The sequence below is a fragment of the Sander vitreus genome, chromosome 11, assembly GCF_031162955.1.
Source record: "Sander vitreus isolate 19-12246 chromosome 11, sanVit1, whole genome shotgun sequence".
NCBI lineage: Eukaryota > Metazoa > Chordata > Actinopteri > Perciformes > Percidae > Sander > Sander vitreus.
The window spans coordinates 5,155,289-5,270,239 of record NC_135865.1 but is presented as its reverse complement, the minus strand read 5'-3'; the positions used below and the strand labels follow the sequence as shown (position 1 = coordinate 5,270,239).

Sequence of the window (114,951 nt, the reverse complement as noted above, 5' to 3'; positions counted from 1 at the left end):
TAGGTGGTCATGATAAGGAATCCAGAGTGTAAATTTAGAGAAAGGTCTGAGGTCAACACCTCTTGACATGTTTTAAATAACTAAGAGCAATATATATATATAATATTGTTGTGATGCATATTGTGTCAGTGTGAAATACCAATAAGGCTATGTCTAAAATTCTCAATCTGTACCCTAACTAAAGTACATATACCATTTTTCTGTCATTGTTGTCATGTAATCCAATATCCAATATGGTGCAGGATTAAGACACAGACATATAAAGTTTATAGATTCAACTCTTAATTTGACCCCACCTCTGTCAAGTGAGACAGCTTGAAATGAAGAGACATTCCTTTTTCTCCCAAAAGACATGAAGGAATCTCTTGTAGTTTAGTTCTCTAAGTCACTGAAATGGCTCGTAAAGAAGCCATAGAGTCGCATTTGGGAAAATTAGACATAAGAGGGGGAAAAAAAGACCAGAAGAAGGACTCTCTTTTTTCACTGTTTTATTTCATTCAGTTGTGGCAAATCATTTTTGGGAACAATATGTTCTCCTTACATACCTGATATTACCATCAGTTTACACTTATTGTATTTTGAACAATTGGAAAATCTCCATTTATACATGTAATAGTATATATTAACTGTGTACACGTTTTTCTAAGCTGCAAGTTAATAGTTCAACAAACATAAATACACATTTAAATCCATTTGCAAATTCATTTCAAATGAATGTTATTTATATTCAACTCATTAAAATGATACCAAGGTTTTTTGCCCGAGCTTTACCGCACGCAACTAATGCTCAAGCGTATGACAGGAAACAGCTGTGTGCCATGTTCACAAGGTGCTAAAGGCATCGAGTGATTGGCTTTTTTCCCTGGTCTTTGATTGCCCTTGTGCAGAAAAAAAGGAATGCTGTGTGTGTGTGTGTGTGTGTGTGTGTGTGTGTGTGTGTGTGTGTGTGTGTGTGTGTGTGTGTGTGTGTGTAAAAGTGTGGGGGGTGGGGGGAGTCAAGAGACTAGAGCAGAGCTAATGTGAAAGACAGCTGTTTTGTCGTTGGCCCTGCCCACAACACAAACAAGTCAGCCAACAAGAACAAGACTCACAGGAAGCATCCCTTGTAATTTCTGAGGAAACATTGGTCAGAAAAAAAGGAAACATCACAAACAAACTGCAAATTCTGCCAGTTGCCGCCTGCTGCCAAATATTTTGTCATTATAGAGAATGTTGCCAAGGAGAGGGAAGCTGCTCTGGGGATCAATTTGTGTTTTGTCCCCTGCTGGTCTGATCACAAACTGATTGGTTGGAAAGTAAACAACATAACTGCATTCAGAGCCAGTGTGCCTGGCTATTTGTTAAGCACTGTTAATGCTAACATAACAGGCAAAATGAAAATCAATAAAATTATGTTCCTAATACAAAGGTTTTGCATGCACAATGTGCATCTACGTCTTGGTTGATCCCCATCTGATAGGCAGCAGATCAATCTACAACTCCTGGTTTCCTTTTACATAAAGGCACAATCCCAAACATTATGCTGTCATCACTAACAGTAATTCAAAAGAGATTTCCGGGAGGTTGGAGATCATTATCCAGTTCTGCTTCCTGCCGTAAAATATTACAAATGCTTGTTACAGTACAGCAAAGTAGCAGTTACAGTAACATTAGCTAGGCACAGTAAAAGAAATGCTTAACTGTTTGAGGAATAATAACGCTAGATACCAAGATTCAAGAGGCTGTTATGGGCTATGTTAGAGTTAGCTACAGGATTAACAACTAGAAGGTCTTTTAACTTTAGCTAGCTAGATAGATAGATAGATAGATAGATAGATAGATAGATAGATAGATAGATAGATAGATAGATAAATAGATAGATAGGGTTGGGTACCGAAACCTGGTTCCACTATGGACCGGATTAGAGCGCAAATTTCGGTTCCTGATTTCGGTTCCACTTAATGTGTCGACGATATTTTCCCTCTGTCGCTCCGAAACAGACGTCAAAAATCACACTTTCTCTGTAGTCTACCGTTAGCTAGCTACCTTAAATGTAGACTACTTTTAAAATGCCATATTTTCCCTCTGGGCTCACCAAAATGGACGGAAAAGCATATTAACCATTCACTTGCTCTGCTAATCTATCGTTAGCTAGCTAGCTTTTAGTGCATTTAAAATGCCTAAAGCAAAGCGGTCGAAAGTGTGGCTGTATTTCATTGTACTCATGTCATTTTCAGTTTTTCAAGAATCGGTTTAGGAATCAGAATCGTTTTAAAAGTACCGGTTCGCCATCGGAATCGTAAAAATCCGAACGATACCCAACCCGATGGATGGATGGATGGATGGATGGATGGATAGATAGATGGATAGATAGATAGATCTAGAGGACTTTGCAAATGTTATGTTTTCAGGGACACTGGCAACAGCCCACACAAGCTATTGCATAGAAATTGTTGGTGATCCATTTTTTTTTATAAAGCTGCTGTAGAAGGAAGTAGCAAGCAAAAACTGCAATGGTACAACTGGTATCATTCTCCATTTCACTCCTCCATCTCCTCCCAGAGAATTAAACTCCTCCCTATTTTTTTAGTTCTATAACTGTGCGTACAGCATACTTCCCACATTCTCCTCCTCTAATGTGATGGTAAAATGTCTCTGTAGCTGAAATCAGTGACTGCAACAGTTACAGAAAATGTCTGTTACAGTGATGTTGGATACAGGCAGTTTTTAATAAAAGATATCCTAGGTTCACATGGATCTGATGGTATTGACAGACAGGGGTGCTTCTTTGATATGATCCCAAATAACCTTAGCTTTGGACTGAAACAGAGAATGGAAATAATTATCAAAGTCTCCAAGGTTACGCCTGCCAAAATATTGCAATAAACAGACTGTGCAGCCAGAGCTCACACACCATCAGCAAGCTCACTATTCCTAGGACAAAGTAGCCTTCCATAACCAAAAACGATCATAATCTTCACATAGGGTTTTCAAAGATCACAATTGAATCCACCAGACAGAATTCCTTTTACTTCTGTTGCTTTCTTGTAAACTAAACTATTGGACAGGGAGAATGCTGGAGCAGATGGAATGCACATGGAGTCCATTGTAAAATGCAGACCCCCATGTTCCATTCAGAGTATATGGTGCTGTCAAACGATCACACAGAGATAAAAAATAAATAAACCTCTGTACTTTTTGTACTGTACATTTTTGTAAATATTTGACAGCTGTACTATAATGGTCATAGTAATGATGTCCTCCTTTCGTAACTCCTTCTGAGACCATCATAAAAAGATGAAACGGAGAATAAAAGAGCATCAATAAGAAGAATTAGTACAATATTGGACAATTTTGCAAGACACCTGAATACTTTCAATGCCAAGGTGTTTCTATATTCAATGCTATTGTACATTACGGACGAATTCCATGGAATTCTGCGCTGTGACAATAACCCTTAAGGCATTGTTGCATGTCATTCCCCATCTCTGCAGCCGTGTCTAGATGGTTACCCAAGATTTGTGAAAGTCTCGGGAGATGGTTGAGGTTAGCATTGACCTTCAATGGTTAAGGTTAGGAAAGGTTGTCGGGCAGCGGGTCTTACAAGAGTTTCCGTGAGTTTTTGTAAATCTAGGGTTACCATCTAGACACGACCCATCTCTGCCCCTCTTATTTCCTGTCATCTCTCTAATGTTGGTTGTCTAATGAAGACATAAAATGTCCTCACAGTAATCATATTGGGTATTCTTACAGATTGAGGCTGTTCCAGTTTGTACGCTCGGACGACAAATGCATGATTACCCTTTAAATGTTGGGGATTTCAAGGAGAAACGTATTGGCAAACCGAAGGGTACATTCCAGAGTGCAAGGAGTCCAAAATGTAGGTTGGCGCTATGCCATTAACCACTATGTATGTGATTAGTAAAATTGTATAAAATCTATTCTGAATTTAGTTGGTAATATGTCTATCTTTGGCAAGGACTGGCTGTTGTGTTTTGGTCCAGTTGTAAACTGCTAATGCCAGATTAAACAGAGCTGGAGTAGTTTTGGCGAGACGAGATGAAAGCATGATCTCAGTTTGTCGAAGATAGTAAGATCTCACTGAGAATATTATATAGTGTTGTGGATATATGTTTGTATATTTGCCTTGAGTTTTGTATTGTTAAATGTGATCTAGATAATGCAGGTCTCAGATAAAATCACACAATCAAACCTTTGCTTTGTTGCACTGAAAGTAAAACTCCTGAAAGAGCTGGCTGGACATGCAGAGACAGGCAGAAAGCCTTGACAGAATTCTCCCAGGCAATGTAAGTTGTGAGCGGACTTCCTACAGTGGAAAAACCTCCCCTGTACTATCTCTTACTTGTACTTCAACAGTCCTCCCTCCACTCCAAACCAAGCCTGAGTCTCTGACTGCCAAGGCTGTGATGACTTTCCCCTCTTTCCTAACATGTAGTTTCATGGTCTTGGCTCATCTGCTAAAGTAATTTTGCATCAACCCCTCTCCCAAACCTAGAAGACTATTGAGTCTAGTGAAACAGTAACTGGAGACAACTTGAAACAAGAAAATCTGATATTCTTAACAGAACGAAACTCATGTCGAAGGTACACAATGTCCAACACAAACAATATTCACAATATCGAGACTTTTTTCCACCTCCATACTACATGATGTGTTGTAAAGCTGTTCTGGTGAAACAACAGCCATGTGCCTGTCATCAGAAATGATACAACATCTTTTTGGTAAAGATTAGGACAGATCTGTCCTTCTGATTCATGGTACTTAACCTCAATTGTCAAATGGGATCCATGAGCCACTAGAGCTCAATGAATATTGACTTACAAAAGCTGTATTACTGCTTTCATTTAGAAACACTTCTGAAAATGAACATTGCCTTGTTATTGGTCTTACATTCTTGTTTTCTCACTGTAAGTGAAGATGAAACCGTGTTCTCACCAAATTAGCTTCTTTGATCATGTAATTCAAAACTCATCTGGACTGCAGGGGGACTGTTGTTTTTAGCATGAAACACATTTCCGGCAAGCATGAGTGAAGGAAACCTTGTAACCTACGGCAAGGACCCTCCTCAGTGCCCACATCTGAACGCCGCATGCTGCAGTGAACCCTGGGTTGACTTTCTTTACCCCAAAGAGAAATGAATAGTTTCCTCAGTGTTCCTGCTGTATTCTTGACACATGGGCAAAGTATCCTGAAGGAAACAGGCCAAGGAAAGGCTTGGCAATGAAATCGGCATCATTTTATCAAAATGAAATTGACAATATAATCAGAACAATTACTGTGTCTAAACTTTACTCTGTCAGGTAATACAGTACTGAACCCTGCAAACGTGTTAGCAAACAATTGCCCATTTACACATCCAGCAGACCCAAAGCAACATTGGCATTAAATTGGCGTCATTGGGGGGGGGATGTTCTTGTTCTTGTAGCCGGCTCACAGACACCTATTGGCGGCTAAACAACTGTCCCGAAACTCTGTAGCGGCTAAATACAACCGGGATATATAGACCAGAAAGGGTGAAATGAAGCCAACGTGGAAGTGGCAAAACCTGCATTTCCTTGAATGGCTGCTTGAGGCTGGCTCCAGAAGCGAGTCAATCCCCTTTGACCCCTATGTTAAATTATCCTTCTGCCCAGGCTTAAAGTTATACATGAATGAAGGGGGTGGTTGCTTTTGTGACAGGTAGGCTGCCGTCACAGGAGACGAGCATAGACTGTAGGCTTTATTCAGCCTGTCTCAGCTCCATCCACGCTCCACGTCTTTGCCCATTTTTGGATTAGGAGGCGTCAGGCACTGCCAAGATGGCGATGGCCGGAGCCACCGGTAGCCGCCCACTTTGAGCTTCATTTTGGCTCTTCAGAAACCTATGGGTGACATCAAGGAGACTACATCCATATTTTATACAGTCTATGGTCTCCACTAACTCCTAAGAAATTATGTTAGCTTGCTAGATACTCCTGTTACCCAGCTAGAGGCTCTCTTTGACTACCATTTCGGTATTTGGCATGTAGCGTACAGTGGGTTTATCAGTGCTTTTGTACTAGAAACATCTGTCTTTTGCAGCTGGAAACAAGGTTCTCGAGAGCTGAATTAAAAAAAAGGAAACCATTGCGTAAAAGAAGGCTAAAAGTTGGGAGTGACAGCAGAATTGGATAATAAATGTTTGTGGTCATCTTCAACAAGGGACCCCTTCCACATTACACAACACAACAGTCTCTTGATCCAATGATAATATAATTATAATTGTTTTAATTTAGTGCAGCTTTAAAGTTACCCTGTGTAGTTTTTGACCACTGGTAGCGCTATGAAGCACTTTTCATATCAGTGGGTGCCAATTTTATTTGTCTTGTGCATTTGGGGTAAACAATACAGTTTTCAAAATGTTTAAAAAATTTAAAACACTTAAAAAGAGTTTTGGTGAGTAACACTGAACATAAACATAACTTTTGACAGCTCACAAAAAAACCTTCACCTGGGCCCCTTTAAGGGAGTGGACGTTTCAGTTGGCTGAAGCCAATTATCTGTGTCCATTTAACCTCTATTGTCACTGCCTTTCTCCTGACAACAGTGGTTTTGACTTTGTAATGGTGATGAATGCTCTTAAATAGATTGTCTAGAAGCTAACAAGTCCCAACAAAATGAGTAACCAATAGGAATGCCGAGTGACAAATGAGGACGCCATAACACAACAGTCATCAGTCACAGTCTCAGAAAAGCTCCTCCAGGCGGATGGCGTGCAGATCTGGGGAAGGGATTTCCTCAGTAATGTGGGAGGACTAACATGGGAAGTGAGCAGAGCAACTTATTTATGGCAAAAAATAAATTCACTTCAGTGGAGAGTATTTTTAAAAGCCATCCATTTCCCAGTGGGTGTCAGGATCTGCTTGTATAACACATAAGTCATGTGCTGTAGCTCATTATTGCAAATACATACTTATGATGTAATATTGAGAGATGAAGAAACCTGCCTTCTATCTGCAACATGGGTGGGGAATACTTTTTTTGAGGTTGACAAAATCAACGCTACATCCTTCGCTACAAAAAATCATTCCTGCCACCGCTCACATTACAACATTGCACTATTGTGCTACATGCACACTGTTTACTTCATATTTAATTAATTTATTTTGTTATATATACTATGTATGTAGGTTGTACATTTTATTCTACACTTGTATATAGATGTACATTTTTTTTCATTCCTCTAAGTATATTTTATATAGTAGTTCTTCTGGCATCTTTTGTTATCTTTTTTTTTGTTTTATCTTATTTTTTATCTTATTTATTATTTCTAGTGTATTTCTTGTGTTTTCCGTATGTGTGTGAGAGTATGTGTGTATGTCCTAGTAAATTGCTACTGTAATTTTCCAGTTTGAGATTAATAAATGCTATCTATCTATCTATCTATCTATCTATCTATCTATCTATCTATCTATCTATCTATCTATCTATCTATCTATCTATCTATCTATCTCAGAACTTAAGTGGTGGCAGTATGTTAGAGACATTAAGGCCTGAAATGGTTAGACACAATAATTACACATACATCTATCATGATCTAAGAATTCTTGAAAATATTACAACCCCAATCATTTGTGTGCCTACATATTTAATGAAATACTTTCCTATCCTTCAGAAGCTAGTTTCAGGATGGGAGGTTGCACTTTTGCCGGATAGCTTCAGCTCTTCAGTGCTTTGCTTCTTTAAATGAGCAGGAACAGTCAGAGAACTGGAACAACCAGAGCAAATAAGTGGCATAAAGGTTTTCAGAGTGGCCTAATGTCTGACCACACGTGCATTTGGGTTTACATGGTTGTGGGGAAATGATTTGCACCTTGTGGAAAATGTGAGGAGGGCTGAGGCCACTGAGCATGAGTCATTGGCCAGCTATCTTTGAGGGGGATGGAAGTCCTGCCTTTGAGTGCCGGACTCAGACATTTGTTTACTTTCCAGACAGAGGAGCTGAGAGGCACAAGAAGGGGGAAAATGGCGGACAGGAACGTCACGTAACACATTTCAGTGTAACAGGCAATGGTTTTGATACAAAATAATTAAAGCGTGTATTGTGAAAGTTTCTTTTAAATTTGCACAGTGAATGAAGACAAAAATACAAAAAATGTTGGCTGTCTACACGCGATCACTGGCAGAGATGCTTGAGAGTGTGAGGACACTAAATGTTTTAGCAATGCTACTTTGGGCTCTGTGGCACTACTCCACAACGTTTACATTAGTTTGAACTCTCAAAGTGTTTTAAATCAGATTACCGCAATAGTTCCTGTTAATCAGTTATATAAATGAAATAATGACTAGTCCTCTGCCTCAACAGATGGGGCGGCTCAGACTTTTTGTCATGTGTAGACAGCCTTAATAGAAATACAGATGCTTTCCTAATAAATTACATTGAATGATAGAAATGAATGTCAATTAAAAACCATCACAACTCTATAAAAAATGGCTTCTCATGTCTCATTCTCAATAGTCATTGGGTTTTTTTTTTTCAAGCAGTGGTTGGCCTCTGGATGGCGTTCCCATTAGATCATGGCTAGTCAGAGGGTCTTAGTGGCTGAAAGAGAAACGAGATGCACCAGACTGGGGAAAGTATGACTACCTCTCAGGAGCTCGTCCAACTCTTCAGTGAGATGTGAGACACCCACTGTGAGCAGCCATCAGACAACTTTACAAGGACCATGCATGTTAGCATAGGATGACACTTTTCATGTCATTAATTAGGTCTTATATGGAAATTGTGTTTTAAAGTGTTAATGTCAAAGAGAATGAGCAGTTGGTCTGTCTTTTGAGGAAGGCGATTGTGACATATTTGTTTGATTGACATGAGTCTCAGCCTAGTGACACCAATCTGTGTTGCTGCTGCATGACCCTCCTCGGCTTCACCCAAGTCTTCCCTTTTCTTGTTTTACTATGCATTTTATTTAAAATCTGAGACAGAAACGATGCTTCACTTTCTAAAGATGTTCTCTTCTGAGAGAAGTGCAAAGAAAAAAGTGGGATTGATTTTTCTTTACATAATAAGAAAAATATAATAAATGATCAAAGTGTACAGAGTGTAGGCTACAGATCATCTATTTGTTCCCCTTTTTATCCACTTTAAATAAACAAAATATTTATGTTAAATAAAAGCCACAAATAATGCCATTGATAATTTAGCTAGTGCCATGGATGACTATACTGATCGGTCGGTAGGTCGGTCGGTCTACCATTTTGGTCCAGACTGAAATATCTCAACAACGATCTGAATGATAGCCCTAAGGTTTTTTACAAACAGTCGTGTTGCCCAGAGGATGGAGCCTAACGCCAGAAACACACCACACGCAGAAGCGCTGTGAACAGCCATGAACAGCCGTGAACAGCCGCGAAGCGCCGTGAGACAGAGCTATTTATATTTCGGCTTTGTGACCGGTGCGGAGAAATTAGCGGCTGGTATGAACAGCGGGGTGCGCAATCGGGCATGAATCTACGCTTCCTGGTGCTTTGCCGGCAGTGTGTTCCCAGCGTTATGGCTTTGGTGATTCCCTGACTTTACCTCCAGCACCACTATGCGGTTGACATTTTTGGTTTCTGGTTGGATTGCTGTGAAATTTGTTACAGATATTCGCAGTCCCTGCTGAACATCTGACACTCCCATCAGCCTCAGCTGCACTTTGTTTTCAATGCTAATTAGCAAATGTTAGCATGCTAAACTAAGATGGTGAACTGTGTCAATATTACTATCAGCATGTTAGCTTGGTCACTGTAAGCATTTTAGGCAACGTGATGCTTTGAGCATAATGCTTAGTGCAGCCTCACAGTGCTGTTTTGCTATGTGATAATCATAACAATGAACATTTTAACAATTATAATGCAATGCATATTATTGTCCTGCTAGTGATGGATGACACATTACCATCATTCAGCAGGCCCAACACTTAGTTCAGAGCTTTGCATTTTAACAGCTGCTATATTCATGATCATGAGAGTAGGATTCCCATTGATTTAGATAACCCTCTGACCCTCGTTCATCCATGATAAGGTATCTTGGAAACTACTGGCTGCATTTCCATGAAATTCAATGTGGATTTTCCCTGCCCGCAGAGAAATACAAGTACTGTTTTTTCATGACATCCCAACCGTTCCTCTTGCAAAGTTTCCACTTGAGCTTAACAAATATCAAAAGCTAAATCAGAAATTACAAAGCCTTAACTTTCCTAACCAAAGTATCAAACTAAAGGAACAGGACTGAACTTGCATGTTTGTGAGGGCAGCGGAGGTTTTATATAGGTTTAAAGCACTTTGCATGTCCTCAGGGCTTGCCACATGGCTGTCAAACTGTTTGGGAACTGGCAGGCAACATGGCTGTTAGCGCTATGTGTGCTGATGTATAATGGGAGCTCAGACCTGACTTGAAGTGATGAAGAAATACTTGAGTTCATTACTTTTGAGCTTAACCTGACACACTGTGTCCCACGGACATCAGTCATGCAGGGAGAGTTGAAACAATGGCACCAACAGATGTGGCATCATGGCACAACAAAGCACTTCTTTAAATTACTGTTTTTTAAGAGGCATTCATATAATCACATAAAAAAGACAGTTCCCTTGTTATTGCAGCTGCACTAGTCACATTATTTTAAGTGTCCTCGTGCCCCTAAAGTAAGTTTTTCACAGGCTTTTCAACTGCAGTAAAATACATTAGTATTTACATCAGAATTTAAAAGAAATTAATGTTTTAAAGTGCTCATATTGTGCTTTTTGGCTTTTCCCCTTTCCTTTATTGTGTTGTCTGAAAATTAAACTTTAATTTAACTTTAAAATGACAGTTGACTTTTGGTTTCACCGGTCCCTGAATAAGGTCAAACCTTCCTCCTTGAACAGAATTTGGCGCTCTTATACTTTGGCACTCACTTCTCGTTTGTTCTTGTGATAATTACTAGAGCCACGAGTGGTTGCCGCTGAACAAGAAACGTAATTGTGGGTCGTTATGAGCTGCTTGCATAATCCACCCAAGCGGTCGTTTTCTGGGTGAGGGCGGGCTGCTCCTGGGGGATCCCAAGGCACTCCCAAGGCACGATCGACTACACAGCATAATCCATCCACTGTGTTCTGGGCCTGCCCCTGCTTCTTCTCCCACTTGGATGTAGGGCTGGGTATCGTTAAAAAATGTTGGTACCTGTACCGATTACCAATACCGTGACTTCAATGCGGGTTCCTAAATGATACTTGTTTATAAAACAAAAAGAAATGACAGTGTTTCCTCTAGGTTGATTTTTGCTGTGGCGAGCCGCCACAGTATCAGAAATAGGGCAGACGCACAACAGGGTTTCCGCTATGTATATGTAGCAGCGGCGCACCACCGCTCCTTCAGCTGTTTATGAAAAGTCATGAAGTCGTAATTACATGACTCTGCAGAGCCGTCTGCTCTACTGAACTCAAGCAAACTGTCATCCGCTCTCTCCCCCCTTTAGGGTGAGCAACTGGAACTGTGACAGGACGTCATCACTCGCGAAGTCATGGCAACCAAATAAACAACTGGGTGAGTACGACTTGTCACTCAATCTTAGGCAAAGTGACAAATAGCGACGAAACCCGCGACATGAAATCCGCACTCATGCGGGTCCCGTGAAATATGACAGCTACAGTTTATTGCAAAATAGCATTGTGGACACTGAATTTGATGAATTTACTGGTTATCAGACCCCAGATGAGACAAGAAGGTAACGTTAGCGAACACAGCGGTCCGTCTGCCTCTGACTCCCCGCTGCAGGAGACGCTGTATTCCTCCGAGACACTGTATTAACCTTACTGCGTTTTCCAGGTTAGTGGGGGTGCATACCGCTCAAAACCAACATGAAAAACGTAGCTAGTAATGTTCACTCAGCGTTTAGTTTTGCTGTTAAACTGTGTGGTAACGGCACCCTACGGTACCGTCTATTTCCTGGATGGTTTCAAGGTAACGATCGGTAGCTAACATTAGCAGATAAACCCGTTAACAGCAACATTATTGTTCATATTTTGGCACAGTGTTTCTGACCGTAGTAGTGGTCATAGTGACTGAAAGTGTGGCGTGAGATGCTAAAAAGAAACTACACGCTGTTTTCAGGTAACGTTACTTTTTGACGTCCAACCCCGACATCCTGATCAGATGCTATAACCCCCTAATCTGGCTCTTTTTTAAATGCGAAGAAGCAGCAGTTCTGAAACATTGTCCACACACCAACCTGACCTCAAAGAACTTGTGGCAACAAAGGCCGACTATCGGTCACCTGTTTCTTGTCAAAATATTCACCATCGTCCTGGTGTGTCAGGACCTTAGGGGTGAGGCCAAAGGCAAAAATGTGTCAAAATATTTCAAAACAGACACAAAACATTCTCAAATCAAGCTTATAACTTTTCTTCTTTAAGCTGTATGTTCCAACAATAGTTAACAAAGTTTCTGTTACACCATTGCCTCCTTATAACTCTGAAGTGCTGCTATAGCATTAGTTTTTTTTACTGATTATTGGAAAAGAGGCTGTTTTTGCTGAGTATACATTTTTAGAGTTTCTTTAGACTTCTTGGTACTTTATTTTTCATGACTTTGCATGAGGTCTTCAGCAAGTAAACTGCTGTGAATCCAAGTGAACTGCGGCTATTTTCCTCCACAAAGGAACTAACTACATTCCTAAATGCAATGAGTAGTTGATACTCAAATATTTTTGGGGTATTTTAGTATTGATGCAGAAATGTACAAACTCTAATTCAGCTAAATTAAATAATAACTTACTCCACCCATATATGAGCCCAAGTATCAGCGTCTCACATTAAACAGTGGGAGCAACCCTCTTAACCACCAGAACTGGTTTTACATAATGAAAGATTCTGTTTCATCTCAGCAATATGAGCGATTTGAACCTTTCACTTCCATTTCAAACCATACTATGCACAGAACCCTGGTCCAATTAGGAGTATTTGGTGTAATAGCAGAAGTAGTTTTCATCCAAGCCTCTGTGACCACAAGCTGGGGAGCAATTCTGCATACGGAGGCAAAAAACCTCCAGGCTTCTTGGAGCTTGGGGTAATAAAGCCATCTCTCCTTGCACTGCAAATGAGGTCAAATGAACTTCATAGTCCCCGGGAATGTGAATATGGGATGTTCTCCGTGATAAAAATAACACCTCAGGCTACAGCTTTGCATCGTACTACAAGCCTCACTGTTAGTGGTTGTTTGGAACAAAGACATATGGTGCCACACTTTTTTATTTTTGCAGTAAACTTTTCAATTTAATTGTATTCATAGTGTCAAACCATAACATCCCAGGACACCTCACATATAGAGTAGGTATATACACTACACTCTATAGTTTACAGAGTCCAAACTATTTCCCCCAAGAGCATTTAGTGCGACAGTGGTGAGGAAAAACTTCCTCTTAACAGACAGAAACCTCAGGCAGACACTGGCTCTTGGTGGGCGGCCAGTGAGAGAGAGAGAGAGAGAGAGAGAGAGAGAGAGAGAGAGAGAGAGAGAGAGAGAGAGAGAGAGAGAGAGAGAGAGAGCTAGAGAGAGAGAGCGATACCTAATTACAACACAATACAATTACAATAAATACAGAAATATGTCTACAATCTACTGACACATATGCTATTCTGATAACATTAAAAATAGAGAGTCTCCGAACCATCGTTGTGATTTGTTATTTTTTTTAAACTGAAACCAAGACAGAGAAGTTGAAGTCAAAGGAAAGAGGCTGAGCCTTATTTTCTTATGAGAAAGTTATAGTCAGTAACACAGGGATAATCACTAGGTATAAAACAAATGCAGGCATTCTGGTGATGTCACACTTTTATTAGGATGTGGGCCTTTTTCTTTCCACAGCCGAGGGGGAGAAAAAACTACCCGGCCGGCCCTCATATTCCAGTCTTCTACATTTCTACAGATGGGTAAACCACCCCTGTGTGTCTGGTGAGTGGGGGTCTCCTCTAACCCAAACTGGAATGCACCATAGTCATTTATCACTCTGAGGTCTGTGAGTCAAGAGGAAAGAAGAAGTATAATTCCCTAAGGGAAAAAAGAACTATAGTTTAGGAAATCTATGTGAAGCGTTTCACAATGAAGACTTACAAAGCCATCTTTGTACTACAAAAATACCATAGATGGTAAATTATCTGATATATTTGTTATCAACGGAAAAGACTAAAATGGAAACTTGAAACTACCTCTTTGCCTCAGCTCAGAGATGGGGACTCGAGTTTGAGACTCAGACTCACGTCGCACACACAGTGACTTCAGACTTGACTTGAGACTCGATATGCGGGATTCATGAACAATCTTTATTGCTAGGAAACATCTGGTGAGCTGACCCTAACCTTTAACCTACCTACGTTACACGTGATACGTAACGTATCTGCTGCGCACAGCCACACATGAGAGAAGACAACAAACATGTCCACGGCACCGGCAGCTGCTGTGTCATTCATTAGAAGCTTTGGCTTCAAACACTTCATACAAGAGCCAAACAATAGAAGCACTAAATGCTAAATATGTGGACTGCAGCTCAGAGACTTGAGACTTGACTTGGACTCTAGCTCTGAGACTTGAGACTTGACTTGGACTCTAGCTCAGATACTTCAGACTTGACTTGGACTCTAGCTCAGAGTGAGCATGTCTGCCCCAGCCTGGTGGTACAGTAAATCATGGTTGTTACAAAAGATAGCAGGCTATTCCGAATAGCAGCGCTACTAAAGTTATCACCTCAACCTCCCTGGACTCCTATGACAACAGTATCTGTTTGCTTAGAAGTGTTCTTTACAACATGCCTGCTGCATGCCTGTGCAGACTCCCCTTAATGTATACAGACGCCTTAAAGCAGAATGACTCGCCTTTGCGATTAGAGCTGAGTGATGGAGAGGAAAGGCTAACCTCGGGCAGTTACTGTTACAAATAGCTGATAGCTGAGTAATGACAACTCCTCAAAACAGTATTTATTCAACCATGCTTGGCTGCAGTTGGTACAGGTAAGCAGTGTTGGCCTGCCTCGACCCTGCCTACAGAGATCTGTGTGTGTGTCTCTTGTCAACTATGAGGCATTACTGATGTGTTGAGTTTCCTTGCCAATAACTCACAGAGTACACCTTCCTCACCTTGTCCTAACTTGTGAAGCTTCAAAGAAGGAGAGAGAATCGCAGCAAGTTCTTTAATCTTGTACGCAGATAAATCAGATTTACAAGTTGAAATGTACATGTTTGCTCTCCGTTTGAATGATATCACCACAAAACTTTTTTCCGGTTTAATTTCAGACAATAACTCAGTTCAGGCTGTTCTCATGAACCAATCACACATATAGCTACGAAAAGTAAAGCACTGTAATTCGTATGTATTCAACGTATTTTTTGCTGCATATGCACCGCATTGACTGCTGTTGTTTAAGAGCGGTCTGGAGTGTGGGAGGAGGTTAGGGTGGATGGCTGGGCTTCATAAAACACACTGCTTCCAACCTGGGGAACTGGGCTAAACACAAGATTTTCACCCAAAGGTGTTTTAATCTAAACCACAATCTTTTTTCTTATTTTAACTAGTCGTTTTGGTGCCTAAACTTAACTGTCAGCTCCGCATGACTGTCACTTTTTGTCGGCTAAACTTCACTGTAACGGCCGCTGATACGACCGGCAGCTCACAGTGCCCTGTACCCAGCTCACGGTAACCTTTTCTCAACTAAATATGACTGTAAAGACCGCTAAACTTGTCATGTGACCAGTCGTCACGTGACCAGCCGGCAGTCGCTAATTTCGTAGGATATTATACAAACACGTTAATGAATAATGCATTGCTCAGTTGATGAAGGTTTATGTTTCAAGGCACATATTATTAAAAGTCACAATGGGTTCTTAACACAGTTTAACATCAATTTTTAGCAAAATGATCTTCATTGTCATGTAAGCCGACATTTGTATTGTTGGTGTGTTCCTGATTGATATGAGTCCTGCTGGAATGAGTTTGGAGTGAAGCCATGTTCTTCAGCTTGCAAGCCTGACATGTTGTTATTTGGCCACCATACCTGCCTTATCCTCGAACTTTACCATCTACTGGTTTATCCAAACACAAACATGCAGACATGCATGCACCAATGCACCCACAGTAATCTACACATGCATATGTATATATACATACATATATATCTATATCCATAATGTTCCACTTCCGGGATTGTTCTGGTGCCGCCAGAAATTCCACTGGATGTCCCTCATTTCAGCCGGATGTCCGTTACCTTCCACTTTCTTTGTGTTGGCGTTCTAAACTCCGGTGGATTTCTGAGGACTATGGTTAACTGCTCCTCAGATCTCTGCAGGGTAAATCCAGACAGCTAGCTAGACTATCTGTCCAATCTGAGTTTTCTGTTGCACGACTAAAACAACTTGTGAACGTACATGTTCCACCAAAACAAGTTCCTTCCCGAAGCTATTTTGCAGCGGCACCGTGGCTCCGTCCTGTGCTTAGCACCGGCCAATACGATTGTGATTGGTTTAAAGAAATGTCAATAAACCAGAGCACGTTTTTCTCCCATCCTGTAATGCTGGACCCTCCGCCGCATCTCTGTGGAGGAAGGTCTGGCAATGCGAGATTGCATATATGATGTACAGTGTTTGCAGAAAAAAGTCCTCCTTTTTGAATGCACAGATGAATACCTACAATTGCATGCGTGTGCGCATGCACAAAAGAAAAAGCCATTGTGCAAATATAAGTCTGGTTTAAATTGCAAACTTATGTGTGTGTGCACAATTTTTAAAACCCCACATCATTTTATTATTCTGAAAGTTGTCAGACTGGGAAAATGTGCCTTAAATGATGGACAAGGCATATGATGGAATGGAGCGGAAAGCAGAAAATGCAAAAAATCCATGTTATGTACTTCTTTACAAATGAAATAAATGTCAGACTGACATGTGATGTGCATTCTTCTTAGAAAACAATTAGTTTTTAGAAATGTTTCATGAAATATTGTGTGTATTTTGCTCTTTGTTCCAGGATTTCTCTCCTGCACACCAGACTTTACTTTAATTCAAACAGAATGAGGTCAAATTTTGTCGAATATCCGTCTTTGTTGTAGCTGCTATTTATGGCTATACGGTCACATAAAAAACGAATAGTAGTATATCTTGAACATTCAGTATTTCGCATTTATTTCTGCTTCAGATTCTGGTGCCATAAGATTGGTTCAATGTGGCTCAAATGCTGTACATAAAATCACACCTCAGGAATTCATCATTTGTGGTTTACAAGACCGACAACTGGCCAGTTGGCTGCCACACTGGAATCATTCCTTCTTGCCTCTTCAGACTTGTTTGATATGTTCACATCGTTATGTCTGAAGGCAGTCTTTGCTTTTAGATGTCCACTGTTCTCTTAATCTGCCTTTTTTGGGGTCTGGACATGCGAGTTATAATTATTTCCATGTCTTTAAAATGTCTGCGTGGAGCTCAAGAAGTGTTAAATTTGAATGTTTTCTCTAATCCCTTTACACGCACAGTGGACATGTCTTCCACACTTTAACACGTTTTTCTTTGTTTCTCCCTTTACAATACAGGAGCTGGGTTGTGTTCTTCTGCTACAGCCTCCTTCTGTCCTTTTTTTTTCCACGTTTTTATTTCTCAGTAACTCGCTAGGCTTGGCACAGTTTGTCTTTTCACTCTTTCATCAGAAACCATTTTCTGCATAAATCATCCTGCTGCTGTTTGAAAACTCAATGACTGCCTTCAGAAGTGTTTTGTGTTAAGAAAAAAGTATGAATGCAGATCAAATTTCAGCTCATGCGCTCACAACTTTTTTTATGTACTTTGAATTTGCGCGATAAAAACTTTTGAAAAAATATCGAGAATCCACACGTGCAGGGAAAGAGGGACTGAGAGTAGAAGGAAGCCCCCCCCATCTCCCCCCCCTTTCCCAGACGAATGCTCGACGATGACCTCAGAGCTCAGATCTGTTCACCACATTAGACTGTATAAGTTGAGCTAATTATTCTCGTTTCCTGGAGATGTGGGGACTCAGGCTGGACTCCCCCAGTGTGATGAAGGTTGAAGGAGTGTAACTGCTGAGTCACATTCCCTAGAGTGGTTGATAGTGCAAAGGGGTAGCGGGCAAAAATGTAGCAGTACTACACTTTTACAGTCAGGGGTACTACAACATGTGCTGCTGCAGTGTTTGGGGTTAGTGTGGGGTGTGTGCTGCATGTGTGGGATGTAGAATAATGTCCATTTTGATGGGCTTTAAATGGGACCTATGACCAGCACATATCCCACAATTTTTTTCAGAGGCCCACCCCCCAGACTGATTCAATAAAGTACAATGCCAAGGAAACAACAAGTCCTCCAAACCATACGACGATATGGGTCATTTATTCCTACCCTCTAATACGACCTATAGGAGTTTTTTCCATCCTCACGTCGGTCGCAGTTTTGAATGTAATGGTCAGGTTTTTAAACACACCGTTAACGTTGTGATATGGTTGCAGTTTGGTTAGGTTTAGGCACAAAAAATACTTAAGTTTAGAAAAAGATCATGGTTTTGGTTAAAATCAGACTTCACTTCCGGTTACGCTAAACGTGATGTGACTCAGTTTGTTCCGTTTTTTTCCTTAAAGTAAAAAAAAAAAAAACTTGCCCTTTACTTTAACGTGGGACAGGACACAAACCCCGGTCTCCTCTGTGAAGGTCCTGTGTTTATTTGACTGTTTGACCCATCCTCCACCCCAACTTGCCTCCTTATGAGAAACTTGGCGCTCTAATACTTGTTACATTACTTCCTGCTTTGCTACCGTGATAATTACTACAGCCACTAGAAGGCGCCACCACTAGAAACGCAAAGATGAGTCGGTCGTAATTGCTGCTTGAACAAACGACCTATGGGAGCGTTTTTCGGAGAAGGACAGTCTCCAAGGAAATGTCCATAAACCTGCCCCCATGTTGCTGGTTCTTTATAACAATATAATGTAAGTTGTTCTGTCTGAGACTCGACAATTTCCAGTGTTTTTGTTGGATGCTAGACAGGCTAGAAATTCAACTACTTGTTAAGCCTTCTTTAGCCAGAGCAGATATATTTGAGGCTGTGCCACAACATGCACAGCTTCATTTGGATGGAGGGGGTAGTTTGACACTGTTTACACAGCTCCTCTCTGGCAGCAGGCCATGTTTTCCTCCATGTAGATGTGTCTGGGTTTGTGTTTATGCAGGAGTTAGACCTTGATACTACCATCCCTATAAAAACTGTCAGAAATGAACAGACGCCTTGATGTATGGCTCACATGTGGGGGGAAAAGATGCACTTTAAAGTAGCATTCAGCATTTAGCATCATTGTCCCCTACAATTTGGGTTCACTCATGAAATACACTGAGGTCAGCAAGTATGTGTAATTAAGCTTGGACTGACATAAGCAGATACTTTAAGGATGCAATGAGCGTTTTAAGGGGACATAGAAAAACTAAACTGACACAAATTAGACCACGGACCCACATTTGATAAGATTTTGTCCCAGGGTCCCCCATCTGATAGGAGTTTTGATTTCAGACATTGTATGGCAAAATGTATATGCAAATCAATGTTAAAGGTCCCATGGCGTAACCATTTCACTTTATGAGGTTTTTTAACATTAATATGAGTTCCACTAGCCTGCCTATGGTCCCCCAGTGGCTAGAAATGGCAATAGATGTAAACCGAGCCCTGGATATCCTGCTCTGCCTTTGAGAAAATGAAAGCTCAGATGGGCCGATCTGGAATCTCCTCCTTATGATGTCATAAGGAGCAAGGTTACCTCCCCTTTCTCTGCTTTGCCCATCCAGAGAATTTGGCCCCCCATGGGAAAGAGAGAGACATCATGGCTTGAAAACCAGCGAAGCATGGCAGTTGGTCAAGGCCACACCCCCACCCTCCACCTTGCCCCCCCCTCTCTCCTCCTCAATAGCATTTAAAGCTGCAGATACAGAAATGGCACATCTAAGGAAAGCTCATTGTGAGACTGGCTCTAGTGGCTGTAATTCTGCACCAAGGCTGAATTTCGGGAAAGAGACTTCAGATACAGTATTAGGGGACCACTAAGGCCTATATAAAAGAGACTTCAGATACAGTATTAGGGGACCACTAAGGTCTATATAAAAGAGACTTCAGATACAGTATTAGGGGACCACTAAGGCCTATATAAAAGAGACTTCAGATACAGTATTAGGGGACCACTAAGGCCTATTCTAAAGCATCCAAAAAGCAGCATGTCATAGGACCTTTAAAAATAGTAAATTATTCAATTTTTTGCTGGACCCTACTTTGGGAACCACTGGTTCAGGAATCATGGCAGAGAATTTCAGGTATTTGTGTTGATAATCTGAGTCATATTTGGCGCTGACAACACATCTTCCTGAGACGGTTTGTTTTTTGATTTTTTCAGTTTATCATTAAGTTGTTTTTTTGGTGACACACAAAAGAATACAACTGAGGAAATAATAGTTATGATAGCCTACATGCATTGTTTTATGACTTCTGGGAAACTCTCCAGTTTCGCGTGTTCTTAGACTAGTTTCACTAGCAACTCAGATGTCCGATTCAACAGAGCACTCAGTTGTTGTGTCGTTGGACCTTTGGGTCTTTGTGGGAGCTGAGGCAACACAGATGTTGTTTGCTGAGGCGTAAGTTGTGTTACGGCTCTTCTACTGCTCTACTCCGTGCATTGTGTGGCTCACCACAGCATTCCCCTTTACTTCTCCAGTGGAGTCTGTTGGGAGTTGTCTTCATTGTCACAGAGCTTCTGCTTCACTTAGATATTTTCAGTAGTTTGGTGTGATTGAATGGCATTATTTTTACCCACAAAGATTTTTCAGCTTTTATTTTCTAATGTAACATCAGAGTCTAATACACCTTAGCTACTTTTCTTTCATGATACTTTGGACTCACAAGCTAGATCACAATTCATCTCAACTGTTGGACTGTCCCTTTAAGATGTTCAGCTCTGTTGAACCAGGCTCCCACGGGGCACGCTTTTCATCATCTGCACATTTGCAGTCCCGATCTGCCAACTTCCTTTCAAAAATGTCTGCTTTGATTTTATCATTTTCCAGCACAGGCGTGTACTGGCATTACTCTGACAAATCCTCATTTATAATTCATTTAAATGGCAGAGCACTGTGCTCATAAAGGAAATATGTAACGCTTTATATTGAGTTAATGAAGACTTAATTCACCAAATAAAAACAATGGTACTAAACTGTAGGGGGGAGCAATATGTTCTAACCCAGTGGTTCCCAAAGTGGGGTCCACTGGGTTTAACTTTATTTCAACTTTATTGTCGTCATGTTGACTTTATTCTCCAAATGCTACATTTTCCTTATTTTTTTCCTTTAATGTGGCCCTAATGCTCCGTCGTAGTTTAGGGGTCTTTGATGTAAAAAAAGTTTGGGAACCACTGTTCTAATCAATGTTACCTATAATACTTAAGGCTTCAAACCGATTACCTACATCAGCCTCAAACCCCTGCCAATAGTGAATAATAAGTGTTTAAACTCAAAAAATTCACTAATGTTTTCATACCTTCTGATTTAATAACAGCTAGCATGCCAAGGCCACTTGCACACTGGCTGCGTGGCGTGAGCGTGTCAGCTGCGTGGCGTGTCCGTTTATATTTCGGCTCCCATGTTAACAGGTTAGAGCTTACACACCTGCGTGACACCCACGTCTCAGCCTCTACACGCATCGGCGTTACCGGCGGTTGCTGCTCCTTGCGACCGTGCATTTGCGCGGATCTCGGACACCGCGAATCATCACCAATGAAAAAGGAAGTCTCTGCTGAGTTCATTGATACCTCACATAAGACTCTACCTTAAACGGGTCACCAGTTATGAAAGGGGGCGTGGCTTAAGCATAGGGGGCGGGCCAAACCATCACCAATCAAAAACAAACTCTCTGCTGAGTTCAATAATACCTCACAAGACTCTACTTTAAACGGGTCACCAGTTATGAAAGGGGGCGTGGCTTACGCATAGGGGGCGGGCCAAACCATCACCAATGAATAAGGAACTATCTGCTGAGTTCAATGACACCTCACACAAGAGTCTACCTTAAATGGTTCAAATGGTATGAAAGGGGGCGTGGCTTAAGCATAGGGGGCGGGCCAAACCATCACTAATCAAAAACAAACTCTCTGCTGAGTTCAATAATACCTCACAAGACTCTACTTTAAACGGGTTACCAGTTATAAAAGGGGGCGTGGCTTAAGTATAGGGGGCGGGCCAAACCATCACCAATGAATAAGGAACTATCTGCTGAGTTCAATGACACCTCACACAAGGGTCTACTTTAAACGGGTCACCAGTTATGAAAGGGGGCGTGGCTTAAGCATAGGGGGCGGGCCAAACCATCACCAATCAAAAACAAACTCTCTGCTGAGTTCAATAATACCTCACAAGACTCTACTTTAAACGGGTCACCAGTTATGAAAGGGGGCGTGGCTTACGCATAGGGGGCGGGCCAAACCATCACCAATGAATAAGGAACTATCTGCTGAGTTCAATGACACCTCACACAAGAGTCTACCTTAAACGGGTCACCAGTTATGAAAGGGGGCGTGGCTTACGCATAGGGGGGCGGGCCAAACCATCACCAATGAATAAGGAACTATCTGCTGAGTTCAATAATACCTCACAAGACTCTACTTTAAACGGGTTACCAGTTATAAAAGGGGGCGTGGCTTAAGCATAGGGGGCGGGCCAAACATTACCAATGAAGAAGGCACTCTGCTGAGTTCAATGACACCTCACACAAGACTCTACCTTAAACGGTTCAAATGTTATGAAAGGGGGCGTGGCCTGAGTAAGTGGGCGTGGTTATAGTATAGGGGTCGGCTCAGTATCACATGTAGACCACACATTCTAAGTTTCATTTAAATCGGATGATGTTTGTCATATAAGGCAGATTTCCTGTTGCCAGCGGGGGGCGCTATGACCAAAAGTCAATGTTGGCCTGTAAATGTTCTCAGGCCTGGACCCTTGTTGATTCTATGAAATTTCAAGCAGATATGACAATGTACACTGTAGTTACAGCCACTTTCTCGTTACTCACACTCAAAATGGCCGCCATGCCACGCCCACACTGTTTGACGAAAAGCTTTTCTTTTAATAACTTTTCATCTTTAAGGTGTTGAGATGGTACAGACCAAATTTCAAGTCCATCGGATGAAATCTCTAGGAGGAGTTCATTAAAGTATAGCACCTTGACTTTTAGGCCTACTTCCTGTTGCCACTAGGGGCCGCTTTGACTTCGAGTCAATTTTATCAGGTAAATGTTCTCAGAGTTAGAGTCTCATGAATCATGAAAAGCTTCGAGCCAGTTGGACGATGTACAGTGATGTTATACCCACTTCCTGTTTCAGTGGCGAAACGCACAAAATGGCCGCCCCGCCACGGCCACGCCCTATGACGAAAAGTTTTTCTTTTAATAACTTTTTCATCTTTAACATCTTAAGATGACACAGACCGAATTTGAAGTTGATCGGATGAAATCTCTAGGAGGAGTTTGTTGAAGTACGACGTGGAAATCGCCAAAATCGCACTAATTTCGAACTTTCAATTCAAAATGGCGGACTTCCTGTTGGGTTTAGGGTATGGCTCTAGTGAGCTTTTTTTGTACGTCTTGACATGCTACATATGTGTATCAACTTTCGTGAGTCCACGATAAACGCACTGCAGGGGCTCAATTTTTTTTAAGTTTTGTAGGGGGCACTAGCGAGCCATTTTTGTGCGCCTATTCCCGAAACCCTTAAAATATGTAAATTGTCACCAGACTTGATGCGCCTGCCAATGTTGGTGAGTTTTTGAATATGTTAAGCCCTCAAAAAGCCAATTCATTTGCCGGGAAAAGAATAATAATAATTCCTTCAGTTCCAATAGGGCCTTCGCCGCTCTCAGCGCTCGGGCCCTAATAATTATCGATTTTCAAATATTGCACCTGTCAATACAGAACGAAATGTTCTGTAGCCTATTTTGCCGCCAATACTGCCGACGTTGTCTTTGCTGTAATCAAATCAGTCTATATTTATGTTTAACATGGTATTTCATTTTATCAATGGGAAACATCCATGTGTACAGACAAGGCTTAGCAGCAGCAGCAGCGCCGCGTCAGACACGTTTCTGGTGTGTAAAGACAGAAAAATCCACGCAGCCGCCACGCAGCTGACACGCAACAGAAACGCCACGCTCACGCCACGCAGCCAGTGTGCAGGAGGCCTAAGAGTGCTAATGAACTGTCCTTCAGATGATTGAGCACTGTGGACACATTTGCCTCGGTAACAGTGGTGCTCTATCGTTGCTGGTTGCTCTCCCCAGATGTGCTGCAACAACAGCAGAGAGAAGCAGAGGGGCGAGCTCTGACTCGCTTATCTGAAAAGGAAATCTGTATACAAAATAAATGAACAGACTCCACCAAATTCCAAAGGAAGCGGGGATGAGAGGGCGGGACGTACTGAATTTTAATGAGATTATAACCACTGGAGAAGCTGTTTCATGACGTCGCTATTTGAAGAGCTATTTCTCGTCTGTGTTTTTATTTTAAGATTCCCCTCTTATGATACACTGACATGCTGTTTTTATTTGCCACAGATTTAGTTTTTTAGCACATGTTGCATTCCCAGTGGTGGAATGTAACTAATAACATTGATTTAATTACTGGGTTTAAGTACAAGTATGAGGTACTTGTACTTTACTTGTGTATGTCCTTTTAGTGCGTCTTTATACTTTTATACTATATTTTAGGGTGAAATATTGCACTCTTTAGGATTGTTTGCCAAGTAAGTAACACTTGGTTGGTGCATACATAGACATATACATTAATATGAAATAAACAATAAATACAAAAACAAATACTGTATGTACAATATAACTAACATACTAACTATAGGCTGTATGTTTTAGTGCTGGATGTGCAAAATATGCAATACAAAAAAATTATAGATTAAGCCACTACGGAAAAGGATTAGGGCCATATGTGAAAAATGTATTTGAGTTCTGACTTTGAAGTCAGAATTGTGAGAATAATGTCAGAATTCATTAATGACTTTAAACTCAGAACTCGAATACATTTTTCACATTGGCCCTAATCCTCTTCCATAAACCACCCATCGGGATATAAAGTTGATAAAATGAGTTCCACTACGATCAGCTAAACCTGATTAATTTACTGATGCTAACACATGAATGCATCAGTAACAATAATCCAATATTTCAACTACTTTTACTTTTAATACTGAGGGGAAATTGGTGGTAATTCGCTGTGGGTTTGTTACTATGAGTGACCCCTTTAATGTTGATTCATTAATAATATAAAAATGTTGCGCAGCTTTAAACAAAAGACAAAACTTGAGTCAAATGTAAAATAGTCTGGCATTGCCAGACCTATCTCCACAGTGCTGCGGAGGAAGCTCTGGCAACAGGAGCATACACTCCTGGATAGGAGAAAAAACACTCTGGGTTGTTTGCATTTCTTTAAACCAATCACAATCGTCTTGGACGGCGCTAAGCTCTGGACGTAGCGACGGTGGCTCTGCTAAATGGTGTTGGGAAGGAACTTGTTTTGGTGGAACATTTGCACCCGGTGAAAGAAAACGCCACATACAATATTAAATGAAGTTAACTGTTCACACAATACAGTAACTTGAGCAATATAAATGATCTGGATACATGGTTAAACGTAGTTTGCTTTTACCAGTGTATCGCAGTGTGTATTTTGTCCACAGCAAATCCTCGCCAGTCGGTCCCAAAACGTCCCAGTTAGAGAGGGAATGCTGTAAACATATTCTTTGTAAATCTTTACAATCATTCCCCAAACGAACCAAGCAGGCCTGCCTTGTTGCATGATCCACATTTTCTTCAAAACTTGACATTTTCTTGCAGCGCCCGGATAGCTCACCTGGTTAAGCTTGTGCCCCATGTGCATAGGCTCATTCCTTGCTGCAGTGGCTGGGGGTTCAATTCCAGCCTGTGGCCTTTTGCTGCGCTCAATGGTGTTTTAAGCCTCCAACGTCGCCTTCCAGGCAGCTTACCCTAACCTTAACCCTAAACATAACCATTGCCGCGCTGCCTGGAAGGCGACGTTGTGGGCTTAAAACACCAAACACCCTTTGCTGCATGTCATTTTCCCTCTCTTTCCCTATTTCCTATCTAAAACTTACTCTCCTGTCTAATACAGGCCTAAAATGCCCCCAAAAATATATATTTTTAAATATATATGTATATACTTGCCATTTTCAGCGTGTGATGTTGCTCAGAGGTTCCGTTTAATATTCCTAGATATGAACGGAGTTTAGAGTAAACCCAAAGAAAGCGGAAAGTGAGGGACATCGGCGGAACTTCCACCGGTGCGGGAACTATCCCGTACCCAAAATGTCATCGATCCAGACTGAATGTAAAGCAGCCACTGGTTTGTAGCAGTACTACAGTTAGAGTACAAAACCAGGACTGAGTTGTGACTAAATTTATCAGAAGAAGAAAGGTGTTTGGACAGAGTGAAAGAAATGACTGGTGGTCTGGATGGAAGTATTATTTACCTCTTGAGAGCCTCAGGTACTGACGGAGCCAAATGAAACATCCTGTAAAATCACCTGAGGAAGTCTGTGTGAGTTCACATATAGGAAACACGCTCAAAGCTAGTGATAACATACCCTGTGAGTTCATCAACTCTGCTGAGAGAAGGCTCTGGTTCTACTGTACTTGACGTGTGTGTGTGTGTGTGTTCACCATTTTTGCACTGCTGACTCAGTTCCACAACTGATCCCCACGTTAAACTCCTTCTTCGGCTCCAAACCCGGCCCTGTGCTTTCACATTCGCCACGGTAAGATTATTCGGATGGCGTTCATCTTGTTAAACTGTCTTCATCATCATATTGAAAAACAGTCACAGCGGGGGATGCCTGAACACGGAGATACACGTCATCCCTGCTTCCATGGGAACAGAACATCATATTTTCTCTCTCTCTTTCTGTCTAAGAAGTAACGGAAGTGGAAAAAGGTTCCATTTGGACGATGCTCCCAGCTGTGAAACGTCTGCCTTACACATTCAAACATCTGTGAACTTTAAACATTAACAGGGTTTCCTGACACTATTATAAAGTCTGCCATATAAGCATGTCTTCCTCTCTTGACAGGGTGTTTTGTGGCAACTGCTTGCCATGAACTGATCTGAGGAATAATGCAAAAAAATGTTGATTCATTTTGAAAAAATGGTGAGAAAAAATGCATTAATGCTTGTTCTTTACCTGAGAGGCTTAACTCTTCCTGTTTATATTATAATTCATATTTCCTTATATATATTTATAGCATCATAAGCATTTGAGCAACTATTTTTTAGTAATTATGGTTACATACTGTGCATCATACATAACCCTTACGCTATAAAATGTGTAATGTAATTTTTATATTTAAAGTTAGGGCACTCTCTAGTGGAGTAAACCCATATTGCATATTGGCACATCTGTACAAATGTACAGATTGTCTTCCCTCTGTTATAATGTGTGTACTCTAACTTGATGACTACGCCTCACAAAATGTATTTGGAAATGATATGCTTGTGTATTAGGTGTGAGTTTATTTTGCGTAAAACTATCTGTTGTTGCGATTGGTCAAATATGATAATCGGGAATCACAGGGAGGAAAAAGAATTGTTTGTCTTCTCTGACAAAACCTGACAAAATTAAAACTAAACTTTGAGATTGAACAGAGACAGAAAGAATGCCATGGTTTATAATTAATTAAGAGCTGTCAATACTATTTCTGTGCTCTTACATGTTTAGTTTCTGTATCTGAAAAGGTTTGTGTGTGTGTGTGTGTGTGTGTGTGTGTGTGTGTGTGTGTGTGTGTGTGTGTGTGTGTGTGTGTGTGTGGACTTTCTTCTATCTCAAACCCCACTGACATGCAGTTGATGATCTGCCACTAAAGATGTTCCAGTGTTCTCTTAGCTGCCAGCTGTGTCTCTATAACTTGCAGGTTTAATATAACTGTGCAGCTGTATATAATTCATAAGCAATACATTACTTCCAAAAGATGAAAAAGCTCAGTCTGTGGGAGGTTTATACAACCTGGACATCAACATGCATTTAGACTTGAGGATACTTGACTTTTTCAGTTTGGAAGCTTAGAGTAAGTTCAATCAGGATGACTATCTTTATGCTTACTCTATTTATATACTCTGTCTTCCCCTCTCTCTCTCTCTCTCTCTCTCTCTCTCTCTCTCTCTCTCTCTCTCTCTCTCTAGATGTTTGCTTGCCAAAGCTAAAATACATGTTATTCAATCATTACATTTTACACAAGAGAAATAAATAATCGCAAGATAACAAAAACGTGCTCTGGTTTATTGGCATTTCTTAAAACCAATCACAATCGTCTTGGGCGGCGCTAAGCGTCGGACGGAGCAACGGCGCCTCTGCAAAATAGCCTCAGGAAGGAACTTGTTTTGGTGGAACATGTGTATGTTGTTACACGTTGTGTAAAAGTTGTTTTAGTTGTACAACAGTCCTCATAAATCCACCGGAGTTCAGAATGGCAACACAAAGAAAGCGGAAGATGACGGACATCTGGCCAAAATGAGGGACATTTGACGACCATGACAAAGTGAACACAGCTTGGCTCTCCTGGGTTCTGCCCAGTGACAGCCTGTTTCTAATGGCCAGGCTGTGTGATGTTTTCCTTAGTTTTACCGTTATCAGTCACGGTGGTCAGGTACTCTGCCACCATGTAGCCTACTCTCTGTTTAGGGTCAAATAGAATTCTAATGTGTAGCTCACCTGGTAGAGCACGCGCCCAGATACAGAGGCTCAGCCCTCGACTCCGACCTGCGGCCTTTTGCTGCATGTCATTCCCCCTCTCTCTCCCCTTTCATGTCTAAGCTGTCCTATCAAATAAAGGCCTAAAAATGCCCAAAAAATTACTTTGTGATTTGGCATTTTACATCATTCCTCTGGCCTCTGCCTTTCAGTCTCTCAGTAGGTAGACATACTGTACATGCCTCACGATCGTCTACACCAATAACTGTTGTGTCTTGCATCCAAACTGTCTTCTCACCCAGATTCAACATTTAGTTGCTGTTTTTTCTGAGGCTCCTCAACAGGCGGAAACAATATAGGAAATAATGAAGGTGTCACACACGCCCAAACAAAAGCATTCAAATTACCACCATAAAGGTGACACACAGTGAATTTGGGGGGGCCTCAAAACAGTGTTCTGCTTGGCCTGGTAGATAATCGAGCTCTGTGTGTCGGTCTATCTGTGCCCTTCAAATTGAAGCATTACTGCCACACAGTGGCTGTGATTTCCCTTGTCTGAGACCTCAATAATAAATCAGTGTAGGATGTTATCTGGGAACTACTATGGAATTATATATATGTAACACTGTGTGGGACGAATTCTTTTCTTTTCTCTATTTAAAACTTCACGTGGTCTTTTTTTCTTGTTTTCATTTAATGTATTTATTATATTTTATGATCCAACTAGCTCTTTGTTTTTCAGTTTACTGTAAAGCTTAAAAAAGCTGGAACTTGGTTGAAATGAATGTATTATTAACGATGTCTTATTTATATGTATTAGACATTTATTTCTCTATGTTATTTTCCTATCGGATAATGTTTCAGCTGTATACGGTCACCCGGCAATCCTTTTTTGGTTTAATTTTGTGTGTGTGCATGTGTGTGTGTGTATGTGTGTGTGTGTGTGTGTGTGTGTCTGTATGTAAATATGCATGTGGTGTATACTTGTAATAGAAAAAGAAGCCCCCTGTGTTAAGTCTGCATATCCTCACTGCACCACAGTAGGGCTGCAACTCGATTAGTTTCATTGACGATTCACCTGTCGATTATTTTCTCCAATAATCGATTAGTTGTTTGGTCTATAAAATGTCAGCAAGTTGAAATGTCTTGTTTTGTCCACAACTCAAAGATATTCAGTTAATGTCACAGAGGAGTGAAGAAACTAGAAAATATTCACAGTTAACAAGCTGGAATCAGATTTTTGTTATTCATAAAAAAAAAAATTAAAAAAAAAGAATGACTCAAACCGATTCATTGATTATCAAATGTCTTGCCTACATAGCCTATAGCATACTGCACCCCAGAGGCTTGTTTACGGTTTAAAGTTAATTTCTCTGTTGTAGGTGAATTGTAGGCTAAATAAAATTACATAAACAGTAGTAATAGAAGAAGTTCTTCTACTACTACTCCTAGTACTGCAATGAGGATAGATGTATCTATGACCTTCTTCCTTCCTAAGAATCCTAAGACCAAATGTTGAGAGAGCACTCTACTGTTGTCCATCTATCAGTGACTTCAGACTGCCAGGTTGTACTCCAGAGTCACGTGCTCATGCTGAGCATCCTTCGCAGACCCAGCAGCCTGCGTGGCCGGCGTGTCTTCTTCTCTTCACTACGTTAAGGACCAGTAACGTTGTTGAGCTGCCGTGTATGATAGCCGCAGCGTGTCTTGCTCGTAGTTTTTCTACCGCTGGACTGCTCTCTGAAACCGCAGGTAAGGCGACGCATACGGCGGTTAGTTACAAATGCAAACGTTAGGGCAGCGTTGACTTCGGAGTGGATGGTAACTACGCACTGGCATCAAAATGATGCCGAGTCGCTGCCTGGGAAGACTACTTGCTATTCAACAAAGACACACATATGTGCCTCAGCTAAAGGACATGACTGGCTAACGGTATGGAATTGAGGTTTTTGCTCAGGCTGAGAAATACTACGTAGTAAATTGATGCTAGGTCCTCGCAGGTGTAGCGTTGCCTTTGGGAGCAAGGCTGCACTGACTGTGAGGCAGAGCAGAGCCGTCCTCATTGTGCTCCGGAGGCGGTGGCTTGGATACTGATTGTAGTGTTGATAGTGGTTGTGCTGCAGTGTTTCGCCTGTCCATTATAAAGTATTGTCTTGCTCAAAAAATAGACCAGAAGCTATATAGGTCATGTATGAGCCGCGTACAATTGTCTGAGATCCAAGTTCAAACAGAAAGCTGGAGGTGGGTAAGGTCACATACAGTAGTAATGACTCAGCAACTATCGTCTGCTGAGGAGAGTCAACTCACGGTGCTTCACCGAATTTCCCTAAATTTAAAAAAAAACGAAACAAGCTGACTGTTTAGTTCTTGTGGAAAACCAGGTGGCTGTGGCAACCTGACACCTTTCAGCTTTAACATGTTTTCTAAATCAGGAGTTTGAGAATTGAGTGTATTGATTATTGTAGCACTTATGGAACAGTCAGAGAGTGGGATTTCAAATAGCTGTGTAAACTACAGTAGGCTAGGTCATTAGGCCGATAACTAAACTGAAGGGTAAAGACGCCAAATCTTTAAGCTGTAGCACCTTTCAAGAGACTCGATCCCATATCTATTTTGCATGTTACATACAATAATATTACACATTTTCTAAACTCTTGTCAAATATAAAACTGATGATTGGGGGATAAGTGATTAAAGGGTTACAGTTCACCCTAATTAGCTCATGCATAATACACATTTTCTCACTTACCTCTAGTGGTAAGTCACCATGCGTATATAGTATTTTGGATTTGAATTGTTCTTTAGTCATCTGTGAGATTTCTGCCTGTGTGAATTGATTTTTGTTCAGAGTCTACAACCCTGAGTCTGAGTCTAGCAGCTTTGCTTTGAGCTACATGTCAATATGCACAATGACAATGCTAACATACTACTCTTTGAAGAGTGTAGTACTATACCCATTACAGTAAGCTACTCATTGTTGTTAGCATACTTTATTTTTGTTACTCAGCACAATTCCGTCAATCTGTCTTTAAACAAACATTTTTGTTTAAGCAGCCAGTTACCAAGGAACGTGTTACTAACCGGAGTTGATGCATAGACATTTTATTATTTTTTTATTTCACCTTTATTTATACAGGGAAAGATCAGACAGAGACACAGGTCTCTTTCACAGCTGAGCCCTGTGTACAGCATCATTTAAAAAATACAGAAACACAACACAATTACATTCAACAACAATTTGTTAATTAAGCATGGCTTTAAATTGCCAAGTGAAAACCAAGACATCTAGCTTCAGTTCCTTTTGAATTTCATTCCAAGTGAAAGAGGCATTGTATACAAACACAGTTTTGCCTCTGAATGAGCCCGATGAACCTCCAGTACAAACGAATCTTTGGAACAAGTTTGGTAATCGCCAATTTTCCAATGTAATTGTCCGCTAAGGTAGTCAGGAAGCTTATGCATTATAGCCTTATAGACGAACATCAACCAATGCCTGGTTCTCTTACAGACCAACGAGTCCCAGCCCACTAGAGTTTACAGAACACAATGGTGTGTGTGAAGATTGGCACCAGTAATAAAATGCAATGCTGCATGATAGACTGCATCTAAAGGTTTTAACACAGAGGCTGGTGCATGCATGAATAGTCAATCACCGTAGTCCAGCATAAAAGTACATTTAACAATGTCAAATCCATGCTGGTAAGACAGACATGATTTGTTTCTATACAAGAAACTAATTAAAATCACCTACAGTAAGTGCTGATTTCGAAATTTAGGTGAGAAGACTATGGGCCCTATCTCGCACCCGGCGCAGTGCAAAGTCCAACGCAAGTGTCTTTGCTACGTTAAGACCGACGCAGTTGTCAATTTCCCGTCCAGCGCCCGCGTCGTTTAAATAGCAAATGCGCCTGCGCCCATCTGTGCGCCCATGGGTGTGCTGGTCTCACAGGGAGGTGTGTTCAGGTGCATTCTTGGTGTATTGCTATCTTGAGGCAGCGGGAAGTGATCGCGCCATTGACCAACAAAAACCTGGTCTAAAGTCAATAACGCAGCATTTCATTGTTATTTTAACAGAGCATTAGTAAAATGCTCCTAGGCTCGTGCTCAGCGCGCACTCACTATGCTTGTTACACAAACAGGGAAGCGCAGCAGCACACAAACATGCAAAAGATTACAAATAAAAAATATTACGGTGCAAATCCGCCATCATAATAGCAATGGTCCAAACGCGCCTGGCTTTTAAAGGGAATGGGAGATGACACTCTGATTGGTTTATTTCGTGTTACGCCCAAAACACACCTATGACTTAATTAAGACACTAAGTACAACTAGGGCTGCACAATTAATCGAATTTTAGTCACGAACAAGATTTTGGCTTCCCACGATCAAATTCACGTGATCGAGCGATATTTAAAATGCTTCATTCCGTTCATAGAACGCTCTGTATCAAAGTTTTTTTTTTTCCAAAGCTCCGTAAACCACTCTCTGATCACGCGCCTCCATGAGCCAATCAGAGTGGTTCCCTGCACCGCGCAGCTTAGTTTAGATGTAGACAGTCACAGAGGACAGAGTAACGTGAGGAAAATTCCACAACAGATAGCAGTCGGTCATAAGTCGTCACGAGGTTTACCAGTTTACCAGCAAACGCAACATTTTGTCCCGTCTGTGTTGTTTTTCAGACAACAGCAGTGACCAGTGCTAGTTTGAGTCTTTTAGCTCATAGCTTTAGCAGCAGACTGTTGTACGTCCCGCTGTTGTAATCCTCTAACAGTGAAATACAGTCACACTACACCGTTTAGCTGTCAGTATTTTAGCCGTGTTTACTACTGTAGCTAACGGTAGGCTAACGTTAGCTGCTGTGTAACGTGTTATTAGTGTTAACTAGCGTGACATGCAGCGATGTTTCTGTTGCCTGTAACGTCTGTTTTGGAGCATCAGAGCGCAACGCAGACATTTAAGTGGCACCGTAATCCGCGTTGCTATTTGTCTGGTAGATACCGGGGATTTTAACATGCGCCGTTAACGTGAACAGAAAATTGCGTTGCCTGTATCTTTTCCGTATCCTTCAACAAAGGAGGAATGTAGCACAATATGGATGTGAAAGCAGTTATAATTAGCCTATGTGACAATACAATTTGTTTTGGTTAAAATCAACAAATAATCGTGATAATTAATCGTGATCAATATATTGATCAAAATAATCGTGATTGTCATTTTGGCCATAATCGTGCAGCCCCTAAGTACAACCCTTTTGAACCATGCGCCCGGCGCACGGACCCTTTTTTCCGCTGTCAAACTAGCAAAAGTGGATTTGGACACGCCCTAAATGCACCTGCGCCATGCTCCTCACGCCGTACGCTTAGATTGTTAAAATAGGGCCCTAAATATGTAGTTTGCCTTGCATTTAGCACCAGTTTAAGCTGGAAGCCAAAACATCTCGATCGCTCCCTGGATGCTGGAGTACTAAGCGTTATTGTCTGAAACTGGTTAGCATGCTAACATTAGCTTACTAGCACCGATCACAGGTAGGCATGGCATGAGAAGTTTTGGGGTCACCAAAGCTATATTTCATGTTAATGGATCGAGTAGTTATTGAGGCATGTCACTTCCAATAGTTGTTGAGATATTTAATTCTGTTAAATTAATTCAGTTATTTGTCTTTCCAGACATAATCTAATATGCTGTTTACCGTTTCATAGGACGTTGTGACGAAAAGAGAGCTGAGCCAGAAGGCAAAGCTCTCAATCTACCGGTCAGTTTTTGTTCCTACCCTCACCTATGGTCATGAAGGCTGGGTCATGACCGAAAGAACAAGATCCAGGGTACAAGCGGCCAAAATGGGTTTCCTCAGGAGGGTAGCTGGCGTCTCCCTTAGAGATAGGGTGAGAAGCTCAGTTATCCGTGAGGAGCTCGGAGTAGAGCCGCTGCTCCTTTGCGTCGAAAGGAGCCAGTTGAGGTGGTTCGGGCATCTGGTAAGGATGCCCTGGGGGCATGCCTCCCTAGGGAGGTGTTCCAGGCACGTCCAGCTGGGAGGAGGCCTCGGGGGAGACCCAGGACTAGGTGGAGGGATTATATCTCTAACCTGGCCTGGGAACGCCTCGGGATCCCCCAGTCGGAGCTGGTTAATGAGGCTCAGGAAAGGGAAGTTTGGGGTCCCCTGCTGGAGCTGCTACCCCTGCGACCCGACCCCGGATAAGCGGATGAAGATGGATGGAAGATGGATGGATGGACCGTTTCATAGGGGACTATTTCTTTTGTAAAAAAAAAACTTTCACAGTAGTGTCTGTGGATGATTCAGGGCAATAGGATTGTATTTTGTGCAAAGAGATTTTGCTGTTGAATTTTTTTTTTTTCATGTTTTTGCGGTGCTGTGAATTTTATAGGCGAGGAAGCAGAAATCTGACGGACTCCGTATTTCAAAGCCTGGGTTAAAACTGTTGAGTTTTCTTTTGTAATTAGGATGAACTGACCCTTTAATAGCCGTTTCTGCGTTTGGATACAATACCATTGTGAGTGTAGTAGAGAGGTGTGACTGATTTCAGTGGAACGAGTTGAAGTTGATGAATGACAAATGTTTGGTTTCCATCAGATCTACTCTTTGATCACCTCTATTGTCTTACTAAATGAATGTATGGGGAATATAGTGATGCAGCGATATTTGTTTATTGCCTGTGTGTATACTTTGGCTCTGGCTTTGAGGCTTATTCCAATGTGGCACCTGTCTCCCCCAGTTTGAAGCCTTTGTAGAACTATGAGCCACAGTGTCTCTGAGTTTGCTGCCCACTTGTCTCTAAATGTAGATCCACACGTCAAGAAACAGCTCGCGGAGCCTGTGTCTGGAGTGGCTTGATCTGGCCTGGAGTGAGGGGAGTGGTTATTACCCGGCAAAGACCTGTGAATGAAGACTCTGCAGGTGGCCTCCAGACTTGCTGGCCAACACGATTGCATTGTGTTTGCACAGATGGTGCTTTTGGCAGTGCTGCCTGTTGATAAAAGCTGTGTGCATATATGAAAGCTGTGCATGCATGCAGGGCTCCATTAATCAGTCAGTATACCAGTAACAGTGCTACGGAATGAGCTGTGTGGTTTAACAGGTTAACTGTGGTTTGCAGTGATTGTAATCTTAACTCTCTCCCCCGTCCACTGAGTGTGAAGTCCTGTCCATGTGTGTCATTATGTCCTGTCAAACTCTGCAAGATGTCTCGAAACTGATGCCCAGAGTCATTCTTGTTCAGTTTTTGTTCAAAATGAATCACTCGCCGGTTTGTTCAGCGCCATAATAACTTCCAGATGATTTACCGATTTAACAACCTGAATCGAGCGTAATCCGTAATGCAGTTGGTGAAACATTTTGTGGTGAAAGTGATTGAGAGGTTTCCACGCCACCTGAGGTTTTTGCCATAGTAACTTTTTAGTGACACCGCTGTCACTACCCGATGTGAGACGAGTGCAGATGTGAGTCGCGCATGCTCAGATTTAAACGGTTTATGGCATAACGTGTCATACTCAAATTTGTGAAATCCATAAAATAATAAACGTTTCTCTTTACATACAGTAACGGAAGACGGAAATCATTTCAAAATTTTTTCCGCCATCTATGATTGTTTGAGTGCTAACGTTAGCTCAAAACGCCATTCAAGTGACAGCCTTTGTTGTGTTTGATTGCTAACTTGTAGCTAGCAGTCATTTCAAAAACGTTTCAGCTATCTATGATTGTTTGATTGCTAACGTTAGCTCAAAACGCCGTTAGCAACTTGTAGGCTACTTGTCGCAAAGTGACGCATGCGCGACTCACATCTGCACTCGACTCACATCTGGTAGTGACACCATCGTAATGGACCTTTTTCACAGCAGACATTTTGACTTGTCATAGTAGGAAAAACATAGCTGAAATTGAACCTTAACGATGACTCATTCATCAATCATCAAGTGTCCCAGTGAGCTATTTCAGTGAGTCAGCATGCACCATACCAGGGCCTCTGCTAAGTGGAATGCAGCCATCATTAATGGTTTTGATTACACCTGTGCTTTTCCTACTATGACATGTCAACATGTCTGCTGTGAAAAAAGGTCTATACACACACCTGAGTAGGGGTGGGACAAAGTATCGATACAGCAATATATCGTTGTTCTTCTTTGTGCGATACGATAATCAACACGCTGGCACCAAATATTGATATTTTAATGAATGAAATGAGGCGCTCTGAATAGATTTCCCTGCTCCCAGCGCTGAAGTCTCTTTTATATAGACCTTAGTGGTCCCCTAATACTGTATCTGAAGTCTCTTTTATATAGGCCTTAGTGGTCCCCTGATACTGTATCTGAAGTCTCTTTTATATAGGCCTTAGTGGTCCCCTGATACTGTATCTGAAGTCTCTTTTATATAGGCCTTAGTGGTCCCCTGATACTGTATCTGAAGTCTCTTTTATATAGACCTTAGTGGTCCCCTAATACTGTATCTGAAGTCTCTTTTGTATAGGCCTTAGTGGTCCCCTAATACTGTATCTGAAGTCTCTTTTATATAGACCTTAGTGGTCCCCTAATACTGTATCTGAAGTCTCTTTTATATAGGCCTTAGTGGTCCCCTAATACTGTATCTGAAGTCTCTTTTATATAGGCCTTAGTGGTCCCCCTAATACTGTATCTGAAGTCTCTTTTATATAGACCTTAGTGGTCCCCTAATACTGTATCTGAAGTCTCTTTTATATAGACCTTAGTGGTCCCCTAATACTGTATCTGAAGTCTCTTTTATATAGGCCTTAGTGGTCCCCTAATACTGTATCTGAAGTCTCTTTCCTGAAATTCAGCCTTGGTACAGAATTACAGCCACTAGAGCCAGTCCCACAATGAGCTTTAGGATGTGCCATTTCTATGTCTGTAGCTTTAAATGCTATTGAGGAGGAGAGGGGGGGGGGGGCAAGGTGGGGGGGGGGGGGGGGGGGGTGTGGTCTTGACCAACTGCCACTTTGCTTGTTTGCAAGCCATGATGTCTCTCTCTTTCTCATGGGTGGGCCAAATTTTCTGGGAGGGTAAAGCAGAGAAAGGGGAAGTAACCTTGCTCCTTATGACGTCATAATGAGGAGATTCCAGATCTGAGCTTTCATTTTCTCAAAGGCAGAGCAGGATACCCAGGGCTCGGTTTACACCTATCGCCATTTCTAGCCACTGGGGGACCATAGGCAGGCTGGGGGAACTCATATTAAGTGAAATTTTCATGCCATGGGACCTTTAAAGACATTCTACCGAGCTGACGATTGATAGTGATACTAACTGATATCTGTTAGACATGACAGCTTTTAGACTGTATGGAAGTCGCCTTCAATTGATTAAATCCCGACAGCCAGCTGGAGTCCACAGGGCAGATAGGACTTTAGCATCTGTAGTCTGATTTGCTGCACCAATGTGCCATTAGACACATTGATCCACTGTGTTTACCTTGATCAAATGATGTGCAACACACACCAGCTTTGGAAAAATGACCCACACTTCACATCAAACTGTTCCGTTTTAATTTGGTACTAGTCATTTTGTTGGTTTGTGGGTGCCAATTTGAGGTTCACCCTCCTCTTTCCCTACTTCACACTTTCCCTCCGTCTCTGTGTCTCTCTGTTTCTGTCCACATCACCTGGCAGGCTTCTGATATAATATGATACAGCAGAACTATGGCTGCAGTCATTTCTGTTCAATTTAAGTGAGTAATACAAGATGTAAGTTATCTTGAAAAAGGTAAATGTTCCTCTGGATATTCATGTAAAAAGGTTAATTATAGAGCATGTGGATTTTTTTTTTTTAATGTATTGTGATTTTTTTGTGACAATTTTTAAAATAGATTTTTTTTTTTTCTCCTAAAATGGGTATTTATTTATTTAATTGATTACCAATGAGTCACCTAAACATTTTCTATTTATACGGTCCCTATTTTAAGGGGCTCTCTCCTGCTGAGTCACCCTCATAATTTTTATTGTAGCCCTGTCACTCACCAGAGGTTTTGTTTTCCTTTTTTTCATGTCTGTTGGCATTCCTCAGCTGCCCCCCCCACCCTCCCCTCAACACTATCAATGTCTGTCACTTCTGTTTGTCAGCGTCCCCTTCACACATTCAAAGGATGAGCCACGCAGAGCGCTCTGATTACACAGCTGGTATGAAGGGGGGCGGGACTTGTGATATCACTGTTGCAGGGAGTTAGCTGGTGGTGGTGGTCCGGAGCTGGGTCAGCTTTAGCCAAGGTTACACACTCCACCGGTGGCCAATCAGGATGACACACTGGCCCTTCAGACCCAATGGAAGGTAGGACGGAACATGTGCAGGCCAGGGTTTTATTAGTAGGGCAAGGCAATATATCTATATTATATATCCATATCGATGTACGAGGCTAGATGTCGTCTTACATTTTGGATATCGTGATATGACGTAATATGACAAAGTGTTGTCTTTTCCTGGTTTTAATGGCTGCATTACAGTAAAGTGATGTCATTTTCTGAACGTACCAGACTGTTGTAACTGTTCTATTATTTGCCTTTACCCACTTAGTCATCATATCCACATTACTGATGATTCTTTTTCAAAAATCTCATTGTGCAGGAGGTATATTTCCCCATAGTAGGGCTGGGCAATATATCAATAGATAAGATGTACTACAGAAAATACAGAAAATAAGCATCTCTCAACACATGCTCTCATGCAACATATATCGATATCGATGTGTTGTCTTTTCCTGGTTGTAAAGGCTGAGTTATAGTAAAGTGATGTCATTACCAGACAGTTGTAGCTGTTCTGTCCACTTAGTCATTGTATCCACATTACTGATGATTAATAATCAAAACTCTCATTGTGTAAATATTTTGTGAAAGCACCAACAGTCAACCCTACAATATCGCCGCAATATCGACGTTGAGTGATTTGGTCAAAAATGTCGTGATATTTGATTTTCTCCATATCGCGCAGCTTTTCGCCATAGCATATTTAAACAGCACAGATACCACTGTAGTTATTGAAAAGGTGTGAGGTGGTGGGAGTTGCTCAGAACGGATTCATCCATGGATATGCAGGAGTTTGTACATGTGCAGGCTGTTTATTGTGCTGTTGTTCTTGGTGATGCAGCGCGGCGTAATAATGACATTGTGCACAAGAATTGCCCTAAGTGCACTTCTGCATCTCATACTTTTAATCTGTGCAGCGCATTGTGCATAATGTGAGCTATATGAGCCAGCTGTAAATGCCTCCGAGGGAGCAAATGATTCAGCTAAATAAAACGAAGACAGATGCAGAGCCTCTTATTGCGACAGTGGGAAAACAGCAGCTCCAAACAGACTGGGTCACTCGGGACTCATCAGCTATATTCCATCAATTCCCACGACGTCTTTATGTACACAGTATCTAATATTCATAATGCATGCTCGATAGGGCTGCACGAAAGGAGGAAAATATGCGATATGCGATGACATTGTTTAATATCGCGATAACGATATTACTTGCGATAAATACACAGATATTAAAATGTTCAGTTCTGCATTTCTGCTGCTTTCGGTATTCTGCTAAAGTACATCAACTTGCTTGTTGAATTAAAAACAAACAAAAGGAGCTCATTTCCAACATTCTTTTATTGAACAAATTGAGCATTGAATTGAACATAAAAGGCACCACTAAAAAAAGAACAGCAGTTACATTTCAAAGTGCCGTTTTCCACTGGTATTTTCTTTCAACTAACTCAAAGAATGACTCTGAGTGTCTCTCGCGATGTGTCTGAGGCTTTGGCCATGTGTTTATTGCGCAAGTTGATATTGCGATGACGATAAAGAATCGATTTGATTGTGCAGCCCTAATGCTTGATTCAGTCTAACAGTGTATGCTTGTATTCTTGTTCATCACATGCACTGTTCTAACTTTATAATCAGGGATCAGAGGAGCAGCGCATTCTGCTGTGTCCTATTCCAAAATTCTGGAGACAAGCTAAGTGGCAATGATAAATGACCATGGTCTGGCCTGCCCTCTCCCACACTGCCCAGAATAATAGCAGACCAACAATCCATGGCATGTTTACATGGATGAGAGGCACCTGTTTTCCTCCACGTGAAAACCAAAATAATCAGCAGTGTCTATTTTGGCATCCCCGGGATAATTAAGCGGGGCCCCAAGGTGCCTTCTCCAGTTTGTTTATGCCCGTGTGTGCCACCGTGGTTTTCTAATTAGACTGATAAGTGAGGATTAAGATGAGTTAGGTCAGTCATTCCCAAACTGTGGTCCGCGGACCACTAGTGGTCCGTGAGGGTACCGCAGGTGGTCCGTGGAAAAGCAAAATAAAATATCAAATAATCGTTTTTTAACCTTCATTTTACCAGGACATTCCCATCAAAATTAAGAATATGCATATTGATATAAAATTTAAATTAAATTGTCAAGTTATTGTGTGATTACTAAAATAGGCTAGTGGCGCTCGGCCTTAACCCTAAAATCGCCAAAGGTTTTGAAATGTTGACTATATCCAAGTGTTCTTATTACTGTATAGATTTCATACTCCATTGCTATGGAAATAAGCCTGTTGTTCAAATGAACCTGATTATGCCCTCGGGCGCTAGAGTAAATAAATAAATGAAATATGTGGCAGCAAACTTTCTTTTAACAAGCCTGTTGGACTGATGCGATGACCAGTTACAGTTTTAGTGCTAGTAGGCCTATTAAGAGGTGCAGATTAATTCAGGTAGGACTGTGTGTAGACATATTTTATTATGTGTATTATGAGGTGGTCCGCGGAAATTCTTGATTACAAATAGTGGTCCACACGCACAAAAAGTTTGAAAACCCCCGAGTTAGGTGATGCCTGGATATGTTACTGAACATAGCAGACGTGGACTTTGATAAGAGAAAGGTTCATTTTATCATCAGGTCGCCACCAGTAACAACTTCCGCATGCCTTTACAATCAATCAGTCAATCTGAAGTTCAAAGTTGCTAATTGCGAAGGCTGTGCAATTAATGGAAATTTCAATCGCGATTACGATTTTGGCTCCTAATGAGCACAAAAACGACCATTATTCTGCACATCACGATGTGCCGGTAAACTCTTTATTTTGTCTTGTGTTCTGAATGGAAAGGGAATTTCACAGTTTGCTGTTGGTTTGTTTTTAACTGTTCAGTTAAGTTCAATAAAAAAATAAATGCAACACCTTTCCAAAAGTAACTGTGTTAAATAATTGTGATTTAAATATTGACCAAAATAATCGTGCTTGTGATTGTTTTCATAAGCCCTACTAATGTCGACGACGTTTCATTTCCGGGATTGCTCCGGTGCCGCCGGAAATTACTCCAGATGTCCCTCTTTTTTGTCCACATGTTCCTCTTTCTTTGTGTTGGCGTTCTAAACTCAGGTGGATTTCTGAGGACTATGGTTAACTGCTCCTCAGATCTCTGCAGGGTAAATCCAGACAGCTAGCTAGACTATCTGTCCAATCTGAGTTTTCTGTTGCACGACTAAAACAACTTGTGAACGTACACATGTTCCACCAAAACCAGTTCCTTCCCGAGGCTATTTTGCAGAGGTGGCGTTGCTCCGTCCGGCGCTTAGCACCGCCCAAGACGATTGTGATTGGTTTAAAGAAATGCCAATAAACCAGAGCATGTTTTTCTCCCATCCCGGAATGTTTTGTGGACTAGCCAGACCCTCAGCCGCGGCGCTGTGGAGGAAGGTCTGGCAATGAAAGACTATGGCTGCATCTCTTAACCCTTATCTGATAGCTCCTCGACTGCTCGGTCCTCGGCTGAACTGGAAGTTGGTCTGTCCCTCCTCGGTGAAGGCCGTCTCAAAGCTCTTATTTCTGCCCCGAGGAGTGAGCATCGAGGAGGGAGGGGGGAGAACAGAAAAAAAGTCTACCAAACGCAAAAACAAACAACCACCATGACAGAAATGTCCTATATTCTTAGAAGATCTCCTGTTACAAGTGACAACCTTCACAGTGTAATGAGGCAAAATAAAATGGTGTTATTCATATCAGTGCATAGTATTCTCCTTTACTCCACTGAGACACCAGAGGTAGAAAGTATCACATCTGCAGAGAGGTGACATGGGTGGGTCCACAACATCCTCGCTTTGAGTCCAGACAGAGGCTGTGTAGCATGTCAACGCCCTCTCTGTCGCCATGGCAGCTTATAAAAACACCACAGGGAACAGGATGTGGCTCACAAGAGATAATCAATTTAAAATAAAAAAAAAAAACACAAATGCCATCACGTGGGTGTGGAGCAGCAATGGAATGCCATGCTATACAGTATCAGAGTGAGGTGCTTGGTTAATTATGTAATCTAGTCACATAGAATATATTTGCATAGGTCACACACTGATTTGCAGTTTATTTTGCAGAGATTTTACATATTTGCTTGTAAAGCATTTTACTTTGAACAGGACTACTCACTTTGTATATTTCTCAGCATGTACTGATCATTTACAACGTTATGTACACTCTGCAGTATCAACAGTACAGTGCATTGTGTGTGATTGGTTTAGGGCGGAAAATATGCGATATGAGATAACATTGTTGAATATCGCGATAACGATATTACCTGCGATAAATAAACAGATACAGTGTACCCAGTTCTGCCTTTCTGCTGCTTTCATTGTTCTGCTAAAATACAACAACCTGCTTGTTGAGTTTAAAACAAATGAAAGGAACTCATTTTATTCTATCAATCATTTTTATTTTATTTTCTTTCAACTAATACAAAAAAACCTCTGAGTGTCTTTTCGCAATATGTCGCAGCCTTTCATGATGTGTATATTGCGACAGTTGATATCACAATGACAATCTAAAAAAAACATATATTGTGCAGCCCTAGCTTGGTTACTGTCCAGGAGTTGCCCATATATTCCTGGTATCAGACTTGTAACGTTGTCTCTCCTGTCCACTCTCCTGCAGGTTATGCCACCCGAAAGACTTCCTGGATCCCCAGCCGTGAAAGAGAAGGGCTGATCCCCGTCCTCCCCCAGGTTCCTGCGGCTTTGCACCCCAAGTTTCCCTCCTTCCCTCTCCTGCTTATTCCCTTCTCCCAACCGCACTAACCCCCACCCGACTCCTACACCCCCACACCCGACCGGTCATCCTTTACCTCACGCACTGTTGGTCCAGTCACATCCCTCTCCGCAGCGTCTCCATACCCAGGCTCTCTGTTGAGTCTCACCGCAGCCACGCTAGCCGTCTCTTCTGCAGCCCCCTGCCCTCGTCATAGAGCTAATCTTCCCCCCACTGGCTGCACGCCAGGCCCCATGGCTACAGGAGGTCATGCCCCAGACATAGATGTGTTGATCAACCTACAAAAGGTAAATATTACTTTAAAGAGCATTTTTTTTTTTCATGTTTTAGTGTGTTATATAGTTTTTTGTGTATGTAATATATGTATAAAGTACAAAAAAACACATTTCAATCCAAATGACCAATCAGAGCAGACTAGGCTTTTTGGGAAGGCGGGCCAAGAGCTCAGGCAGAGGCACTTCAGCAATGGGCAGTATGAGAAACATGTTATGTTTTTTCATCACATCAAAGCATGCCAACCTATTCTAGTACCACAAGAGTACAAATATAATGCTGAACAGTAGTATAATAGGGGCTCTTTAATGTCTTTCTTAAATTGAAAGTGGTATTTGAGACTGGAGTACTCCAGTGGTGACTCAGTTTACATGGAGAGCACATGCAAATAACTTGTGGAGAAAACCATTTGGAAGGGCTTTGAAACTCAACTTGCCATTCAGAAGACCCTTTTACAGTATGTATCCATTTCTGTGCAAGGAGGGTTGTTTCTGCTAGCCACTACCAACGTTACTGCTGCAGCGCTTCCTGATTTTCCAAACTACGGAGCCGCCCGAGGCCCAAATCACAGAGCGTGCATGCGTTAATCCTGCGTCCAAAAAAGGAATGTGCGTTAACTCGTTTTTATCCCGTTAATTTTGACAGCCCTCGTTAAAATGTACTTTTTTCTGAGGAACCATACCGCCATATGAATTAGGCTTGTGCTCATGTGAAGCATTTCTTAAACTTCAACTGTTATAAGCTAAGTATAGCAAACCACAAGCTCCTCTTTTGTTTAACCCAGAGCGAGTCCATTCTGAGCTGGAGAGATTCTGTTGCCTTTTGGCCAGCAGCCCTCTCAAAGGTTAACTATCCAGCACCGGGCTTTGAGTGGCATAAACTTGTGATAAAGCCAACAGCTTTCAGTTTGATCTGAATTGCCCTAATTAGGCCAAGAGCTCTCACAAGCAACTAAGAGATTAGGAACAGCGACAGAGTCCCTGTGGCAAGTAAGGTAACGTGGGCTCCTACAGTTGTGTTTTGGTTGATTTAGTCCTGTTGATTACCTTCACGGATTTTTTTAAAAAAATGTTATGGAAAGTGTATAGAAAGTGGGATAAAAAGTGTATAGAGGAATACACTAAATGGAAGAATTTCTTTGTGTGGTTGTGTGTTTTTCTTTTAAATTCACAAAAATCAATGAACATGTGCATATTCAAAGGAATAGTTTGACATTCTGGGCTTATTTGCTTTCTTGCCAAGAGTTTGAGGGGATGATCCATGCCACTCTCATGTATGCGTGTAAAATATAGATTTAGAGCCAAGAGGCAATAAGCGTAGCTTAGCAAAAGGACTGAAAACAGGGGACACAGCTAGCTCTCTCCAAAGTTCATATTTTTTTATTTTCTAAAATGTCAATCTCTGCCTTAAACAGAAACTCAAGAACAATAGGAGAATATGGTTATGCTGTCTTGGCTATAACAGTAAACATTTGTGAGACTGGATTCATACAGCAAGCATTTTTTGGTAGCCTATTTAAAACCACTGAATGAAAATATATATATATATATATATATATATATATATATATATATATATGATTTGTCCTTTTCAGCTGGCAGTTCTGGTTTGTATTATGGGATATAGAAGTCAGGAAAGTGAAGGAAGGTTAATAATTCATTTTGGAAAGTGACTGAAGTCTTAAGGATGGAAAAATGAATATGCAAATGAAGACTGCTGAGAAGTGCAGAGTCTGACTTTGCAGGAAAAAAAACTACTCTGCCAAAAACTGTCTGAGGAGAGAAATGTGGACAATGTGTGTGTAGCAGATGCCGACCTTACTATGTCAGCTTGTACAATGGAGTCTCAGTGAGCCTGTGAAAGAGTCCTTTATAGCTAGAGTAGGTGGCCTTTTTATGTAGACATCAATGCTGGCAGTGTGGCTGGATGCTTGAGATTGAGAAGTGGAATTAAAAGAAAAGACTTCATAAGACTGGTTGACAGATTGCTATGAGAAAATGCTTTGCGTCTGTGTTATTTCTTAGCTGCAAAATTTCTCAAACACTAATTTCACATTTTCACACCAATCAGCTGCCAAATAGCTTGTGTATTATAGGCCACTGTGCAATGCCAGAATTGATATGCTTTAACCAAATTTGTTGGGTGTGGCATTTTCTGTTTCCCTAATCAAGTATTTTCCCAGCTGGATCTGATATTTCTAAAAGAAGCATTTGGCTGTAACTGTTCTCTAACGCTGAGGCCAGTGCTGCCCATGAATGTCAAACAAAGGGGCCTGTTTCACTTCTTTCAGATGCCAACTTTTGATATTGTTGCAATACTGTTAAAGGGGTGAAAGAATGCAAAACCGAATTTACCTTGTCATAGTTGAACAACGACAGTTCGGTGGGTGAAATGGGCATACAGAGAAGTAGGGGTGGGCGATATACATCGTCTACGATAGCATCGTCATTGTTGTGCTAACAATGTGCAAATTGACATTATCGAGTATTTAAATTACTTAGAAAAAAACACTTCAAAACACGCATTGGTATGCTAGACATTCACTAATGTCAACAAAGATGCCGGCGCGCGATTGTGCAGCGGCTACTAGCTCTCCTGTCGGTGTATATTTATACAAGTACACACTGAACTAATCAATATAGGACTACGATACAACACAGCCGTTACGAGAGCCTTCCAGGCGGCTCATAACATCCCGGAGGACATAGCCAGACCGGGCGCTCCGTGGATTGTTGTCGGCAGCTAGCAGGCCGAGCTAGCTACCGGCAGGATCGAGACAAGAACTCCGGCAAGACCAGAGGAGGAGGACTGTGCATTTTTGTGCATAATGAATGGAGTACCAACGGCAGGATTGTTTCCCAGCACTGCTCACCTCACCTGGAAGCCCTGTCAGTAATATACAGGCCATTTTATTTACCACGAAAAGCAGCACACTGCCGTCTACATAGCCCCCGATGCTAACGTTAGCACAAGTTTGGCTCACTGCTAACCATAGTGAACAAACGGCAGCGCCACCACCTGGAGGGGATACATATTGTAGCAGGGGATTTTAACAAGGTGTCCTTAAAGTCTGTACTCCCCAGCTTTTTCCAGCATGTAGATTGTGCTACTAGACACACACTAGACCATGTAGCATACTCTAACATCAAGAAACCTTATAGAACTACGCCTCTCCCTCACCTGGGCCAGTCAGATCACATCCAACTACTCCTGATCCCAGCATACATCCCTGTCAGAAGGACTATACAGCCAAGTAGAAGGACTATCAAAACGTGGCCTGACACTGCCCTATCCCAGCTCCAGGACTGCTTCCAATAAGCACATGGTTGTGTGCAATATGTTACAAAACAGAGCCCTTTGTTTATTGTTATGATTTCATCTTGCTTGCATGCTGCACAGTTTACATTACAGTTCAATGTTCCTACACTAGTTCAATTAGTATTTTATATGTCTTTGAATAGTTTTTACTTGAATACTTACATTTTAAAGAAAATAAATAAGACCTGTTTTCATTCAACATTGTGCCCATTATTGTCATCAGTGATTAAGTAACTTTTAAAAAACACATTTTTTAAAGGATATCGTCTGATTATCGTTATCGTCAAAATCGGCAAAAATATCGAGATATTATTTTTTTGTCCATATCGCCCACCCCTACAGAGAACATCAAAGTCCCATTGTCACCTCTTGACTATGCAAATCTCACAATTTGAAACTGCCTCTGAAAACGGGCGAATCTCAACGAAGCTAATAGTTGACGTCAACTCGGTGGCTGTACCTTAATTGGCTCTGGTCTGTACCTTCGTCACGCCCCAAAATGTACATACAGACCACTGGTCTGAGACCAGCTGGTGTTCTGAATGTAGGTCGCGCAGATCTCACACACTAGTTTAGCTGCGAGCGTTGCACTTCCACGGGAATTACAAAGAAGAAAGTTTGGACGTTTTTCACGGATATTGAAAATGAACCGTGGTCGTAAATGCAGTGTTCCAGGCTGTACAGGGAATGCTGACACCTTTCACATTTCATCGCGGGCTGCCGGTCATGGTGCTCCAGGTAAGCGGTAGTCAGTGGTTCAGTTACCCCAGAAAAGATGACTATGAACTGCCGGTCGTGGAGCTCCGTCAGGTCAGCGTAGTTGGTCTAGTTACTGGTTAACTGCGAGTGTGGCAAGCATGTTCCCTGATATTAATAAATTAAGTTATGTTTTCATTTATATTGCAATGTAAATAATACACTTAACCAGTAGCGGAGTGGCAATCGGGAGAGTTGGGACTTTTCCCGGTGGGCCGGTAGTGTTTCGAGGCCGCGAGGGCCGGTCTGATGATAGTTATACGTTGCAAGTTCTTAGCAACACCATCCGGCGGCCTGCCCGCTGGTCAAACTGTGCAGCCTCTGCTCAACCCGTACGGCGGGCTGCAGAGAGGGAGTTGTTGAGAGGGAGTTGTGGAGCGGGAGTGCGTCTCAACACAGGGATGAATCACACATGGTTGTATGGAAAATGCTCATGTCCTGCATAGCTGAATGCTTTCTATCTGTTATTCAAGTGGAACAGATTAGACTGTGTTTTCAGGGGGAAATATATCTGCCAACTAAGGAGGTGATGTGTCATTACATAGAGTGGGGACCATGTCATCCACAGTGTGCATCCCATATTGTGACACTGTAGAAAATAATAGGCTGAATGCTTGACTACATAAGCGGACCCTTCAATTTCCTTCCTTCAATTACTCATGCACTATGTACTTAAAACACACACACACACACACACACACACACACACACACACACACACTCACACTCGCACAGCGCCCATAGGGAGAGAACAACTTCTTTTCACCGTGACCTCTCATTGATGTCGCTCTGAACTATGGCCAGTTTATCTTTTTTTTTTAAGGTGGTTTGGTGTGAGGGAATGTGCATATGGAGGATATTAAAACAAACTCATGTAACCCAGCTGAGGTGGGTTACCACAGAAACATCACCAGCTGCCAGCTGACGCCAGCTGCAGTTTTTGAAGAGATCCTCAATGGATGTTATTAGCTTTAGTCTCTGCATGCGTGTCCTAAAGGTCCTATATATATATATATATATATATATATATATATATATATATATATATATATATATATATATATATATATATATATATATAAGTATTTTTTGATTATAAAGCAGGTCGAGGTGCTATTTAAATACTGGGAAAATATCAAAATGCTCAATTCACAGAGCAATGCACACAGCCTTTGAAACTATGCTTTTAAAAGAGCCATCAGGACATCCGTACGGTTGTGATTGTGACTATATGTAGGTAGAAAGTGCTGCTACAGTGCCATTACAGTCATTCCCCGGCTGCAATGACAGTGCAGAGACACTGAGAGTGCAGATTCAGAAGACCCGGACATGCTGACCAATCAGAGCAGACTGGGCTTTTTCGGGAGGAGGGCTTAAAGAGACAGGCGCTAAAACGGAGCATTTCAGACAGAGGGTGAATACAGGTTTTATTCAGACAGACAGTATGAGAAAAATGATGTGTTTTTTGAACATTAAAGCAAGTACACAAGTTCTAGTGGAAACCCAAAATACATCTATGAACCTGAAAATGAGCATAATATGGGACCTTTAATTTGATGTGCTTTAATTGACACAGTATGTGTTGGGTTTTGACTGTAAACTTCTACAAGTTGCACTGCTTTTAGCTCCATTGCCACCATAGTAAACCCTCATTAAAACTTCATGAAAAATCCAGTAAACCTGATCCAATAGTGGGCCAGTTGTTACAAACTCCTGTTGTGCAGCCAAACATTGTTCAAACCCACAGATTAGTATTTTTTAATTTACAAAGTTAAACAAAGTTTTCAAAGAGACCAGATACTGTATATCAGTTATCAGGATTTTGGGTAATGTGTATAATAGAATATATATATAATTCTAATGTGAATCTACAATATTTACATTTGATGAAGTCATGCAGCTAAAAGGAACGTGTTTAAATATTGAGTGTTAACATCATGACGCTTCAATGAAGAGCTCAAATATACAGAATATATACAATACTGTCAGACAATGTGGGATATTGCTTATAATACTGTATTGCTGCTGCTGCTGCTTGATATTGGCAGATTAGAAGTGTAAAGGAGGTGACAGAAATATGTGTTAGTTAGATGTTTTAGTGCATGTAATGATTGGACATTATTTAAGGGAAACTTCCATCCATCTTCGTCCGCTTATCCGGGGTCGGGTCATTAAAAAAACTCCCATCCAGTAATAAGGCAAACATTTTTAAATAATGGCTCGTAAACATCAGCTGTGCAGTGACAACTGACAAGAAAAGCAAAACACTGATGCTGATATTTATGTTAGTTGTGATTTGTTTGTGTGGGTGGGAAGCAGTTCTGAACACTGTTAAATAAAGAGAGAAGGAAGCAACAGAAAGCAGCGTAATCTGCACAGGCAAACAGAATGATTGCATATTGTCATCCGTCGGAATTTTAAGAAGCGAGTGTTTCACATTTGAAACTGACGCCCTAGTACTATCTACCCAGCTGTACGATCCATTATGCCTGGCACTGGATTTTAAATCAACAACAAACATACAGCGACACATACTATCACATAGTGTAGCATACTGCAGCCTGAAGGCATCAACACTGAAATCTGGCTCAGCATAAAGACAGAGACATCTCCCTTTGATTTCATTCAATTATGTTGATTCACGTTTCATGAATGCACCTGCAGTGTCCAAAAATGTTGTGATCCCCTATACCACCTCAGTATTTCATATGCTACTTCTTGGTCTGGTTCGCCTTTACAGCACATACAGTATACTGTATGTTAACCCTTTTTGAAAACTCCACACCTGTATTTGAATCTTAATTGGCTTTATGCCCTTTTGTCTGACAGTGTGTTGTATATTGTATTTGTTGTTGTTTTCTTGGCTTAACTTTTCTACTCACAAAGACCCTTACACCTGGGAAAATAAAGGAAAATAAATAAATAAATAAACTGTATTCTTGTAGGGTATACCGAACAATGATGATGCCTAAAGTACATTTTTATGGCTGCATGGCCATCACATCAGTAAATATACTGGATGTTTTGCACGATATTTACACATTTCTCCCAGTTTTTCAGCATTATTATTTTATATACAGAATTGTAGTTTAGTTTAATGAATGAGGCTTTTTGGGTACTTGCTCAGCATGTGTTTGTAATAATTGCTTGGCAGAGTGGAAGAGACTAATTACATTGGTCAGATGCTCTGCAGGTTTTATGGGTGTATACAATTATGTTACATTGTGTTCAGCTTCTAACTACCCAAATGCATTAGTTAACCAATGGTAAAAATAGTTCCTACCGTTGTTACCATTAACCAAGCTATTTAAATCGCCTACGGTGTTGTTGCTTTGAACTTGAGCCTAATTACAATTAGGGCTGCACAATTGTTTAATCAATTTGATCAAAATCGCAATAGTGCAGTATCCATGTCCAAGGGCTGGGCCTTTTGTTAACGGCAAAATATGTGTCCCGGCCTACAAATCCTATCCTACAGACTACAGAAAACGTATTTCTTTGGTACAGATCCACACTATAATCATTTAAATATTCCCTCCAATATCGTGAATCATATCATAATCATAATCATCAATCATTTCTAATCATAATTAGAAATTTTCCTCATATCGTGCAGCCCTAGTTACAATCCCTAACCTTGATATTAGACCTAATGACATATATCCTAACCCACCTTTAACCTTTAAACCTAATGTCTTGGACATTAATAACCCAAATATGCCCTTACTCCAGGAGGTTTTCCTGATCACTGCTGTGAGGGCGTTTGATCGTGACAAACAAGGCAAACACAGACCTACTCTCCTCCATATTAGTCAGCAGCTGATAAATATTTTAATGCAGCTCTCTGGCTCAGCATTCCATTAAATATGAAATATTAATGTGGCAGTAGAAGTTGGGGGCAGTTCATGAGAAAAGGTTTGACAGCATGTTTGTAACTGTTCAGTGGCTGCTTGGCTGTTTTAATTGAAGCCTCTCGTCGTCATAATTGATTGCAAGTGGCCAAATCAGCCACAGAGTAACATCATTGTGTTTGATGTTGATGGTAACCCCCAGTGCTGACACTCACATTAAACAGGCTGAGATGAAATGAAAGCTCTTATCCAGCAATCATTATAACGTTATTAATATTAGGAGGTTTTGATCTCTGTGTTGGCAGCACAGCTGACTCACAATGGATTATATAAACCCGTTTTGCTCCAGTGGGTTTTTACAGCATGTCAAAGGATCCACTCTGTTAACTGCTGATTCTTTTTTAAATATTCCTCAATTAATCGCTAATTATTTGGATTACAAGATGTCAGAAAGAGTCCACATCATCAATGACATTGTCCAACCAATAGCCAAATACCCAAAGACATTTAGATGACTATTAAAGAAAGATGAAGAAAAGCAGCTAATATTCATATTTGAGAAGTTAAATCCCGTGGATTTGGGCATGTGTGCTTAACAAAAACGGCTTTTAACGATTAACCGATTAAAGAAAATGTTCAGATCAGTTTTCTGTTGATTGACTAAATGCATAATCAACTAATGGTTCTAGTGCAATTTGAAAATAACTAATGATATATATTGTACATACACAACTGTGTGTTTCTCCTGTGTTGTTCAGTTAACGTATTACATGCACAAATGTTTTTGGGAGTATTTTTGTTGCAAAATCTCTCGTTTTCTCTCTTTTCTCTTCCTGGAAATAGTAGACTGATCTTGACTTTGTACACATACATGTATCCAATCAAATGTGATTTGGAGCAACTAGATAACCATTATGTAAAACAGCACTTGACTGTCAGCTATTAAGTAACCAGCAGAGCAATATCTGCATAGTAATAGTAAGAGGTGTGTGTTCGGATGTCAGTCGCCAAAAAACTCCTCCAACACAAATGAGGGAGGTGTGGGTAAAGTCCAACAGTCAATTAAAACTCCATAGGGCTAATCCCTCTTATAACGAACCTACCTACAAATATGTCCAACTGACGTCTAACTCCCCTTTCTCTGTGACTTTAAGTAGTTGTTGGTGCTATTGTATCTATCAGATTGTATTATCTATCCTGTTTATCTCCCATCAGGCACAATGAATAGTCCACCTGTGTCTGTGTGGATGAAAGCAGAGTTTTAGTGTGTCCACTGTAATAGGAGCCTGTTCTTAAATCTCTGATAGCCATTTGCGGCCTAATGTCGATACAATGTAGTGTATTTAATATCACTGTACATTGTCGGCCATCCAAATCCGACACACATAGTGCCTGCACCACCTGAGCATGGGTTGCCCCCCCCTCCTGTGTCCCTCCACCCTGACTGACATCAAAGCTGACAATAAAAGAGTTTTGAGTCATTCGCGCCAATGGAGCTCGAGCAAAGCAAAAGCAGGTTTAGAGGAAATCCATCACTGTATCTGCCACAGCTGAGAGTATTATTACCTCATGCATTACATTAGGACTATTCAATTCAGAGTATTACGCTGAAAAACAGTGCTTACCAGGGCAAGGTAAGGAACGGAGGATGTTAGAGAGGTTGAAATTAAAATAGAATTGGTTCGAAGGAATATAGAGCACCTTAAACAATGAGCAAAATTGAGCCAGTGTAAACAAGGCTTTTACTGCTCAGTCAATTTAAAATGCTCCCTTTTTATTTTCTATCTGGCATCATCTGCCTGGGCCTTGTGTAGATAGGTAGCTCAGACCATTAAACGTGTCCTGTCCCTTCATCCCACTGGTAATTAGGATGTAATGGAGCTGTGGCTCAGAGAAATCGGAGACCACAGAGCAGGAGCCAGTGTGCTTACCAAGCCAGCACCAATCTAAAAGCAGAGGAACCACATGTCTCTGGCAGGACACTCCCTTCAGCCTCCGCTGTCTCCAGGGTCTGTCCAGTGCATTAGTTCTTTGTTACTTAGCTTTGTTGTATTGATTTGATGTCCAACATACATGAAGCGGAGGATGTACAGGCACTGTGTGCCTATTGTACTGAAACATAATTCATTTTACAATACCCTTTTTAGGTGTCTCCTGTGATAAATACAAAGCAAAATCAGGGGCTGGGGCCAACTGTGGTGGGCTTTGGCTTTATCCAGTTCTAACTACTTACATGCAGTGTGTTGAGACAGTTTCACAATAAAATGTACCTACTGTAGAATCCAGGGCTGCAACTAACGATTATTTTCATTGTGCATTAATCCGTCGATTATTTTCTCGATGAATGGATTAGTTGTTTGGTCTATAAAATGTCAGAAAATGGTGAAAAATGTCGATCAGTGTTTCCCAAAGGCCGACGTGACGTCCTCAAATGTCTTTGTCTTTGTCTTAAATGAAAACTTAATCGTTAGATTAGTCGACTAATCGAAGACATTATCGCTAGATTAAACGTTTAAAAAAGAATCGTTTGGGACAGCCCTAATGCTGACCAATCAGAGCAGACTGGGCTTTTTCGGGAGGAGGGCTTAAAGAGACAGGCGCTAAAACGGAGCATTTCAGACAGAGGGTGAATACAGGTTTTATTCAGACAGACAGTATGAGAAAAATGATGTGTTTTTTGAACATTAAAGCAAGTACACATGTTCTAGTGGAAACCCAAAATACATCTATGAACCTGAAAATGAGCATAATATGGGACCTTTAATTTGATGTGCTTTAATTGACACAGTATGTGTTGGGTTTTGACTGTAAACTTCAAACGTCCTCAAATGTCTTGTTTTGTCCACAACTCAAAGATATTCAGTTTATTGTCACAGAGGAGAGAAGAAACTAGAAAAATATTGACATTTAGGAAGCTGCAATCAGAGACTTTGTAAAAATAAAAAATGACTGAAAACGATAAATCGATTATCAAAACAGTTGCCGATTAATTTAATAGTTGACAACTAATCGATTAATTGTTGCATCTCTAGCAGAATTGGTGATGGAACTCCCCCACATTTATGTTCATCCCGATTAGGATTTTACTTTAATTTATCATGAATCTGCTCCCTGTGTGGCAGATAATCAAAGCCAAGCTGTGTTATGTCAAAAAAGAATGTCTGATTGGATTACCCACTTTGATAATACATGCAACACAGCAATCAGAGTGGCACAATTCGTGTAACCATCAAGTTCCAAATCCACAGCAATAGTGATCGCTGTCTGCATGGACAGATGGACTATATGGACCCTTATAGATTTCTTAGTGAAAAGCCTTTTTCTTTCACAGCTAGTGATCTCTTCTCCTGCAATTCTTATGTTGTATTGTCCTCTCCCTGTCAACTCTTTCTCCCTGCACTTTTTCAAGCGTTTTCAAGTGAACGTGTTCTCTCCGTCCTTCCCCTAGGTGAAGGTGGAGGAGGAAGATGAGGAAGGGTTGGTGGAGGAACTGGAGGAAGAGGAGGAGGAGAACTGGGAGAAAGCCCTGTCTGTGGAGCGCTTTGGAGACATCATCAGTGACTCTGCTTCTACCAGTGGAGACAGGATGGGTCGACACTACACTGAGAAAGACTTTGAATGTAAGCCGAGCTACCATGTATTTTGTACAAGTATCATATAGACATTGTACCTACAACTACCCAATAGGTGTCACTTACAAACAGTTTTTTAGCCATAACCCTAACCCAGTACAGAGTATTGATCCACATTATTATCAGAAATCAACCTACTCAAGAGTAAGAATGCATAAGTTTTCATGAAATTGTTCATTCCATATGACATCAACATTTTTACAATTATATAATTATATCACATTTCATAGTCTTAAAGGCGAAGAAAGGACCGCAATTTCACTTCATGTCTCATTCACCGCTAAGCAAACACCTTGTTTAAAACAAACATGACTACTGTTAGCAATGCGTCGACGACGTGCGCTGAGCTCAGGCTCGTACAGGGGAGGGGTAGAGTACGCTCAGCGGGGCAAGGAGGCATTTCATTGGTTCTTTCCAAACGGGCCGCGAGGCAGTGATTTCAAACAATATATTAAAACGTGTTTATTAAGAAATACTTACCGACCCTGTCTTAAACATGCACTTTATATTTTAACTTGTTTCTATTTAAACATTATCGGACCTAAATCCACCACTTTGGTCCAGACTGAAATATTTCAGCGATGAACTGGAACGCCAGGACATTTTTTGTAGAAACATTCTTGGTCCCCAGTCAGCAGACTCACCATTTGATACCGTGATGTCATTTTGATTTTATTCCTCATTTTGTTTAACACAGATCACAGACACTCATTTCACCATACGCACCACCCCTTATCCACCCACCTGCCCATGGCCCAGCGTTTACGCAAGAGGGTGCACAGCGTGGACAGAAGGCGCAAGAAGAAACAGAAGAAAAGGAAGACCTCTCTGCCCCCCTCCGATGTTACACCCACCATCCACGAGGTAGACGAGGAAGAGGCCGAGTCTGAGATGGAGGGACAGGGAGTGGCTGCCCCCCCCGCAGAGCTACCTGACATCAAACCACAGGTAAAATAAGACTGAGGAACAGTGGGGCCTCTAGTGATACATTCATACCATTTCAATTATTTGAACATGTTAAAAAAAAATACAAACACAAAGTAAAACTTATACGCAATAACAATGAAAAACAAACGGGAACCCCTAGAAACATATAAGCAACAAGTAAGCGACTCAACGGACAAATGACAAATAATATTGTTCATGTTCAAAATGGGTAGTAAGAAGTTGAGAACATTTCTGGTCCTACCCTCTTAATTTTTATACATGAATTATAGATAATGGAAATTCAATTTGCATCCATCAGTGTCCATGTTGAACTTGGCTGGAACAAATCAACCCCTTTTGGACAAAATCAAGAACAAAGTAATCTGAACTGATGAACCAAAAACCCAAAGAAGTCCACAAAGAAGAAATAACCCTACAGGAAAATCAGTGGTCCAGCTCATAGCCATTCAATATTTTTGTTGTCAATTTGTTGTCTATTAATATTCCAAGAAATTTAAATGAACGCAGGATCTTCCCTGCTATTGAGATGACCGAGGCCTGGACCCGTGTCTCTGTGTCGGTGCAAGAGTGCCTGGCTCTGTGACAACCTACCGATACCTACTGTATAACCAAATGTTAGCATCTTCCTCCCCTCTCACGGATCTTCCTCTTCCTCTCAGTTTAGTTTGGGGAGCCAAGAGGACTTGGAGGAACCTCTCCCGCTCACTGCCTTCCACAAGGAAAACGAAGAACATCCATTGTCGAGGCTAGCCGCACCCGCTCTGATAGAGGGGGAGGCTCGTAATGGGGGAGTTGCTGTTCTTGGATCGAATGAGGAGCTGCGTGTCGAGGAAGCGGCTTGCAACAGGTGGGCTATTACAACATTTTACCTGACATCTCACCTGAGCTTTTGCTAGTATAGCGAGGCAAAATGACTGCTGTGAAAAATCCCCATTGCTGTAGCCTGCACTTCCAGCAGATGCTGAGCAACATAAATATTCATCTAGAGTCGTGTTTTTGGCCCTGGGGATCATGCAAAAATATCCAATACTGGCACCGATACCAATACTGTGATTTCGATACCGGTTCCTAAACTATACTTTTTTTGATACCAATCTTAATAAAACAAAAAAAATAACAACATTACACATTACGGCACAAATCACCCTATTTTTTTTTCTCTCCTACTACGTGAGCCCCATCTCTTTGTAACGTAGAGTTTTTCCTGCGTGTCTCTACGACTTGTTACGTTAGACAGCCAATCAGCAGCATTATTATATAGGGGATGATAACTGTATTTGTATAGCACCTTTAAAAACAACAGTTTACAATGTGCTTTGACAGAAGAAACAAAAGCACATACAAATCAATACACATATATACATATCATATCAATACACATACACATATATAGTACACACATTGTAATAGATACAATAGAAGATGTGACACCTTTAAAGGGCAGAAAAACAACAAATGAATAAATAAAATGAAAAGACGATAAAAGATGATAACAAGACGACACCACATAAAAGAAAGTCCATAAAAATTTGTTTTATGAAGTGATTTAAAAGAAGTCACTGATTCAGCAAGCCTCAGTGTCTACCCTTCATCTGAACACTAATAACTCATTTATACAGTCCTTAAGGCTATGATGGGTCACTAAAGGCTCCTACTGAAATCTAGCTATTAGAAGACCATCTGGCACACATGCATAAACATAAGGATGTAAATTGTTGTTTTTTAATCATAAAATGAACAGTCCAGGATCAATGATGAATTTGTTTGCCCTGGATTAACATTATGACCAACCAATCAGTGGCACGTTTTGATTGTGATGTCATTAATAGTGCAACGTGAAGGTAAATAAAAAAAGAATATAAAAAAACGTCTGCCAGTTTCACTATCGTAACGGCTGCCAGTTTCAGAGCTCCCGCTGATGCTTCACTTTTGTGCTTAACAGGTAAGATTTAGCCTACTTCCAAGAGTTTGAACGTCTTCAAAAACATTATAGAGTTGATGTGTAAGCTAAACAAGCTAATAACGATAACTAGCATAACCAGCTAACGTGTATGACCAGCTAATGTGTAGGCTAAACAAGCTAATAAAGACGACTAGCATGGCCAGCTAGTGTGCTAGCAGTTATTAAATTGGAAAGGGTTGAGCTACCAAGTGTGATATTGATAAAAAATAAAATATCAGTGTCCAGGTATATCTCTTAACAAGATGGAATGTCTGTCATTAGGGTAACCACTTTAATCCTATGGAAAACAGGCTACCTAGCATGACCAGCTAGTGCGCTAGCTGACTTGTGGTGGTATGAACTAGCCTAAAGGTAGTTTACTACTAAAAGGTTCAAGCTAAGCCTGTGTGAGTCTGTAGACATGTTATGCATTACTAAAATTACAGACAAAACACCCTAGCAATGTGTGTGTTTTATAGCATTAGCAAGTTATATGTGCAATGCTACAATTAGCTGCAAGTCATTAAGTGTTGATCCAGGACCACCACAGTCTTGTATTGTGAGTAAAGTCTGTGGAGGTAAAACCATGTGCTCTTTTCTTTCAGAAATGGAGGATATTATTAAAAAAGCGGTCATCAATCAAGAAAAAAGAAAATGTGGATCCAAGAAAACTTGATGTTGTTGTGATGCCACGTCATCCCCTTCCCACACACCCCATTATCATTACTTATAATTCCTTTTGAGTACATGACAATAAACTACTTGAACTTGATTAATGTGTGTGTTCATTTGCCCATACATGAAAATGTATGAAATGATAAAAAAAAAAAACAGAATGTTTAATAAATGTTTTTTTATTTAGAAACTAAAACTGTAATTGGTCCAATTTCCCAATTAGGTGGAAAAGAACATGCCCCAGTGCAAGTGGTCCAAATGAATGGGTTTCCAAACTTTGTTGTTCTTTGACAGAGTTTGTCTGTGGAAAAAACACAGCAAACCAAGACATCAATCAAAGCAAAACAAATTATTATAAGACCTATGTTATGGTATGGTATATGGTTTAAAACTATGGCTGTCAATCGATTAAAAAAATAATCTAAATTAATCACATGCATCCATTTTAGCTATGAACATATTTTAAAAACAATTTTGGCAGATAAGTGAATCAATGACGAGCCAAACCAACATTATAGACTTTAAAGTTCAACGTCTCTCTCTTTTATTATAATTTTCCCTTTGGCGCAGGCATCAACGTAGTGCCTAGTGTCAGATTGGGTGGTGGTCCTGGATCAACACTCAATGACAGCACAGAATAACTGATATTTTATCAATATCACACTTGGTAGCTCAACCCTTTCCAATTTAATAACTGCTAGCACACTAGCTGGTCATGCTAGTTATTTTTATTAGCTTGTTTAGCCTACACATTAGCTCTTTAGGCTAGTTCATACCACCACAAGTCTGCTAGCGTACTAGCTGGTCATGCTAGGTAGCCTGTTTAAGTGGTTAGCCTAATGGCAGACATTCCATCTTGTTAAGAGATATAACTGGACACTGATATTTAATTTCTTATCAATATCACACTTGGTAGCTCAACCCTTTCCAATTTAATAACTGCTAGCACACTAGCTGGCCATGCTAGTTATCTTTATTAGCTTGTTTAGCCTACACGTTAGCTGGTCATGCAGCTAGTTATTGTTATTAGCTTGTTTAGTCTACATGTTAACTCTGTAATGTTTTTGAAGAATTTAAAATTCTTGGAAGTAGGTTAAATCTTACCTGTTAATAAATATATATATATATATATATATATATATATATATATATATATATATATATATATATTGTTAGCTAATGTTGTCACTCTCCACAATGCATTGAACTGTAACGTTATCTCCTTTAACGTTGTCAGTCTCAATCTATCAGTAGCAGCTAGGCTAACGTTATGAAAGGGGCTAGATTTAATAGCTAGAGTAGCCTACCAAAAGAATCACCATGTTGCCTAGTCCTTAGTTTAATGCTTCAATACCAATGTACTAGGCTACTACTAGTGGTTCTTGTTTACTTTCAGGCGCAGTACTACTAACCAGAGCAAAGTAAAATTCCGCCGCTGCTGAGAAACTCAAAATGTAATGCGATCATTGAGATGTAAGGGTAGTTTTATTTCTAACATTATTCTACCAACACAGACATTTACATTGATAGTCTGGCGTTATAATTTATTTGCCTTGGGTGTACTGTGGAGTGGGTAAGAACTTTTTAGTGGCAGGCTAGCCGATACTGTTGACTTGCACTAGCCTAGCACCAGCGAAGTCTGAAACTAGAAGGACTGGATGAAAAGTGCTGAAAACTGTCTCCACTGATCAATAACACACTGGCTAACTTGGAAATGCGATTCTGAACCACCCCTTTAATGACCACACAATCACAACCTGCCACTGATTGGTTGGTTGTAATGTTATTCCAGGGCAAACAACTTCGTCATTGATACCTGGACTGTTAATTACTTGGTGATATCAGATTTGTGTGTGTGTGTGTGTGTGTGTGTGTGTGTGTGTGTGTGTGTGTGTGTGTGTGTGTGTGTGTGTGTGTGTGTGTGTGTTTGAGTGAACACAGCTGTGGATGACTCAGAGGGTTGGTGAGGAGATGCTGGCCTGTTGCTGTGTTGTGAAGCCCTCTCCTGGTGAAGACATAGCCATGCAACCCTGAGCCACAACGCAGCATTTCAGTCAGCACAGCAGCAACATTTGATTTTTGTTTGACAGTTTATCTACATTTTACCAAATTTAACATCTAAACCTCAACACTGTATAGTGACATTTGATAATCTTTAAATTAGGGTTGCTCGATAATGGAAAAAATCTTAATCACGATACTTTTGGTCAGTATTGAAATCATGATTATTTAACACGATTATTCATTGTCTTTTGGAAAGATGTTCAATTTATTTAAATAAAAAATAAAAAAACAGTGAAAAAAAAATAGTGACAATGAATGAAATTTCCCTTCATACTTTTCCCGTTTTAACTTGTTTTTCCATTCGGAAAATAATAGTTTTTCTCAATTACTCTGTTTTTGTAATAATTAAGAGCCGGAATCGTAATTGCGATTACAGTTTTTATTAATGGCACAGCCCTACTTTAAATTCACCAATATCTGTCTTTGCTTTCTGTCAGTGTTCCCCCAGGATCACATCCCTCGAGATTAAACACGACCCGCGGCTGGTTCCGTAGGAAGCCCGTCCACCATCGCGTGGCGGGCGCCCAGCGGAGCAACTATGACCTGCGGGAGCGGATCTGCATCGGCAGCATGACGGCTCTGGAGACGGCCGTCTACCAGCAGGTGCCCACTGATGAGGCTGAGGCCCAGATGTTGGCCAGCGCCGACCTGGATGACATGAAAAGTAAGAGGGATATAATTGCAGCAATGTACATCCATTTAGCCAGACTACTGCATTCCACGGTCTGTTCTTTCTGTATAACAGACCGTTGCTAAGTATAACAGAACGTTGCTATGGACGGAGTTCTGATCACAGACTCTGGCGGAACATTTTTAAATCGATATCTGTGTTCATCCGGAGCTCATATAGCTGGTCAGCGGGTAACAAAGACAGAGAGAGGATGATGGAAACGGGCATCGCTAACAGCACTAATGTCAACAGTGCAAACAGCGCATTAGTTAGCTCCATGGTTAGCTCACTCACCGGGGCGACCAGGCCTTCACCGCGGAGCCGTGCTCATCAGCGGTAAAGTTATCCGTCGTGACCGGGACTGCAAGTCCTGCATCACCCTGTCAGGGTTCTAACTGGCAATAATGACCGACTCGCTCTACATTATCCCTTATATTATATATTTTATATTATATATATATTCCATAGACTTGGTAGTACAATTCATTAGGTAAACCAGTAGAATAGAATGGTGCCTACTACAGCAGTGCTGCAAAAAATCCTCTCAAATCTTCAAATCTTAACTTTGAATGTGTTGAATAAACTCTGGTGTCATTTGACAGGCGGGTGGCATCGGGGGTGTTTTGGATAAACAAAGATGTTTGGTAGTTTTTTCCCTATGTGTGAATATAATAGGGGGTTAAATATAAATCCGTTGCTATGTTGTGACATATTTTGCCCCACAAAATAATCACATGGCTGGGCTACCAGTTGACTAAAACACCACCTTTTATATAATCCCTTTGCTATCGAGAAATAAAGGCTTTGGAGCAGGGGACATGGGAGATGATTTTCTCTGTTTCTAAAATGTAACTTCTCAGATGACTCAATTTTACTTTGCACCCACGCTACAACAGCGTCGTGAGGGGGATCTTTGTGAGGTGTCTTTTTCTAGCGTGGTATATATACTGTATCAGCCAGTCACTGGGCTCTACCACTTCTCCAGCAGACCTTCACTATAGCGCCTGATGTGGTTGCTAGGATATTTATGATATAACTGCCAAGTCGCTATAGTAGCTCATGTAGTCATGCATGAAACATGTTTTCATGTTGTTCAGCCTGTGTATTTAGGTTAGTGATTCAATTCCACAATTTTCAAAAGGCTCACATCCTTTTTTTTATTTTCGTATGTATTTGTGTTATTATAATGATTTATTTCTGATATTATAATTACAATATCATTATAATAGAATGATATTATATTGGTTATCCTGCTTTAATGTTATTCACTCCACTAATGACTATGAGGTACCAGCCCAGAATGATAATGCCAAATATTAGTAAGATTAATGGTATAGGTAAATGCCAGAAAAATTCCATCGGTGTATGTTGGCCTGTAGGGGTGTTGCAGGGGGTGTAGGGGTGTTTTTTTTTATTTTTTTTATTGTATGTCTACTGCAATCACATGGGAAAAGTAACTACATTTACATACTGTGAATAGTTTTTTAAATTGAGAATCGTTTTTTTAATCGAGAATCTTTTTTGAATCGAAAATCGATTATGAATCGAATCGTGACATTTTCTGAATCGTGCACCCCTATTGGCCTGCACTGTGGGATCAGGATTGGACAATGGAGCGTAGGACTGCGTGGATAAATGATTAAATGAGGAAGGAAGAGAGAAAACACATACACAGACAGTATCTGCTGTTTAGGTAGGGCTGGGTATCGTTCAAAAATATTCTATACCGGTACCGATACCAATACTGTGACTTCACTACGCTTCCTAAACGATACTTTTTTCAATACCAATTTTCTAAAACAAAAAGAAATTACAACATTACACATAATGGCAATTTATTTTCCTCTCCTACTACGTGAGCCCGGCCCTGTGTAACGTAGAGATTTTCCTGCGTGTCTCTACGACATGGAACGTTAGACAACCAATCACAGACATTATTAGATCTTGGTAGAAGCATGCTACATGCTTATTGGCTCACTGACGCTGATGAGATTTACTCCTAAAGTATTGAAATTGGGTATTGAATGACGGGGCATTTTTCAATATTATTCAATACTAAAAAATGTATTGAATTCGGTACCCAGCCCTACACAACATGCATACATACATACATACAGTACACAGACACAGACTGTTACCACTCCGCACGGACACACTCATATTACATTCACAGACTGCCGGCCGCCAACAAAACTGCACACTGCCCGTTGTACGACTCATCATAACAGTCATAATAGTACATAATATGTGCAGTAAGGGTAAGCAGCCTCATCAACATAAAGTCATAATAAAAAAGAACTATGTACATGTGTATAGTTAAGATAAAAGCAGCAAAGAAAAGAAAGAAAGTGTATATTTTTAGATGCATCAGCAGCACTGTGATCTGAACATAAATGGATATGACTTCAGACTCTTGGCTCTGTGCAGCTCCCTTCAACACGGACAGTAAAGGAAGCACCCATTCCACCTGACAGAGAGCTGGATACCATTCTTTTGATGTTATCCTGACTGTTTTATTGTGGAAGACTGACTACTGCTGCTTTGATTACAATATACAATATGTTAAGTTATGGGCCTATTTAACTGTCATAGGAATAACTTGTCCAGGTCACTGTAAATAGAATACAGAATATTAATTTCAAGCAGCAAAATGTATCTAGAAAGATTGGATCAGATGTTTTCACCTGCATTTATGATTGGAGTCATCTTTTTTTTTTTATATCACGTTCAGCACCCTCTACTGGCAGTAAAGAATACATCAGCCTATACAACACATTCATAGTTCAAATGAATTATGGCTATTTTGAATGTAACAATACAAACATTTTAAATATCAGTCCATGACTTCTTTCTGACCCACGTCTGTAGTCAGATCCTGGGCATATGTGTATTAGAAATAAGAAATATTAGATCACCCAATGGCTTTTTATTTTTCATACGTGTGTCACACACACACACGCACACGCACACACACACACACACACACATACACACACACACACACATACATATTTTGTTTTATCATTTCCCCTGACTGACTATAACTCGGCAGCTTTGGTTTGCAGCTCTTTTATTGTGAGAATTCAAAACAGGAAAATAACTTAAGCTCCTTAGTATTATCAGCTTTATTTAATTTAAGACACCTTAATTATAGATACTGGTGTTTTTTGTACATACTGCATATTATCTGTTCTATTATTTTGTCCTGCTAATAGAGCAAGAGACAGTTGTTTTCAGTTTCAAACAGCACAATACTAACTGTAGTAATATCAAAACACTTCATGGATGGAAATATTTCTAACCATCGAAATCCTAAAGTTATACAACAGACCTCTACTTGGAACAAACAGGACTGTCTACTAACTAGAGAATGTTAATGCTGTTTATTTGTCCACCAAAAGTAGCTAATTTGTATTTATTTTAATGTCAAATATAATGAATAACATTCTTTATAAATCGTGTTTCATCTGGATTACAAGACATGTGTAATCTAAAATATGTTAACCTTACAGTCTATTTAATGTCAACAATATTGGAACAGTAATATAAGATTGTTATTATCCCCGCCTCTTTGAAATAGTGGTCAACCTGGAAACCCTGACGCAACACGTATTGACTCCCTTGCTGCTCTGGTGCCGACCATTGACAAGTTTTCTCCCTGCTGCCTGTAACTTGGCTCCACTGTGGGCGTCCCACACACTCTGTCTCATGAAAGCTACCCACACAGCTTCTGGCCCCCGCACACACGGTTAAGAATTAGCTTCCGAACAAATAACACAAAGGATGGAGGACAAAGAAATGACACTATCTGCTCATGGTTTCTGTAAATGATAATCACATTTACAGTAGGATGATGAAGAGAAAACTCCACAGTACTCCTGGATTTGTATTATTGAGTTTATTATATATTATAATATATATTATATATGAGTAATTATTACATATTGTTGTGACATATGAGACACTGAATCAAATGTGTCAAAACTATACATTGCCAACCATTTCAATCTGAGCCCCACTGCAGTTAACAATGGCAGTGAGGAAATAATTAGCACAATTAGGGCAGAAAACAACACACAACCATTTAGCTTATCTTCATCTCCTTAAGATTCACACATAGATTTCCATTGCTGGCAGTCTTTATCTTACCAAAATGGTGTAAAGTATCATATTATTACAGGGTAGTAGCCATACTGATCTGCCAATAAATACAAAGTTCAATGTTAAGAATCAGCAGAAAGTCAGAGTAAAAGACATTAGGTGCTGTGACATTTTGACCGAGTCAGTTGCAGCTTGTTGAAGGTTTATATACCCTCCATCATATGTTTATCCTTCTGTAATATTATTTCCACGAAAGTTTCAGATATAACGATAGAAAATGTCCCACATCGCTCACGTATTCAGGCCGTGTGAGCAGCACGGTAACAGATAGAAAGAGAAAAAGAATGGAAGGAGAGAGAGATTGGGAGGCAAAAGCTTGTGTTGCCAGAGAAAAGCTCTCTCTCCCAGCGACCAGGGCATTAATTAACAGGGGCTGCAGTCGATTCCCCTTCAGCAGCGACCCTGCCCCTGGCCATTCCTGCTGCAGACCAGTGATCATTGACTGTTTAGGAACCATCTGGAAACAGCAAACGGGGCACCAAGAGTCACTCAAAAATAGCTATTGGATTTGTAGGGAGTGATGCTTGACGTTGACAGGCCATGTATATTACTGCTGTATGTCTGGGATCTCCAGTTGAACTCACAGTTTAGAAGTTTTTAAGTCATAGTGTGATGTTGGCTTTAGTCTTATATTGATCCTTGGCTGAAGGAGTTATTTAAACTTTAAAATCACGTTGTCAAAGTGTGCTCTCTGCCGCTGTCTCAGGCCTTCACCTATCTCTTGGCTGAGTTGGGAGTGAGAGTTGGACGAGTTGGACTTGACAGGCTGTCAAAGTGCCCATATTATGAAAAAAAACACTTTTTCTGGGATTTGGGGTGTTATTTTGTGTCTCTGGTGCTTCCACACACATACAAATCCATCCATGCTGTTTTGAGTGAGATACGGTTTCTGAATGTGTCCTGCCTTCAGTCTCCGGGTGAGCTGACAACACAGATCTTACAGAAGTTTCGAGGTCTCACTCTGTAGCTAAAACAGAGAGCTGAACACACAGGGTGAAAAGAGGAGCTGCAGCAATGTGCAGTACAACAAAAATATGGTGTTTTTTGAAAATGAAACCATGTAAACCTATTCTGGTACAATCTCAAATTACAATTATGAACCTGAAAATGAGCATAATATGAGCACTTTAAACTTACACCCCATTCAAGCTGCCATTGTGACGTGCAATGTGTCTTTGTTGGGGATGGAAATTGATTGATTAATGTTTGACATGTGAGCATAATTTAACTGACTTCCGGAAATGAGAAAGCGAGAAAGAAAGAAAGAAGAAACATATATAAAGAGAAAGCAGAAAACATGTACATGTGGACCACTTAATAAGAGAGTGAGGGCGTGGATTGGCTGAAACTGAATTTCATATTCATAAAATGTAATTCAGTATAATTCTTTGGTGTAGAGAAATACAGTACGCAGTACTGTGTTATAGGCACCCTGGGAGAGCTGGTGACAAACAGATGCGTCATTTCATCAGATTCATTTCATCAGATTCATTTCATCAGATTCATTTCATCAGATTCATTTCATTAAAAATGTGATTGTTTGAAGTTATGCTTGGTAGAAATCTAATGCTGTGAAGGGTTAGGGTTCGGATTAGTGACACATATGGCACTCTGTAGTTTGGCTTATTTGAAGCTGTACTTCTATGTGATTCCTGCTGTTCTGAGTTTGTACCGTCATGGTTGAATGCACTTATTGGAAGTTGCTTTGGATAAAAGGGTCAGCTAAATGAAATGTAATGTAACACACACACACACACACACACACACAAACACACACACACACACACACAAACATACACACACACACACATGCAAATGCAGATAGTGACACAAACACACACACACACACATGCAAATGCAGATAGTGACACAAACACACACACACACACACACACACACACATTATTCAGTCATGTAGAGCGTGTTTTAGAGAGGGTCTTGTTTAGCTCACATTGGGGCACCTGTTATAGACAAGTCAGACCATGACACCTCATGGTTTCCATGGAGACCCAGAGACAGGAGCGGTACAGCTTGCCCTGATAATTAGCACCATGATATCTCACTAACCAGAGTGCTGGAGCTCATTCGTTTAGGCTCCAACCTCGCAGTATTTGTGCACTTAGAGCTCTCAGTATTTATTTATGCACGCGTGTTTTGTATTTCATATGGGTGGAGATGCCACCCTTTGGAACTTGACCTTTACCCTCCTGCACATCACATGGTGGGAAAGTGATGGCGGCACTATGGAAACGAAAGGCATCAACTATTCTGCTCCGATCTACTTTCTGTTTGTTTTCCAACAGCCACCAAGATCAATGGGCTGGGGAAATCGTTAAAAAAGGGCGGCATTTTCATTCAGCTGACAGGCAGGTCTCACAAAGTAGACCATCCCTTATCAATACTAGTTGCAGCTAAGGTGATATTCGCTACAGTTCTATGTATGCATCTCTCTCATCGTGGATACAGCAGGGGCTTCTGCCTGAGGGTGTAGCTCCAACTTTGCTTTTTGTTTGGATTTAAGGCAGAGCTAAGTTTTTGTCACATTGAGGATCTTGTGTTTTGTATTTCTGGACTGAATTTTCAAGATTTTTCTTTTTGTGCGCTTGTTTTTTTGCTTCATAGAACTTCCTTTTCTGAAGTTGGACTTCCTAAACACAAGCTATTTGTTTCTTGGGTGCCTGAGGCGAAAGCCTTTTTTGAAAAAAATTTTGGAGCTGGTTTGCAAAAGTGTACATATAGGTTCTTTTGCACAACCCGAGCAATACAACAGAGGTAGGCTTGTGGTCGCTGCAAAGACCCACGTTCATCAGAACTGTGACCCAGGGCAAGCGACGGCGTTCAAGAATTGGAATCCCTGAATGAGCAGTGTGTCCACTCAGAGAGAGGAGGATAGGAGGAGGTACCAACAGTGGAGATGACAGACATTGAGGGAAAGGAGATCCAGGTGGCTGGAACTTCTGAAAAGAAGCTTGCCACTGACCACTATGGATCAGAAAGTCGGTGCAGTGTCCAAAAAGGCTTTGGCAACCCAAAGCTGCACCAAATGGAGCACCGCAACTCATTGCCCAATGTGGAAGGGGACTTTGAAGAGTTTGTTTTGGATTTTGATGACTACGACTTGCTGGAGTCAATCCACACTCAAATGGTTTCACCGGAGGAGCCCGTCTGTAAGTTGTGTGGAGATTCACCTATACTCCTGCTGGGTAGCATCACATTTCTGCTCATTCAATGAAGAGCTTTAAAGTTGAGTTAAAGAATGTTGTGCCAAGCTTCCAATAAAGGAAGTTCTGATGTCATAACAACATTTTTATTCTATTTTTACATGGATGATCAATGTACAGGAGCTCACTTGTTTCCATTGATTATGTAGCATGCTGTGTGCTTAATTAATGGCAATATAAGCCTCATTCATGCCCACACACAGAACAAAGTTGTCCCCAGTATTGAGCGAAATTGACACGGTGCTCCACTGCTGCTGTTTCCTGCTTTCTCATTGATCCAGTAGCACCCATTTGGCTTTGGGGGTCAGCCACAGCTAGAGCGGAAAGACATCGCATTGACAAGCAATGTGTAGTTCCGCTGTTTTTATCACTATTTGGGACATGGCACACTAGTCCTGTGATGAAGCTAGGTTCCAACCCATGCAAAAGAAATGAAGGTGATTAGCCTACAATACCTGAGCACATATATAATCGCTAATTGGTTTAGGGTTCAATTGTAGCTAAAAACCGCTAGCACCAACTGGGTACATTGGGTAGAAACTATAACTTAAATGATTGACATGACTGATGGTATTGTTTGAATTTTGAGCAGTATTTTATGTTGATATTGATAACTGTGCCTGCCAAATGCCATTGTAATGTAAATGTCAGTTAAAAGCTAAAGTGCAGAACTTTTACGTATAAATGAACGTCAGTTACATTCAAGCCCTTGCCAAACGAGATCACACAATTCTGATTAAGCCTATCACTGCCAGGGAAGGTTCGGCTGTCTTAGTATACCTGAGTTGTGGTTGTTTGGTGTCTGTGGTGACACTCCCGATGTGGTGCACCAGCAAGACACCAATACAGCTTATATGGGTAGTGTATTAACTCCACAACAAAGTTGTACATTATATGTACTGTCAACCAACCTTGCTCACTCACTTACATTTCTTCACTGCGTAGCTACTTATTCTAGCTCTCTGATTGGTTACAACAGAGATCTTCAACAGGGGTTTGGGACCCCTAACTATTGGTTGGATGGCCATGACATTTTGTAAAGAAATTCATGTTTTGCTCACCAGGATGGAACATGTCCTACTTGGCTAACCAAGTAGGACATGTTCCATGACTTTGGTGATCCCCTGACGTTTCCTCTAGCACTATCATCAGATCAAAACTTGGATATTGAAGAAAGACCTATGAAACTAAACACATTCATCAGCCTTAGCTATACGTTGTGTTTAGTACTAATTAGCAAATTTCAGCTTCCTAACACCCTAAACTAGGATGTTTTCATTGACATTTTGCATTTTATAGTGTGACTGTAGACTCTTAGTCTTGTTTAACTAGAGAAAGATCTGTGCAATGATCATAAAAGTGATGAGATGCTTTGGGTGTCAGTTGGCCTGGGAGCCACACCCCTCTATGACTTTGTTTCACCAACAATAAAATAATGTCCGAATTAAGAGCAGGACAATTGAAGGCAAACATTACTGTTTTTACAAACCTTTACCACTAGTATCAAAGGGGAACTCCACAGATTGTACACATCACAGTCTGTTTCCAGATGTTGGGCAGATCTACTGCATAAAGCCTTTAGTGCAGGGCTGCCAACTTTTCAATTTAGTTTGGAACGAGATAGTAAAATGACTTCAGATTGGACATGTTCATAGTCAGGGTCATCCTGAACAGGATTACGTTAAATATTTTAGCAAACATCTGAAGCAATAGATTTCATGAGAGTTTAAACACGAGGACATTTTCAGTGTGTTAAACTGCATTTTTAGGTGGTTTCCCTTTAATTTTCAAAAAAGGACTGTGCAGTAAAATAACTTCAAATTTGACATGGTCATAGTCAGGGTCAGTCCGAACAAACTTACATTGAAACATTGACAGCAAACCTCTGAAGGAAGACATTTAATTATTTCAGACAGTTCAAAGGTGGTGGCAAGCTTTGTATCATGATGACTTTATTTGGAACAAACATGTATAGCTAGATTTAAGATGCTTTGGTTAGAAATACGTTGCAAATCAGATTTGTACAACAATTGGATTTCACTCAGGGCAAGAGCACAAAGAAACAGAAAATGAGATATGTGGACAGCAATGTACCAGCAAATAAATTCCATCATGGTTTTTGATAATGAATGGATTTTGGTCATTGTTGGGATTTGTTTAATTTCTAAAATGGACATTTGAACAGTGTAATCAAAATGAGGTGGATAGTATAGCTGACTTGTTTTCCTCAGAATAAATATAATATATATATATATATTATAAAAATATAATCTAGAACATGTGTGTTTTATCGTTGACCCAAGTAATCGGTCAAGACCAGTCCTGTTAGGTCCCATCACAGAAAAAAGCCCAAGGGTTTGTCCTCCAGCTCACTACAAAAGAAAAATGAATCAAATGTCTATGAATGTGCAACAAGGATCTACATTTACATTCAAGAAAAAATGTGTGGGTAGACTTGGCATTGCCTTTTAAAGGCTGTATCTGTGATAGCTTACTAAATTCACTCCAATTCATTGGATAGTATATCGTGTATTTGTACGTATTTACATGTGTTTAGGTGTGGATTTTGCAGAAAGTGCATGTTAGCCAAGGAGATTTGGAAAATTTGGCTGCTGATCTCCATTGTGCAAAGCTGTTGGTACCACAGGGAACTACTCAGAGATTTAAACATGATGTGTGGTATTGTTGGATTATAATAACAAAAGTAATACTGTTCACACTTGCTGTAGATGGTTCAAGTATTTTGGTATTTTAAACAAGATAAAAAAAGGCCTTAGCCCCGGTCAGACACCAGTTCCAGAGGAGGAAGAGGAACAAAATTAGCCAAGGCAGCTTCATTTATATAGCACATTTCAGCAACAAGGCAATTCAAAGTGCTTTACATAAAACATTAAAAAACAATTAAGAAGAATATAAAAACAGGTAAAATAGAATAAGACAGTTATGAAGTACAATAATGAAAGTTACAGTGGAGTGTAAGAAATGAGCAATTACTTTAAAAAGCAGCTTCAAACAGAAAAGTCTTCAGCCCTGATTTAAAAGAAATGAAAATTGCAGCTGACCTGCAGTTTTCTGGGAGTTTGTTCCAGATATGTGGTGCATATCTGTGGTGGTCCATGGCCCGTGCCCTGCCCTATGGTGAACAAATCAGCTCATCCAAATCAGCTGGAGCAGTTCATACAAGGATGGCCTTCAGAGCTTTTCCCTTCGGAGACACACTAAGATGAAATACAGCCAAACTTCATCTTGATTTCCATTTCTCCCTGTTTCCCCTATTTTCCTTTAACCCATCTAAAATGTAATTCTTAAGTTATATTTAAATGTCACCAAATACGTACATTTGACCTCATCTGTATGAAAACACATACTGGACGTGGAAATAATTCATTAGTCACAATGTTGCCAAATCATAATCATTACCTCAAATCAGGTCAGTCATCATTTGCCACTCGCTTAACACATTTTCCACACAGGTAGTTAGCTTTTTCCTTTGCATTTCCCAGTTCCTATATCCAAATGAAGGGACCCCACAAGCCTCCCACTGTTTTACATGGCAAATGACCCAGGTCCTCACTGTAATGAAAAGACCTCCTCATTATGCTAAATTCAATCAAATCTGATTTGTTGGGGAAGGAAATTGAAAATGAAATTAATTATTTTTGAACTGACAAATGTCAGGGGACAAAACCACCTCCTCTGTAACACTTCCACTTGGCGTACATAGATTCTGGCTCACCCACGGAGCTGTTGCCTTCTGTCATTAGATGTTCTGCTGTCAGCTGGAAACTTAAACAGACATACAAATAAGATTTCTGATTTTCCAGCATGGAGCACATTTTCTGAGTTATGTTGTATTTGTATCACAGTCCTTAAAAGAGCATTTCAGCCTACAGAGTGCACCTCGTTAGGTTGGTTTCTGAATTACTCCTACAGAAATCTCAACGTCATGATTTTGCAATGTTGATCTTTTCTCTGCATTTTTGTTGTTGTCTTAAAACATTTGTGGCTGTCCAGGTCACAGATTTGAGGACAACCCTGGCGTGAGACGCCACTTGGTGAAGAAGTCCTCACGATGTCTGGTGACCCGAGGCAGCAACAGTTCCATACCACTGAGCAGCCTGAAGAAGAAGAAGAGAGCAGCAGATAAGAAACCACATGAGGTTTGCAGCACACTTTGTTCCCCCCACCCCAGCTACGTTACGTTGCATTGTGACCACTGGGTGAACAATTCAATAGAGCTCAACATTGTGGTTCCGGAAGTGAAAATCCCGTTCATTTTCTCCATAAGGATTTTGATTATCAGCCATAATGTCTAAACCATCCAAGGTAGCCTGACGACGAGTGACAAGGATGTAAAACGGAATGATTCTGCTCCTGCTAGAAGTCCGTCTAAAAATTTTTTAAGAAAAACATATTTTACCTGCAGTTTTATGGAGAAATACTACACTACCCACAATCCTAAGCATAACAGCAACTTCTTTGATTGGTGGAACTCACGGCTAGAGTGAGCTTCTACCATTGACGTCTATGTTAGTTTCTGTACATAGTATTTCACCTTTTACTTTATGTTATTTTGCCCAGAATGAAAGGTTTTAAAACTCTTTATATAAGCATTTAATGAAACGTCAGTGGAGATATTGAACGGGGAAAAACTATTCCGGAACCAGAGCCGTTAAAATAGTGGGTGGTGACTGTTGAGCTCTATATGCAGGCAACATAAAATCATAAGGCTTCTGTTGTTAAAATCATCATTTTTATAGCAGTATTCATTTCTTGGCCACTTGGGGGCAGATGATCTACCTTCAAACGTAACACTGACATATTATCATCTTATTAAAAGGGATAGTTTGAATCTTTTGAGGTGGGCTTGTATGATGTACTTCTCCATAGTCAGTGTATTACCTACAGTAGATGGCAGTTGGCGTGCCCCCAGTTTGGAGAAGCTGACAGGAGTACCGACACGGAAGCTAAGCAATGTTCTGCTATGAATGGTGCTACACAGGGAAAAATATTTTAGCTACCTAATAAATAAATATCAGTTTAAGTGTGTTCTGCATTTAGAATATTTTCACCACTTCACCTTGCTGTCAGACAGCCCTTTCCGAAGGGGCAACTGATGCTGTTATATCCGTCTATCCTCTCTTCAAAGCCACCAGACTCCTTTGACAAAAACAGTAATTTTACCTCGCAGTACACTGGAATTGCTGGTCTACAGCTGGGGCTGTCTGACGGAAAGGTAAAGCGCTGACTTAAATGGATTGTGATTTTTTTGTTTTTAGGTGGCTAAAATATGTTCTTGCTGCTGCCCTCGTCCACAGCAGTACATTTCTTAGCTTTCGTTTTGGTACTCCTGCCTGCTTCCTCAAACTGGCTACATGCCGACCGCCATCTACCCTACCCTAACCCTTTAAGTTGTTTTGGTGAACGTGTTACCTTCAAAATATGTATTTTCACAGCATTCATTTGGAGTTGTGTTTCGGGTCCCCCACCAAATGTATGTCCAATATTCACTTTCCTTGTTGCTCTGGTTTGGTCTCCACCAGCTCCTGAGGGGAAATCTGGCTATTTAGCTACTAAACTATCCACTATTCATTTGTCAGCTATTAAGTGCTAGGCAGGTAGCGTGAGGGTTTGTCAACGGTGTTGCACTAAAAACAGCTGCCTAGTGCTGCTAGAAACAAGATTGATGAGAGCAGTGAGAGTGAACCAGTAAGTCAAAAGTAAAGTTCTGGGCCATGAAACCAAAAACAATGAGCTGAAAGAGGCTACATAGGTCTTATAAAGTTCATGGCTCATGGAGTGTAGTCTTAATTTAAAGCTATCGTGCGCAACTTGTTTTATATTAATGAACGTCCGTTACATTCAAGCCATTACCAAATTAGTTAATACAAAGCTAATTAAGACTATCGGCTCCACAAAACTCTCTGTTTATTTCTTAGTATGGCTATGTTTACTAAATGGTGTCGTCCGAGCGACTTTGGCACGCATAAACTCAAGTGAAGATAATTATAGGAGTCAATCAAGTTTTTTTTGCAAATTTTTTTGCTTTTGCTAAATGCTACTAGCAACTCCGTGGAGGAGGGGTGGTGGTGGTGTGCAATCACCGAAGGTTCTCGTCATGTGGACGCGCCGACAGTGTTGTCATTACTTAGAATTCCTCATGGGGGAGACAGAAACTACGCCCTATAGCTTTAAGGACACTCATCTTCATTGACCTGATGACACTGATGACTACAAACTTGCTCCTTACACTATGTTTCACCTCAGTTTGACAGCAAAAATGTCACAAAAACACATATCACGAGTATATTGTGTTGCTCTGAGAACACTGCTAAAAAGGAATTCTATGTTGAAATGTGACTAAATGTCTCTCCAAACCATTTGGTTATCATCTCAGTCCAAACCACTCTTGGCTGGATCCAAACCACTCAGCTCAGTTGCTCCTCATAAACATGTGTGTGGACTGTATCCTTGGATTAACTGTCTCTGAATTTATTTTTCTATCAGTATATTATCTTGTTTTGGTTTAAAACTATCCAAGATAAGTAACAGCCAAACTGTTTGTGCTGGTGTTTTCTGAAGTAAAATTGTTTGAATCGGTGTCTGCTTCATCTTCAGTTGTTTGTAGAGCTGAACGAGCTAATTGTGGATAAGGACCATGAAATGCGTTGGAAGGAGCGGGCCCGCTGGATCAAGTTTGAGGAGGATGTGGAGGAGGAGACAGACCGCTGGGGCAAACCACATGTGGCCTCCCTCTCCTTCCGCAGCTTGCTGGAGCTCCGCCGCACCATCACACACGGTAAACAGCTTATTCTGCATGCATACAGCTAGGCAGATGTTCACATCTTATGGTTTACCTGTTTACCAGCTGAAATAAAATCCACAAAGATAAACATGGCATACAAAAAGAAGCAAAACTCATCCAGTGTGTTGTGGGCTAAATTTCTCAAGTAACAATATTTAGACTTATAGAATATAGACTTACTAGAATGTTCTCCCCCATTTCGCCAAGCGCTGGATGTGAATCATTTTTAAGGAATCTGGTATTAGCAGCCACTTATTATCTTCCTGTACCTTCCTTCCCTAGGTGCCATCCTTCTGGACCTGGAGCAGAACTCTCTGCCCGGGATCGTCCATCTGGTGGTGGAGACGATGATCATCTCTGATCAGATCAGAGCCGAGGACAGATCCGGTGTTCTCCGGGCTCTGCTTCTCAAACACAGGTCAGAAACCAGGCCAACATCACTTTAGTATTTAAAATACATCTAATTGATTGTACCTTTTTTCAAAGACAACATATGTTTCCGTACACAGTGGGTTAAACTGAGTCAGGCTCTCTTTGACTCAGCTCCACTAAACCTGATATTAACAATTCTCAAAACCAGCGTCATGAAGCTGGTCATAGAGCCAACTGTTAAGGAAGTATTGCAGGAGTATAAAATGCATAAACGCAAAGCTGTGGAGAATTGAAAATGGTGTATGTGCAGGAATCCGGTTCTTCAGGGTTTAACTAATGGAGCATACGTATGTTAAAGAGGCTGCACTGATCCAGTCCCTGTCAGGAATGCTGTCAAATAATTTCAACACAATTAATACAGTGTTTCCCATAGGATTTTTTCCAGGGGGGGGGTGACTCTGCCCCAAAAAGTTCTTGAGCGGGGCGGGGGGCTATTACGGTGCTGCGGGTGGTGGTGTTGACATTGATTTACACATCACACAACTATTTATGGGGGTGTCCAAACACTTAACTGTGTGACCACTAGCACAATTGTGGTTTAGTGCACATCATTTTTGAAAATAAATAAAAACAACATTGATTTACACATCACACAACTATTTCGCAACAGTTAGTAACAGTTGAAAATAGGGGCAAGGTTGCGCGACTTTGGCTACATTGAACGTGTAACGTATGCGGACCGTAAGAGGAGCGGATGTGCCGCGAAATGTATCTTTTAACTGGCTACACCTGCTGCGCACACACGGCGTAGGATTGTGTGATTCACAGGCAAGATGGAGAGCTTAGACTTAGACGCAGAGGGGTCTGCGGGGGTACGCCGTCGATTCTACGCAGAAGCATAAAAAGGCCTTTACGCTGCTCTCTGCCCGGTGTCTAGCATAATTATATAATTTTGTCATTCTTTTTAATCGGGGGAGTATGGGAAACACTGTAATATGTAACATTACTTTTGATTTATACCTAATACTGGCAACCAGTTCTGTGATATTTGCTAGAAATCATGGAAAGTATTGATACTTGTTTGGAAACCCACTACTCTGTTAAAGATTTACTTTAGAATATGTTATTATACTAATATTAAATAATATCGCCAGCCTTATCGTGTCCCTTTAATGTAAACACTATTTCTGACTTCTAGTTGTTTTATGAGGACTTTCTACTTTTCTATGTTTTTATAAGTTTGATCTGAAAGCCTGAACTAGAACTCCTACATGCAGTTTTGGTCTGTGTTAGTTACCATGACACAGATCTTAATTTCATTGCGTTTAATAACAAAGTTAGATGACTCTAGTTGTTTCTTTATCTATGTATGAACCGACCTGTCAGTGTGGATGCAGCTTTGTTTACATTTTGGTCATGGGTTGTAGGTATGGCAGCATGAAAACTAAAATCCTAGCCCTCTTCCTCCTCCTCATTTATCATCATCCAGCAGTGGATGTTGTCACAAAAAGGCAAACTCAGGGATACTGAACAGGGAAATTCCAAATCATGACATTTAACAACACTTGGCTCATCATTTGGTGTACTTCCCCGGGGTTGACTAAGTTACAAATCTTAATACTGTGCTGTAGCTGCACTGGGTCTTAAAGCCTAGACCTTCAGATTAAAAGTGTGTGTGAGCCATCCTGGCCCTTTGATCTCTGCCTTTGTTAAGATGTTTGCTTTCTCAGTCGGACTTACTTCTATTTCATACACAAATATAACTACACACCAAGATTGAAAATATAGTGATAGAGGGTTTATAAAAACATATAAACTGGCTTAAGACCAGCCTTTCTTACAATTGTGTTACTTTTCATAAACCTAGGTTCATTATGTGTCTAAAATGTTTGGTTTGAGATGAGGCAGACTTAAAACCCAGGATTTAAGATGAAAGGAGACTAACGAAGCATGAGGCTATTTGGGTGTCTTCATTCCAAAAGGTTTATTGTTTCTCACCAACAGGGTCAGTTGTTATTTTAGCCTTTGAGCTTTTTGGAGCTTAGTTGTTTGTGCATGAGCAGGTTTTTTCCATCTCGCCCAGTCAGCCACTGTTGGTTTCAAGTTTGATGATGTTAAACCAACAGAAGTGTATACATTCTCATGCTCACAAAACGCCAGAGGGAATAGTTACATCACATCCTGCACACTGCTAAATATAAAGTCAATTAAACACAAGCATGTGGCTGTGTAATAGATGTGACATGTCATATCCACACTATCTCTAGCTCTCTCAAACGGTCCCCACTTATTGATCGGCCATTGCATTGACACACATGGCTAATGGAACAGTGCTCTACACATAGTGCATTATATAGATCTTAAACAGTTACATAACCTAAAGAAAACTGTTAACTAAATGTCGGCTGTCAAATGGAATTACCAGAGGAAAGATAAGCCACGCCTGTACAAATAAGGTTTGTCATTCTCGCTCTTTCCCCAGTTTGGTTTAGTTAGAAACATATTTTATTAGTGTGTCTTTTGGTCAGCTGGTCAATTATTACTGTTACTATTGGATGGATTGGCATACAATTGTATTCAGACATTTAAGGTCCCCTGATTCCCCCTGAGTCGACTAAATGAAATAATCCCTTGACTCTACCTCTAGCACTACCAATAGATCAACAATTTAACTTATACTATGACATATTTCAACATCTACTAGGTGGACTGGCACAAAAGTTTGTTTGGACATCCATAGTTGCCAGGCGATGAATCCTAAAAACTTTGGAACTCCCCTGACCTTTCCTCTAGCGCCACCAGCAGGTTGACATTGTCATTTAATTTGGTTTGTTTGTCATTTCTTTTATGACCAATGCTCTTAAAAAATGACAAACCGTCCCATTAGCCTTAGCTGTACTTGGTGTTTAGTGCTAGTTAGGAAATGTTAGTATGCTAACCCACTGAGCTAAGTTACTGGACATAGTAAACATTATACTGCTAAACACAAACGTGTTAACATTGTCATTGTGAGCATGTTAGCATACTGATATTAGCATTTGGCCAACAGAGAAGCTAGCATGTCGATTCATTTTTCTTTGAGTGGACTAGCATAAAGATTGGTGTCAATGCCCACTTGCAAACATATACTATGCACATCTGTTGATGGGTTCATTTATTTGTTATTATATCATTATTTATTAGCTATTTTGGAGCTTTTGATATTGATATAAAGATTGGTACACATGATTCCTTAGGAGATGGAGGTTGCCCAGTGGTCGTAGAATTTATTTTTAGCACTTTTCCAGACTTTTCGTCTATGTTTGCTTAAAAGCTCTCTACTCATATCGAGTAAAACCATTGAAAGCTCCAGAACAGCTACTACGTGGACCTTGGGGTGAGATAGTTTTGACAACTGTTGTTGCAAAGGTCAAGAAAAAAACTTCACTTATACCTGTTTTAGTTTAACAAGGAACTCTTCTTGGCCTTATGTCTCTGTATACAGCTCTGCTCAGCCACTGGTCCAGCATTCTCTGTCTGGCTCCCCCTCTGTTAAACCAGAATGGTACAGCTTGATTACAGTTTTACTGCATGGACAATGCATCGTTGTGATGACGCTTTAAAAGTTTGGATTAGGCAATAGATTATGGCAAATAATTCAATATTACTAACATTGTGGTGACAAAATGTGTTGCTTCACTCAAACCTAACGGGATGGATTTTGCACACGCAAAGCGACACAACAGATGCACATAAAAATAATCTGGCCAGCGGACATTGTTAGCAGCAGGCCATCATGCGATCATTCCATCTTTCACAGCCTTTCCACATAAAGTCCCAGCATGTCACTGGCTCCTTCCACAGGGGAGAAAACCGACTCTGTCATTAGAGTCATCACCAGTCTGAGATATCAGATTTATGACGTGGACGGAAACACATTAAGGTGCTGCTAAACTGTAGCTCATCGCTTACTCAGACCACTTTAAAGATCCTCTGGAAACGGTTGAAGCACAATTCACTTCAGTGTCACACCTCGTTCTTTTGTCTCGTGGTGCCGTTGCATCCAATTTGGGCGCCGTCTTATTGGACCGTGTGGGCCTAATGAGGTGATGTCACCATTGGACTGAGCAGTGATGTAAAGAAGCAGTGTTCAAAATCTTGGCTGGTGTGACACACTAAAAACTTCTCTGTGAGAGGGACAGAAATGTGCATACACTCACATGCACAAAAGTGCAGCTAATAAGGCTGTTTTTTTTTTTAATGTTCTAATGCAAATACCACGTTTTGAAAAACACAGATTTTCTCGTAGGAGATTTTATTATTTATTTTTATCATCTCTTTACCACCCCCAAACTCCCATGGAAATCCATTAACACATGCATACATTCATACATACAAGCACACATATATGCACACACAAATACAAATTTAAAAAATACAAAAAAAAAACATTACAAATCATAGCATCATTGCATTATCATTGTTGACAACCTTTAGAAAAGCCCTCCAAACAAGAAATCAACTGGAACTATAAGTCCATGAAAAATCTGACCATGATTATATTTTTCCAAAGTTAGTGAGTTTCTCTTACAGTAAAAATTGTGACACTTGATCCAAAAACAACTTAAAGGTTGCCTTTGATTCATTTTTCCAAAAAAGTATTATACATTTCTTTGCGAAGTATGTTATAATAATTAATATTCTACTTCTTTTTTTTATCTAACTGAAAATCTGGGAAATCATTTAATAAATACAGACAAGGGTTGACGTCACATTGTAGGAGACTTCTAATTCGCCCAAATGGAAAGGTAGTTAAGATTTGGAAGGATTTTGCGAATTATTTTTCTAATTAATGAGCTGCATTGCAACTGCATGAGGTACAGCTCTTTAACATGTCAAATGAACGGAAGGTAAATTAGGTGAACAAGAATCACAGCTGTGCTTGCCATTTCTAGAATCCAAATGATCCTGCAGCCCTCTTAATTAAGAACATATTTCTTAATAATGCTTTGTCCTTTTTTACAAGCAAAGACTGAACTATTATCATATTAGAATCATAATTTAATTCATCCTCAGACTAGAGAGATAACGATAGTTACGTATTGTAACCCCAGATTCTATGAGTATAGGCGTAGCCCTCTAAGAGCTGTCGCTATTGGGTTAATCCCTTTGCGCATGCGCAGGCCTCTATTACGTCCGCAGTTACTGTATATCACAGTTGCGCCACCATAGAACTGCTCCCAACATCAGCATTTTTCTTCAGCCAACGTTGGAGAAGCAGGTGGCCTGAATCTTAGAGGGCTACGCCTATACTCATAGAATCTGGAGTTACAATACGTTACTATCGTTCTATTTTATATAGGCTTTGCCCTCTAAGAGCTGTCGCTGTTGGGTCAAGGGTGAGGCTGATGTAGTCAGTGCCACCTGCGACACAAGGTCCACAAGCAGAACATAGACTAATTGCTCTTCCTATTCGCACTGAACCAGTTTAATGTATCAAATAATATATTATTTTGATAAAAACCTGTCATGATTATGCATTGGCCTAATACTGATTTTAAGGCCCATGTCTGATCATGACTAATAACTGTAGAACACTCGCATTCTTCACAGCCACAGCCAAGTGCAGGAGGGATGGGGACAGCAGCAAAACACATCAACAGCGCCTCATTTGTCGTCGATTGTGGATAGGACCAAGTGAGTCATGAAGGACTCGGACATATCACGTAGATAAAAGCGGATGAACGGGCACAGGGATGCCCAGGAGGCCGCTGCGCAGATTTCAGCCACCGCCATGCCCCTAAAAAGGGCTGCGGACGCTGATAGCGCTCTCGTAGAGTGTGCCCGGATGCCCTGAGGGGGCTCCGCTCCCTCCGTGCTATAGGATTGGGTGATAGCCTCGCACAGCCAGTGGAACAGCCGCTGCTTCGCACCTTGGGAGCACTCTCTGTAGTGAAAGAACAGCTGCTGTGTTCATCTGTTGTCTGCTGTGCATAAAACGTATTGAGATAACGCGCGTACCGGGCAGAGTCGGTGAGACGCCTCCTCTGCGTCGTTGCTATGAGGCGGGGGGAAAAAACCCTTGAGGAGAACATCCTCGACCGAAAGGAGCTAGTTAAAACTTTTGGTGTAAAAGAAGGGTTTGGCTGTAAAGTGGCCGCGCTCCCATCCCCCTTAATGGAGAGGCAGGACAGTGAAACCGACTAAATATATCACTCACCCTCTAAGCCGAGGAGAAGCGCTGTTTTTAGTGACAGCATCCTAAGAGAGGCTTGTGCCAGAGGCTCGAAAGGAGGTTTCCCCAGAGCTTGGAGCACCAGGACTAAGTCCCATTGGGGTGTGAGAGAGCGCACAACGGGTTTCTGTCTAACATCCTTCAAAAAACGCTTAACCAGGGGGTGCGCAAAAAACGACCTCTCTCCATAGCCCTCGTGGCTTTAGACAGAGCCATGTCATTATCCACCAATGTTTGAGGATAAGTTAACACGAGGGGCAGAGGGCACGATGTGGGTTCTGCACCTTTCTCCATACACCAACACTGGAAAGCGGACCATCGCCCTGTGTAACACACCATAGTTGCAAAGGGGGCCCCGCCAGTAGTTGAACCAGAGTCGGGAACCAGGATGCGCTCGTGTGCTCCGTTGCCACCAGAATGTCCGGCAGGTTCTCCTCCTGGATGCGAGCCAGGAGGCGAGGGATCAGAGGGACGTATAGGAGGGCTCTGGGCCAAGGTTGGTGGGAAAAGGCGTGAGGCGAACAGATCCACTTTCGCTCTCCTGAACCTGCCCCACATCATCTGAACGATAGTGGGATTCAATTTCCACTCGTTGTGAGAGGGCCCCTCCCTCGACATTTGGTCTTCCACCCAGTTCAAAACCCCGGGGATGTAGACCGCTCTGAGATACAAAAGGTGTCCTTGGGCCCCAGTAGGATGCTCCATGCCATCTCTAATAGCCGAGCGCACGCCCCCCCCTGACGGTTTATGTTAGCTGCTGCTGTGATGTTGTCTGTCCCCACGACGGTATGTCTCCCTGCTACCACTTGGGGAAAGTGCTTTAACACTTTCAGCACCGTGGACAGCTCCAGGCAGTTTATGTGGGGGAGGGGAGAAACTGGCCATCTCCCTCCCACCATCTGTGATTCGCACATGCCTCCCCAGCCGGTGAGGCGTCTGTGTACACTGTCGCTGACGTCGCTGTGCCCAGGGGAACCCCGGATGACAGGGTCCGGAAGTTTCCCCAGTATGCCATGTCCGACTGGAGGAGACCCACGGGAACCACCACGTGACTCGCAGACATCATAATCAGGCGATGCATCACAGACAGAGCCAACACTGTTGTGTGAGGCATGATGCGTGATAGCAGAGAGCTCAGTGTGTCCAGCCTTGGCGCTGACAGTTTGGCTCTCATAGTGGTTGAGTCTGTGTCCAGGCCCAGGTAAATTATTGTCTGTGAGGGGTCCAGCAAGTTCTTTTGCCAGTTTATGGCAAAGCCCAGTGTCTGTAGGTGCTGCACGACCTCCATTGTGTGGAGCGCAGCCCTCTCCTGGGAAGGAGCCATAATGATTAAATCATCCAAATAAAAAAGGACTTTGATCTCTTTTCTGCATAACACCATAATGCTGTCTCCATGCATTTGGAGAACGTGTAGGGGGGGGCTAATGAGTAGCCAAATGGCAGCCGGTTGTACAGGAAAAGATCTCCCTGGAAGGAGAAGCGCAGGAATTTCCTGTGTTTTGGGGAGAGTAGAGATGTGGAAGTACACCGTGGTGGCGCACACATTCCAACACGTGTCTGATCGTGAGCATGTGGAATGGGTGCTTCATAATACACTGGTCAAATTGAGACAGGTCGAGAAGGGTCTCAATCCGCCAGTCTTTTCTGGTGTGAGAAAGTAACGGGAATAGAAACCGTCGTTCTCTTCTCCTGGAGGGACGTGGGAAAAAAGCATCCTTTGCCCGCAGCTTTGCCAGCTCTGATGTCAGAGCAGCTATCTCCCCTGAGATGACACGGTTGTTTCCAACACACCGTCAAAAAGAGGTGGAGGGCTGGTAAACTGGGGCGTATAGCCTTTTGTGATAAGCTTTGACAACCATGCATTCCTGGGTAACAAGTTTTCCCACACTGCACCCTGCTCTGAGAGCGTGCGCGCGCACATCCGTGTGTTGTCTGTTGCCATAGCAACAGAGAGCGTGCCGCTATGCTGGGGATGCATGGCGGGGCAGTCATCAAGTCAGAGTTCTCCCCATCCCGCTAGACAGCCGAGGGTGAGGAGTGACTGTGTAGCACCGCACATACTGAGTGGGCCCGCTGTTTACACAGTGCGGGGGTGACCGGGCTCCGCCTACGGCACCACATGTGCAAGGTGTCAGACCCGTTATCTTAACTAAGGATAGCATGATAGCTTTTACCACGCCGGTAAGAGCCGGGGAAAGACTGGCGAATTGAAGCGTATAGCCGTGTGTTGTTTGTTGTCATAGCAAAAGAGAGCGCTGAGCCTTTCCCGCGCTGTGAGAAGCGAGTTCGCCGCTGGTGGTATCCTTACCTTACCCGATTGTCCGCTCGGCTGCCATCGTCTGCCCCTTCAGTTCCTCTGGCGGTAAGCGGCCGCAGAACTGCCGGCAGCTGGCGGCGTGCTAGCCCAGCGAACGGGGTCGGGGCACACCTCGCAGCTCAGGTGGAGGGCCAGCGGCAGGATATAGCCGGTCCATGGTCAGTACCCGGCGGACACCACTGTTCTTCGAAGTCTTCAAACTGCTTGTCGCTGAAGAAAAATATGGAGCAGTTATATGGTGGCGCAACTGTGATATACAGTAACTGCGGACATAATAGAGGCCCGTGCAGGGCACAAGGGCGCGAAAGAAATCTTCACGACTGCGCATGTGCGAAGGGATTAACCCAATAGCGACAGCTCTTAGGGGGCGAAGCCTATACGAAATAGAACAAGTAGATAGACATTCCTGTTGAGGTTTCTGATAATTGGGAGAAATATATAGAGCATTTGAGCTTGGGAACAGTTGCTTGACAAAATTATCGTAATTATTAGCAGCTGAAAGACATCCACGGCAACTCATCCACCTCCATTTGTTGATGAAGGCCATAAGATGACTTAAAAGCTTAAGTGGACCTTGAGTGTTAAGAATAATGTATCATTATGTATTAATATATATCTATGAAGGAAATGAAAGTACAATGTTGTGTTGCTGCCCCCTGTCACTCTGCACCTGTTCCACCATAGTGCTACAATGGTTTGGGTTTTGCTTTGAATGACTGAAGCTAAGGTAAAGTCTGCAAGGCTGTCTTTGAGTCATTTCAGTAACGTCTATCAGATAAAGCGGAAATGAAACTTGGAACTGTAAGTCTTATTTAAACATAATAAAGAACAGTCCTCCCAATACTAAATACTTTTTAGCCATGCTAGCAGTGGAACTAGCATGACATTTGCTACAGACATTTATGATTAGGGCTGGCTATCATTTAAAACATTACAGTACCAGTACCCTTAAAGTGATACCGATACCAATAGAGTAACTTTTTTTTGTACTCAATACCAATGTATTCAGTTGTGTAAAATAGATGGCACTCTCCGTTTAAAGAAAAAGGCTCAAGCAATTGGATTTCAGTGGGTTTTTAACCCTTTGTTGAACAGAGAGCGCCATCTAGCTGGCTCAGAAAATAAAGAAAATGGGTTATGAAGATTCATGAAGCTTCATTTGACTTCAATTTTTTTCTATATCTGGGTACAAAAAGGAGTGAATGCAGGTATCGTTTGACTGGAGACGTCACTGTGAGCATATTAGCATGCTGAAATTAGCATTTCACTCTAATTCTTTTTCTCTTTTTTTTCCACAGCCATCCAAGCGATCTGAAAAAAATGTATCACCGCAACCACTCATCCAGCAGTCTTCATGGCAGCTTCAATCACAACAACGTCCTGGACACCAATCTGCCGCTGGTGGCTGAAGAGCAAGAGGAGCACCCGGATAGCAAAGGGCCGGTATACGACCCAAAGCAAGACGTCTTTGTCACCCTGTTTGTAAGTTTCCTCGGTCTTTTCCATTTGCCTATTTGTTTGCCCTTCACTCTCAGTCTTGTATTAAGTACTTAAAAGCAATACTTAAATTAAACTAAAAAACAGAATTTTCATTCTTTTGTGAGGAAGAATCTTTCACTCCAACGTACGAAAACATGTCTTGCAAATACGGCCACAGGTGTGTTACATTATCTTCACCGCTGTCGTCGGGGAGGTCATTGTCTGTTACGTTGGCGCCAGAGCTTGCAGCAGGTGCTTCCATGACGCTATCAGTTATGCTTCTTTCTCTTCTTTAGTTTTGGCGCTTGGCAACAAACAGGCATTACGTCACAAACTGGAATGGATTGTGCATTAACTTACAATCTGGGAGCAATGATTTGCCAAACCTCCTTTTGCAGTGTAACAAATTTCTTCTGATTTTATTTTGTAGTAACGAGTAACGAAGATGCTTAGGGGAAATGTAACAGAGTAAAAGTATACATTTTTATTTAGGAAATGAAGTGGAATAAAAGTAAAAGTTCCCAGAAATATAAATAATGAAGTAAAGTACAGATACGTGAGAATTCTACTTAAGTACAGTAACAAACTATTTGTACTTTGTTACATTACAACACTGTTCACTCTACAGCCTTATTCTTCACACATTTACATGTTGTGTCAATTTCGAGGAGCTGGTGACAGAGATCTGAAAGATATGAGAGCTGGGTGATGATAGAAGTTGACATAGTTGAAACAGTGCAGGCAGACAGCACAGTAAATATGATTTGCAAAAAGCCAACGTAAGCGATTAACTAGCTTTGACAAGAAACCACAAGGATAATTGAACTCAGCTATCTAAATGGACAGAGATAAAAGCCACTTTGAGCTGTCTTGTTCCAGTTTATGGTTTGCATTAAGTTCCAAGAATCAGCAGTAAGTGCAGATTTAAGCGTGATTACATGACATTCCTGCTGTGAGGCCTGTGGCTCTTGCATTGTTCTTTGAAACGCCCCTCCATGAGGTCAGAAGTCATGGATGTAGTACTTGAAGTGGGAGAAAGCAAGCCTCTCTGGGCCACATGTGTTGCATTATGTTCTTAGTCAGCTTACAGGTGTTTCCAGTTAAAGCTTCTTGATGCATTGACTGTGAAAACTTAATGCTACCCGTGGCTTAAAATGTTGGCAAATTCAAAACAGCCTATTAAAAACATTTTGTCCAAACATAAAGAACCAGTCATCCAGTTGTGCAGTTTAAAATGAATTGTGCAGGGCCATTAGAAAATTATTATCCACACACACATTGCTATTCCCACAAAAAGTCCACATTATTGGTCCCGTGCTATGTTATGGTGTCACATCACGTTGGTCGGGGCAACAATGTGGATAATCTTGGTTCTGTTCTTCCTTCCAAGAAATCTCTCCACCCTCTGCCTCCTGAGAGCCATCCAGCTGCAGCCAGATCGCTGAAACTCCTCGCCAAGATTCCCAAAGATGCCGAAGCTGTCATTGTTTTAGTTGGTAAGCTCCATGACTTTTGACAAAGTGGATTAGTTTGAGGAATTATGTCTTTTTATTTCTTCTGTTTTTAGAAAGATACAATTTTAAGAGATAAATCTGCTTGTTGTCAGTTCTCCATTAGACTGGGCGTCAAATACAGAAATAAAATAATTGAATTAAATCAGTAGAACACCACAGTGTCACCGCTAATGGAACCTACTTTTGTGTGTATTCTACTGTAGTTTGAGGTGTTACACTGCTTTGCTAAGCCCCCTTGCTGCTGATCAGTCCCATCCAGCAAGTGACAATTTTAGGCTGCTTCCCTCAGGAAGAAGGTACAGGGCGATGAGGACAAGGACCTCACGCCACCTTAATAGCTTTTTTCCAAGAGCCATTTCCCTTCTGAATAGCTGATCAGTATATCAACATATACAGTTTGTCAAGCTCTGTGGTACTGATTGCCATGTAAAATTCCTGTGTGTCTGCTGATGCATTTGGCGAATAAAGTGATTCTGATTCTGATTCTGATTCTGAGGAGTTGGAAAGCTTTCACTGTAAATCTGCAGGATGTCTTGATGTAGCCTTAACAGCAACTTAGCACTATAAAAGATGGCAATGGTTAGGAGGATTCATTTTCCAAATCAACTTCTGTTGAGATATTTGAGAGTAAACCGGTGATGGATGTACCAATAGCCCAAGTCACCCCTTATACAGAGATGTGGAAAACCTCAATCGACTAAACTTGTGGTTCACTGTCTTTTTTTCTTTCAGGCTGTGTGGAGTTTCTGGAGCAGCCGGCCATGGCCTTTGTCAGGTTGAATGAGGCAGTCCTTCTGGAGTCCGTGCTGGAGGTCCCCGTCCCTGTCCGCTTTATTTTCATCCTGCTTGGTCCCACCCAGTCCAGCGTGGACTATCATGAGATTGGACGCTCCTTCTCCACTCTCATGTCTGACAAGGTGAATAAAAAAAACTTTCATTCAACCTTTATTCATACTTGAGAGATCATTGAGGGGCAGCCCTCATGTACAATGACATGGAGTTACGAAGACAAAGAAAACAACACAGAGAAGGAAGCAACACCATCATAAGAACATAGAAAGACACTAAAACTTTCCGAAATGGGAAAAAACAATGTGATAAACAGATCGGGACAACCAGGGTGCAAAAGTAATACAACTATGTAAAGCAATTCCAAGTAGAGGTCTCAAACTCAGATTTCTAAAATGTCCAAAAGGCACAAGTGAGTTGATTTTAAAGGGATATTTTGCTGCTGGAAAGCTGAATATATCTTTAAATTGGGTCACTTATATAGTATAAATGTGAAAAAAAATTGAAATTGGTGTCTTCTAGGCCGAGAAAAGCCAAGAAATGTGTTTTTGGCTCATGTGGATGAAAGACACCAAATCCCAGAATGCACTTGTTTCGCTGCTCTGAGTCCACTCCCAAGCCACGCCTACCGTTTACAGACAGACAGACAGACAGTGAGATCAAGCAACACCGCAGGCTGATATGCTGGTCTCCGTAGCAGGCGAAGCCTGTCAAGTATTCCGGCTAGCGGCACCGCAGGCTGACGTGCCGGTCTCCGTAGCAGGCGAAGCCTGGCACAGGTGGCCGGCTAGCGTTAGCTTTCCACCTAGCTCCAGCTCCTACCCTCGTCCCGCTTTCCGCACACCGCTGAGGATGTCCCCCTACCGGCTAGCGGCATCGAGCAACACCGCAGGCTGAGGTGCTGGTCTCTGTAGCAGGCAAAACTTGCGTAGTGTGTCGAGTATTCCGTCTGTAATAAAGTTTCCTGCATATTCTCCGATCTATACCAATGTATCCCGGTGGTACATGTGTGCGGTAGTTTGAATGCACGTAATTGTTGTTCTAAAATTTCCTTCGGGATGAATAAATCTAATAGTTTTTATTGCCTCTGGGCAAAATTCTTCCAGTGACGCAAATATTGTCGTTTTACGTCATCGGAGGATTTTCCAGACCCACAATACAGAGATCTCTCCTCTCAGGGGGACATGAGGGAGGGAAGCACGTCATTCAAAAATACTACCGTGTTTCTGCTGATACAAAGTTTAATGCTAAATTGGTGAAGTATCCCTTTAAGTGTTGTTGTGTTTGTTCCACGAGTCAAACCTAAAAGATGTAAACCAACATTTTAATCAGATGATTAAAGGATCGAGTCACAAGAATCAAAGACAAAGATGGATTATGCCATTTATACACTCTTAAAGGTCCTATGACATGCTGCTTTTTGGATGCTTTTATATAGGTCTTAGTGGTCCCCTAATACTGTATCTGAAGTCTCTTTTATATAGACCTTAGTGGTCCCCTAATACTGTATCTGAAGTCTCTTTTATATAGACCTTAGTGGTCCCCTAATACTGTATCTGAAGTCTCTTTTATATAGACCTTAGTGGTCCCCTAATACTGTATCTGAAGTCTCTTTTATATAGGCCTTAGTGGTCCCCTAATACTGTATCTGAAGTCTCTTTCCTGAAATTCAGCCTTGGTGCAGAATTACAGCCACTAGAGCCAGTCCCACAATGAGCTTTCCTTAGGATGTGTCTGTAGCTTTAAGTGCTATTGAGGAGGAGAGAGGGGGGGCAAGATGGAGGGTGGGGGTGTGGCCTTGACCATCCGCCATGCTTTGCTTGTTTGCAAGCTATGATGTCTCTCTCTTTCTCATGGGTGGTCCAAATTCTCTGGGCGGGCAAAGCAGAGAAAGGGGAGGTAACCTTTCTCCTTATGACGTCATAAAGGGAAGATTCCAGATCGGCCCATCTGAGCTTTCATTTTCCCAAAGGCAGAGCAGGATACCCAGGGCTCGGTTTACACCTATCACCATTTCTAGCCACTGGGGGACCATAGGCAGGCTGGGGGAACGCATATTAATGTTAATTTTTCATGCCATGGGACCTTTAAACATTAAGAATTAGATTTAGATTTGATATGGATTTAAAATATGCAAACGTTAAAGGGGGATGTATGGGGCATATGTTTGTAGTTGCTGTTATTCAGTGTTGTTATCTATCTTTTTAGGGTTTTTTTTTACCAATTTTCACTGAACCACAAAGGTCTTGCAAAGTGGACAGCCCAGACAATTCTCCCAGTATTATAAAGTCGAGAGAGGAATGGGGAAAAAGATGCGCTCACAAAAAAGCTGCTAATCACCCCCCTCAAAATGATTTAGGAAGCAGCCATTTGGATGTATTTGTGTTGCATAAATTCATTCTGGTGATGACATTGTGTGTATTTTGTTGCAGAACTTCCATGAGGTGGCCTATTTCGCTGACGACAGACAGGACCTCCTGAATGGTATCAATGAATTCTTGGACTGCAGCATCGTCATTCCACCGTCAGATGTGGAGGGCAAAGACCTCCTGAAGACAGTGGCCGACTTCCAGAAGCAGATGCTGCGCAAGAGAAAGGAAAGAGAACTCAAGAGGCACCAATCCTCATTGGGAATGGAGCTGAACAATAAAGGTACTCTGTCAAGTCTCTAAAAAAAAAAAAGCCTATTTTTCCAAGCCAAATCTTCATTACTAGGTTTGGAGGAGGCACCTCTGATTCTGCAAACCAATGTTATTCCTGCATTGCAAACACAGAACAACTCCAAAAGTCAGACTGCTTTTAAATTACGTGCAGACCATTCCCTGCATTTGCATTGTTAAAAACATAGATGTGAAACGTTTGAGAGCGACAAATCAGCAAAACAAAAAAACAGAGAAACTGCTGTACTTTTCAGTAAACAAAACTCAAGTGATCTGTTGGTTAAATTGGTAGTATTTCCACAGTTTGTATCAGTTAAAAGATCTTGACCTTAATCAGCCTTTCCATTCAGAATTAACATCCCGTTGTATATATGTATATATTATTAGGAATAACATAACTCTTAACTCTTAATAATATGATGCTTATAATATGATGATTAATGCTTTAAAGCTGCCGTTTACTTGTTTAGAAGGTCCAATCAGTAGTTTTTACCATATACTTTACATTTGATGCATAAATAGAAATAATTACATAAATAACTAAAGTGTTTGACAGATATATTGTATATCATAGATACAAAATTAACATTTTGTGTTCCTCAAGAGTTTTTTTTGTGTGGATACAACCACATGGGGCCGCCACAGTTACGCATTTTCATCCTACACATAGTAGCTAGGCGATTAGGATGGCATTAGTCTGTATCGACTAACAGGATGTCCCTGTTTTTAGGCCAGATGTTTTTCTTTCTTCATGTTGGCGTTCTAAACTCCAGTTGATTTCTGAGGACTATGGTTAACTGCTCCTCAGATCTCTGCAGGGTAAATCCAGACAGCTAGCTAGACTATCTGTCCAATCTGAGTTTTCTGTTGCACGACTAAAACAACTTTTGAACGTACACGTTCCACCAAAACAAGTTCCTTCCTGAGGCTATTTTGCAGCGGCATCGTCATTGTGTCTGGGGCTTAGCACTGGCCAAGACGATTGTGATTGGTTTAAAGAAATGCCAATAAACCAGAGCACGTTTTCCTCCCATCCCGGAATGCTGTGTGGACTAGCCAGACCCTCCTCCGCAGCGCTGTGGAGGAAGGTCTGGCAATGCGAAACTAGGATGGCATTAATCCTTAATTTTCTTAGAATAAAAAAAAAACTTATAAAAGGAACTAACCCAACAATTCATTAGTCCATCCCTTAATACTTTTCCAAATTCCCAGCTGTTCAGGTCCAAGTCTTCCAACTAATGAGGTAAATAAAATTCAAAAAACAGGTCTCTAGTATATTTTCTACATTTTCTTTTTCAGTCATTTCCTAAAGTACCTCAGCACTTTAGTTTTATTGAAATGCTATTTAAACGGGAGTAAAAAGTGCATTTGTTGGGATCTATTTTCAGACGTGGATTAATACACTTGTTGTCCCTAGTATTTAGGGTAGCAGGGCAGTGTATGTGTGATCAGTTCAACTACAGTGCCCATGCTCATGGTAAGGAAGGAACATGTCACCTAGTGCAACAGATACACAGACAATACTTTAGTTGGTTTTGATCTTTTCATGGGATTTGTTCACAATAAGACAAACATAGAAGGTATAGTGAGTTGCGTCTTTGCTTTTTAGATTTTGGTGGTGCTCACATTTGCACTACAGATTGTGCCTTCACTGTCGGTTGTCGACCTATATAGTTGAATATAGACATACATTGTTTTATTATTATGATGTAGTATATTCTTTATGTAATGGAGCCTGTAACATTCCCCCCCCCCCCCACAGAGGTGAGTCCAGAGGAGGAGGAGGAGGAAGACCAGGAGGTTGACCCATTAAAACGCTCAGGGATCCCTTTTGGAGGCCTGATCCACGACATCCGCCGCCGCTACCCGCAGTATGTCAGCGACCTCAAAGATGCGTTGGACATGCAGTGCGTTGCCGCCGTCATCTTCATCTACTTTGCTGCGCTGTCGCCCACTATCACCTTCGGAGGCCTGCTGGGTAAACTGGAACTACAAGGCAACAATACATTTGGATTCCATGTCGTTTCGATACCCGATGTGTTCTGATGTGTGTGCTTTTGGCTGTTTTTGCACATATAGGAGAAAAAACAGAGGGCATGATGGGAGTGACTGAGCTTATTGTGTCTACTGCAACTCTTGGAGTTTTATTCTCGCTGCTTGGTGGTCAACCCCTCCTCATCATAGGCTTCTCAGGACCCTTACTGGTGTTTGAAGAAGCCTTCTACAAGGTACTGAAAACATACAACTCGTATGAATAGGGATGTTTTGATTCTACAGGAGACATTTCATATCCATAAAACGAAATTTTCTAAAGCTCAGCCAGCTTTTACTCACTTCAGAACTGAATTTCGGAATTTTTTTGAGTCTATCCAAATGATTAATAATAAGAAAAGTATTTATATAGCTGATGTATGTTCCCTGTACTTCAAGCAAATGTGATTATATAGGCTACATTCCATTTCACCTTGTCTTTGTACTGTATTTTGTATTGTTTTCTTCTTTTTTTTTTTTACCTTCCTTTTTTTTCTCTTTATGTATTGAAGTGCCTTTCTGAGTGTTATTTTTTTAATTTTTTTTTAATCATTAAGTAAGGTTGTAATGTTCCTTGGATGGAAATGAATATCTTTTTGATATTTTGTAAGTATGTTGTCGAATTGTTCAAACACTGTCTAAGATGTTTGTAAAGTTTGCAACAAAAAAAATAAAAAAAATGATTAGGGGATGTAACGATGCATCATGAATCGGTTAAAAAATCGATATAAATATTTAAGATTACTACAACCAATAAGATAAAAATGAATCGTAAATGCAATTTTTAAACAGCCTATCGCATAATCTACTTTTGATTTCATTTGTCTGACTTCAGACGTCACTATGTCTTCTTAGTTTATTTATTTGAAGAGATTTCTTTCTATTTATTTAGTTGTTTTTTTTAAAGTAGGATTAAAAATCAAATTATCTAATAAAGGGGGAAAAAAAATATTTATTTTTTATTTATTTGTTATTATATAAGATAAAATACAATACACTTTTGATAAGAGGAGATGTTGTTTTGCACAGTTTACATTAAAAAAAGAAGTATTTTTCAGTCTTTTTTCTGCAGTTCATTCTGTTTAAATAAATCGTGAGAAAATCGTATCATGAACTTAAAATTGTTAGAATCATGAGTTGAGTGTACAGTATCGTTACATCCCTACCTATGAGTATACACAGTATACCATACATCACATACTCCAGTTTTTGTGTTGCATAATTCCCATTTTGTGTCCCCTGAACATGTAACTAACATGTCTGTGTCTTTTCACTCAGTTCTGTCAGGCCCAAGACTTTGAGTACCTGACTGGCCGTGTGTGGATTGGTTTCTGGCTCATCTTCATCGTCCTGGTGATTGTGGCAGCAGAGGGCAGCTTCCTCGTTCGCTACATCTCACCCTTTACCCAGGAGATCTTTGCTTTCCTCATCTCCCTTATCTTCATTTATGAGACTTTTTCGAAACTCTTCAAGGTACACTGTGACACTTTTTGTTATGCATATTTCCCCATAACAAGAAACCAAGATATTTTCTTAATTACTCATTCATTATGATTGGGGCTGCAACTATCGTTTACGAATAATCGATTAGTTGTTGTCAAGACGACGTCCTCAAATTTCTCGTTTTGTCCACAACTCAAAGATATTCAGTTTACTGTCACAGAGGAGAGAAGAAACTAGAACATATTTACATTTAACAAGCTGGAATCAGAGACATTTTACATTTAATTTTCAGAAGAAATGACTCAAACGGATGAATTGATTATTAAAATACATGCTAATTGATTTAATAATTGACAACTAATCGATACATTTTGCAGCTCTAATTAGGATTAATAGTACAATACTTATTAGTTGATAGCATCTAGGAATTAGGTTGAATCCTTCCCTTGTCATATCTGCAAAAAAGCCACTGCAAACAATCCACACAGGATAAAACTGAGACTTCCTTCTTGTTTCCAGGTGTTTAAGGAACATCCACTGATGTCAATGTACCCCAGTGACTCCACCCCAGCTACTGAGCTTCAACACGCTGATGGCTCCGTCTTAAACCAGCCCAACACTGCTCTTATGTCTATGGTCCTCATGATGGGCACTTTCTTAGTGGCTTTCTTCCTCAGGAAATTCAGAAACAGTCGTTTTTTAGGTGGCAAGGTACCCTGCTTTACTGAGTCTCTTAAAAACTTTAAATTCAAACAGTGGAAGTCAGCATGGGCCTTTAAAGAGACCCTGTGGAGCTCTCTTGTAAACTAGTGCGCACACTAGCGCTACTAGTGGTCAAAAACTCCTCAGGGTTCCTTTAAATCTACTTATTTTGAAAAAGTCAACTCAGACTACGGATGCACCGAATCCAGATTTTTGGGGTTCGGCTGAATACCGAATCCACTAGTTAAGATTCTGCCGAATCCTACTCCCATCCTCAGTCCATTAATAAAGTAAACACATTAATGGGGTACACAACGTCCACAGCCTCTAAAATAGTTAAATGTAACAACTTAATGTTGAATTCACACGCTCTTTTCACATCGTAGGAAAGCACATCGCTGTGACAGTTGACAAGTGACAATTTTGTCACTAACTTTCGCTAACCAGTGTATGATGAAGGCATGTTGGGTGGGTGAAATTAGAAAGCTAACGTTAGCTAACGAGCAGCAGCCGGCCGTTCGGTCGCTCCGCTCCGACTGTATGGAGACTCATTTGCTGAGAGAACAGCTGACAGCCCGGGAGAGGCACTGTCCGGTTAACTCAAGTTTTTAGCTGTGACTGTCCTTCCTTTGCCGTACCTGGGGTTGCTGCGTTGTGGCTGCTGTCTGTGGATTCCTTAATGCACAACTCATATTCTTTCGGCTGTTTCATGCGCAGGTGTTTTGGCAGCGGCGATGTTGTGTGTGGCTGGGCTTGGGTCACCTTCTTTTGGCTGGGGGTGCTGCCGGGCGGTTTCTGCTCGCGAGTTCCATTTTCACTTTCTCACAGCCTACTGCATTGAACGCTCCACCTACGTAAACACCTTCCCGTAGTCAACGGCGGCGTCATTACGTCGACCAGCATAGCGCGCGTAGTGCAAGCGTAGGGTTCGGTTCGGTGGAAACAAATTCTAAGGTTCGGCAGAAACCGAACCCCGTCAAAAAGCCCAATATTTGGCCAAATCCGAACCTGAATCCTGGATTTGGTGCATCCCTAACTAACTAATTTTGTGTACGGATGGTGGATTTTATTACACTGTGTGAATAATTGTCCAAATGTAGTCAATTACAAGGTGCGTCCAGTACAGCTACAAGGAATTGTTTTCAGCGGTGTCACAGTAAATGTCACCTTATAGCCTGTCAACGTAGTGACAAAACAGTAATACAGAATCAGAAAAGCGTGTATTGCCACAGTAACTTACACTTATGTGGAATTTGTCTCGGTGATTGGTGCATACATAAAGATACAAACATATTGAAGATTACTGTAATAGAACTATTTAATAAATAAAGAAACTGAAACAAATATATATACAAAATAGCTGTTTAGCATAAGATACATATAATGCATATAGTACAGATACTTTAATGTGGTCATTGCTTTCATTCTAACCAACGCCACTGCTGTTTCTGATAAATAACAATATGTACACTTTAGAAACAGATGCACCAATCTTTTATGTCAGCAGTAGTCCCAATAAACCCTTGAGATGCAGCCACAACACACAGAATAGTATATACTGTGTTTACAAAGGAGTTCTGTTTAGGCGGGGTGTCTCAAGGAACAGTCATGGCAGTTTAAGGGAAAGTGGGAAAGTCAATTATGGAATTCAAAGATTGTAAAGGAACTAAATGTTTGTGTTTAAAGGTCCCATGGCGTGACAATTTCACTTTATGAGGTTTTTTATCATTAATATGTTCCCCCAGCCTGCCCATGGTCCCCCAGTAGCTAGAAATGGTGATAGGTGTAAACCGAGCCCTGGATATCCTGCTCTGCCTTTGAGAAAATGAACGCTCAGATGGGACGATCAGGAATCTCCTCCTTATGACATCATAAGGAGCAAGGTTACCTCCCCTTTCTCTGCTTTACCCGCCCAGAGAATTTGGCCCACCCATGAGAAAGAGAGAGACATCATGGCTTGCAAACGAGCGAAGCATGGCAGTTGGTCAAGACCACACCCTCCACCTATATAAAAGAGACTTCAGATACAGTATTAGGGGACACTAAGGCCTATATAAAAGATACTTCAGATACAGTATTAGGGGACCACTAAGGTCTATATAAAAGAGACTTCAGATACAGTATTAGGGGACCACTAAGGTCTATATAAAAGAGACTTCAGATACAGTATTAGGGGACACTAAGGCCTATATAAAAGAGACTTCAGATACAGTATTAGGGGACACTAAGGCCTATATAAAAGATACTTCAGATACAGTATTAGGGGACCACTAAGGCCTATATAAAAGATACTTCAGATACAGTATTAGGGGACCACTAAGGCCTATATAAAAGAGACTTCAGATACAGTATTAGGGGACCACTAAGGCCTATATAAAAGAGACTTCAGATACAGTATTAGGGGACCACTAAGGCCTATATAAAAGAGACTTCAGATACAGTATTAGGGGACCACTAAGGCCTATTCTAAAGCATCCAAAAAGCAGCATGTCATAGGACCTTTAACACAGTTTAAACCAATAACAATAATGCATCCAACAGGGAATGTTTCCCTTTAAATTGAACTTGAAAATAACTTGCTTTGCCTCCTTTCTGGTTCATCTCTTGCTTGTGATAAAATGAGCTTTATATAAATTTGTATGTACTGAAGGTTAACTTGATTTGATTGATGTTTGGTGTCTCATTATCCCCAGGCCAGAAGAATCATTGGTGACTTTGGCATCCCCATCTCAATTCTATTTTCAGTGTTGGTGGATTACTCCATTACTGACACGTACACACAGGTAACTGTCATGTTAATTACTTCCGTCACAGCAACAGTTGTATTACAGTTGCAACAAATCAGGGCCTTTTTTCTCAGTACTGATAATGATCTTCATTTACTTTTAGAAACTGAATGTGCCGCCGGGCTTCTCAGTCACCTCCCCTGACAAGAGAGGCTGGTTCATCAATCCCTTTGGGGACAAGCGTCCCTTTCCCACCTGGATGATGGGAGCATCCATTGTACCTGCCATTCTCGTCTTCATCCTTATTTTCATGGAATCTCAGATCACTTCGTACGTACAGTATGATTATCTACAGTGGTGTACAGTAGAATCTGTGTGTGTGTGTGTGTGTGTGTGTGTGTGTGTGTGTGTGTGTGTGTGTGTGTGTGTGTGTGCGCGTAAAATTAAGATAGATAGATGGATAGCTTTTATTGTCATTTAACTGTACATTGAGTGCATATATGAACGAAATTAAAAAATAAATTCAAATGCCACAGAGCGTTAGTTTTACATTAAAATATGACACTAAAAAAAGGTGTTTGACAGCAGCATAAATAATAATATTGAAAACAGTTATTGTACGTTTAAAAAATAGATACTGTTATTGCACATGTTAATAAATAAATATAATATAATAAATAAGGTATACTCCACAAATTTTTCTTCGATTCAATGTTTTAAATATTTTCTCAATTTTCCTCCAATCTGTCAGATTGATAGTCAGTAAGAAGGAGCGTCGCTTGGTCAAAGGCTCGGGCTTCCACCTGGATCTCCTGCTCATCGTCATCCTGGGTGCCATCTGTTCTCTCTTCGGCCTGCCGTGGCTCACGGCGGCCACTGTGCGCTCCGTCACTCATGTCAACGCCCTCACCGTGATGAGCAAGGCCACGGCGCCCGGCGAGAAGCCCATGATCCAGGAGGTGAAAGAACAGAGGCTGACCGGCCTTCTTGTGGCGCTTCTTGTTGGTAAGAGGAAAAGGGAAGGATGGACGTTTGGGATGCTAATGGTTCCTTCGCTAAAACCCACCCCCGAACAGCAATTTTCCAAACACAGCTTAGCAACTGTAGCTAGCAGTGGCGGAATGTAACTAAGTACATTTTCTCAAGTACAAATTTGAGGTACTTGTACTTTACTTGAGTCTTTTCTTTTCATGCCACTTTCTACTTCTACTCCGCTACATGTCAGAGAGAAATATTGTACTTTTTACTCCACTACATTCATCTGACAGCTTTAGTTACTTTACAGATTAAGATTTTTGCACATAAAGCACATGTAGTTTATAAAATACAATGTTTTATTATAAATTAAAGTACCCAACAATATACAGGCCTACAAGTCCAGCTGAAATGATTAGATGATTAAACACTTTTGATTGACAGAACTGTTTGGCTCATTTCCAGTTTCTAAAATGTGAGGACTTTTCTGCACTGGTGCACTGCGAGCGTGAGTGAGGTGACGGTCCTTTCAGGGGCCACAGCAGTTGACTTTAACCGACAACAGTTAAGTTTAGCCACCAAGACGACTAGTTACGTTTAGAAAAATGATCGTGGTTTGGATTTAAACACTTCCGGAAACAAGCATATGTCCTGGTTGAAAGTCTATTGCTTTCCCTGGAAAGTGAACTCTGCTCCCTGGATTGAAAGCACTGTGTTTTATGACCCAGCCATCCACCACAACCTCCTCCCTACACGGCCCACAGCGTTCTTATACAGCGGCCGTCAATGTGGTGCTTACAGCAAAAAATACGTGGACTACATACGAATTATAGTGCTTTACTTTTCGTATCTATATGTATAAAAGGTTCATGAGAGCAGCCTGCTTCATTTATCCTTTACAAAAAAACAACACAAAACCAATTACAAACATTAAAAACAGCTAAAGTCAACAGTTGTTATGCTATGCTAGAATGGAAAGCTTGACAGGCAAAGCAGCGGTGACTGGGGGGGATTGGGCTTAGTGCATGGTCAATTGGTTGGTGGAAGGCTCCTCTTGACCATATAACATTTTATTTTATTATAAATTGAATAATAAACTTATCAAATAAATCAAGAAGTGGAATTTATTCCACAAAAATAGTTCTCTCATTAAAAGACACAAGACACAAATCACATCAACACACAGCAGTGCATCTGAAAGGAGCAGAAGGAAAAGAGGAATCTGAACTACTGACCACTTTCAGAGCAATTATTCTGTTTTATTATCTGGCTGTGGGAGTTGTATTTTGCGACAGCATTATAACATTGCTGGAATTTCCAGGCAATTATTTGTCTTAAACGAAAACATAAGCTCAAAGGTACAAAGTACCACTTCTGCAGCTCCTGCATGTCTAGACATTCATGAAGTATGAATTTACGAGTTTACGCTCTGTTTACAAATTGTCCTTAAAATGAACCGAAACACAATTTTTTCCAAATGAAAATCGTTACACTCTAAATGCAATGACTGACATTGCAACATTGTTTTCATGCAGTGACTAGTACTATTTTGCCAGCCAAATATCTTGCTACAATTAAGGTGGGGTTCCCAAAGAAGTCTTAAGTATAGTTTGATCCCGTTTGAGTATACAATCATAATGACTCATCATGATTGTTGAGCCTTTGTTTGATTAAAAATGCTATTTGGATTAGGAATAAGACTTTTTGGATTAGCCCAAAGACCGTTTCAACCAAGAACCTGAACAGTGAATACGTTTCAAATAAATGGCGATGACAGTAAATGTAAATGTAAATGGACTGTTTTTATATAGCGCTTTTCTAGTCTTAACGACTACTCAAAGCGCTTTTACATAGTACAGGAACCATTCACCATTCACACACATTCATACGCTGTGGCCAAGGCTGCCGTACAAGGTGCCACCTGCTCATCAGATAAACGTTCACACACATTTACACTCCGATGCGCAGCATCGTGGGGCAACTCGGGGTTCAGTGTCTTGCTCTACCACTGAGCCACAGTATGTTTGTTATGAGGGCTGTTCCCTTGTTGAATGAATAAATATCTTCATAGTTGCTAATTATTGTACACGTGACGTGTGTAGAGTTTCAAAAACAGTAGTCTCGCATTGCCAAAACTATCTCCACAGCGCAAGGTTTAGGGTTAGGGTTAGAATCAAAACTAAAAAACATACATTCTGGGATAGGAGAAAAAAACGCTCTGGGTTGTTTGCATTTCTTTAAACCAATCACGTCGTCTTGGGCTGCCCTCAGTTTGGGTTGGAGATGCTGGTGATTCTGCAAAATAGTCTCAAGAAGGAACTTGTTTTGGTGGAACATTTGCAACTCGCTAAAGAAAACGCCTCATACAATATTAAATGAAGGTAACTGTTCACACAATACAGTACTGTGAGCTATTTAAATTAGCTGGATCCATAGTTAAACAATACTTTCTCTTTCCAGTGTATTGCTGTGTGTACTTCATCAATGGCAATCCTCTCCAATCGGTCCCAAAATGTCCCAGTTATGGCGTTTTTCCACTACATGGTACCTGCTCGAGTCAGCTCGACTCGGCCACGGTGCCCCGTCCTCCTTTTTCCATTGCAGATTGAGTACCGCCTCGTGTGTGAGGCGAGCGTGGCTGGTCATCATAGCGACGCCGCAGGAAACTGCCACGACCAAACGCAACACACACACACAGAACGTGGAATTGTTTTTGATTCTCAAGACAAATTTTGAAAAAAAAACACCGCTGGCTGAACTATTTAAAGATGGCGGGTTTGTTCAGGACACCCCCGTCTGTCGCTAGCGATGATGACGCAGTGATTAGTGACGATTCTCTCCGACCAATCAGTAGTCTGCAGGTTTTCACGTCACCTTTTGGTATCGCCTCAGCTCGCTTGGAACGTCGACGGAGGTGATACTAAAAAAAGTACCTGTTGACAGGTACCAGGGACTGGAAAACCAAAAAAGGCGAGTAGAGTCGAGGCGAGTCGAGCAGGTACCATGTAGTGGAAAAACGCCATTAGAGAGTAAATGTTGTATACATATTTTTTGTAAATCTCACTGAGAGAACCAAGGAGGCCTACCTTATTGCACGATCCAAATTTTCTTCAAAACTTGCCATTTTCAGGCTAGAAATGTACTTCCGTTGATCCAGACTACAAAAACAGTAATATCATTAGAAATCCTCACCTCTAACCCCTTTCTGCCCATCAGGTATGTCCATAGTGATGACAAACGTGCTCCGCCTCATCCCTCTGGCTGTGCTCTTTGGCATTTTCCTGTACATGGGGGTCACCTCTCTGACAGGCATCCAGCTGTATGAACGCATCACACTGATGGTCACGCCAGCCAAGCATCACCCTGACCACATCTACGTCACCAAGGTAACATACGCAATAAGAATGTTGACATGCCCTCGTCTTCTATTATTAGTGGTAAGATGGAGAAGCCAAACCCAGCAGAGCGGTAACTGTAGCCGAGTCGAGGCAGCCTTTTTCCTGCAGTCTTTGGTTTTTAGTTTGGTTTGATAGAGAGACCTCATTATTCAGATCCCTGCACATGCATATGTATACTTCTTATTTGTGCCTTACATTTGACTGTGAGCAACTGCAACTTCATCATTTCCCTGAGGGGATCAAAAAAGTATTCTGATTCAGATTCTGTATACATGATACATGAACAACATCTAGGTTTTTGTCATTTTTGTCAAATCTGGATTTCACCTACTTCCCAGATACATGGAGAAAGGGAAATGTTGCTGAACGTTTGACCCCAAACAGAGAGTTATCACAACAGTTGAATATAAAGACCAAGGGTTACTGGCTGCATTCATCACACTGCTGCATTTAGCTACCCCATCTGATGATGATCAGATGGAGATGGAGTCTTGAAAAATTGTGAACCTATTATTTAAGCTTGTGAGGGGGGATGATGTATGTACATTAGGAAACTATCACGCAAACAGCACATAATGCTTCCACTTTAGGGTGACCAAGTCTATAATAAATGGAAATATAATAATATTTGTAATTTTATAATAAACGAAACCAAGCACTAACATACTCGTTAAAGTAAAATGGGAAGATGACGTGAAATGGAAGCTGACAAGTTAGTAAGCACAACTAGACTAGCACAATCAACATGTTGGCATGTAGTAAGTTACAATCGCAATCCCATAAAATGATGACACAATAGCTCTTAAAGAGGGGAGTGAACAGGGAAAGAAAGAAACAGGGCCCAGGTTTCTTTTTGAGTTCATACCGGAGCAGACAGATCACAAACTAAGTATCAATATCACACGATCTTGCTTTGATAGTTGCTTGAATAGAATCAACACCAAAGGAAAAAAAAATAGGACCCATCTCACATTAGATCACTCTCACGGCACATGAACACTCATCTCAGTGCATGCACTCTGCTTCTCTGCCACTCTTGTGTGCATGCACCATTTTGTTTCAGAGATTTCACACAATAAGCACATTTACTCAAGTACTGTACTTAAGTAAAAATTTGAGGTACTTGTACTTTACTTGAGTCTTTCCTTTTCATGCCACTTTCTACTTCTACTCCGCTACATTTCAGAGAGAAATATTGTACTTTTTACTCCACTACATTCATCTGACAGCTTTAGTTACTAGTTACTTTACAAATTAAGATTTTTGCACACAAAACACATGTACTTTATACAATACAATGTTATATTATAAATTAAAGTACCCAACAATATACAGGCCTACAAGTCCAGCTGAAATGAGTAGACCATTAAACACTTAGTTGATTGGCAGAACTGTTTGGATCCAGTTTCTAAAATGTGAGGATTTTTCTGCATTGAGTACTTTTATTTTTATTTATACTTTAAGTACATTTTTCTGATGATACTTACATACTTTTACTTAAGTTACATTTTCAATGCAGGATTTTGACTTATAACAGAGTATTTTTACAGTGTGGTATTAGTACTTTTACTTTAAGTAAAGGATCTGAATACTTCTTCCACCACTGCATCTCACATTAGATCAGTATCATCATTGTTAATAACTTGTGTTTTACCATGCATTTGGTTAAGCAATCAAATCAAGTTTTGTGGTACATGAAAAACACAGGAAAGGACAGGACAAGGTTTACAGAAAATTCAGTCCCTCACATCATTAGACGCAGGACTACCCACTAGATGGAGCCAAAAACATGTCAGATTTTCCTTATGTGAGGGAACAGTTTGGGATAGAGTGTGTTGATTGTGTCTCTGAGTATCTGTGTGTACGTCTGTGTGTCTGTACTGGGCTCGATGGCCTATTGACTTTCAACCCATTAACCACCACGCGTGTTGCTTCAGGTGAAGACATGGCGTATGAACATGTTCACCATCATCCAGTTGGCGTGCATCGTGGCTCTGTGGGTAGTGAAGTCTACCAACGCCTCGCTGGCGTTCCCCTTCGTCCTCATCATGACGGTGCCGCTGCGCCGCCTCATCCTGTCCAGGATTTTCGAGGAACGTGAGCTCCAGGCGGTAGGTTTGGGTAGCAGAGACACTCCAGGAATGTTTGAGTCTGCCACCATAGTCTTATCCCACATAGCCTCAGGATACTTATTCTATAGCATATGTAATACTAGATGGATGTTGGCATGTTTTGATATCTGTCTTACACTAACATCTCTTAACGAAATCCTACAAAATGAACTACGAATGATTTTCTCCTCTGTGATTATGGAGAGCTTTCTCATCCAAATCTTTTTCAGATGACATGCAAATATTTCCTTTTGCTCTGCTTTCTAACCAGAAAAAAAGATTCACAGTCAGTTTTGAAGCCAGGCTTCATGTTTTCTTGGTTAGATCGCCTAAACTCATACACGTCAACGCTGTCAGATTAAAACCTTCCAGTTCCAAAATGTCAACTTTTTCAGGAGCTAGTATAAACAGCTTTGGTCTTAACTTGACCACCATTTGTGTTGTGTTCATCCAAAGGTCTCATGAACCCAAGGCACTGTAAAATCAAATGACAGAGGACCTTGAAATTAAGTTAAAACTTGAAAATGACCAAAATTAGACCTCAACCCTCTTATATGAACCAGTTTATACTTTTTTTTTTTTTTTTTTCATTCTTTGCTTTGTTCTGTTCAAACATGTTTAGGTACCAAATACTTCTGAATCTTTCACACCTTGTTAGGGCCCGACAGCGGCAACCCAAACAATGTCAACTTGTCATGACAAAAAACAAATGACACTTGATGACAGAAGTCATAAACGTTTATGACTTGCTTATAACGTTTTTGACATGTTCATGACAGTGTCATGTCATAAATATGACCGATTATGTCGATACCTTCAAGTAAAGTGTTACCCAAAATAGTCTGACATTTAAAAAAAATATTTGGGCTTTTCTTGCTGAGAGTTAGATGAGAAAATCATTACTACTCACATGTCTGTACGCTAAATATGAAGCTACCGCCAGCAGTGGGCTAACTTAGCTTAGCACAAAGAATTTAAACAGTACGGCAATTAACCCCCATATAATGGTAAATTGTTGTTTTTACACTTTTATAAATATAAAAATAATTAAAACAAATGAGATACAACATTTTTATTAGTGAGCTTAAGCAGTGCTGGTAGGCAAATTGTGTTACCTTTGGACAGGCTAGCTGTTTCCTTGTTTTCAGTTTGTATGCTAAGCTAAGTTAGTCAGCTGCTAGCTGTAGCTTTATTCTTAGAAAACAGACATTGTGTCTATATTCAATCTTCTTATCTAACTCTCTGCAACAAAGCGAATGAGTGAATATCCCAAAATGTCCAATAATTTCTTTCAGAATTAGCAGCTTTAAACGTACAATATGTAATTTTCTGCCGCTAGGGGTCTGTCAATCAAAACAATGGATGGTAAAAACGGACTTTTGATGATGTTGGGAAGTTGCGTGGAATTATGGGAGTTGTAGTTTTTATTGTTAAACACCATCGCCGATTAGAATGCATCTGTTCACGCACGAGTTTACCCATTCAAGTTTATTATTATTATTAGTTATGTTTAGTATACTCACAAGCCCCCGGCTGAGTGCCGCTACGTTGGAGTTTAACCCGGTGGACGAGAGGGTTGCCTCCCTACGCCTGCGGGTTGTGGGGGGGAAAACTCTGACTGTTGTTTGTGCATATGCACCAAACAAGAGTTCAGAGTATTCGGCCTTCTTGGAGACCTTGAGTGGAGTCCTGCATGGGGCTCCAGTCGGGGACTCCATAGTTCTGCTGGGGGACTTCAACGCGCACGTGGGTAATGATGGAGACACATGGAGAGGCATGATTGGGAGGAACGGCCTCCGTGATCTAAACCAGAGTGGTTGTTTATTGTTGGACTTCTGTGCTAGTCATGGATTGTCTATAACGAACACCATGTTCGAACATAGGGATGCTCATAAGTGTACTTGGTACCAGAGCACCCTAGGCCAAAGGTCAATGATCGATTTTATAATCGTTTCATCTGATCTGAGGCCATATGTTTTGGACACTCGGGTGAAGAGAGGGGCGGAGCTGTCAACCGATCACCATCTGGTGGTGAGTTGGGTCAGGGGTGGGGGGAAGACTCTGGACAGACCTGGTAAGCCCAAACGGGTAGTGCGGGTAAATTGGGAACGTCTGGAGGAGGCCCCTGTCCGACAGACTTTCAACTCACACCTCCGGCGGAGCTTTTCGTGCATCCCTGTGGAGGCTGGGGGGCATTGAACCCGAGTGGACAATGTTCAAAGTTTCCATTGCTGAAGCTGCGGTGAGGAGCTGTGGTCTTAGGGTCTTAGGTGCCTCAAGGGGCGGTAACCCACGAACACCGTGGTGGACACCGGTGGTCAGGGAAGCCGTCCGACTGAAGGAGTCTTTCCGGGATATGTTATCCCAGACGACTCCGGAGGCAGTTGCAAGGTACCGAAGGGCCCGAAGGGCTGCAGCCTCTGCCGTGAAAGAGGCAAAGCAGCGTGTGTGGGAGAAGTTCAGAGAAGACATGGAGAAGGACTTTTCGGTCGGCACCAAGGTACTTCTGGAAAACCATTCGCCACCTCAGGAGGGGGAAGCGGGGAACCATCCAAGCTGTGTACAAGGATGGGACGCTGTTGACCTCAACTGAGGAGGTAATAGGGCGGTGGAAGGAGCACTTTGAGGAACTCCTAAATCCGACTAATACGCCCTCTATGGTAGAGGCAGAGCTGGAGGATGAGGGGGGATTGGCATCAATTTCCCTGGTGGAGGTTGCTGAGGTAGTTAAACAACTCCACAGTGGCAAAGCCCCAGGAATTGATGAGATCCATCCAGAAATGCTTAAAGCTCTGGGTGTGGAGGGGTTGTCTTGGTTGACACGCCTCTTCAACATTGCGTGGAAGTCTGGGACGGTGCCTAAGGAGTGGCAGACCGGGGTGGTGGTTCCCCTTTTAAAAAAGGGGGGACCAGAGGGTGTGTGCCAATTACAGGGGTATCACACTTCTCAGCCTCCCGGTAAAGTCTACTCCAAGGTGCTGGAAAGGAGGGTTCGGTCGATAGTCGAATCTCAGGTTGAAGAGGAACAATGCGGATTCTGTCCTGGTCGTGGGGAACAACGGACCAGATCTTTACTCGCAAGGATCCTGGAGGGAGCCTGGGAGTATGCCCAACCAGTCTACATGTGTTTTGTGGATCTGGAGAAGGCGTATGACCGGGTGCCCCGGGAGATACTGTGGGAGGTGCTGCGGAGTACGGGGTGAGGGGGGTCCCTTCTCAGGGCCATCCAATCTCTGTACGACCAAAGCGAGAGCTGTGTCCGGGTTCTCGGCAGTAAGTCGGACTCGTTTCAGGTGAGAGTTGGCCTCCGCCAGGGCTGCGCTTTGTCACCAGTCCTGTTTGTAGTATTTATGGACAGGATATCGAGGCGTAGTCGGGGTGGAGAGGGGTTGCAGTTCGGTGGGCTGGGGATCTCATCGCTGCTTTTTGCAGATGATGTGGTCCTGATGGCATCATCGGCCTGTGAACTTCAGCACTCACTGGATCGGTTCACAGCCGAGTGTGAAGCGGCTGGGATGAGGATCAGCACCTCTAAATCAGAGGCCATGGTTCTCAGCAGGAAACCGATGGAGTGCCTTCTCCAGGTAGGGAATGAGTCCTTACCCCAAGTGAAGGAGTTCAAGTACCTTGGGGTCTTGTTCGCGAGTGAGGGGACAATGGAGCGGGAGATTGGTCGGAGAATCGGCACAGCAGGTGCGGTATTACATTCAATTTATCGCACCGTTAGACGAAAAAGAGAGCTGAGCCAGAAGGCAAAGCTCTCAATCTACCAGTCAGTTTTTGTTCCTACCCTCACCTATGGTCATGAAGGCTGGGTCATGACCGAAAGAACAAGATCCAGGGTACAAGCGGCCGAAATGGGTTTCCTCAGGAGGGTAGCTGGCGTCTCCCTTAGAGATAGGGTGAGAAGCTCAGTTACCCGTGAGGAGCTCGGAGTAGAGCCGCTGCTCCTTTGTGTCGAAAGGAGCCAGTTGAGGTGGTTCGGGCATCTGGTAAGGATGCCCCCTGGGCGCCTCCCTAGGGAGGTGTTCCAGGCACGTCCAGCTGGGAGGAGGCCTCGGGGGAGACCCAGGACTAGGTGGAGGGATTATATCTCTAACCTGGCCTGGGAACGCCTCGGGATCCCCCAGTCGGAGCTGGTTAATGTGGCCCGGGAAAGGGAAGTTTGGGGTCCCCTGCTGGAGCTGCTACCCCCGCGACCCGACCCCTGATAAGCGGATGAAGATGGATGGATGGACTTGTCAACCAGCACGCTGTAGTAATGTTAAGCTGGAGCAATATTGCTATGTATCAATAAATTAGAGCTCTGCTGTATTACTGTGTTGCAAAGTGGCATGTAATTAATCACAAAATGATGCCGTGTGGCAAAAAAAGCAGTATTATGTTACGAGTATTTCTTTCTGTGACATTGTATGATTTACAGTTACTCTCGAACGTATCATCTGGGTGCCTGTGTTTTGACGGAAGTTACAAGTAACTAGAAGGTGAAAGGTTATATGAAAAATAAAATAACAGATTTCAGATTTGTTTGAAATTTGGTGGAAACATTTGGGATAGTGTAAGAACACAACTCAAAAAATATCTAACATAAGTATGGTCGTTTTTAGACGTTTTAATGCAGAGATGTTACATATTGTACCTTTAACAGTAGATTAGCTGTTGAAGTCACGCTAAAATCGCACATCTACTCTCAGGAAATCCACATGGAAGCAGACCCACCTTTTCACATGGTCTCGAAAGTGCGATAGTTTAGTCCAATGGTTCCCATCCTTTTTCATGTCAGGGACCACTAAACTGACACAAATTAAACCACTGGTCTCCATTTGATAAGATATTGCCCCAGGTTCCCCCATCTGATAGGAGTTTTGCTTTTAGATGTTTAATTGCAGATAGTGTATTAAACCTATGACCAAAATAGTCATACATTCTGGCATTGTGTTACTTCTGGATGGAATCATAGTGGAAATAATTGTTCCCCTATTTTGCTGGGGACCCCCTCGAACCCCCTCAAGGACCCCTGGGGGACCACTGGTTTAGTCTGCACCCAATTTTAATTGACAGCTCTCGCACCAGCCAAAGATTTAGTTTAGTTTATTTGTTTCACAGAACATAAAACACAAATTACATTGAAGAAATACATGTGAGGGTGTGGTTGAACCCTGTAACAGCTTATATTAAAACCACAACCAAAGGACATACACAAATGTAGACATATAAAATCAAAAATACAATTTAAGTGTTAAGGTGCACCACCAGAGTTGGTTTGAACAGCACCAAACAGGTTAGGTGTTGAATGAAAATGACTGAAGATCATTTGTCCTTTCACAGCTGGATTGCGACGAGGATTCTCCCAACTTTGATGAAGATGGACGAGATGAGTACAACGAGATCCACATGCTTGTATAAATTTAAAATTGGACCCAGCCAGTAGGACTTCCTCCGCCCTCCAGCTCAGACCAATCAGAGCAAATCTCTTCGGAAACCTCTGTGTTTCTGGGTAATGGTGACACATCAAAAGGGAGCTACCATAATGGTGTTTGTAAAATATACCAAAAGCTATGGCTGGATGATCTCTTCTTACCTTTAGTTTATTCCAGTTTGTTTTTTAAAGAGCACCCCTTCTGTTAGATCTCTGTGGTGGTGGTGATGTGTTACACTCCCTGAGGCCAGAAAATAACTCTGAGCACCCTACCTGAAGTGGACTAAACTAGCAACACTGACATGAACACTTTATCCAACGTTTTATCCTATTTATCCCTTTAATTAGTCTGCAGGTTCTGGGCATAAGTGCAATGATGTTGGTGAGCTCTAGGACTACAGCAGGTTGGATCATTTATTTAGACTTATTTTTGTCCTGGAAGCGGGAAATAGGGTCAATTTGCTTTCATTTAATTTAATTCAGGAAGCAGATTTTAATCAAAATTCATAATTGTTCGTGTGAATTGACCCTAAAACTCAAAGCCCAGAATTCCACTCCGTCTATGTTGTTTAGCTGCAATTTTTTCCTTTAAACTACTGCCATTTCCTATATTTTGCAATGATGTGCAAACAAGCAGTTAAGTAGTCCCTTTCCTTTCTGTACAGACCTTTAGTAATGAGCACTTTGACTGGGCAAAAGTTCACTTTTGCCGCTGCCAACTGAGCTCCCTGGCACAAAGCCTCCTCTCTAAATGTAGTCTCCCCTTGAAGCCAAAATGGGCTGTTACTGTACTTTGTTAGGTGTTTAATGCCCAACATGCCAGTCCACTGACCCCTACTATTGTCACCTTGGAAGTAAATAGCTAAGATGGTGTCAACCCTATTTTTCTACTGTATTGTATATCTATTTATTTTGTGACCTTTGGACTTAATGCCATGCCAGATTATCAGCGATGTTTAGACTCCGAGAGGCTCAAAGTGCTGTAAGAGTTAGTTTAAACTAACTAACTAAGGAACATTGTGTAAATTTACACATTCAGACATCATTCATCCGTTCTTTCACCTTCTCTGTGATATTTCCATGGTGTGGTGCATTTTTCATGTCATGAATAATATAACACACTTGTGTGGAACAGCATAGAAACTAAGCAAACACACAAGCACTGAAAACACTGGGGAACAGTTGAGTGTTGGCAGGATGTATGAATGATGTATTGTACAGTAAGACTGCGAGCTTGCAATTACAATGTACCATCTATGTTCAGAGTTTTTTTTTTTTTTTAAATACCCAGAGACTTAGTTTTCACCTATATTGTGAGCCGACTATAGGATTTTAATGGCCATTGAGTCATGACTCCGGTAAACCGAAACCTTACTTCTGCCACAGAACACACAAACACCAGTTGTTAGAACTACTGTACATAGAAATGACACATTTCATAAGTGACTTAATCATTCAGTAACAAGTTGTGCACAGATTTGCTCTTATTTAAGAAGAAGAGGAAGTCACTGATGTGATTTTAGGAAAAGGCCAGTAAGTTAGACTCCACTCTGACACACTTTCCTCTCAAAATACTTCATTTTGGAGCATTCTATGGATGTTAGAAGAAAGAAAAAGCTTTCTGCACACTGTCATTGTTCCCAAATTCAATATTTAGTCTGTAAAAATGACAATTTCAGAGTAACTAGTATGCAGAATCATTGTTCTGCGTGTTCACCTCTACACTGTATCTGCTGCAATGGATAAAGACATTTAAGGTGGAATCAGTGAAGACACAGCTTAAGAGGTTTATGTAAAAAACTATTAAATATAACAAAAAAAGAAGAAAAAAAAACATAATGTTTTCTTGTATTCACCTGATTATAATGATTACTGCTGCAGGCATAGCATCAACAACATAAAACTCCAAAGTGCTAAAAAGTGAAGCACAGATTATGACATTCTCAAAGTACATTTAAAAAAAACTTTAGGTGTCCTGAGTGTGGTATCGTTTTTGTTTGCTAACCACAGAAAAGAGTCGTTTTACATAACCGTGTCCTACCTATTATGAGCCATGCAAGAATTCTGTCTCAGGGGAAACTGACCTTGGATCTGTAAATATCACTTCCAAGCCTTTAGTTTGTGTCTCTTGTGTGTACATAAAGCGGTCAAGGCAATCCAACACATGCTATGTAAAAATATATGGCTTACAGTCCAGGCTTTTGTGTTTCACTGTCAAATGGAGAAAAGGAGCTCGAGTGAAGAGGATAACCATTTTCAACCATGTGGGTTATGTGTCAGGCTTTACAAAGACTGGAAAGGTAAACAGAGCAAACACACTGATAGGTTCTCTCCATTATACTCCATGTTACGTGGCTCCACTGTGTTCATGACGTTGTTGAATGTAAATGTTTGTCTGCCTGTCTTTTTCAGGCACATGATTTTGTTTGTCAGATTTAGCAAGTTATGATACCAATTTATGGAGGTCCATTAGCGACAACGCTGTTGAGCGACCACAAAGAACTTTGTGACAGTTGAGCAGAAAAACAACAAAGAAACAAAAAACAAGAAGGATTATGTTAGATGTTAGCGATCAGGGCTCTAGCTAGACTTATATATATATATATATATATATATATATATATATATATATATATATATATATGAGAGTAGCTAGAGCTCCTGAACGTATATATATATATATATATATATATATATATATATATAATTATATATATATATGGACATGTACCAATTTCCTCTACGCTCTGTCTTAGCTTATCATATGCTCTGTGTTTTGCCCCTTTATATTCCTTTATATGTTTATGCCAGTCCATTGGAATTGACCTGGAGTCTCGTATGGTTGGTCAGAAGATTTTAATTGTGACCTTAATAGCTGCACGTGCTCATGTCTTGTTGAAGCCTGTTAGTCAAAAAAAAAAACTTGGCAAGCAGTTTGACGGACTAAATTAGCTTGAGAAAAGTGAGAGCATTTTGAGCAATGTTTTACACCAAACTTGTTTTAAGCGGATACATGTACATTTACATTCTCATGGTGACTATCAGCTTTATTGAAGCTTAAATTAGTTTTGTGCTTGATGAATAGTTTTGTCATTAATTAACTTACCCGTATGTAACCAGCACAGGCTCATATTCACACACTCAGTCCGGTGAAAACCTTGTAGGTCCAAAACCGTTGTTTTTCAGTAAATGAAAAAAAAATAAAAAAGCTAATTTGAAATCATTTGATTGAGCTATTTACCTCAGACGAAATCAATCTGGTCAAAAACATTTTGAACTGATGTAAAAATCACCCTTTAGCGTCTGTATGGGACGCACTGGGCAGAGCAGCAGCTCGACCACGGCGCTGCGGTAGCGATTAGTATAAAAGACCGAAAATCCGTGTAAGGACGTAGGTCGGGGTGGTGGATGAGTCAAACGACACAGGACTTTTACCCAGGACACCGGGGTTCGTGTCCCGTTCTTGTGCCCCGTGTCACTGAAACATTTCAGAACCCCACCCACCACCTTTCCTGAACCTAACTGTCCCATTCTTGTGCCACATGTCAGTTAACCCTCCTGTTGTCCTCGGGGTCAAATTTTGACCCATTTTCAAAAGGTTTCTATATCAGAAATTTGGGTTTCTTTCAACCAAATTGTCAAAAAAAAAAAGTAACGTTGATGGTTCCATACAACGCTCTTCACACGTTAAATAAATGTTCAGTTCACAATTTAATTGAATTTGGATGTTTAATTCAATTTTATAGCATTTGAAAAAATATTGATAAAAGAACGTTGAAAAAAGGGACAAAAATGTCGGAAAGAGCTTCAAAAATGTGGGGGAAAAGAATCTACAAAAACATCAGAAAAAGTGACAAAAACGTCAGGAAAAGTGACAAACTTTTAATTTTAAATTTTGAAAATCCAAAGGTTTCATGGTCAACGGGAAGAGCGAAAAGTGACGCCAATAGTCCCGACCAAGCACGTCTAAATATGACGCCAAAGGAGAATTTTTGCGTCAGTATCTATCGCCTAAGGCACGTGACCAAGCGTCACTTTTTAACGCGATGGGAGTGAGAATGGGTTGTGCGGGCGTAGGTTTGCTCCTAACACATACTAAATTAGCTCATTGACAGCTGATGTGACTTTTGACCAATACCTTTTTGCGGTTGGGATCTGCCATCTGAATCCAGTGGAACTACTGTAGTCTGGCAAGCGTGTACTGGTTGACCCACAGTGGTGAAAGAGTGAAAAGGGTCAGTGTTGTCTGACAATACAAGTCTGCTAGACTGCTCAACACGTCCACGTGCTCTTGTTATTGCAAGAACTAGTGTGTCCGAGTATGTGTGGAGCTACGTAGACCATAGCCAAGACAGAGCCAGCCAGCGTACACTTAGCAAAACATCCTCTCGGTGTTTACACAAGAGAAAAAGGAATTATGGGTATTATTTCAGATAATAAAAGGCGTGGTGCTGCCACTCTGTCCCGTCTGGGCCCTAGATGTTGAAACGCGCAAGATGAAAAGAAAAATAGTTTTTTGACCCTCAAAAAGTTCTGCCATGTCAATGTTCTGAGTTGACCACATTTAGTTGCCTTATACCACCATGGTAGCAGGGCAGACCACCCACCCAAATCTAAGACTTGGCTCTGTTATTTTTGAACCTCTTTTAATTCAACATCATTGGTTTGAGTAAAGACGTCTGGCGATCTTGGGAGTTCTAGCATATGGAATAGTGTG

General features: G+C 41.2%; 1 protein-coding gene across 1 annotated transcript; it reads left to right on the top strand.

Moving 5' to 3' along the window:
* Nucleotides 1-55,421: 55,421 nt before the first annotated feature.
* slc4a3 (solute carrier family 4 member 3) lies at nucleotides 55,422-111,976 on the top strand. Its single transcript, XM_078263178.1, is given in 22 exon segments — nucleotides 55,422-55,586; nucleotides 56,296-56,546; nucleotides 57,206-57,337; nucleotides 57,722-57,752; nucleotides 61,676-61,891; nucleotides 73,294-73,439; nucleotides 75,898-76,078; nucleotides 76,367-76,502; nucleotides 86,286-86,451; nucleotides 87,857-87,962; nucleotides 88,713-88,897; nucleotides 91,202-91,421; nucleotides 93,192-93,407; nucleotides 93,509-93,657; nucleotides 94,739-94,933; nucleotides 95,423-95,614; nucleotides 98,299-98,388; nucleotides 98,495-98,661; nucleotides 99,083-99,336; nucleotides 102,523-102,692; nucleotides 104,642-104,815; nucleotides 110,144-111,976. Coding segments are annotated over 22 exon segments (3,489 nt in total). The 5' UTR covers nucleotides 55,422-55,552; the 3' UTR covers nucleotides 110,222-111,976.
* Nucleotides 111,977-114,951: the final 2,975 nt, after the last annotated feature.